The following is a 144,179-nucleotide window of genomic DNA, read 5'->3' as shown; positions in this document are numbered from 1 at the left end:
AGGCCTTGAACCTAGGCCTCATGTTCTTTCTGCAGCATTATGAAATCTTCCCCTCATCCCCCTGCCCTGACAAGACACTTCCACTTCTCCTAGAACTGCCACCAGTTTCCATCAGCACAGAGCTTTGGGTTCGGAGGATGCCAACACCCGCCCACAAGAAGACAATTTGAGACCCGCCAACTCATTTCACAGGAGCCACCCAGCAGCCCTTCACCCAGGGATGTTTGTTGGGAAGAGCATCCAGGCCCTAAAAGTCTAAAAGAGAAACAAATCCTCCATGGTTAGTTGGTTGGGTGATAGGCCAAGGAGAAGAGCACAGGGATCTGCCTCTCCCCTCCATAGACCCCTGGTCCATCTCCTTTGCCACCTGTTTTAGGTAGGTCATGTTTGGTGACTAAATGAATTGACACTGTCCCTATAAATACAGTTCATATTATACTGCACATATTTATAAATATACGTGCTGTAGCACCACCACATTGCCTGTGAAGGATGCAAGCAGGTTGTGATTAGAGGTGAGCCAGCTCCTGATTATGGGTTAATTAGCTCTGCTAATAAACAGCCTGTAGCTTTACTTAAGAAAAAAATAACATATTTCATCGGAGGTAGAACAATTACAGTGAATGTAAAATAGATATTTCTGCCTAATGAGCATTTGAAATGCTTTCTTTAGAAAGGGGAAAAAACGCTTTTCTTAAAAAAAAAAATCCAACCCCCACAGTCCCAGTGATTAGACAGCAGTGAAGGGTGAACTTCAAAGGATTTGGATTGGTTTTTTTACATTCAAAAAGCTCATCACCAGCCTCCGGAAGGCCAACTAAAGTTCAGGAGGAACAGGAAAAAAAAAAAACCTTAATAAAATCAAAGTTTGATCCCAGTGGGAACTGGGAGTCGTATGATGAGGAGGAACAAAAGAGTTGACTTAATTAGCAGTGAGAGGGAAGCCCAAAATGGGTGTCTCCACATAGTAGGGAAGGTGCCAACGGGGAGAGAAGGGCAATGCCAGGGAGGAGCCAGAATAGCCCCAGCTTGCAAAAGCACAGGAGGGCTGAGGTCTGGCGCTTTGGTGGGGTTTTTGGGGCAAGCAGAAGCCTCCCCTAACCAAGGAATAGGGAGGGAAAGATAATGAGAAAATCTGAGTAGGTAGGATTGCGTGAACTGGTGAGTTTAGCCAGAAAGAGATGGAGACTGAAGGCAGTGCCAGAAATAGAGATGGGTCAAAAGTGGAGATTCACATTTGGGGAGAGGGGGGTCTAGAGAGAGGCAAGGTCTGGGATTTCAGGCTGCAAGGCCTTGGCATCAGCAGGCAGGGGACAAGCCAAACAAAGGATGCAATTATCATGGGTTGTACTCCAAGTTCATGACCACATTCTAGCTTTAAGCATTGCTGTATGGGGGCATCCCCCATTAGGCCCAACTCCCATCACTGGAAGAAATCCTTATACTGTGATCACTCTCATCAGCTTCTATGGACAGGCTTCTTCGCCTCTTTTTTGACAGCCTATAGACCCCTTTTCAGAATAATGTTCTCAAATGCATAAAATAAAATATATCAGATTACAAAGGAAATCAACTATATTAAAATATAGCTATCAAAATAATTTTGTTTAAAGTTCACAGACCCCAGGTTAAAACTCCTGCTCTATGGAAACTTCTAGTGTCAGTCACTCACATCCCTGTTAGCTAGAGTGCTCACTCACTGTCCTTCCATTAGCCTCCATGGAATTTGTGGGGCAAGACTGTGGTCTGAGGCAGGGAAATATTGCTGGAGAGACTGAGATTAGGTATAAATAAATATCTAGCTCTGAAAGAATCAGCATCACAGAGGTGTGGAAGAGACTTTAAATAACATCTGGTCCAACCACTTTGTTTTACAGTTGAGAAAACAGAGACTCAGACTTGCTTATGGTCACGTAGCTAATTAGTGGCAGAGCCAGTGCTACAGCCTGGGTGTCTTGATTCCTGATAAAGGTTTTTGTTTTTGTTTTTTTACTACAACATGAGGAAGAGACAGATAGAAGGCCTCCAAACAGAGTACATTGGATGCATGAAGGTAATAGGTGCAGAGGTATCCCTTTTCCACAGTCATGCAGGAAGATCACAGGAATTTGGCCAAGAAAAATTAAAATTCTTTTCTAAAGGAAAATCACACAGAAGAAAGTAGTTTTAGATAAGGTAAAAGTGGGATGAAGAAATATTTGTGGGTGCAGCCATAAGGAAGAGAAATTAGCCATTTATTTAACACCCCAACAGAGCGAGCATTCCTCCTGCTTGGTAGCAGTCAAAGATAGGACCAAGGGACTTTACAGGAGACATGACAAAGCCATCACTGGGGTGGAGCAATGGGTGCTTCAGCCTGGGGTGCTAAATTTAGTGACAGCATGGGGCAGCTAGGTGGCGCAGTGGATAGAGCACCGGCCCTGAAGTCAGGAGGACCTGAGTTCAAATCCGACCTCAGAACAAATACTTGACACTTACTAGCTATGTGACCCTGGGCAAGTCACTTAACCCCAATTGTCTAAAAGCATGCATAAATAAATAAATAAATGAATGAATGAATAAATAAATAAATAAATAAATAAATAGATGGATAGATAGATAGATAAATAAATAAATGAATGAATGAGTGAATGAATGAATAAATAAATAAATAAATGAATGAGTAAATAAGTAAAAATAAATAAGTAAATAAATAAATGAATGAATGAATGAATAAATAAGCAAATAAATGAATGAATGAATAAATAAATAGATAGATAAATAAGTAAATGAATGAATGAATGAATAATAATGATGAATGAATAAATAAATAAATAAATAAATAAATGCCTGGATAAATACATAAATAAATACATAAATACATAAATAAATAGGTAAATAAATAAATTTAGTGACAGCACTTGCAATCATTTAGCAACACATAAACAGAGGTTTGCACCTGATTAGCAAGAGAGCCTGTCCCCTATCCTGCCCTATCCTACGCTGTCTTCCTTTTGTTTCAGCCACAGCCTTGCCCCAGAGTGCAGGAGTGTCTGCTTCCTCTCATAAAGCAGGATAGACCAACCTGCAAGGTTACCCTTAATGTCATTTGTCCCAGGTATAAAAATCCCTACCTACAGCTCTGAGAGATGGAGAAATCCACTAAGAAGAAGCATGGTTTCATTCAAGGACTTAACACTGGAACATCTAAGTTCCTCCATGCAAAGTGAAAGAAGACTAGTATGGTAAAGAAACAAGTCTATTTCCAGCAAGAACAATAGGATACTCCCAATCCCAGATTGGGAATGTTTTTATCTCCTATTGAAGGGGCGAGTGCTAAAACCCCTGAAAACTGGAATCTCCCAGGGCAAGACTTTTGAGGATCCCTTTTGGTTCCATGGTTTCTGGGTCAAGCATCCCTTGTATGGAGAAGCTAGGTGTCCCTGTAGATAGAACAATTGGACTTGGAATCAGGAAGAACTAAAAGCAAATCTTGACCCATACACTACCTGTATGACCCCAAGCAAGTCACTTATCATCTTTTTGCCTCAGTTTCCTCATCTGTAAAAATGAAGATAATAATAGCACATATCTCCCAGGATTGTTGTGAGGAACAAATGAGATGTTACTTGGAAAATGCTTAACAAACATTACTATTATTATTATTACTACTACTGCTACTACTGCTACAGAGTTATGGAGATGCTCACAGGGAAGAGCAGGTAATAATGGACTCGTGATCTAGTTTTAAAAAAGAAGTGATTGTATCAATAACATAAGCATGTAACCTTAAGATAAAGATGACCTTAAAGCTATCCCTTTAACACCTTCATTTTACAGATAAAGAAACTGAGTCCTAGAGACTTTAAGTGACTTATCCAGTAGTAGAGGCAGGTTCTCTGACTCCATATCCACAGGTGTTTCTTCCACATAATGCTGGCTTGTCAGAGGTATGCAGTCTACACTCCCAACTGCTACCCAAACCAAATAAAAATGTAATTGGGAAATATTTAACAAAATAAAAATATAACAAAGCACAGATAATATTATGTTTTAAAACTAAGTCAATGTGTGGTCCATAGGGATTCTTATGGATAGAATAATGGCCCTGTTTCTGTATGAGTTTGATACCACCGATTTATATGTGTATAATTCTGTTGGTTTACAAAATAATTATCTCACCATCACCTGGTAAGAGATGTAATTTAAATATTTCTCAACTCACTTTACAAATGAGGAAACTGAAACTCTGGGAGATGAAATGAATTGTCCATGGTCACCTAGAGGGAAAGTATCAGGGCCTTGATTCAAATCCTGACCCTTTGGCTCCAGCTCCTGTGCATTACTATAGACCACATTTACTAACAGATGCTACAAATTAATTAAATGCAACGTGAGCATTTAGCAGCTGAGAAAGCAGAGAACTAAAAAATGATCATGGAAGCTGGGAATTTGAATTCGAATCTGAGAAGGCTTCCTGGAAAAGGTAAAATTGGGGTAAAGTCTCTCAAGGTGCAGCACCAGAGATGAAGGGAGAGGGAAGGGAATATTAGAAAATGACATAAGCAAAGACACAAAGAGAAAAAATGAATACATTATGAGCAAGGGAAAGCAAAAAGATCCAGCTTACTAAATCAAAGAGTCCATCAGAGAGTGATAACAACAATCCCTTATATTTTTATAGGGCTTTACCATTTACAAAGCATTTTCACCTGCAGTATTTCATTTGATCCTCACACCAACCCAGTTAGGAAACGAAAATCAAGGACAATAACCACGTCTTTGAATTCTGGGATTCTAGGATTGCTTCTCTTTTAACTCTGAGTGTGCCTATACCAGGGCTGGTAACCTGAGTGGTACTCAATGCAAATGTTTATGGAAGGAATTGATTTTAATTCATGCAGTCATTAAATTGAACTCTAGGAATAAGTGAACCCAGGCACATAATAGGACTAGGAGAAAGGCCTTCTGTCTAGGTAGGAATGCAAAAATGGTGGGGCCTACAGAATTTCACTAATAATGAAAAGATCCTGCATTGAAATACTTCTTCTTATCACATTTAGTCTTGTAAGTGACATTCTGGGTGATCTTAATCCAAGCCACTCATTTTATTGATGAAGAACCTGTAGCCCATAGAAACATAGTGATTTGCCCAGGGTCACATGGCTAATAAGGAACAGAGCTAGGATGTGAAACCTAGCCATTTGTTTCCAAACGCAGCATGTGTTCCACTCCCCATCGCCATTACTCTTGATTACAATTCTTATTACCACTGAAATTCTTGTTAATGGTTTAATTCTTGGAATGGGAGCCATTTTACATAGCCTACCCTGTAATGGGATAACATTGCTGCTTTTATTTTCTCTGAATAGCCCTACTTAGCACTGCTTTGGCTAAGACTCATAACAGACAAGTAGCATTCACATTCAGTAATCAACCTATTGTCAGCTCAGCCCTGTGCCTAGGTATAGGTCACAGAGGAGGAAAAAGAGTCCTTCATTGAGATGATTTCAAAACGGCTTGATCATGCCATGGAATCATAGACATCAAGGTAGAGAGGACCTCAGAGGCCATTTTACAGATGAAGAAACTGATACCCAAGCAAGTAAAACAGGGTTCACCCAAGGTCACAGAGGTAGGGTCAGAGGCAGGATGTGAAACCAGGTCGTCTGACTTCAGAGCCAGTGTTCTTTCTCTTGTGCCACATTGGCAGAGGAAGAAAGGAGAAGTGGGAGAGTATAGAGGAAGGGACTTTCCAAGATGGCCAGACTGATGGAGTCCAAGCCCCATCAGCTTTCTATTTTATCCCCTAGCACAAGTACATGCAAAGGCATGTCTGGGCTTTGGTGTAAAAATAAACCCTGAGCTGTCAAGCCTGGGCATATTAATGATAATTAATAATTCTCTTTAATCCTCCTCAGCTCTATGTGGGAATCTGTGACATGCTTTGAGCTGGACATCCTTCCCAAACACACTCAGCAGACTCTCTCCATATGCTGAGCATCTCCACACGGCAAATCTGGAAGGAGACTTGAGCAGCAATCAATGCCAACTCTGCCATGCACGGCCCTGAGGACAGATGGAAAGAGGCATTTTCTTCAGTGGCAGGAGATGGAATCTTTTCTTTGTCCCTCCTTCCCCCAAGACATGTGGAAGAAAAGTAGCTCCTGTGAGCTTGGGGTAAGGGTGGGAAGGGGGAAGACTGAAAGTGAAGTTATGAATTTGTTTTAAGCTGGAAGAGGCACTAGAGAACATCTAACCTAACCCAGTTATTTTAAAGAGAAGGGAACTGGGGTTTAGAAAAGGTTCAGCGACTTTCTGAAGGGCATACAGCCTATGAAAGAGCAAAAGCAGAATTCAATTCCACGTCTCTTATCTCCCAATCCACTGTTCTTTTCACCACATCAGGACCAACTGGAGAATACTCTCCAAAGGGGTGATGCGTGCGATGCAAACCCTTCGGTTCTTGCGTCAGGCCTTGACAACTGCATTTTATGCAAGAGTCACCAAAAAAAAAGCAAGCCACCCCCCACCAATATCTTGAACTGGCCATCCTTTCCCTGCTCTGAAACCCACTTTACTTATGGCCAAAACTAGGCCTCCTCTCAATTCCAGAGAAGACTATCCTATTTGACATTCATCCCGAAGAACGTAAGCCTCCTTCTTTCTGCCAGCTCTTCGATGAGGAGATACATCAGGGACGTGGCCCTGAGGGTGCCATGTTTGTGCAACATTTCGCTCCTTTCTGTCTCTGGCCATTATCGCTCCCATTCTTTGGTCACTGCCTACCGAGGAATCTGGACCATGAGCAGATGAGATGGGCTGTGAAAGGGAGCAGAACAGATTGAGGAGAGGCTATGTGCCTTGTATCAGACAGGACACAAACACTAGGGCCATAACCAGTAGATTTTCACCTAGAGCAAATACCGCAATCCTTATCTGGGGCAAGCAGTCTGAAGCATGATCTCAATTAATAAAGGGGGAGGGAAGGAAGAGTGTGAGAGGGAAGCTCTCCTCAGGCTACCATCTGGTATTTTCCTATTTTAACTAATTATTCTTGCTAACTAGCTGCTAAGTAAGCTCTGTTATTTCTTTGCTGCTGCAGGACTGCAAGGGCTGTCGATGGCCTCTAAATTTAGCAACATGGGGGCAAAGGTCTGATTGCCCTGTCCTAGCTATGGCTCTGCTGCAGGCCTCCTTTCACAGTCATTCCCTAGATCCTCAGTAGTCACTCTCTCTTCCTTGTGGGGAGAAGGGTCACACTCTTAAGTGCCTCACCTCTTCCTACTCCCTCTAGTTCAGAGTGAAAGATTCATTCTCCTGCTTTAAACTACCTTCCTTTTCCTCTCCTGCTTTTCTATGTAAAGCCTTTCTTTCAGAATCCCAAATAACACTTCATTCCAAAACCCTACCCTGAATTCTCCAGACCCTCAATGACCACCTCCTGGTTCCCCACCCCCCCCACTTCTAACTTTTAGAGTCACAGAATGTCCAAGTTTAAAGAGACTGAAGAGGCCATGCAGTCCAAATGTCTTACTTTATAGATGAAGATATTAAGATTCAGGAAGGTTGACTTGCCCAAAGGCATACAGCTACCTGCAGTCTACCTTGTCTGTACAATTTAGCATTTGCCTAGGCCAATTCCTCAGATTGTGGAGGTGATCTAGTTTCTTGAAGGTCTGCCAGCAAAGCACAAGATTAGGCAGGTGTGTTGCCAAGCTAGAAAGGCTTCCAGTATGGGGCTGGTAACAGGCCACCTTTGTGCTGTCTGAGGACCAGTTCACAGAGGCTCTTTGCCAGATTGGCCATAAGGTGATTAATTTTTTGGTCCAAACTACTCCCAAAGCCTGTCTTCTAGGTTACAGAGGCAGGGTGATCTGCACTGGTGGATGGAATCCACAAACAACAAAATTATACATCATGTAGGTACTAAAATATTTCTACCGTTGTTATGCTTATGTCCTATCTTCCCCAACCAAATTATAATAGAAAGGACCACCTTTTACATCTCTTTCAGTACCATGGCAGACATTCAATAATATTTATTTAAGTGACTTGTCCAAAGTCTAATAGGAAGCAAGAAGCAAAACCAGAATTCAAACCCAGGTCACAGAATTATAGAGCTAGATTTAAATAGGACCTCAAAGACCATCTAGGCCATCCTCCCTATTCCCCACCCTCATTTTACAAATGAGTAAATTGGGGCAGTTAAGTGACTCAGCAAAGGACATAATCTGGATTTGAACCCAGCTCCTCCAATGAGATCCTAATAAGAAGCAGGGAAAGGCATCACAGTAGATGGCCTATCAGAAGGCTAAATGGCTTGGTTGGAGGCAGATTGATGGATTTAATTATTATTTATCCTGCATAGAGAAGTTTTGTCTATGTACAGTTTGAGGTTTATGCCGGTGCCTGTTGATTTACAGAGAGTTAACTACCCTGCTAAGGCTGGGAGTCATCTGCATTGCTAATCCCCGGAGCAGGATTTCACCCCCAAACCTGTAAGTAGGTTCTTTTTGTGGCCCCAGCCCGATACCTGTATTTGTAGCCCATGCACACAGAAGGAAGGTCTGGCTCAAGAGAGACTCAGAGCCAGTTTCTTCCTGTGCTTAATGAGCAGAAGATAAACTTCATCACGATAACTCACCATGGTGTTGCAGTGCAAGTTCCATTTGGGATTAAAACCACAATTTTAAAAAGTAAATCAAAAGAGCCCATGAAACCCAGTACCTCGAAGACTTTATTTCTCCCCTCCTTTGAAAACTCTCAAATTGGGCACTTATCTGGGGATGCAACAGGCCTGCTTCTCCAAAGCCATTATTGAAACCCACACAATGGGGAAATTGTTGGCTTTTTAGTTCTATTTGGGATGTCTATTATTCCTTACTGGAGCCTCTTGGTGAAAAATGCACCACTTTGGTTCTCCAGTAAAAATCCTCCTCAGGCTTAAGAAAGCCCCTCCCCAAACCCCCAGGTGGCCCTGTTAAAAGGGATCAGGTTGCTGTCATAGGCTCAAATTCAGCCACCAAATTTCCCTTTTAAAATTAGCACCCCCTGCATTAGCTGCCGGGTAATGTGATGCAAAACACCCAATTCTCTACCATTTATGCTTCCAATTCAAGAATCAAGCCAGCTGGGAGGACTGAACCTGCTCACCACTGTGCTTTTATCAGACCTCCCACTTCTACAGAGTTTCTACTCAGCCTCTCAAGCGACTTCGCTTTTCATCCGCATCCTTAGGACCCTGACTGGCAGGGTGGTCCAGTCTCTATGCAACCACTGTGGGGACTCGAGGCCAGAACCAGCTTTCTTCCTTATTTGACAGGGGATTTGCAGCTGAAGAACAAGAGCCCCACAGTTTCTATCTCTGGACACCAAACATGTAGCTTTGGGGCTCTCTATCTATCTAAGAGGCTCCCTCCTCCAGGTGGCTGGTAGATGTGAAAGAGATGAGAAATGATTTGTCCTTTATCTATGAAGATAACACATACCTTGAGTTATCTCTTTTTTCCAGGAGGAATTAAAATTCTACATCAATCCATCCACCAGTTTGCACAGGCCTCTTCAAAACCAACAACATTTGCCAGTTGACAGGACAAGATTAGGGGTTAGAGATATAGGCCATGACACAGGCTTTACCTGCAGTGACCCCTACTCAAAACCCTATATTATGAATTCCATTCTTCCTTCCTTTCTTTTTTCCTTCTTTCTCTCTTTTCTTCATTCCTTCCTTTCTTTCTATCTGTCTTTCTTTCTTTCATTTGTTCTCCCTGTTGTACCTAGGTTAAAAAGCACAGTGGCCACTCACAGCCTTGACTGTACTGCTGATCAGCACAGAAGCTTTGACCTGATCTGTTTCTGACCTGGGCCAGTTCACTCCTCGTGCAGCCTGGTGAACCTCTGCTACTGGTAAATCATCATACTGGCGCCAGACTTAGTTCATCTGATCAGCTTCAATCCTGTTGTAGTTCAGAATTCCCATACTCAATCAATTCACCAGCCTCAGCCTCCCTTTAGCTGGGGGTTACAGGCATGTACCCTCATGCCTGGCCTATCATATAAATTTTAATCTCCTTGACCTAGCATTCAAGGTCTTCTATGATCTGACCCCAACCTACCTTTGCAGCCTCGTCTCTCATTTCTAAGGATGTAACATGACAACTTCTCCGAAGTCATTACTGACATTCACACTATGAAGAAGGTTGGGGCTCTGTTAGGAAACATCCTTTGCTGAAGTCTCTTTGGTCCTACTGAAGATGCTCAGTGGTATAAGAAACCACTTCCCTAAAGCCTCTAGCTGGCTCTTTTTAAAAAGAATAAGGGTGCTATCATAGGCTCTCCCCATTGCTGTGCTCCATGTGCCTGGTACTCCAGTCAAGCTAACGGTACTCACTATTCCTCCCAAACACCCCACATATCCCTGCCTACATGCCTTCACTGAGGCATGCTCTGCCTCAAATGCCAGACACCACTTTTCCTTGCATCTCATCTGTACCTGCTAAAATTTTACTCATCCTTCAATACCCAGCTCAAATGCAACAAAGCATTCCCTTACAGCCCCAACTGAAAATGGTCTCTCTGAACTCACTGGTCATTGTTTCTACTTTTGACATTTACTATGCTCTAACTTGGATCATAATTACCTAACTACAAGTCTCTTCTGTTCCTTTTTAGATTGCTCCTTAAGAACATGGACCATATCCTGTTTATTCATCTTTGTACCACCTTTCTCCTTCCCCCAACAAGCACAGAGCTCTGTGCCTTATATCTCCAGGGTGATCAATAAATGTTCTTTGACTGAATAACCTAGAATATTCTATGGCCTATTCTCTCAGAAGCAGTATATCATCTTGACTAGAGAAGTACAATTAGAATGTTCAGTCATTCTCAGAGTTTCATCTACCAACTATATTCTGTGATACTTGGGTTGGAGACAGAGAAGGGGTTCGATTAAATTAAAGTGTCCAGTAGCCAGACACTAAGGATATGGTCTGGCTCTGCCTTATATAAAATGGAAGAGGCTCCACACTAAAAAGTCTATTTATTTAAACAGAAAAAAAAATCGAGTGGGTATAAAATATATGTATAAAAACACAGAGAGAAGAGATGGAAAGGAAGAAGGAAAAAGAAAAGAGGGAAGAAAATAATGATAATTAATTTGTGGAAACAGACTTGGATTTGGAGTCAGAAGACCTGAGTAGAAATTCTAATGCTGCTATTTATTACTTGTGGCATCTTGAACCTTTGATTCTCTAGGCCTACGTTGGTTTTTGTTGTGTTTTTTTTTTAACCTGTGAAAAGGAGTCAGATGTCAAGGGTTGTTAACTTGGGGTTGTTGAACTTGCTTTTAAAATTTTGGGTAACTGAATGTATATGTGTGTGTGTGTGTGTGTGTGTGTGTGTGTGTGAGAGAGAGAGAGAGAGAGAGAGAGAGAGAGAAAGAAAGAGAGAGAGAGAGAGAGAGAGAGAGACAGAGACAGAGATTTCCTTTGTAATCCTAAGTATTTTATTTTATGTACTTAAAAGCATTATTTTAAGGAGTCCATAGGCTTCACCAGATTGCCAATGCAGGCCACAGCACTAGAAAGGTTAAGAACCCCTGGATTAGATGATCTCTAAATTTCCTCTCTGTCATAAACCTATATCTAGGAATAGCACTTCAAAGTGTATAACACCTTCCCTTACAATAGGTAAGTAATATATTTAGTATTAGCACCATTTTAGAGATGAGGAAACTGAGGTTCAAAGGGTTCAGGGTCACATAGCTTCTAAGTGACAGAGCCAGAATTCAAACTCAAGTCTTTCCTGCCAAGTCCAGAGCTCTTTCCACTATACTGGCTACAAAAGAAGTATGAGAGTGAAGAAAGAAAGGATGGAAGCAAGGAAGGAGAGGAAAAGGAAGGGAAAGAAAGGGAAGGGAAGAGAAGGAAAGGAAAAGGTATTTCACTTAAAGCTATGTATTTCATGGGGAGAAAGGGCTCAGTGCAAAGAATAAATAATGATACCTAAAGGAACCCAAAGTTAATTCAAGAGGAACAAAAAGGAGAGAAGGACAAGGAAGAGAAAGAACGAAGTGGGTAGACATGAAAGAAAGAAAAAAGTAAATAGAGAGAAAGAAGAGACAAACTGTTGGGGGAGGGGGAGATGATTGAGCCCTTCCTTATCACCAGTACTGAGAACCAGCTGCCTCTGCCCCTAATCCCATTTCCACAGCACCATTAAAACACACATTCACAAAGGTGCTTTGAAATTCCCACCCCTATCCTGAAACAACTGAATGTCTTAAAAGACCCCTTGTCTCTTAGTCCTTTCTTCTGTTCATGGCATTTGATTAAAGGGCAGAATTTAGGGGGAGGAGAGGGGTAGTGCTTTTTATTGTTGTTGGTATGAAAAAGAATGCAAAAAAACTCAAAAGGATTCAAATTACTAAAATATTTTAAACATGCTTTTAAAAAATTATCAGAATTCTGCCCTATTTTTAAGCACAATAAGAAACGTTATGAGTATGGCCATGGTTATGACCAACTCCATTTGGCTTACTTCATCCAAGAACCCAATATCCAAATTAACCACAAAAAACAAATCAGCTACTTTTGAAGGGCCCTTTTCTTTTCTCCCTCACTGATCTCATCAGCTCTCCTGGAGCCAGTGATCAACTCTATGCATATGATTCCCAGATCAATACACCCAGCCCTCTCTTCTTTCTTAAGCTCTAACCTCACATCACCCAATTGTTTTTTGGACATCTGGAACTGGATGTCCCAGTGGTGTCTCAAACTCAATATGCCCAAACAGAACTCACTTTCCCCTCAAAACTCCCCTATCTCCCAAACTTTCCTATTGTTGTGGAGAATACCACCATCTTTCCATTCACCTAGTTTTACAACCTCAATGTTTTCCTCCACTACTCTCTCAAATTGACTCCATATATCCAATATTTGGTCAAGTCTTGATATTTCTACCTTTACAACTCCTCTTGTAGACATCCCCCTGACTCCATTCACATAGTCACTCTGGTACAGGCTTTTATAACCTCATGCCTGAACTATTGCAGTAGCTTTATGATTGTTTCCCTTTCTCAAATCTCTATGCATGCCAATCCATCCTCTACTCTACTGCCAAAGTAATTTTCTTAAAGTGCAGGTCTGGCTACCTCACATCCTCACTGTTCCCATTCAACAAACTCTCTCTTACTCCTAGGATTGAATTATCTGAAATTATCTTTCATCTACTCTGTATATATCCTGTATGCACATAGTTGTTTTCATATTTTCTCACCCTTTAGAATGTGAGCTTCTTGAGGTCAGGGACAATGTTTTTACCTTTCTTTGTATCTCCAGATTTTAGCATAGTGCCTGACACACAGTAAGTGCTCAATACTATAAATGTTTATTGACTTACTGACTGATTAATTGGGCCCATCACTTCCTAGGACAATAGGCACAGAAACCCAAGATATTAATTGAGGTACTAAAAATAACTTCACAGAGTCAAAGAACTTGAAAACTAGAATTCTTATTCTCTTCATAGATGTAGAAAATAGGATTTAAAAAGTTGATTTAAGTGGTCCAAAGTCACACAGTTAGATACTAACAGAGCTGTGATAGGAATCCACATGTCCAATGCTTTTGCCATTGTACCTAATAGAAGGCCAAGTTCACTGCACCACACACAGACAAAGCTTTCCTAATTCCATGGGAAAGTAAATATTTATTGCAAAGGGGAATTTTGAAATTGTTTAAGGATAAACAACTGTTTATCCTTAAACAATTTCTACAGAAGAAAACAAACTGTATTGCCTTTGGGAAACTGCCCAGTGCTTTTACTGACCACAAGCTGGTCTCTGAAACAAAGGTCATCTCTTTAGTACCAACATTCTTCCAGGGATGCTGAGTAGACACCAGTCCTGGGACTCCACATTCTCTGAAGAATTGAGGTTGAGGATCACCCCAGGGCAAGGAAGAGGGCCATAATATGCACATCCCTCTTACAGATGAGGAATTACAGCAGGATGAGAGTGGTACAAGATTACAGCCCTGGGAGAGCCTGAGTTTGAATTGTCAGGGGACAAGAACCACCATGCGACAGCAAAAACTACTTTTATTGAAGGTGATAAGCCCACATGAAGCCCCAATAAAGAACCTGTGAAATGGCTACAGGAACTTTCTAGTATCACTGGCTCTATCCAGACTGGAGCTTCAATGCCTCACTTAAGACAGCTCCTTTTATTCAGAGTACCCCCAGAGAGCCATACAGCTATCCTAGGGAGATCATTATCAATAAGGGAATTCACCTCACCACTACCTGAATGGTCATTACCTGACTGAACAGGTTTGTATATAATTCCATTGTCCAATTCAGATAATGACCCCCACTATAACTGAAACAGAGAAATGGTTGGAAGCAGGAACTGATTTTTGCCTTCTTTTTTATACCTAGTGCTTAGCACAGTGCCCAGCACATGGTTCTTAACAAACGTTTATTGACCAACCGGCTGAGCTTGTCTGTCTTTAGCAAATTCCCTGTTACCTATAAGAATGCCATCAAATAAATGTTTGATGGAAAAAGAAGACAGGCTCAACATATAGTGAGAGCAAAGGATATTAGGGCAACCGGTTTACTCCAACAGTATCCATTCAATTTCAAAAGAATGTGGGGAAGGCCCCCAGTGCATTGAGGCCCCTTGTGGTGAACTCATGGAAGGACATAAACAAGAGACTCACAGATGGCCAGGCATAGATGATTTGTGATTCCCCATCAATGGAGGAAATACACACATTTGATGAGATCCCAGATCCATTAGAGTGTTAGATCATTAAAGATAAAAGCAGAGTTCATAGGATCAAAGATCAGAAGCCATCTGGTCAACACCCACCCACCCCACCTTATACAATGAAATCAGGGGACCTAAACAAGTTTGGTTTTTTGTTTTTTTAATGAACGTTGGGAGCACTTATCTGACTTTGAGGATGATCTGAAGTTGCAGAAATACCTACCTATGCCCCAGAAGGGCTGGAACTACTACTGATATCCCCAACTTATATGGAAACTTGTGTTTTCTTAGCTCCTCCTCACATTTTGAGGTCCAAAACATCCATATCTGTCTCATACTCAAAGCCATCAAAGTGAATTGTTTTCATCTGGGGCAAAATAAACAGACAGCTGAGCTCCAGCAGAAAGTGATGCTAAGGCAGATCCCACAGAGGATGCAGTCTCAAGGGGAGCTAGGGGGTGCAAGCTGGCCTTCACTCCATCAAGGGGGGAGGGAGGTTTTTTTTGGTTTTTTTGGCTTTTAGGCAATTGGGGTTAAGTGACTTGCCCAAGGTCACACAGCTAGTAAGTGTCAAGTGTTGGGTCTGAAGCCGGATTTGAACTCAGGTCCTCCTGACTTCAGGGCCAGTGCTCTATCCACTGCGCCACCTAGCTGCCACCTAGCTGCCCCCTAGGGAGGGAGGTTTTTTAAGAAACATAAAGGCATCTAAGTAATGAGTACCTGAGGGTGGTGACTCGGGACAGTGAAGAACCACAGGGTGATAGGCTCAGGAATAGAAATGATCACAGGACATAAGTATGATATTTCCATGCCAGTGCTCCGAAGCAAAGAAAGTCTCTTTTACCCTATGCTAGTTGCAGTTTGGCTTATACCTAAATCAAGCACTACACATCCATCGTCAAGTGGTCAGACACATCTACCAAAAATACGATGGTTATAGAATAATGTAGTTTTTGAAACGTATTTCAGTCAGGTGAGAAGTCACACATATGTCCACTCATCCATAAGAGACCAGTGCTAATGGCCCTGCTACAGACAGGGTATAAATTATAACTTATTCAATCTGTGCATGGAAGCTGGTGTCTGCACAAAATTCACACATGCATTCATTCATGCACACATGCACGCACAGACACACACACACACACACACACACACACACACACCAAGGAAACGTGAATCCCATGAGGGAAACTGAACCAAGAAGATCCATCTCTTCCCTGGCTCTTGAGGGGTCAGTTTGCAAAACCCCTTCAGACCACCTGCCACCTACAGCTGAGGACTGCCTCAGGGTGGCTTAAGAATCTCAGCACTGAATCTGCCAGCTCTTGTCTTTCACCTGGGACCAATAAAAATTGTGCTGAAGAGAAAATGCAGTAGTAAATGGGGCATAAATTATGCTTCCTTGTTCCCCTCCTCTGGGCTCCTCCAAGCCCACAAGGAAGGCCCAGGCCACTGGAGGCAGCTCACACTGAGTTTCAATAAACTCAGCCTGGCCCTATTTTTTTTTTCAGATGGTACAGTCAATTAGAACTTCATCAGGAATCAATTTGCAAGGCCCAGCTGAGATGTAACTATAGATCAGGGCTGTGGCAACTGATTATCCCACTAATGGAATATTTCATTGATTAATTGAGTATTTAAATCTTTAAAAGTGTGGCGGTATTAGCTAGCTGCCTTTGTCACTAGCTGACAGAGGGTAAGGATGCTGTTGTCTGAGGCTTCAGGAAAACAGTAGCTCTCAGAGTTTATCTTCTCTCAACAAAATAACAACTCTAGCTTTCTCTGTTTGAGGAGAAGGAGAATTACATTTTTTTGTGATATGATACAGAAAGCTCAGGCTCTCTGTTTATGCCAGAATAATAGGATGGTGGTGCTACTGAATCCTTAATACACTTACCCTGGCAAACCCTCAGAGTATTCCCACAGCAAAACTCCTTACAATTCTTCCCTTTCAGTAATATTACTACTAACTTACAGGTGAACTCAGGATACCAATGTAAAGGTAAACATTGCAGTAAAGAAAACTTTTGCTTCTTACAATCTCCTTCCACTCACTATTCCATGCCTTTTGTAGAATAATAGAAAATAGAAAAATAGAAAAAAAAGTTCTAATCTAGGAGCCAGGAGACCTAGTTGTTGCATACAGCTCTATTACTGACTAAATATGTTGCTAGGGCAAATCAGCTTCCATCTGTATAAAGTTAAGGAGCTTCATTGGGTCACTTCTAAGGTCCCTTCTAGATCTAAAGTCCTTTAAATATTTTATCAATAAAACTTGTTGAGATTTATCGAGAAGTTTATTAAGATTATTATAGAGATTTATTAAACATCAATGCACAAGGCACTGTGCCAGGTTCTGGGGGCTACAATGACAAAAGCAAAATAGTCCCTGTTGTCAAAGAGCTTATGGGGGATACAACATGTTACTGGAAGCAGCAACCATGGCAAGTGTTCCTGCTAGGAGTTAACAGATAAGTAAAAACAATATAAATGCAAAGGGAGTTTCAAGAGGGACAGTGTGTTAACAACTGGCATGGGCCTCATATAGGAGATGACACTGAACCATTTCATGAAGGAAGCCAGGGATTCCAAAAGGCACAAGTGAGGAGGGAGGGCAATCTGTAGGGGATCATCTTGTACAAAGGCATGGATATGAAAGATGGGAGGCTGGGTTAAGGGAAACAGAAAGTAGACCAGTTTGACTGTTATGTAAGTTCAATCCAAGCAACCTCCCTCCCCCCCCTCCATGGGTCAACACTATGAAGGCTCTATTTCCCTAGCAAATCTGGTCTGCATCATTAACACTTCATTCTTCATTCATTTGTTCACGCAATGGAAATATAATTAATGTCTATGTACAAAGCACTCTGGCAGCTAGCATAGTGACTAAAGGGCTAGACCTGGCATCAGAGAGACCTGAGTTCAAATCCTGCCTTGGACAAGATTGCCTGTAATAATAATGTTTTTATGTAGCACTCTTTGTGAGCATATGTGTATATACACACACATACATACATATATACACACATAGACTCAATATATATACATATGAAATAAGTATATATGTTTAATATGTATATATACACATGTATATATGCTTATATACATATATGTATATATTATACACACATGTATGTTCATATATACATACACACACATAATTTGATCATCCCAAAAATCCTTTGAGGTATAACAGGTGATATTCTTATTCCTATTTTATAGATGAAGAAAATGAGGCTGAAAAGGGTTAAGTGACTTATTAGTTGTGAGTTCCTGCATCTGTAAAATGCAGATAATAATAGCACCTATTGTACCTGTAAGGCCTTGGGGGAGGAACAAATGAGATGAAATATGTAAAATACTTTGAAAACCCCAAAGTGCTATATAAATGTTCACTATTATTATAAGTACTCAGATTTACAAAGAAAAAGACACGGCTCCTGAACTCATGAAGTTATAATCTAGTAGGGGGAGATCTAGCGTGAGAAACATTTCCCACAGTGCTATTCATGCCTCAATCTTTAGAGGCAGTGGTGGTGATGGTGGTTTACTTTTTTTTTTTCAGTCTATAAACTATTTGTATTCGGCAAAAGACACCCTCCTCCCCATCCCCCTCTAAAAAAAAAAACAAAAAACATTTAGTCCTTTCATCCTTATCACCATCAATACAACTTGACCAGGGGGAAAAAAAAAAGGGTAGCATGCTTTTGATGAGATGCCAGTGAGGTGATCTGCAAAATTCTACAAGTGAATGATTAATTCAGGGTAGAGGACAAATATCTCCACTGTCCTGTTAAAAATATAAATGTTATCATTTGATATTGAAACAATATCAATACATTTTTAAGAAGATTAAATAGAGGTATTTTGAGAGTTAAGAGCATTAGAAAGTCAATTTTGATGTAGTAGAAAGGGCCCCTGTATTTGGAGTCAGAAGACTTGGATTCAGATGCTGCTTCTGACACTAATTAGTCTCATGACCATTAACAATTCATTTAATCCTTCTAATATCTCTTTTCTCATCTGTAAAATGGGAATATTAATTCTTGCACTATATACCTTCCAGGCTTAATATCAAAAGATACCAAGCTATGGAAGTTTCTTGGTCATTTTGGGGAAATCCCTGAAATATGATATCATGTTTCACCTAGGTTCCTGAATCCAAGTTTTAGCCTCCAACCTAGTAGGTGAAGAACTTTCTCTGCTCCATTATTTTGGTTGTTTCTTCTTCTCACCAAAGAGCTGGAGAACTAATAAGTTACTGTGAAAAAAGAACTCTGTCCTTATACCTCCAGCACCTAATATTGTGCCTGGCATGTAGTAAAGTGCCTGGCACTTAATTAATACTTGTTGCTTGGTTGATTGATCCAGGAATCCGATAACCTTGATTCTAGTCCCAGATCTTCCAGTAACTAGCTGTGCTTGGAGAAAGTCCCTTCTTCCTGGGCCTCATCTTCCTCATCTGTCAAAAGAGGGGATTAGATGAGATCAGGATGTTGGTAAACTACAGCCAAAGGCAAATTCCAGCCCACAGGATCTCTAAGGACCCATCTCCCTCCATAATTATATAATTCTAGAAGAAAAATAAAAGCATAACCCTAATCAATTAGCATTTAAGTATTCCCTAAATGCACCTAACTTAGTACCTGGCACAAAGTCCCTTATATCCCTTCCTTACTTCTCCTTTGAAATCCATGCTTCTTTTGCCACTTCTGTGTGCTAAGAGTACTTATGCTATTTATCCACCAAGGACAGCTGGGAGGGTAATCCCATTCACCCAAAACCAGCTAATACCTTCCCCAATTCTCCTAAAAAATTATTTTGTCTAATATTTTGTACTTCTCTGTGCACATGTTCTTCCTAATAGAATGTAAACTCCTTGACTGAATCTAACACACAGTAGGTGCTTAATAATTGTTGGTTGAAGGGATGAATAGTAGGCACTTCAAGGTCTATTCAATTGACCTGGATTAGTATCATATCAGCTCATTTACAAAGGTATTAATCATTACTGTCCTTGAGAAGCTTACAGTCTTAAGATGGAAAATGCCATTTTACATTCTTAAGAAGATTAAATACAAGTGTTCTGAAGAGTTAAAAGTATTAGAAAAGTCATCTGTGATATAGTGGAAAAGGTCTCAGTATTTGGAATCAGAAGACCTAGACTCACATGCTACTTCTGACACTTATTAGTCACATGACCATTGATAAGTCACTTAATCCTTCTAATCCTCTATTTTTTTCATTTGTAAAATGGTAATATTTATTCTTGCATTATATGCCTCACAGGCTTGTAAGGAAATAGATTTGTAAACTGTAAGTACTTGACAAATGTGAATTGTTATTATGCAAGTATGTGTTAGGAAGAGTGGTACTGTTGGCAGAAATAGTTGAAGAGTGATAGTTAATAGCAGTAATAGTAATAATAAACCAATAAGTAATTGGATAATGAATTACCATCCTTTAAACACTAAAGATAAGTGTGACATGAAGTTCAAGGTAAGGATGACAGCAGAAGTCAGGGATCCAGTAAGAAAGTATTAATTTAGGGCAAGGTAGGATCAAAGGAGCCATATTAATCAACTTAATGCTTCATGGAACAGGTGGCATTTCAAGAGCAGTTTGAGTTATTTTAAAAGTCATGTGGACAAGGAGGACATGCAAAAAAGAGAGATATTCCAGGTTTATGATGCAGATTGGAGGAAAGGCTCAAGGAAAGAGTGAAATGACTAGACCAAAGGGGTCTTGAATCCTGACATGAACAGAGGAGGCAGTCTCAGGATTTAGAGGTAACAAGGTAGGTGGGTGATTAAGGGTTTTGAAGTGAAAGAGATTGGACTTTATCTGAAATTGTCCTGGGAATATTGCAGCATTGCTTATATTCATCCTTGGGGTCTCAACTCTCCCATCCTTGTGTTTCCTTCAAAACTCCTTCATAACTTATGTGAAAGAAACTTAAGATCATTTGGTGTCTTGTGGAGATCATGCTTGTGGACAATTCTCTTTTCTAGCCCCCAAAGTGAAAGGTTATATTTCCAGCTTCATTCTCTCTTCATTTGATTCTCTCCATCCTTATCTGTCTACTACTACTACTACTACTACTACTACTACTACTACTACTACTACTACTACTACTACTACTACTACTACTACTACCACTACTACTACCACCACCATCATCCCACCTCCGTGACTCATTTCCTATTAGGCTAAATGGGAAACAAGCATTGTTATCCAGCATAGAAGACAGACAAATATTGACTACTATCTTTTGTATTTGAAAGTGACATCATTGATAGTTTATTGCCCTTGAAAGTAAGGTATGACTCTCACATAACTCTGGAACTCCTTAATGACCCAGACTGAGTATGATGGTGTTTAGAGTAACCATAATTATGTAAATACTCCTCAAGCCATTATCCAATGCATTCCCTACCCAAAAGATCAGATAAAAACCATAAAACCTATAGCAAAGCACTTAATTATGATAGAATATTAAAGTAATAACAGAGAAAATCAAGCAATAGAATTTTTATCAGCCATCTTTACAAAAAAAAAAAAAAAAGGCTTAATCTCCCACAGAATCCCATGCTGGGAAACAGTGCCTAAACAAGCCAAGCTTCGCATTTTGGAAGGGTTGTACTGCAGTTGGAACACCTATCACATTGTCAAGGCCTCCAACAACTTCATTGCTTTTCAATTCCTCCTCTCCCTTGGCATGGTCCCAGAGTTGTCTTCTGTTGTCATACCTTCTTCCTGGGGAAGGCTATACTCTTGGGAGATTTCCTTGGCCAACATGCCTGGGACCTAATCAACACATTTTCAACTCTTTTGCTTGAAATTTCTTAGTGCATTCGCTGATAGACAAAAGAATCAACCAGGGGACTCTCAAGACCTTGTATTTTTTATTTAGCCACTTACCATCAGCAGTAGCACCCACCGAAAGACAAAATGAAATTCTACTAGACCCTATTTGTAGCTTGCTTAGGCCTAATAAATTAATTTCAACTTCCTTCACCCCCTAGCAGTTAGAGTCTGGACACTTTCATTACCTTGAAGCTTCTGGAAGAGGAGGGAAAGAGCTAGTGGAGTGCATATTTATATATTCACAGTTCAAAAGCTAGGCACATATCTCATATTGCAGCTGATATATATGTAGAATTGAAATATATATTACATGAAATTGAAATATATTACATAGATATAAATATAAACAGTATGCATGTGAAGAGAGACAGGGACAGACAGAGAAAAACAGAGATAAGACTTATGATTTGTTGGCATGGGGAAGTCCTTAGTGAGGAAGCATCCTCTAGCAATGTAGGTCAGTACCTTGTCTGAATTTCATCATCTTAGGGAGCTGCCAAGAGTATTTTGAGGTTAAATGACTTACTCAGGATCACAATCAGTATTTGTCAGAGATGGTACTAGAATCCAGGTCTTCGTGGACCTATGATTCCATTAATATAGGCAATTCCCAGTGAGGAAAACTCTCTCTAATGATGTAGATCATGACTTGTTCTATAATGTATAGGCTTAGGGAATTGTCTAAAACTCTGGGAGGTTCAATGACTTTATTAGGGTCACACAGCCATCATATGTGGAACAAGAACTCAGATCACTATAACTTCAAGGCCAGCCCTCTGTACACTACGCCACACTGCCTCACACACATTTGTGCACATACGTATAAATATCTATATGTATATACCTACATATGTATGCTTACAATCACATATTCAACTGGTAAAAAGTGTAGTATAAAGTACACTGAGCTTGAAGTGAAAAGCCTTGCAACTGAATCCTGGATCCACCACTTCCTAGCTATGTTTTGAACAAATTGACTTCCCTGAATTTTAGGGTGCTCATCAGGAAAATGGGGTTATTAATACTTAACACTACTTACCTCACAGTCTTGCTGTGAGGAATGAGTAAGAAAACGCGTAATAACAAATGCTTATTGAATTGCAAAAATGCTTGATGAACTGAACTGAACATATGCAAAGGACCATGTGAATGTGAGTCAAGATTATTATTATTTTATTGCTGGAATTTTTCACACAGGATTTGCCTTCCATATGGACACTCAAGCCCCTTGTAGCTCAAAAAAGAAAAGAGAGAAAGGAAGGCACTGAATTTGGAGCACAGGCTTCCATAGGTTCAGAATGGAAGTTGTCTGTATGCCCATTTAATAGAAGGCAGCTGCTTTACCCACATACAGTTGGTACATTTTTGTAGCATGAGATGCTCTTGTCTACCATAACAACCATTTGGGGTTTTCTCTGGTTAACCCAATCCACTAGGACAGTAGCCTAGACTGAGTGGGGTTGTCTTTCCATGGTCCATTTTAAACTCTAAGTGCTAATGAACCTCAGATTCCCCTCCTTCTCCCAACCCTGTCTCTATTTTATTTTCCATGGGACACAAATGCAATTGATTTGAAAATAAAAATCTCTACTTATCCACAAAGACATTTTTCAGAGAGGTTAAAAATCATGAAGTACCATTATTTTCCCAGGATCTTTATCTTATAACTTTGTCTAAGAAATATAGCAAGACCAAGTCTCTCTCTTTTGTTTACATGCGTGCAGACCAGAATAGGAGGTGGACAACATATATATTTAGTAATATACAATGTGTGCTTTGGGGCATGTCCCTAGCACAGCTAGGACCTTGGAGATCTTCAAGTCCAACTAGGGATTCAGCAACAAGAGATTGCTGAATCTTAATTGGAATCTTCTTACACCCACACTTATAATACAGGGTGCTCTTTAACTATTGGGAGAGGGGGGTTTGTAAATACAAAATTCCCACATGTAAGGCAAAATCCATCCCTAGTATTTTGTAGTTGAAAATAATGCCTGCTACAATTAAGAAGTTAAAATATCTCCCCTCCACACGTACCCCTGCCCATCCCCCTCCTCTTGCCCAGAATGTAAGCTGTTTAAGGTCAAGGACTCTTTCACTGTTGTATTTGTGTTCCCAGAACTATGCAATATCTGGCATATAGTAAAAACTTAATAAAGATTAGTGAATGAATGAATATTCTTAAGGGATATTTCTGTCAAACTATGGTAACACAATGATGAATTATCCTCTAAGAATATTTTTATCTAAATAACTAGTGGTGGTTGACTAGAGATATACAGAGATAGAAAGACAGATAGAGGCAGGAAGATAGAAAGACAGACAGATAGGTGGATAGATATGAAGATATATAGATGGATAGATAGATATACAGACAGATGGATAACTAGATAGGAAGATAGATGGGTAGACAGACAGATGGATGGACAGGTGGACAGATGGATGTCTGGATGGATGGATGGATGGATGGAGATAGATAGACAGATGGATAAATAGGAAGATAGGCAGGCCGATACACAGACAGACAGATTAGATGGATAGACAGACAGAGACAGATAGATGGATAAATAGATAGGAAGATAGATGGATAGACAGACAGACAGAGAGATAGATAGATGGATAGACAGATCACTTATTAAGTGCTTACTATGTGCCAGGCACTGGGCTCTGGGCCTAACTCTGGGGATATAAATACAATCAAACAAGACAGTCTCTACCCTCAAGGAATTGATTCTAAAGGGGAAGACAAAACATAAAGGAGAGTTGAAAAAAACAAATCACCCTTTCCCCTAGATAATGTTTAAGGAAAAAAGTCAACTTCAAAAAATAATTGTAAGTACCTATTACGTACAGGATACCATACTAGATGCTGGGGATTCCAAGCCAGGAAAATAGAAAAGACAGTCTCTGCCCTCAGAGAGCTTATAGTCTAGGGATGTGTGTGGATAAGACATACACACAGATATGTATAATCCAAAGTAAAGGATGCTGAGAGCAAAAGAGAGGTTTCAAGTACTCTAAAAATTTGAGGAAGGTTGGACTGGATCACCACCAAGATCCCTTCTCACCCTGAAATCCTATTCACCGGGGACTTGAAGCCAGGAGAATCAGAAAAGGATTCACAGAGAAGGTGACACCTTACGCTTTGGCTCTCCTTTTCCTAGACTCCAAGAAGGCCACTAGCCTTCTGTTCTGGCAACAATGTCTTAGACATGATAAAATTAATTAGGTCACAGCTTATCTTCCATTAGTTGTATTTTAGGATCCTTGATCAGATTTTGGTGATACCCTAAGTCTCATTAGCAATGCATTTGCACAGCATCTCTCAGGGTAAATGACTCCTCCAGATGGCTAATCTCATCCATTTTGTGCTGATTCTTATCCACTTCAATTTCAGATAATGACATTTTCTGAACTTGTCCCCAAATTCTGGGAGTACACCCTAATTAGAGTCTGCATCACCCAATGCACTATCTAAAAAGCCCAGAGAGGTCATGACTTGCTCAAGGTCACATAGCTAAGAGTTGACAGAGCTGGAAAGCGATGTGAACAAGCATTTATCTAGCACCTGCTGTGGGCCAGACACTAAGCTAAGCACTTTACATATATTATTTCATGTGATCCTCACAACAACTCCAGAAGGTAGGTGCTAAGATTATCCGCATTTTACACTTGAGTAAACTGAGACAAATAAAGGTTAAGTGACATGTCCAGGTTCATACACTTAATAAGTGTCTGAGGCCAGATTTAAACTAAAGTCTTCCTGACTCCAGGCCCAGTACTCCATGCACCTTAGCTAGACTAGAACCCAACTTTTCAGATCCCAAATCCAATATTCTTTCCACTCTAGCACATTATCCCTATTTAGAGCTTACCAAGCCATGTTAAAGTTTTGTATTTAGAGTGTGTCCATGTGAACCACTGATGGTTCACCAGCTCAGGCTTTGAAAAAGAAAAAAAAATACAAACATATGTATGTCTATGCAATGAATACATATACCTCTGGATTCCCTTCCAAGGGAGGTCAGTGAGCTTCAGGCTACATGCTGAGGACTTTACCCTGGCCCTCTCCTTCCCATTGGATCATGGGTATAAAAGCTCAAGTTACAGAGGAAATCAGCGAAACAATATGGCTCAAGAGTGTTTGACATGCCCATAAATCCCCAACCTCTTGTTTCTTTTGTTCCACTGGAATGCAAATCACTGCCCCTCAAAATTATTGCCTTAACTCCTAAGGATGCTGGACTCCCAAAATAATGTTTAAACAAGCAGCTTCATCTTTCTAGGCCTGTTTCCTCATCTATAAAATGGGAGGACAGAGGGTTTTGAATTAAATCTACAAAGTAAGACATTCTTTATGGGCCTGTAACTCATGTGAAGGATAGGGTTGGCTGAGTCAGTAGGAGGCAATAGGGACCCACCCAGGGCAGCATCAATGTCAACCAGATCAGGGCATATATACCTTCAGAATAAAGAGACTCAAGCTTCCAACAATATTGACTCCCTGGCATTTCCTAATCTTAGACATATTGCCGTGGTTTTGACCTCTGACCAACAGGCAACTTCATCCACTCTTCTCAATTCCTTGGATATCAGCATTCCAAAATCACCCTGGTAGTAGAACATAACCCTAGTAATAGACTGCCTTCCTCCCGTCTTGAGCTTCACCGTCCGCCCTCGTTCCTTCCTCACAGCAGAGGTGCCAGGGATTACTAGGACAGAGTAGAATGGATATTATCAGACAAGATTTCTGCACTGGATGTTTTTGCTTCATTGCTTGTCACGTTGTTCAATCAGAGAGACTTAACACAAAGGCAAAGGGTATTAACAAAACATACATACCTTTAAAAATATAATAATCAGAATAAGAAACAAAGGATTTATTTTTGCCCAAATCTAAGTGATTAATCTTAAAAAAAGTGTTATTTCTGGAGCCTAAAGCCCTGGGTCCTTCTAGCCCAGAAGCTCTAGTCTAGTGTTATGACGCCATTACTATGATGGCATACATGCGATAAGTGAAAGAAATAGGAAAAGATCCAGGAGGCTATAATTGAGTAGGGATGAGGCAGAGGGGACAAGTGGGAAACTCTTTTCTTTTTACTCTTCCCATTTTGGGGTTCATGTCCTTGGCTGCTCTTCTGGGTACTCTAATCTCAATCGTTTACAAATCATGTTATAAAGTTGCAAAGGCTTTTTTTCTGGCCCTTCTATTTCACTGCTGCATAGTCAGCTTCCCAGGATATGAGTCCCCTCTCAAAGCAAGTCTTTTACTTAAAAATAAGAAAAAATAAATATTTTCTTGATCACTGAACACCAGTTTAAGGTACTGAATTGTTTGGACCTTCCTAAATCCTGCTTAGCTCCTTGGATTCAGATCATTACCATCCCTTAACCCTAAAGACCTATGTTTACTCCCTTCCTTTATTGCTGTCATATTTGTTTCAATGACTAGTCCTATCTTCCACTTTCTTTAGTCCTACCCCTTGTCTCTACACAACCTATAAAATCAGGGTATGAGGGGTTTTGGACTAGATTTGCAGAGTAAAACATTCTTTACAGGCCTGCAACTCATGTTAAATTGTCCACAAGAGTGAGTTTTCTAGCATTTATTTACAAGGAGAAAGAAAATACACAAATTCAGAAATAATATGCCATGGAAAGGTAATTTTAAGTATAAATTAAAAAAAACCCTGCCCAGTTCCCAGGTAATACCTAACTTTTTAACCTGATCCTTAGCTAACTTCACCAAGCCAAGATCTTCTCTAGCATTGAAATTCACACCCCATATCTGATTCCTCCTCTTGGTTGCAGGTGAGACTAGCTTCTTTACATCTAGAACACTCAGAGGGTTCATCTGGGCTGTTTGGAATTCGTGTTCATTTTTCCATACCTAGGCTCATAATTATCCAATCAGGAAACCACCTGGTTGAATGGAAGCTTCTTGCTGCTCTACTCAAGCTGCTACATAACCACTTAGCTAACTAGATACCTTCCCCTCCTTTTCATACAAAGTGGAGGAGGGAATGGATCATGTCAAGCTTTTTCCATTGCCTAAAAATCAGAGTAATTTAACGCAATCTACAAGCCACCCTCAAAGTCTATGATAGGTGTCTCCCCCTTTTTAATAGGCTCCAGAGAAGAAAGGTGGAGATAGTCTAGGAGATGATAGCAATGGGATAGAAATATAAGATTGCAGCCACAGAGTCAGACCAGAGAGATGTCCACCATGCTTACACATACTTCTCCCTAGCCCACCATGAGAGTGCTCAGGCTGCTGCTGGCCCTTTAAATGGAGTCAGGTCCCACTGGGCCCTCTTAAAACTCATTTCATTCATGAATTAAGTCCCTGACATCCCATATCTGTATGATCAATATGTTTGTTTATTAGGAGTAGCTGCTGCGTTTTAGCAAAGCCGGTGGGCTACAGTAAGAACGATGCTCTAACCACAAACCAGGGCCTGGGACAGAGACAAGACCTCCTGCTGGCAAACAGGAGCTGAGGCTGGATAGGGTTTCAGAGTAATGGTCCTTTAATTGAAATCACTGGTTGAACTGGATTGTTCAACCTGGAGAAAGCTGTGCTGATGGCTCCTGACTTGGCCCCTCCTTTGAAAAATCCATTAACTCAGTGGATATATATGCTGGGCAAATAAAGACAAGGAATGATAACAGGGAGACGAGACTGTCTCAGGCAATCAGTCATGGGGATGTCTGAGGAGTGTGTTAAGGGAAGTGAGAGTCAGCAGCCTCTTTGCATGCAGGGATCGCTGTTTCTTGCTCTCCTTGTCCTCTCTCCCTGTCCTCATAGTTTTGCCCCTTGCCAGCCTAGAGCTCATCGCCCTGCCCTTTCCATGAGGTCATTCCACTTCAGTAACTCAGCGACCTCATCTCTGGGTTGGGGCACATTTCCCCAGACTCGGGGCAAGGTCGAGTCATCTTCTAAACCTGCTGTCTCTTTCTCTTTGACTCCGATGCCCTGACATGTCTCCTTTGCAGCAGCCCCATTCCTGCTCTCTATCACTCATCTTCCTCCCCCATCATTCCTCCACATTCTCCCAACCCTCTCCAATGGGGCCTCTCCCAAACCACAACTTATATACACAAAGATCTTTGGAGCTGAAAGGGACCTTAGGATAACTCTAAATCTTTCTATAGCCCTAGTTCTCCTGTTTCCTCCAGGCTCCATCATCTTTCTTCTGAGCCTTAACCTCCCAACTCTACCCTATGTTCAAGCTGAAATTTTTACCTCTTTTCCTTTTTATCATTCCTCTCCCAAGGATTTCTTCCTAAAGTAGTATAGTGGAAAGATATATAATTGAACTTAGTCCTTAGACTCAGGAGACCTGGGCTCATGTCCTGGCTCTACTCCTTACTGGCTATGTGACCTTGGGCAGGTCATTTAACCGAGTCTCAGTTTCCTCATCTATACAATGGAAACAACAACAACAACAACAACAACAACAACAACAATAATAGTACTACCAATCTCATAGAATTGTTATGGGCAAAGTGCTTCCTAAACTGCAAAATGCATATAAATATAAGCTATTATTCTTCTAGGCATCCCACAGAGATGCATAATCCTCTTCCCCCACCCCCATGCCCAGTCACCAGGCTCTCCTTCTTTTGAAAGCACCTCATCATCTAAAAACCCATCTTAATGATGGAGCAAATCTATTTCCCATCAATTGTGGCAATGATAGGTTCAACATAGACCCTGGGTGTCTGCATAATTCCCCAAGAGAAGGAAAAATCTAAATGGATGGGAGGGCAAACATTAGAAAATATAGTTAACTCTTTGTTATCTGTAATCTTTTCAACTGAAAATTTCTATAATTGTATTTGTATCTATTTACAGAGCAATGAACTACAATGAGAAAAGCAATACAGTTATAATAGAAGGAGTCCTAGACTGAGAGTCAGAAGACCTAGGTAGCGGTTCTAGTTCCACCAACTTTCTCACTGTGTGAATTTGAGCAAGTTGCTTTGACCTCTGTTTCCTCATCTGTAAAATGGGAGTTAGAAAATCACAGAATTTAAGAATTTGTGGACTTCAGCAGTCATCTAGTCTGATCTGTAACTGAAAGGAAAGCTTCACAGTCCTGTCTACCTCTGAGAAATCAAACGAGATAATGTATGGAAAAATGATTTGTAGGTTACAAAGCACCATATAAATGTAAAATGAGTTACAGTACAATGATAACAAATGCTTGCTGTCACTGTCCTGAAGTACTACAATGTGCAAAGCTGATTTTCAGTGGCCGACTAGCTAATCACCCCTGCTGCATATCTCTCCCCATCTCTGAGACAGCTGACAGCTGCCATAACACTCCCAACAATCTACACGTGGAGTCAGCATGCAATCACAAAATGATAGCCTCATAGAATTCTAGAGCTGAAAGTAACTTTAGTCATCACAGAAGCACAGGATGTTTTAATTGGAAAGGGCCTTAGAGATCACCTAGTCCAATCCCCTCATTTTCCACTGGTAAAAACTGAGCCCTAGAGAAATTAAGTGACTTGCCTAAGGTCACACAAAGAATAACCAAAGTGGAATTCAGACCCAAACCTATGTCCAGTGCCCTTTCGACCTCGGTGTACTGCCTCCTCTGCCTATGCTGATTGGGCTGACCTAGTTGAATTTACTGGCATTTCTAACAGCCTTTTCTCCTCTTTGAGTGTCTGATTAATGTCTTCTTTGGTTCCTATAACAGCAGCAACCCCTTCTTCTGGTCACAGGAGTTGCTATCCCCAGCCAAGGTGCTGACTGCTTCTATAACAACCTTGCTAACAGCTTATGAGAACTGACACAAGCATTCCTTGTTCCCTACTCAAGGGAACCAGTGCAGTCACACCCCCTCTACAGGTCAGAAGAGCTGAAATCACCAATTTGGCACCCTGTTTTGAAAAGACTGTGAGTCCATGGTTCCTAGTTTTATCATTTATATTTAGAATTTGTTTGGGTTCATCTACATAGCCAGGTGGAGAGTACTATGGTATTTGAAAGACAACCCTAATTATTGGTGAGAAATTTCAGCTTATTACTTAGTTCTCCTATCACACAATAGAGCTTCTGGATGCCAAAACAAATCTCACTGTCTTTGCTATGAAAACAGTTTCTTCTATTGCTGGCTAGAGTACCATCAGATATTTCTATACTCTAAAAATACATTAGAAAAAAAAAGATATGACCACCATGGCTCATTGTCCCAACTCCCTTGAATCTACCTGGAGCCACTTTAACCCCAGGCTCTGGGATCAATCCAGGTATAAAAGTAGATAAAAATCCCTTCCTTCATTCAGTCAGTCAACAAATATTTATTTAGTATCTATTATATATGAATGAGGTCATGTACTAGGCACTTTGAGGTTTACAAAGATGAATTACATTAGGAACTATCTTTCAAAGAATTTTCATCATAGTAGGAAAGATAAGACATGTATATACACAACTAAAATATATTATATATGCACATGATGTATTTCCTGATAGAATATAAGCTCCTCAAGAACAGAGGCTGTTAACATTGTGTGATGATCAACTATGATAGACTTAGTTCTCCTCAGCAATACAATGATCCAAGAAATTCCAAAAGACTCATAATGACACATACTATCCACACCCAGAGAAACAACTGTAGAGTCTGAATGTAGATCAAAGCATACTGTTTTCACTTTTTTTGTTTTTTAGTTTTTTTTCTTTCTTGTGGTTTTTCCCTTTGTTCTGATTCTTCTTTCACAATATGACTAATGTGGAAATATACATAACATGATTGCACATTTATAGCCTATATCAGATTGCTTGCTGTTTTGGAGAGGGGGGAGGGGAAGGAAGGAGGGAGTAAAATTTGGAGCTCAAAATCTTACAAAAAAATAAATGTTGAAAACTATCTTTACATGTAATTGTAAAAAATAAATTACTATTTACAAAAAAAAATAGAGGCTGTTTCCTTTCTGGCTTTTTTATCCCAGTACATTGTGTAGCACCAGGTAATTTTTTTCTAAAATGTATATTTTCCTACATAAAGAAACTATACTAAACATAATTTAAGCTTTTTCTAATGATCCAAGGGTATCATTATGAATATCAGTTATGCTTCAGTACACTGATGGCCACAGAGACTACTGAGGTTGGTAATTCTCTTTGAACCACCAGTCTGGTAATCGTTATATTTTAAAAAGTTATGTCTGCTCTCCATAGTTTCTCTCTCTCCACCACCACTTTCAGGTCCAGCATTCTGCTACATCCCTGAGGTTCTATCTAGTGAGTTCCTCTTGGCTATCTACCTGTTGACCCACAAAGTCCAAATAGATCTACCTCTAAGCTGATCCTCTCCCTCACCTTCAGAATAAAGAGAAATCTTATAAACTGATTCAGCATTCAATTTCAGATGACTCCAGGAGGTTTTCTGTGGGAAAATAAACCTGGATATCTATTTGTCTCTATACCTAGCACATGCATCTATGGCCTCCCCATTCAAATCCCCTATCCTCCATCCATTTTACTATCTTTAATCAGGATAATAGAAAACCTAGGACAGGGGTTCTTTACTTTTTGCATGTTTTTGCATGTTTTGCATGTTATAGACCTCTGGAAGTATGGTGAAACCAATAGACCCTTTCTCAGAATAATGTTTTAAAATGTATAAAGTAAAACACACAAGATTACAAAGAAATCAGTTATATGGAAATAAAAGCATCTAAATATTTTTTAATTAGTTCACAGTACTCACATTAGGAATCCTTGTCCTAGGGGGGAAAAGGATACCAAAAAAAAAAAAGTAATGCAGATCAATGCAGGCCTACTTCTGGAAGACATCTTCCATCTAGATGAAAGTACTGTGTTGGAAGCTGGAGAGCTCAGGCCTCGAGCTCCTCACTGTACTTACCACGAGCCCATGGAGTCTGCCTTATACCTCCAGGAGGCACAGGCCTCACACTCAGAGATATGACTAACGACTCTGGCACCTGGAGCAAGAACTACAATATGTACCCAGGACAAGCATCATGAAATGTGCCTTAAAATAAACTTTTAAGAACAGCTTCAGTCGGTGGAGAGGGACAACTCACGATAACACCTTGTGTTGGAGAGACAGAGACCCTGGGACACCTCAAGGTAGCTGTGGAGGGATGGAAGGGAACAAGACAGGGTCTAGCCAGGAAGGAGCTCACCTGTAGTGTTGCCATTGGTAAGAGGGGATGTGGGGAAAGGAGGAGGTGCATCCAGTTTTAACTAATTAGTCTTGCTTACCAGGTATTGAGCTCAGCTGTTTCTACCTATGTAAAGAGCATAAAGGCTATCAGTCAGGACCTTCTAAATTTCAACACTTGGGGCAAAGTCCTGGCCACCCTACTTTAGTTATGGCTCCTGTATGCCTGGCTGCCCTCTCATTTAATATTTAGATTTTCTGTATATATTTGTCTGCATGTTGTCTCCCTTGTTTGATTATAAGGGTTCTTAGGGATAGGGACTGTCTTTTGTCTCTCTTTGTATCTCCCAACACTTGGCACAGTGCCTGGCACATAGTAGGCACTTATGAGATGTTTACTGATATTGATACCCAAAGGCAGACATGGATACCGATGAAGGAATAAACCATTTTTCACGTACCCCTGTGCTAAGAGAAGTATGTTTCCACATGAATACAAGGGCACATTCAGGGGTTTCATGGAAGAAAAATCCCTATGAGGTCTGATTATATTCATTTTTTTCCTGTTTAATTATGGCTTCTGACAATGTAGGCTCAGCTGCTCCAAAAATCCCTGCTCCCGATTCACCCAAGTTAAGTTTCCAGCCAGCCAGAACTGGGGAGATTTTTCCCTTGGACTTGGGAGGATAGAAGATGGAGATTTTTTAATTAGAAGCTGTTATTAATGGGAAATGCTGCAAATTAAAAGTAGGCCTCCTCTCTCTCCTCCTCCTCCCTTCCCCCACTATATTTATCTCTGATCTCAATTAGAGAGTTCAGGGATTTGCTGCTGAATAGGATTCTTAGAGATGAAAGCTGATTGAGACACAAAAGGGAACAGAAAAGGGTGGGATTAGTGGGAATGAGGAGAGGGAGAATGAAGGGAGATGAGAAAGTCAGACATGAGGGGGAGGTAAAGAAGAGATCTATCATAAATAGTGAAAGTCTTTAATAAGGTCACTTGAAACAGCTAAGGCCAAATAGGCAGGTCCTAGGAATGAAAGTCCTATTTCTCAGGCATGTCTATCTTGGAATTTGTCTAGGGAAGGCTCTCCCAGTTTGTTTCCATCAAAACCTGAGAAACAAATGTCAGTCCTCTTAGGGAGAGAAGAAAGAGCCATTTACATATTATTAAGAATAGCAGAGGTTTGAATTACAGAAAGAATGTATTCTGGGAGAGAGAGAATTAGAGAAGGCAGGAATTTAGCTGAAGTATTATGGAAATCCTGACAGATCTTTTCCATTGTCACCTATTTGTCATCCCTCCAGTTTTATAATAGGATCATAGACTTAGAGCTAGCAGGGACCTTAGAAATCATTGTGTTCAGTCCCTTCATTTTACAGATAATAAAATTGAGGCTCATAGAGAATGGGTGACTTATCCAAGGTCACTGAAGTACTGAAATATTCATCGTCTTGGGATTTAGAGCTGTGAGGGCCCTAAAAATCTTCCTTTTATTCCAACACATCATTTTATAGGTAAAGAAACCCAAGCCCATAGAGTAAAAGTGACTTGCCCAAGGTTACCCAGGGAGTCATCATAACTGGCATGTAGTTAGCTCTTCAGAATTTGCAGATTGTTCAACCTTAATTTCATTTGGACCTCCCAACAGCTCTGTAATGTAGGTACTGTTTATATTATTATATAATAAATATATATATATATTTATATATAATATATAATAAATATATAAATATAAATAAAAAGACGAAGAAACTGAGATTAAGAAAAGTTAAATTCCATCATCATCATCATTATCTTCGCATTTACATGATACTTTAAGGTTTTTAAAGCATTTTAAAAATATCATCTCATTTGATCCTCACAACAACCCTGGGAGGTGGGTGCTATTATTATACTTGTTTTACAATCAAGAAAACTGAAACAGACAGAGGTTAAGTGATTTGACCATGGTTACACAGCTAGTGAGAATCAGAGGCTATATTGGAACTCTTGTCTTCCTGACTCCAGGTCCCCAGCATTTACCTATGGTTGTAATGCTGGTAAGTAACAAAGCCAGGATTTGAATTCATATTCTATGCCTCTAAAATAAGAATTCTTTCTACTATCTCATGATGCCTCTGCTTCTCATACCCTCTATCTTCCATTACAGCTATGAAATAAATTTTGGAAGGATCAAATACTTTCACTTAAGGACCGGAACACAGGTCCATCACTACCATGCTCCAAACCCCATGGGGTAACTGACATTTCTTGCACATAGTTTAAATCTGTTTCTTCCCTTTGTAGTCTCAGCACACAACATATTATCTTGCCAACAATAAGCGTGTACTTACTACATGTCTTGGAGTTGGACTTAGAAGTGGAGGAGGCTTTTTAAAGGTTTCCTAGCCCTGGAAGCACTGCCTAGTCACCTGGTATCCTGGGAATTACCCACTCTGCTGTAGAGAGGCTATCAAAGACAATCCCAACTAGATAACCACAGCGGAGACTCATTGTATCACCAAGGAAATCTCACATTGGCAGAATATGTTCTTAAGGTCATCTTCAGAGAGTCAGGAAGTGACACTGAGGGTGTCAGCTCCAGTATTCACCATCTCCTCCCTCACATATGCTGTGTTACTCTCAGCAAGTCAACCTCTCTTTCTGGATCTTCAGTTCCTCTTGCAAAATCAGTCAACAGTCTCTTCAAAACCTGGGCTGTTCTGCAAGGATAAAAGGGCTTGTCCTTGCCCATAAAAAGAATGGGAGGGATAGCCAATCTTGGAGATAGATGAAAATGACTAATAAAATTAATTGCGAAACCCTTTGCAGATATCCAAAGTGCTTACTAATAATTACAAAAACTGCTGCCTTTTTTTCCAAGTGAATTCCTTGACTCTCATTAAATATCCCAAGTGTCTTACACAAGCAGTCACATAACTCTGAAGGAGTGGTGAAGAATCATAGCAGTGCAGGGCAGGATAAGGCCAAAGGGATGAGGCAGGCTCTGTAACTCAGTCATGGACAGCAAAATCCTTCCCACAAGCAAGGTTCCCTGCTACCTACCAAGTAAAAGCTAAATTCCTCTGATTTTCATTCAAGGTCCTCTGTAGCCCCCATCTTCCCAGCCTTATGCTAATTCCTCTCCCCCACATGCATTATCCAGCCACTTCCTGTCCCCAAACATACTTTCTGGCCTCTTTGTCTTTGCTACTGCTATTCCCAATGCCTGGCATGCCCTTCCTCTCCCTCTATACTTATTAAATCCCTACTCTTCTTTTAAAATCCAACACAAATTCGGCCTCCTCCAGAAAGTTTTCCCCAGTCCTTACAACCTTCTCCCTTTGGACTTCACTGAGCATGGTTTCTTTGGCAGACACAGCTAGGTAGGGTTAGCTAGAATTAAAATCAAAAGAGCTGAGCTCAAATCTTGCTTCAGACACTTACTAGGTGTGTGAGCTTGGGTGAATCACTTATTTAGTGTCTATCATCAAGGCCCTATACTAAGCAGGAAGATGGCATAGCGGCTAGAGGGCTGAGCTTAGAGTTCAAATCTCACTTCAGACACTTATTAGCTGTGTGACTCTGGGAAAGTCCCTTAACCTTTCATTTTTTCAGCCTCAGTTTCCTCATCTGTAAAATGAGAATGAGACCAGTGTGTGTGCAAGTGCACATCTGTTGTTATTGTTCAGTCATCTCTGATTCTTTGTGACCCCATTTGGGGTTTTCTTGGTCAAGATACTAGATTGATTTGCCATTTCCTTCAGCTCATTTTATAGATGAGGAACTGAGGTTTAAGTGACTTGCCCAGGGTTACATCTGTAATCCCCTGTTGTCCAGGGAAGCTGAGGCTGGTAGGTTTGCTTGATTTCAGGAGTTCTGAGAAGCTAAAGAGGTTCAAATGTCTATACTAAGTCTGACACCCACATGATGAGCCTTCCTCCCTCCTCACTCTGAAGGGAGCTGCCAGGCTGCCTAAGAAGGGGCAAACCAGCCCAGGTAAGAAACAGAGCAGGTCAAAGCTCCCATGTTGATCTGTAGTGGGGTCAGGTATAGGGAGACGCAAACACAAATTTAAAAAAGTGCAGATAAATGATAGTACTTATCTCAGGGTCAAATGAGATAATATATGTAAAGTGCTTTGTAAACATTAAAATACTATATCAATGTTAGCAATTATTGTAATGCTCTAGCATATTTATCATGCAATATTGTGTACTGTAGAGATAACATAGGGTGATAGATGAAGCACTCAGCTTGGAGTCAGGGAGACATGGGTTCAAATTTTGCCTCTCATACTATCTGGGATTTGGGCGGGGCGGGGTACAACAGAAGTCACTTAATTTCTAAATGCCTTTGGTAGCTCCCTAAGATCTGCAGTCTGCAATGATGGGTGGAGATTTCCCACTAACAAAACCACAGATCCTTCCTGTATTTGGACACTGAGTTATAGTTATCTATATTTGTGCCTCACCCCGACCCAGAATGCATGGCCAATGAGGGCAGGAGCTCTTATTTATTTTTCACCACACTGTACTCTAGACTTCTTGCCATGCCCCAGAAACCTCTTCAGTCTGGAAGATCACTCTTGGAAGTACTCTCTCCCCTACGGCTTTTCCCTTTGATTTGAATGGTTCCTCCAGAACCTCCATTTAAGGAGGGTTCCCAGGCCAGCCATGTCTTCATTTCTCACCAGGCTGTACTTCAGCCTTGTCTACCATATTCCCATCCCAGATTTCTTCATCTTCTGCTCCACACCCTTTTATATGTTGTCTTCCTCCATTAGAATGTAAGCTCCTTGAGGGCAAGGTATAATCTTTCTTTTTGCTTACATTTCTATTCTCAGTGCTTAGCACAGTGCCTGGCACCTAGTAAGTACTTAGCAAAGGCTTACTGAACACTATTTAAACTTCATACCTCATGTGGTATCCAGCATATTACTGTACACACAGTAGTAGTTCAATAAACATTTGTTGAATGGAATTGGTGAGGGGGAGGGAATAATTATTTATATAGTGCTTGCTATGTTCTAGGCACTGTACTAAGCTCTTTTACAAATATTATCTCATTTCATCCTCACAACAACCCTTTGAAAAAGGTGCTATTATTATCTCTATTTTACAGTTGAGGAAACTGAGGCAATCAAAGGTTAAGTGACTTGCCCAGGGTCACACAGCTAGTTAAGTGTCTCTGGCCTGATTTGGACTCAGGTGTTCATGATTTCTGGCTCAGTGCCAAACTGCATAACCAACAACTTCCTCTAACAGCATGTAGATAGCGATACATAGACTTTAATCCTACTGTAGCTATCTTTAACACAATTTCTTTTTAGAAACTATGGTGGTACTTTGGACAGGGTAACATCAACTTCATTCAAAAAATTCAAAATAAGCCAAGTGACTACGCCTCATGGAATGCAGGGCCTGGGACAAAAACCATAAAGCAGCCCCTCTGATCCCTTTCCACAGCACATAGTCCTGGAGCTATTACCCTATGGGAAAGCTGGATGGGGTCTAGAGAAGAGGTAACATGGGTGAAGGAAAGGGCACTGGATTTGGAGTAAGGGGACCTGGGTTCAAATACTGCCTCTCCTACTTATTATTCCTGCTTACCTCTGTGTACTTGTGTACTCTCTGACTCTCTGTTTCCTCACCATAAAATGAAAGGATAGAACTAGATGACTTTTTAATGCACTGAAAGCTAGGTGGTGCAGCGGACAGGATGCTGGGCCTAAAGTCAGGAAGACTCATTTCCCTGAATTCAAATTTGGCCTCAGGCACTTACTGTGTGACCCTTGGCAAGTCCCTGTGTGCCTCAGTTTCTTCATCTGTAAAATGAGCTGGGGAAGGAAATAGCAAACCACTCCAACATCTCTGCCAAGAAAATCCCAAATGATGAAGTTTAGATTCAGTCAAAGGGCCTCACTTGAGGACCTAGAGAGCCATGTGTGGTCTCGAGGCTGCAGGTTCCCCACCCCTGCTCTAGCCTGAAGGAGTTACTACAATAAGATAAACAGCTATTACCCTGTGACCTCTTAAAATCCCCCATGGTTTTGATTCTAAGTTCTACACGCCATCCACACTATGTGGGCCTATCACATTCCACATACATGTACAATAGTACCAGCAATTTCCACGTGCCCTCTACTGACTTCCAGGCCAGTGCTTTATCCCAATACACTACATGGCCTGAGCAGTGCACCAGGTAGCAGTACTAGCCTCCACTAACACCCCCCACCAAAACCCAGAGAAAGTGCCCGGCCTATGCCTGTTCTGCAGTGATAATCCCCATTGTCAAGTGCAGCTACCCTATTGGAATAACCTACACATTACCCCCAGCTGCAAACCTCTTCTTCCTAGAAGTGGCAGACTAAAAGTAAAATTTTAAAAAATACAGAAAATAACAACTCACGTTACAAAGCACTGCCCTCACAACACTCCTGGGAGATAGGTAATATATCCATTGTTACCCATTTTACAGCCTGAGAAACTAAGGCTTATAGAGCCATGCAGTATGGAGCAGGGATTCAAACTGAAGGCTTCTCCAGCCACTTTTAGCAGTTCTCCAAGCAATTCTTTCCAGTTTCTACCTCCTACTACCTTCTTTTAGAGCCAGGAACCACTAAAATCTGTTCTCTAGCCAGAATGAGACGCCAGCACCCCTTCACTCAGGCCCCTGCCAGTCTCAGGTCACACTCAGCAGCAGTCTGGCTACTGTTGGTCTCAGCCCTTGCCTGCCACCTACAGGTGGAACCTCAGCTCCCTCCCCAACCCACTCCTCAACAACTCCACCCCCACTTCCCCCACCACCACTCCCCCCTTACTACCATCAGCATCCCTCATCCAGATAGAGGAACCTAGTGGCTTCCTAACAGGCCAGGCAAGAAAGGACCAGACTCTGAAATTACAGACTCGTTTACTAATTGCTGTACATTCCCTCTCTGTAGGTATATCATTGCCAGCAATTAGTACAAAGATCTTTTCCCGCTCTTGTTAAGTTCCCGGGCTGCAGTTAAATGCTCCCAGATCCCATTTAAATGATTTCAAATGCAATTCATTCTGGCTCATTAAATAATTCCAGAGCAGTCTTTCCTTCCCTCTACCACCTCAGGAGCCACCATTTTCCCCAGGAAAAAAAATGTAGAAGAGTAGAATGGGATATCAGGCAACAACTGGGACCAAGGGACAGAGAAGCCAAGGTACAGTAAGGGAGAACAATTCTCCACGCTGATTGTCTTCAGTTCATTGTTTTACATTTCCCTCCTCCCTCCTCCCTCTTCCTTCCTCCCTCCCTTCCTTGTTCCCTCCTTCCCTCTTTCTTTTTCTAACTCCCCCTCAGGCTCTCTCTCCCCCATCCTTTTTTCTCTCGGAAATGACTTCACCTGACAGCTATGGATTTAGAGCTTTTTTGCCAATTACTTATGCCCAGTGAGAAAATGGGTTTTTAATGTCTGTCCTTGTTCCGCCTAAGCCAGTTACCACATAGTGAAGCTCAGCCTGGATTTCCTCATCTCTCCTTAGCAGCCCCTTGCCCATCTCCCACCGACCCCAGGTCGGAGGAAACCAGGCCTGAACTACGAACAGAAAATGGGGAGGAAGTCAGAGGACAAAGCCTCAGTTTCTCTTTTTGTGAAACATCGATGAAAAGGAAAGAGGGTTGAACTTGGAGCCAAGAAAACTTTACATTCAAATCCTCCCTCGGGCTCTTCAGTGTGTGACCACAGGCAAGACATTTAGCTTCTCTTAGACTCTGTTTCCCAAAAAATTGGGAAAATGACACCTGGAGTACCCACCTCAGAAAACTGTGTGATTCTCATCCCATTGACACTGATAACGTATATAAAAGTACTTTGCAAATTGTTCAATGATAAAAATGTCAGTTACTATTATCAAAGGTCATAATGTAAGCCCCTTGAGGGCAAGAACTCTTGGTTGTTATTCTTAGGTTTTGGTTTTTGTATCTGTAACATCTAGCACAAGCTTGGCACATAGTAGGCTTTTCATAAACGTTAATTGAATTGAATTGACTGTAAAATAACAAGTTTGGGAGAGATGCACTCTCAATCTCTTCAAGTTTCTAAACCCTATAATCCTATGAGATGGAAACGAGGAAAGGGGAGGAGGGCAAGTGATAAGAGGAAAGACAGAACTTCATCTCTGAAGCATGACTGATTAGCTGTTGTAAGAGCCAGACTGGGAGTCAATCACAGAGCCTCAACCCAGGCAAGGTTTGAAATTGGCACTCCCCTGTGCATTACTGTTTATCAGTGGCTTTGAGCCTTCACTAATACATTCAACATAACTCACCATAAAACAAATAACTGTGTGTCCCTGAGAGGAATAGTATATTCAAGGTATAAGAAACATGTACACCTATAAAAAGTAAAATTTTTAAATGCCCATCACTGTGTAAATACACACACACACACACACACATACATACACATACACATCTTGTGCCTGGACAGTTGTCCATTTTGCCCAGCCCCAGTCCTGGCTTTAGACAGGGGGATTCTGGTCCCAGCTCTGCTTTAAGACTTTCAAGTGATCTTGTGAATGTCGCATCAGCATCTCTCTAGGCTTCAGAGGATTTTTCTACCTAAAAAGGAATGAATTGGGTTAGAACAGGGGTTTTTAACCTGGAGTCCTTAGATCCATGGACATATTTCAGGTAGCCGATGAATTTGAATGGGAAAAAAAGTTTCAGCTTTATTTTTGTTAAACCCCTAACTAAAATTCAATATTTCCTCCAATTATTTAAAAACAATATTCTCAGAAGGGCAAGGAGGGAGAATAAGCATGAATTAAGCACCAACTATGTGCCAGGCACTGTGCTAAGTGTTTTACAAACATTATCTCATTTGATCCTTTCAACAACCTGGGAGGTAGGGGCTGTTAAGGAAACAGAGGCAGACAAAAGTTAAGTGATTTGCCCAGGATCTCTGTCTGAGGCTGGATTTGAATTCACGTCTTCCTGACTCTAGGCCCAATATTCTACCCATGGGGTTTAAATTTTTATGTATTTTATTTTTAATTTATGGAATAAAATAAGCATTTTCATAACATAGTATAATAAAAAAGATGATTGAAATGAAACTACAAATCTATTATCTATAACTTGCTATTCCTTTTAAATATATAATAAAACTATCATGTAAATTTCTTTTTTATTTCTTTTCCTTTTTTTCAGGTTTGATAAGATTTTGAAAAGGGTCAGTGACCCAAAAAAATAGTCAGGAACCCCTGAATTAGAGGATCTCTAAGTTCCCTTCCAGCCCCTAATATTCTCTAACTCAGACACTGCCAGAAGCTTCAGGAGATTTGGTCTCCAAAATCTCATCCAATTTGGTGCCCCCCACTCCTTACACACACACATACAGATCATTCATAAGCCATCTGAGGCTTCTGGAGCAGTTCAGTTCAGCAGCCCTAAGATAGGGCAGGAGTCACTGAATGTTACAGCTAGAAGAAATCTTAAGCAGAAATAGAGAAGTTAGAAATAGGAATGATTTTAGGAGGAAAGAGAGTAAGTTCTCTCTTAGACATGTTGAGCTTGAGATTTCTACGGGAATCCATGTGGAGATGGCAAGCAGGCAGTTGTTAATGTTGTCCTGGAGCTCAGAAGTCAGAAGAGAAAGGAGGGAGACATATACATGGTAGTCATATACATTAGTGAATGATAGCTGAATCCATAAGAGCTCATGAAGTCACTGGGAGAGAATACAGAAAGAAAATTTCTAGGATTATGCTATGGAAAACATAGGATCATAGACACACAGCTGGAATGGACCTGAAAGGTCATTTAATCTGACATCATCATTTTACAGAGAGAGAAACTGAGGCACAGAGAGCTTAAGTCCAAGGGAGATTTGTCCAAGGTCACATAAGACTTAAAAAAGGATCAAGACAAGGTCACAGAATTAGGTTTTCAATCTCAGGTCACCTGACTCCAAACCCAGCTTTCTTTCTGCTACACTATTATACTTTGTTTTAGAGATGTGGAAAATTCAGCTGAGACAGGTGAAGTGATTTGTTCAAAGTCCCATAGCAAGTCAGTGAAGAGGGAATACTTTTCTTAGCATCTGATATTCAGTTGCGACTAGTGAGAAATGTAGCACTTTCAGGCTTACAGAGTTCTTTCCTCACAATACCCCTGTGAAGTAGGTAGTACAGGTATTGTCATTCCCATTTTATACATGAGGAAACCAAGACCCAAGATCACACCTACAAAGTATCAGACCCAGGTCTCTCTGAAAGTACAGGACTGCAAGTCCAGTACACTTTCTGCTATACAAAACTGCAGCTCCTTACCTGGTGGATGTTGCCCCAAAATATTTACAAGCCTTGCTCAATCTCAGCCAAGGGTGTAAACACACAGAGAGTAGGCAAATCCAAGCTGAGCCTGCAGGAATGTCAGAAGAGGGCCATAATAGCTCCTTAGTAGAACAGTGAGATGGAAAAAAATCTGTTCAGAGTGGGATTTGGCCATTTTCCCTAGGTGAGGAGGGCAACTGTCTGGTGAACAATCCAAGTGCCTGGTACACAGATAGTGTTTCACCTTATGCAGACCGGCAGCATGGCATGATGGATAGAGCTGGTCTAGTTCAAATCCCAGCTTTGACACATACCGTGTGAGACCCTGAGCAAGTTACTGAAGTTACAATGTTACAAGTTACAATGTTCCAGGTAACTTTCTAAGGTAGCTTGGGTTCAGTTCCTACACCTCTCCACTTTGGCCAAGAGATATGTTCTGTTCAGACCCTACTAAGCTAATGTGGAAATGTTCTACATGACCCCATATGTATAATGGGTAGCATATCTCTTGCCTTCTCAATGGGTGGGGAAGAGGTGGAGGGAAGGAGAGAATTTGGAACTGAAAATTAAAAAAATTTTAATGAAAAAAAACCCGAAAGAAATGAAAAAATGCTTCAAATTACTAACATTAGAGAAATGCAAGTTAAAATAACCCTCTGGTTCCACCAGAGGTGAAAAAAAAAATACCCTACTATGGAGGCCTGATGTCATGGGTGGACTACTGGGCCTGGAGGCAGGATAATCTGGGTTCAAATACCAGCTGTGATACTTACAGTTCCACTCAACCCCCTCAAGTCATTTAATCCCCAAGTGCCTGAGACAACTCCTTCATCTTGAATACTAAACCTTATGTGGGTGGTGATGACTTAGAGAAGGGAGTTCTAAATTGCAGTCATTGCATGTTTTCTATATGCTAGATTGTGGAGTTACAAAAGGAAACAGTCCCTGCTTTCAAGGAGTTTACATTCCTGAAAATATTCTAACTAAATGAAATTATATTTAAAGACACTTGGGAGAACTTTTTCTATAATCCTATGGGGGAATCTTTTTGTAAAGCAATGATTTCTTGAAGTAAATTCCCTGATGCATTTATTTTCCAAATCCAGATTTTCATATCAAAATTGTTTGAAGTGGGACTTCTTTTTTCTTTCAATTTTATTTTTTTTAAATTAACATATTTTTTTCCTCTTTTTCCCACTCCACCCCCCACTGAACAAACAGAAAATAAATAAATAAAAACTCTCACATTTAATATGAATAGTCAAGCAAGCAGATCCCTTCATTGGCCATGTACAACTATGTAAGCCTCGTTCTGCATTTTGAGTCCATCACTTCCCTTTTAGGAGATGGGTAATCATGTTTTATCTTTAGTCCTCTGGAACCATGGCCTGTCCTAATGTTGATCAGAGTTCTAAAGTCTTTCAAAGCTGCTTTTTTTTATGATGTTGTCATTGTATAAATTGTTCATCTGATTCTGGCCTCTTCACTCTGCATTAGTTTCAGAGAAGTTTTCCCAATTTCCACTGAACCTGTCCATTTCATTATTTTTTATGGTGCAATAATATTCCTTTACATTCATATACAATTTGTTTCCTGAATATGTGGGTGCTCCATAGCTTCCTGTTCTTTACTACTATAAAAAGAGAAATACTACAAATATTTTTGTACTTACGGGTCCTTTTCTTCTTTCTTTGATCTCTTTGGAGTGAATGCCAAGTAGTAGTATTACTGGGTCAAAAAGCACGCACAGCTTAGTGACTTTGGGGACATAGTTGCACATTTCTTTCCAAAATGGCTGGACTAATTCACAGTTCCACTATGCATTAGTGTGTGCCCATTTTCCTACATCCTCTCCAATATTTGTCATTTTTTTTGTCATCTTTGCCAGTCTGACAGGTGTGAGGTAGACCCAGGGGATTATTTTAACTTGCATTTCTCTAATGTTAGTAATTTAAAGCATTTTTTCATGTTTGTTGATAACTTGGATTTCTTCCTTAGAAAAATGGCTTGTTCCTATCCTTTGACCTTTTATCTTTTGAAGGATGAATTTTCTTTTTGTAAATTTGAATCAGTGCATAGTATGGTCTTACATATATGTATATGTGTGTGTATGTTTATAGGTATGTATGTATATGTCTATATATTAGCATTTAATTGTGGCCTTTTCTAGGGAAAGGGGGGGGGGATAGAAAATAAAATAAAATAAAAAGTACACAGCAGAGAACAAAAGAAAACCTAGAACAAAGCACAGAAAAAGCTGAGTAGCTTTGAAAACAATGTGGAGTATTTACTACATAGGTTTTCTTGAAATGGAAATGTATTGTTTTACATTGAATCCTCTCTTACATTCTGCTATATACATGAAAATGTCCTTTTTTCTTTTCTCATTTTATTTATGTTTAAAATGAATTTTTTAAAAATTGAATCAGCTCTGTATGTATCTTGGATATGAAACCTTTATCAGAGATACTTGCTGCAAAGATGATTTCCTCAATGACCTTTTCCTTCTAACTTTAACTGCATTGATTGTGTTTGTGCAAAAACTTTTCAATTTTATGTAATCAAAACTGTCCATTTTAGATCATCTGTGATCCTTTCTACTTCATGAACTCTTCCCTTATCCATAGATTAGAAAAGTAATTTCTTCCTTGCTCCTCTAATTTGGTTATGATGTCTAAGTCATCTATTCACTTGGAGCTTACCTTGGTTAATGACATGAGAGGTTTGTCTAATTTCTCTCAGAATGCATTCCAGTTTTCCCAGCAGATTCTGTCAAATAGTGAGTCCTTACCCCAGTAACTGGGGTCTTTAGATTTATCAAAAACCAGACCACTCTGTTTGTTGGCTTCTGTGTTTGTGTACTTAATCTATTCCCATGAATAATCTCGCTATCTTTTCTTACCAGTATTAAATCATTTTAATGATTGATAATCTAGGTCAGCATCAGAGGATTCCAATAAACCCTGCTATAACTTTGAGCAGAGTTCTTAACCCTTTTCTCCCCACCTCTATGGACCACTTCTTAGAATAATGTTTTTAAATGCACAAAAAGTAAAATTACAAAAGAAACCAATTATATTGAAATTAAGAGGTAATTTTTCCATCCCAATTGGTAATTGGCCTCCTGAAATCTATCTAAGGGGTCTCCAAACCCCAGGTTAAGATCTCTTGACTTAGAGGTTTAGAGAGTTGCCTGAGACTCAGAGAATTTCAACCACTTGTCCACGATCACAAAGTTGGTAAATATCAGAGACAATATGAACTCAGGTCTTCCTGCCTCCAATTTCAGCACTGTCTCCACCACGACATGCTGCCTTTTATTTGTAAGCTCAGTATGTGTTGATCCAAAGGGTGAGGGCATTTCTGGGTCTTCTCTATTCTCTGTAGTGCTGTGACTACAAGGTTGCTCAGTGAATGTTCTCACAAGAAAAAGCTGAAACGAGAATAGGAAGAAGAAAATAAAGAATCTTTCCATTAAACTCCACGGTTGGAAAATCACAAGAAAAAGACATATCTACAGAGCACTGAAGTGATCTGTTCCATCCCAGGGACTGTTTTATGGATGTTTTCTGCGAGACAGACAGCTGTTGCTGGTGGCGTCTTTGATCGTCCACATCAGATGCTTTGATGCTGACGGCAATGTGTAATTGGTGAAAATTAAAGCTCAGTTAGGAAACAGGTTAAAGGGAAACTGGAAAATAAAAATTAGGGTCTCTGCTCAGAGTAGTGGCATCTTCTCCCTCTCTATTCATTTCCCCCTCGGAGATGTGGGAATCCCCAGCTTTCTTCTAAAGCCAAGGTCAAGCAAGCCTGGCCTGCATCCCAAAGCGCAAAGCTACCCTAAGTTGGCTTGTTTGTGTGCCCCATTCACTTAGCCATCTGGTATATAGAGGAAAAAGCGCTGGATTTGAAATTTAAAAAAACAAAAATGGGTCCAAGTCAGGATTTGATAATTACTGTGTTCACTGAGCCTCAGTTTCCTTATCTGTGAAATAATAGCTAATAATTATAATAGCTAACATGTATATAGCACTTACTATATGCCAGGCACTATGCTAAGCACTTTACAATTATTATTATTTCCATTTGATCCTCACAACAACTCTGAAAGGTAGATGCTATTTTACTGCTGAGGAAACTGAGGGAAATGGTGACTTGCCCAGGGTTACACAGCTAATAAGTATCTGAGGTTAAACTTGAACTCTAGTCTTGCTGACTCAAGGTTCATTGTTCTATCCACGGGACACCTAGAGGCAAGACTAGATCTAAGACTAGATCTATTCTGTTCTATACCTTATGATCATAAGACCCTCCAGGACAGGAGTAATCTATTTTCTGTCACCATGAGATAAGATATGACAATTTCCCTCCATTTCCCTATTTCATCCCTTTTTCCCAAGGAAAAAAAAAATCTCTACCCTTTCTTCCAGGTCACATTGTCCCCTAATCAACTTTACTTAGAAACAAGGGAATGTGCAGGGCCCCTCACCCACCTAGATTCCACAGGGCCTTCCATACTCATCCACCTACATCATAGGATTATAATTATAGAGCTAGATGTGACTTTACAGGTCATCTGATCCAACCCCTTGATTTTACAGTTGAGGAAATAAGTCCCAAAGATGATTAGTGAATTGACCCTAAGTCTCAGAGGAAGTAGGTGGCAGAGCCCTCATGCCCTTGTACATGTACAGAAAAATGAACCATAGCTGGTATACAAAGTAAAATTCTGGAGCACAACCCAGGAGCCTGGAAATCAGGTCAAGTGTTTATTGTCTTAGAAGGGACAACCAAAGCAACAGGTCCTAAGCAAACCTCTGTTTACCTTCCTCTTAGAAGACAATCCTAACTCAGATCCCTAAAGGATCCCAATGGACCCCCAAGTCTATAACCATTCTTTAAATGTACACAATAATAGGCTAGCTGTATTCCACTTGAGATTTATTTGAATCAGACAAATAACGATATTATATGATACCTCGTGACAGAGAGGAAAGAGAAGTCGGAGAACCTGGGTTCATACCCTCCCTCTAATACTGTTTGTATGATCTCATTAATCACTTAACTTCCATAGCCCTCAGTTTCTTCATCTGTAAAATAAAGGCAATTGTCTAGAAATCTCAAGCTTCCTTTCTAACCTATCTTTCCATCCCTATTATCAGTAACTCCCCTTTGCACATTCCACAGCCAACCAAACAGACCTTTGTGCTGCTCCACACACTTAACACCATCTCTATACCTGCATACAACCTGGGCCCCATGCCTAGAAGGTATGTACCTCTGCTTCTTAGAATCCCTAGTTACTTGCAGAGCTCAGCTCAAGTGCTAACTTCTATAAGAAGCTTTTCCAAATTTTGCTAGGTACTAGTTCCTTTCTCCCCTCCCCCAACCCCACACTATCTTTTGTATAATTGTGTGTATGTATATAGATATATGTATGTACATCTATATACATATCCTTGTATGAGTGTATAAATATAGATAGATAGATAGATAGATAGATAGATAGATAGATAGATAGATAGATAGATAGATAGATGTGTGGTCACCCTTGATAAACTCTAAGTTCCTTGAGGGCAGGGATTTTTTTTTCTGTTTTGTAGAATCATTGGCTAGCACAGTGAGTGATGCATAGTAGGCACTTTACAGATGCTGAGAGAGACAGAGAGAGAGTAAGAGAGAGAGAGAAGGGGGGAAGGGAGAAGGGGGAGGAAGGGAGAGATGAGAGGATGAAGAGGGAGAAAGAGATGTGTGTGTGTGTGTGTGTGTGTGTGTGAGAGAGAGAGAGAGAGAGAGAGAGAGAGAGAGAGAGAGAGAGATCTAATTCTATGATCTCTAATATGTCACTAAATAAATATTTCCTATCTCCCCTCCACATTGACTTAACCAGAGCAGAAACCCACCTGCCCAAGGTCAGAAGACCTTGGACCCAAGAGAAGGACCAAGATTATAAGTAGCGTGGCTGCTATGCCTTTCCTGCCCTCTATGATCTGTTTGGTCACTCCATGTGGCTGGCTGGCTGTCCCTTAAGGGGTTCTGCAAGTGGGTTTTGAGGCCCCCTGTTATTCTTACCCTTTGGCTCAGAGCAACTGAGAAGTAGCTCAGGACACTCTGTCCCCTGCCTGCTGGCACCTGCTAGCTGGCCCCCTCCTCCTTCAGCCCAATGGCACCAACTTCACACTCAGGTATTCTTGACTGTGCCACTTGACTCAGCACGATGCCCTGTGGCAGTCAATAATGCCAGACAGCAAGAGAAACCACAGAAAAGAACAGGCAATTGGGAGCAAGGAAAAAGGCAGAGGGAACAGTGAAGGGGAGAAGGAGCTCCAGAAGGCAAGCAGCAAGGGAAAGGGAAGCTAAAAGAAGGAGAAAAGAAAAGAAAAGAGCAAAAACTCTTATTTATCATTGCAGAAACTGCAAAATTACAAGAGCCCAAATCACTCTCTGGTCTCTCACACAGGCCATAAGCAAGAGTTTTAGCAGTTTCCCCCAACCCAATCCTACAGCCCCCCCCATTCTTAGAGGGTATAGAATTTTTTTTTCACCACCTTACAGAAGCATCTGGCCCTGGATTACAAGCTCAGGAGAGGAAATCTATTTATGACAGAGACATGTGATAAATAGGTTATTACGCCCCAAGCTAGCAGTCAGCTAAAGATGTTCCAGGAAATACATCTGCCTTCAATGTCGTAGCATTTCCAAGAGTTCTTGTGGTGTGTAATAAACCAGGAGAGCTCAGGGAGTGAGGAGAGAACAGGGGGCAGAGGGGGATATTTGGCTTCAGCAGTGGAGGTGGTGGCTTGGAAAGCAGGCCTAGCAAGAAGACTGATGGAATCCAGTACATAATCGTCAGTAATTGTTGTTGGTAATGATGATCCCATTATACGTGTGTGTGATATGTGTATGCCCACAGACATACATATTAAATATATGTGTGTACACACACTTGAAAATCTCAATCGTCTTCTCCATTACCTACCAACTAAAATCCAAAGCTTTTTTGTCTAACATGGAAAGCCCTCTATAATCTGGCTCCAGCCTGACTTACTGGTTCTCTCTCCTACTACTCCCCTTTACCTACACTGTACAAACAAAACCAGACAATTTGTCATTCCCTGGACCAAATAGCAAAAAGAAAGGTCACTGCTTTCTTTCTTGCCTCCTGGCCTTTGTTTGTACTATATCCCATCTGGCAAAATATCCTTCACACTTGCCATCTACACATTTTCAAATTCTACTCATCCTTCAAGGCCCAGATCAAACACCCTCCCCTCCTCAAAATCTTCCTCATCTCTTCTTTCCAAGCTGGAAGCCATCTCTTACATCTAAATTCCCCAAAGATTATTTATCTCTCTCTTCTGGCATATTTTCCCTTGCATTATAGTTATTTACAGGCTTGCCTAACCTCCCCTAATAATAATGGCTAACATTTATATAAAGCCCTACATATATTATCCCACCTAGGAGATAGGTATATTATCATCACTTGCAAGATGTATGAATAGGTCATGAGCTTCTCGGGCTTCTGTTCCCCAAAACTTCCACATGTGTCAGGCACATTCTCTTATTCCCTCTGTCTTTATCTAAGAGAAATGAAGTCAAGGACTGGATTGTGATACTCCCACATCCAGTTCCTAAAGGGCTAACCCTCCAGGACCTTGCAGGGTTGCAGCTTCCTGGGCTGGCCCATAAGAGGGCATCGATGTTGATCCACCCACTTTGCACCACGGCTCTTCCAGCCCTCCTTGTGCACCGATGCTGCCTCAGGATGCCTCAGAGGAAACCTAGTAATTAATACATTTGTTTGACAGACGGGAAAATGAATTGCAGAAAAGTTAAGAATAGAGCTGTCTGATTCTTTTGGCATTCCTTCTGACGAGCTCTGCACACTTTGCAGGAACATTCTTATTCATCCTCTCTACAGCCCAAGAGATTAGGGAGGTCAGTGACTGAAGTGGGAAGGATACAGGGACCAAGAGGAGAAATGCTCCCCTGCTTTGACCTCCAAAGTCCACTCTGACATCATTTAAAGCTCATGTGTGGCCTGGGGGAACAAAATAGATGGTTCAGGAGCTAGTCAAGGAGCATCAAGCACCAGGTTGGAAAATGGAGCATGGTAATTGAGGGAGCAGAAGGTCGAGGTGGTTATGGGTTACTGGATTGTCTCTTGTGTCCTTCCTGCCTCATCAGCATATGCTCAATAATCCTGTTTGAGATGAGCTACTAAACCAGAGCCCTGAACCTCAGAGGTCATCAAAGGCTTGCATACACTTTCACAAGACTCCATCATCCTTCACATTTCAAGCAAGAATAGAATTCTTTAGATGTGTCCTCAAGCCACCGGTCTTGAAAAATTGGAAAAGTTGCATTTGACCCCTGGGTTCTTACAGTTCTAAGGGTAGGTGGGTCCCTTTCTTTGCCATTCTGGGGACCTCTCCATGGGAATGTAGCCCTTCTGACCACAACCCCTCTGATCCTCTTCTCTAACTCCTCTGTCTGTGGCTGCCATAACCCTTTCTTGCTCTACGGTTGACTATTGTGCATTCTAAAAGCAGTTCAGGGACCTGCTGGGAAACTTTGATGTACCCTCATCTCCAAGAAATTCAGGGTTTGAAAAGCACACCTCTACATAGTCCAGGGAAGAGAGAGTCTGCCTCATCACTTGTCTCCTGGATAGTGAATCAGATAACAGAGGTACCCCCTTCTCCAACCCAGGGATGCACTGCAACCAACTCATACAGGCTAGAGAGCTGATTATTAAATTTTAAGTATGAGCATTCACACCTTAAAAATGGCTTCAATTCAAGGCTTGATTTGTTGTTTTGTTGATGGTCTATACTTAATAAAGCGATGGAGGAGAAAATGTTAATAATGCTGGTTAAACTTAAAAGTGTGTCAGATGTACTTTTTCCCCCCCAAATAGCTGGTTGTTAAACAGTTACCAACACATCTCTGCCCCCAACCCAGCCGTGCAACCCCAGGTAGCAGCCAACAACAATTCCTCTTCACCAACACTTTCCACAATCCCTCCTCTTGTGGGTCCTAGGATCATAAAGACCTCTGTAAGGCTACAGAGAGGCCAGTTACCCAAAGGACAGTTTTGCTGGCTTCTTTCTGTACATTCCAAATGTATGTTAATAAGTTTGCACTTTGGTGGAAGGTTGTCACCACCCTGCCTTTATGCCCAAACATAAGAGGGGGAAATATGCTCTCCTACTTCTTGGAAAGCCACATACAAACACTAGGGATATCTATCTTCTTCATTGTTGCAGACCAGTCTCCTATGGATGTGCGTGCATTCAGGTTCACACAGTATGTGTGTTGGAGTATCTGGTGGAAACTGGGAATTGGCCTCATTAATCTTTACAGTGACATAATTTACTAGTAGGGACGAGGTTTTGTTAACCCCCTTCCACAGAAACAACCCCTGAATGATAGGGGCATTGTGGTATAATGAAAAGAACAATGGATTTGGAATCTACCAGTGTAGCCTCTACTATTGAAACTACTTATGAGACCTTCGTTTAGTCACGTAACATGGTACAGTAGACAGAGCATTGGCTTTTCAGCCAAGGAAACTGGGTCCAAATCCCACCTTTGATGCTTACTACCTGTGTGACCTTGAGAAAGTTATTTGTACTCCCTGGGCCTAGGTTTGCCCATTTGTAAAATGGAAAATTTGAACTTGATGGCCTCTGTGGTCCCTTCCAGCCTCCATCAATTGTCTTTGTACCTTTTCTGGGGTCTCAGTTTCTTTCCTCTGTGAAATTGGGGCAATTGGACTGGGTGATTTCCAGGTTTTTTTCAATGAGAACTAAGGAAATGCTGCAGATTAATGGTGAGATTAGGAATAGGATGAAGCTGTATGTGGGAATTTTGTATTAACAGTACACATGGCAATGGGACACATTGAAATGTATTGCCTCATACATAACTAGGGAGGAGAATGGACTTCTAGATGGAGTCTCAGCTCCCTCCAATGAGATAGTGCCTTCCAAATGCTCCTGTGTGGTAATGGTCCTGAAGGAGTTTCTTGAATCCTAGGCTGTTCTGACTTTGGCTGGCTTGTATGGCTTTTCTAAGGGAGCACACCCCAGAAACCTTGCAGTGTCGAAGGAGCAAGGGCATTAAATCTCCACCTGAGATGAATCCATGATTAGGAGAGCCACAGAAAGGTGAGAACAAGACAACCAAAGTCTCTTTCCCTCTTCTTAGACCCAGCTCCCCACCTCTTAGAAATCAGTGTAGTTGCTTCATGAGAAAATGTGAGCACTGGGTGCAAATATAAATCCTCAATTAAAATATACTCTTGTGTCCATGGGAAAGGAAAGGGAAAGCTGTTTGCTTGAGAAATGTGTTCTTCCATCTGTTAAACAACATCCAGGTGCCACCGTGGTTTCTCTGACTGAGATTTATGCAACAATGACTTTCAAAGGCAGAGTGTAGACAAGAGGAACAGATGGAGCTGAGCTCGCCTATCTGCCGGGGAACTGCACGCTAACTCAAAGCAGTTTGGAACTTTGTGGGCTTCTACATGTGAGGGAGACATGGGTGATGAAAGGTTCTCTTAGTGAAGGCATCGATGAGCCAAAGCTTGGGTGAGTAGGACAGTGGTAGGGAGGTTAAAGGGAGACTCACCACTGTCATGCCAGAAGGGTTCAAGGAATCATCTGATGCATGTGCAGCCAACCAGAGGCTCCCCTGCTGCACCCTCACTAAGGACTCTTTTCATAGGATTGTAGAGACCTGGAAGAGACCATTTGGGTCTCCTAATCTAACCTCTCACTTTACAGTTTAGGAAACTGAGGCCCAGGGGTGTTAAGTGACTTGTCCACAATTATATGGGTTGTAAGTTACAAGGTCAAGGTTAAAACCCAGGTCCTCTGACTTTAAATCTAACACTCTTTCTACTGTACCACAATGTCTCTTACTCTCCTCCTTAGTGATTCCCTTCTGCTTATAGAGAATTTACTCTACATGCCTTCTACCTAGGTAGAGAATAGGAGTGGTTCAGATGGCAGGGTAGAAAGACCTCCATGAAGACAGCCAGTCAATAATAATAATAATAATAATAATAATAGCAATCTCTTATTTTTATATGGTATTTTATAGCTCACAAAGTATTCCACATATGTTATCTCACTCATAGGAATCCTCTAAGGTAAGGTAAGCAAGGATTATTCCCATTTTACAATGAAATGAAACATGAAATGAAGTGAAAAGACAGAGCTAGGACCAGATCTCAAGTCCTATGATCCCCAATTCAGTATTTGTTGCATTAATAATAATAATAATAATAACATACATGACTCCCTGAGGCAGACTGACCTTAAACCTTAAACTCATTCACTTCAACCTACAAGTTTCTCCTCTGTGCTGAGAAAAAGTGAAGAAGTCCTTTCCTATACCTTCTTATTGTCATTCCTCATTGCACATCCCAGTTCCCTCCTCTCTCTCTCTTTCAGCAGTATCATAGTTATATACCCGGGCTAGGATGTCACAGTCTACAATTCCACGGAGCAGATTCTCATCTTCTTCTTCAAGTACCCAGTGCTGGGAAGACAAGGCATCATTAGGGAAAATAGTGAATAAAAAACCAAGTTGCCAATAAGAAAAAGGGAGCCTTGGTTTCTGAACTCTGGGTCTCCCAACCATCATTTCACTGAATCACTCACTTTCTGGACTCCTCATATTATGGGATTTAGAGCATGAAGGGACCTTAAAGATCATTTAATACAATTCCCTTAATTCACGAATAGGGAGACTGACACCCACAGAAAAGATGTGACTTGCCCAAGGTCACACAAAGAGTAACAAACAGAGCTGAGATTCCAACCCAAGTCTTACAGCTCTAAATCCAGCACTCATTCTACTGCCCCACACTTCATCCTGAAGCCATTACAAAAAGGAAAGACCAAATATTAATTTTTAAAGCTACAGTCCTTGTTGCACATGGGGGAAAAAATCTTAGCGCCTGCTCCACCTAAGAGAGACACAGGATTGAGGCAGCAGTGGTAAGAAAAGAAGATTCAAGTGAAGAGAATCTTCTAGAATGATTCTAGCTGATATAATTGCTCTAACAGCTGCAATACGATCTTCTTTGGCTTTCCCATTCCTTTCTTCCCCATCCACAGGGCTTTTACACCCTGGAACAAAGACAAAAAGTCAGTTTTGTTGGTGTTGATTAGTTCAATGGCCCTCTCTGGGAGAAATTTTACAGGTGAATGCTCTATTTCTCTGTCAGAGATCTGCTCTCCAACGTGAATGCATAAGTGAATGAATGTAAAAGCATTTAGCAAGAACTCATTGTGTGCAAAGCACTGTACTATGTGCTAGGGACAAAAATAAAAAAGTAAGACAGTTCCTGCTCTCAAGGAGCTCACATTCTAATGGGGGAGACCATATAAGGGATAGGTTTCACCTGAAAGTCAGATGGGAAGGTCTCATGGTCCTTAGGGTACAATGGCAAAAGTGATGGTAATGTCTCTTCTTTCATGTCAATGCCACTGATGTGATGTTGAACCTTGTGATGTTGAACCACCTAGACTGTCTATTTGCACTATTTTTGTTTAAAACAAGTGACTGACAAATATCAAGCCCTAAAGACCTACACAGACTGCCCTCAAAGAAACTTGAGGCCAAGTAGGGACTGATGATTAGAGCTCAGGATGGGAAATCTTGGACCTGAGGGAAAATCTCAGAACCAATTATTGAGGCAAATGAGATAAGGCGTACTCCCATCAGTCAATCAATAAGCATTTATTAAGTGACTGCTGAGTGCTGGAACTCAACTGTCCAAAGACATCACAAGGGTGATGTCTTGACTTGCTCATGAATTAGATTTAAGTGAGGCAGAGCTACACAGAGTTGTCAGTCTCACTCTCTCCTGCAGAGTTATCAAAGTCCAGTGGTAAGGCATAAGTCAAGATGACTGGTGATGGCCCAGGATGCAGTGGGTTACCTTGGCCTTTCTAAATTAAGGTTATCATTTCTAAACTGAATCTGGAGGAGGTAGAGGGGAGAGTGGGCCTCCCTAGTTTGGGGAGACTCACACAGTGTAATAATTCTTGACATTCCCATTGTGTGGCTCGGGAGATAGGAAGACAAAAATGAAATTGTTTCTGCCCTCAAGAAGCTTACATCCTTGATTCCTCATTCTCATTCATCTGATATCTCCAATCTATGGCAAAATTTTGTTATTTTTACCTTTACAACATTCCTCGTATACACCTCCTTGTAGCTCACAAAGCTACAACCCCAGTTCAGGTTCTCATTATCTATCATTTGGTCTGTTACAATGTTCTTCTAACTGATCTCCATACCTCAAGTCTCTCCCTGCTCCAAAACATCCTTCAATCAGCTGCCAAGGTATTTTTTTAATCAGTTATTCGTTATTTATTCAGTACTTGGGTTAGTGTAACACTTGAAGAATTGGTTGACACATACATGTATGTGTGTGTGTGTGTGTGTGTGTGTGTGTGTTACCCCCCCCCCAGTGATTCCCTATTACCTACAGGTTCATATATAAGCTCCTCTGTTGGGTATTTAAAGCTCTTCTTAACCTGGCTCTTTCCTATCTTTCTACTCTTTTAATACTCACCACCCACCCACCCATACACAGATACTCTCCAGCTACACTGGTCCATTTGCTGTTCCTCCCATCTCCCATCTCTGTACCTTTTCACTGGCTTAGCTACCATGTCTGGAATGATGTGCTCCTCACCTCTGCCTCTTGGTTCCCTGGCTTCTTTTAAGAATCCATTCAAATCCACAGTCTACAAGAGTCCTCTCCTGAGTTCCCCAAGTGATAGTGCCTTCCTTTTTCAGATTACTTTCCAGCTAATACACACACACATACACACACACACACACACATTAGTATGCACCTAGTTTATATATTGTTTCCACCACTAGAATGTGACCTCCTTGTGGGAAGGGACTATTTCCTTCCTTTCCATCTCCAGCTCTCAACACAGTGCCTGGCACATGGTAAGCACTCAATAAATTGTTAACTGACTGAGTTTCTATCAGAAGAAAGCAAATGTACATATATGGTTATATACAAAATACAGGAAGAGAGGGAGGCAATAGCATGAGAGGATCAAGAAAAGCTTCATGTAAAAGGTGAATTTTGAACTGAGCTTTGAAGGAAGCTAGGAAATTCTGAGTAACAACATAGTAGAAAGAGCCCTAAACTACCCACCAGTGATGAAATCTAGGTTCTCAGTCCAATTATTTCACTAACTACCTGTGGTGCTGGCCTTGGTCACATTACTTAATTTATTGAACCTCAGTTTCCTCATCCATACAATGGGAATCTGGTGCTTTTATGAGGATCGAACAGATAATATATGTGAAAGTGCTTTGTAAAGTGTTATACAAATGTAATTATTAAATAATATATGAGTCCACCCACGTCATTTCTATTCTTACTTCAAGCTTTATCAGGCTATCCTAATGTTTTACTGGATCTATCTTTACATTTCTCAGCCTACCCCACCCTAGGTTCTATCAACCTGATCCTCTAAGGTCCAATCAAAAAGGACTATTCCCAAGAAACTTAGAAGCAGCTGAGCGGTACAGTGAATAGAGTACTGTACCTAGCTCCAATAGAATCAGGAAGACCCAAATCTCGCTTCAGATATTTACTTGCTATGTGACCCTGGGCAAGTCAGTTAACTTCTGTCTGCCTCAGTTTCCTCATCTGCAAAATGAGTATAAAAATAACACCTATTTCCCAGGGTTGCTGTGAGGATCAACTGAGATAATATTTGCAAAGTAACTTGCAAGTTGTAAAGCACTAAATGAATGCTAGCTAGTATCATGAGTCCTAGCTGAGTGCTGGAAGTACGTGGTGTCAGGAGGAAATGCTGGTGAGGCTGACAGGATCACAAGATCAAACCGAGGGAGAGAGGTGGAAGTTGGTGAGGGAGGCTGGACAGCAGCACCACTTCAGATAGTAGTAAACTGCAGCTGAATGAATGAGGAGATTGTGAAGAGAGAATAATGAGGTCCAACCTGCACCAAAAGAAGGAAGACCATGTATTCTGAGGGGAAGGAGAGGAGAAAATGATCAGATACCCAAAGGGTAAAGTAATCAGAGAAGAAGAGGAAGAAACACAAGTCATCTGAAAGCTTAAGGAAGGTGAGAGTAGAGACAAATTCCTTATACAGGGTCTGAAAAATCCTAAGGGGGTGACCAGAGCATCAGTCCTAGGTGGGAGCCCAGTTCTGATGCCATTTTAGTAGATGGAGAGAAGTAGATAGATGACAGGTAGTCTGGTGGAGTGGGTAGAGTACTGGACTTCAGAGTTAAGATTTGACAGCCTCTAAGGAAGACCTGGTTTCATATCCCACCTCTGACACTTACTGGCTGTGTACCCTACATTTGAGGCCTCTTAGCAATGATCATACCTTTACCAGTAGGAAAAGAAGGAAAGTCAGATCTCAGTAGACTAAGAAAAGAAAAGGAAATGGCCTTAGGGAAGAACTTCCTGACTGTGAGGGTCATTAATGGAATCTCCTTTGGAAATTTTGTGAGTATATAGAACACTGAGGGGTGGGAGCAGGGGGATAGGTTCTAGTGCCAGCTCTACCAACAACTTGTTTGCTGGGCAAGTCAGTCACTTAATTCTTTCTTGGTCTCAGTTGCTTCATCTGTAAAATGAGTGTTGGATAAAAGCAGTGATGTCAAACTCAAATATAAATGGGGGCCAGGGCTCCATACATAAGGATCCCTGTGGGGCTGCCTACTGACTTAGTTGTCCTTGCTTTGTTGTATTTTTACTTGTTTTGATAACTATTTCCCCAAGTACATTTTAATCTGGTTCCAGCTGCACTTGGGAGCATGGTGGGCATAGGCTGCATGTTGCACACTTCTGAACTAGATGATCTCCAGGCCCCTTCCAGATCTAAAATTCTGTGATAGTACAGAAATCAAGGACACTTCTCAAGAGTGCTGGACCTTGGGTCAAAGGACTTGGGCTCAAATTTTGGCTCTGACACTGACAATCTACATGACCTTGGGAAGTCACTTGACCTTTTCAGATCTTGGTTTGTGAATTGGTACAATGAGGAGATTGGACTAGACAATCTCTAAGGCCCCTTCCAGCTCCAAGCTATGATTCTAGGATCCTACGGACTTGGGTGGATGGACTAAGTGATCTTTGGTGGTTCCTTTCTGTCAGTGAGCCAGGATTGTATTACACAGATCAGGCTTCCAGACTCAGTATGGGATTATCCACTCCCCTCCCCTCCAAAGAAAGAAGCTCAGTCTTTGGTCCTAGGTGGCCAGGTGATATAGTGGATAGAGCTCAGGCTTAGCATCTGAAAGACCCGAGTTCCAACATTAGTTATATAACCCCGGACAAGCCATTTAATCTCTCTCAGCTTCCATTTTCTTATCTGTAAATGAGGGGTTGTTACTTGATGGCCTCTGAAGTCCCTTCCACTCTGAATCTATGATCCTAGTGATTTTATAACACTTCTTTTAAGCCTCAGTCATTGATATTAAAACCATATACATTCAGGACAAGGTGAGCAAGAGGATCTGAAGCTGTGGGTGGAACCATGAGGATCATCAGCTTTCCTCTCCTACAAATTCTCATTAAAAAAACACACACACATGGTTCCCCTGTTGTGCTTCCTCCTTCCCCTCAGTCACATTCTCTGGTGTTCCCAAAACCTTGGCCCAAACTTTAAGGCCTACAGAGAATCTTGAATGTATTAGACACAATGAAAGATTCTTCCCCCTGTTAGAAGAGAGGGGCAGGTAGCAACAAAGACAGACTCTGTCTACCCAAAAAAAAGTCAGAGGGTAGGAAAGTTCCCTGAGTGTGGAGGAAGCTGCTGCCCCAGAGTGGGTGATCCACCAAATAGGAGGGTGACAGTGCCAATGCTCCCTGGTGTTTCACTATTCTCTGCCTGTTGTTCTTCCTCCCTCCTCCCAGCCTGCCTCCTACTCAGAACCAGTGACTAATTACATCGCATTTTTCTTTGACTTGCGTCACTGGGGAGAGTGTGTGTGGTTGTTTTAACAGCTTATTCTTTCAGGGATTTTAAGTGACATTTTAAAATACTGCCGGTCCTCTTCCCTGCACTGGAGAAATACAAGCTCCTCTGCTCTCTCCCCCTCACTTTATTTCTTTCACTCTTTCTCTATGTCTCTGTCTTTCTCCTTTACTCTCTCTCAATCTCTCAATTACTCTCTCTTCCTCAATTCTCTCTGTCTCCCTCTCTCTCTCTCCTTCTCCTCCTCCTCCTCCTCCTCCTCCTCTCCCACTCCCATCACATTTCCCATCTAGGTGAATAAAGCACCAGAACTGGAGTCAGAAAGGCTTGGCCTCAGACGTTTACCATCTATGTGACACTGGGCAAGTCACTTCCGTTTCCCTAGATTTCCTCGGCTATAAAATGGGGATAAGAGCACCTACCTCAAAGGGTGGCTATGAGAATCAAATAAGACAATATTTGTAAAGCACTTAACCCAGTGCTTGGCACTACAGGAGGAATTATTTCCTGACTCTCTGTGGATATCAATATGTCCCATGAAATAGGTTCGGGTTAATAGTGTCCAGGAACCTTCTGATTCATATTAGGACTGCTACCCCTTTTTCCCTGTATCTTCCCTCTCCAAGCATCTGTGGGTCATCCAGCTGAGTGGAGAGCTCATAGTAGGCACTATATAAATGGTAGGTACTATATAAATGCTCATTCCTTCCCTTTCCTCTACCAAGGACTACTTGTAGAGAAGAAGAATAGCTCAGTGAGCAAGGCACAACCCCCAAAGAAGACCCCACGGACACTACTTCCCCCACCCCAGCCCCTAATATCAAATCACCAGGCGGAGTTTCCAGAAGAAGCTGATTTTGCTGGAGAAATGAAAAAAGAAAAGTCAGATGACCCTACAGGAGAGGGCCAGTACCTTTGGCAGCCAGGTCCTACCAACTCCTTTAAAAGTGGCTGCCTCCAATCTCTTTCTGGAAAAGTATTGCAATAGAGAGTTGCCATTTCCACTGACCTATCATTTTCCTAAGCTGAGACAAGGAAGTATTTTGCAGAAAGGGCAGAAGAGTGGAGAGAACTGAAGTCAAGGGCCACAGGATAATGAGTATGGAGGAAGATAACGGATTTCTGGCAACTCAAAAGACACGCATACCTACTCCTCTAATTTTCTGAGTCTCCTAGTTAGACTCTTTTGGGGCAGGACAATAGGGCTGAGCTAACAAATACTTCTTGCAAACCCTCAATTTCTCAGATTCTACTGGAAAAGACTAGGCCTTACAAAAGACAACATTTGAAGACCCATTAGTCTTGATCTCTGCACCAAACCTTTTTGGACTGGAATCCTTAGAAACTAGGTTGAAAGAGAAGTAAAGTGAAGTACTATCTCCAGGACCTGGATCTTTTTAAGATGCAATCATTCTGCAGCAAATATCATCCCTTCTCTTTGCCTCGTTTTCCCCATTTACCGGCCTCCCAGCAGAACCTGCTAAAGTCTACCAGAAGTGAATTAAATCCTTTTGCTTCTTATTGTGCAGGCTCTGGGTATCCTATTCTGCTTGGAGACAGGGCCTCCACAGCATCTCAAGCTATATTCAGTGAGGTATAGAAGCTATTGACAATAGCAGGGGACAGAGGTATAAGACATGTCAACAAGGAGCCATGAGTATAAACCACCAGAGATCAACCATTATCCTATAAAAGGAAGAAGGATTTATCCCTTTAGCTAGAGAGAATACATTCAGATGACAACTACATCAGAGAACACTCAAGTTATTTAGGTTTCAGGCATATGGTCACACATGAACAATAGGAAAATATACTGAGAACAGAAGCAAATAACAGGATTTACTGAGTCCAGCAGTCTTGGACTCTACATTCTACTCATCGCCTGATAACATAAGTGGCCCACTGCAGACTGGGCATGCACTAGCTATAGCTCTCCACTCAGCTTGATGACCCACAGATGCTTGGAGAAGGAAGATAGGGAACAAAGGGGTAGCAGTCCTAACATGAATCAGAAAGTTCCTAGACACTATTAACCCAACCTATTTCATGCGATATGTTGATATCCACAAAGAGTCAAGAAACAGGATTGAGAATTCCAAGAAAGATGTAACAGAACTCTTGACCCTATGAATGACTGTGAAATGCCACCTTAGTGGCCAGGTAAGTGGTCTAAGCAATTAGGGGCTCAACAGACCCCGACAGATCATTTTGTACAGCCCAACTCAACACAACCAGTTCTTCTCAGACATGGCTCCCATTGAGAAGAGCAGCAAGAGGAAGCCTCATCCACTGGAGTTAAAAATAGTCCAGATTCGCTGCTCTTTGGCTTAGGTTTTCTTCCCAACCCTTTTAAAGGAATGATGCATTCCTGATGCTCTTTTTCCTCTACCTCAGAGGAATTAGGTGCACCACATGGCAGACCACAGGCCCAGCTCCAAGCTATGTGTAATGGCTTCCTGGGCAGCCCATCAGGCCCGTGGTCACCTGCTAATGCCCTCAGTGAGCGCCTCAGAGCTCTCACAGCCTTGCATAGCAGTTCTATCCAGCCTGGGCAATGAGGTGAATCCAAAACAAAAATCTACACCTCTTCCAAGGTGACCCTGTTCCCCATACAGGGAAGCATTAGCTCTGCGTTGAAGGCTTTACCATCTCTCCCTACACCCCTCTTCAATTATGTCATGGCTAGCCTTTTAAAATTTGTTCTGCCCTGTCCCTGGACAAATGATGCTTTGGGCTCTACCTTTTTTCTCCTCTATTGAAAATGGAAAGTCTAATCCTCAAAGATTCATCAAATAACTCTCCTAAAAGGCAAGGAGGTGAATTTGGCCCCCTCAGGCTTTCAGCAATGGTCAAAATAGATCTCCTGTGGGAAAGGACCTCCCTCAAACACACATCATCCTTGTCATCCTGGTAAAATACTTCACATTTCATGTGTAACATACCATTTAAATCCTATGAACAAACCTATGATATCGGTAAAGAAGGTGGGAAGTTAACCCATATCAATTAACCCAGTTGGTTAAAGTTACAGAACTAAGGAGGGCAAAGTTATGAGGATGCCTTTCCTAAGATTGACCTCCTCATTTTGGCTAATTCCAGTCTCAGGACAGATCCCTAACAGCAACTGTCTTGCCCACCAATGAATGAATAAGTAAATGAATAAGGCATACTTCCCCTCCTTTTTAATATTAAAAAAACTTTAAGTAGTCTTCCCAGGACAGGTCATTGGCCTTCCTTCATTAACTGGCCAAACAGCCCCATCAGAAGACATGCTGACAGCTGCCGCCACCCGGGGCAGAACTCAGCTCCCAGAAAAGTCAAGTGCCCTGAGGCATTGTCACAGTGGTCACCCGGAGAGTTAGCCCAAGGAGTGTGACTGATTCCCTTTCTTTCTATCCCCAATGCTTAGCAAAGTGATGGCACATAGTAGGAGTCTAATAAATGTTTGTTCACTGACTGACAGGGAGCAAGGAAGGTATAATGGAAAGGGTATTAGATTTAGAACCTGGGTTAGAAAACCCAGGTTCAAGTCTCAATTCTGTAATTTAATAGTTGTATGACTTTGGGCAAGTCATTTAAAAGCTCTATACCTCAGTTTCCTTATCTGTAAAGTTATATGATAATACTTGTAATATTTGTCTCACAGAGTTATTGTGAAAATAAAACCAACAAATATATAAAGAACTTTGTAAAATCATAAAGTTACTGAATATTGTGTTATTTATCATTATAAGATGGCACAGGAGGCAGCTAGGTGGCCCAGAGGACAGAGTGATGAACCTTGAATAGGGAAGACCCGAGTTCAGATTTGGTTTCAGACACTTACTAACTGTGTGATCCTGGACAAGTCATTTAACCTTTATCTGCCTCAGCTTTCTCAACAGTAAAAAGGGGAATAATAAGAGCACCTTTCTCACAGGGTACTTGTGAGGATCAAATGAGATAATATTTATAAAGCCCTTAGCACAGTGTCTGGCACATGGCAGTCACATATTAAATGCGTGTTCTCTTTCCCCTTCCCTCACCCCCAAGACCATCTCTAATACCCCTGAATTTCCTCTGCAGATTTCCACAGCTATATCTAAACTTCTCTGAATCAACCACCCAGGAAGATCGTGCTGCTATCAAGAAATCACTATAAGCTACTACTTTACATTTCACATACAACCTATCATTACATCCTGACCACAACCCTAGGCTGTCGGGAAGGAACCTGAACCTCTGAGGAGTTGACTGGTTCATAGCAAAGTGAGGAGCGGAACCTGAGTCCCTGACGCCAGTCTTGTCCAGGGACCCACACTGTCTCCCACTTTCTACCAAAGAACTCAAAGCACTTTCACATGGATATAATATAACCTCACCGTTGTTGTTATTGTTCGGTCATGTCCAATTCTTTTAGACCCTGTGTTCCATACTGTCCATGAGCTTCTCTTGGCAATGATACTGGAATGGTTTGCCATTCCCTTCTCTAGTGGATTAAGGCAAACAGAGCTTAAGTGACTTGCCCAGGGTCATATAGCTAGTAAGTGACTGAGGCAGGATTTGAACTTGTATCTTCCTGACTCCAGGCCTAGCACTCCATCCACTGAGCCATCTAGCTGCCTCCTTGGTGGAGGATATGGGCATCGATCCTGCTACCTCTTGCATATTCCTGGATTTAATCAATCAGTAAACATTTATTAAGCACCTACTACATGCCAGACACTGGGCTAAGTGCTGGGGATACAAAAAGAAGCAAAAGACAGTCCATGTCCTCAAGGAGCTTGTAATCTAATAGGGGAATCAACATGCAGAGGGGGGGCATTGTAATCTTCTTTTCACAGATGGGGAAATGGAGGCAAAAAGAAGTGATCTTGAATTTGTAGCTAAGCCAAGGCTGAAAATGAGGTCTCTTGAGTCACATGCAATGACATTTCTCCTAGACCATGCTTTGGGATTTCTTGCCTTAGGGACGTTGGCAGAGGGGACAGGAGGAAGGTTAGCCTGTGTGACACTGAGAAAGTTACTTGACCTCTCTGGAATTCTGCTTTCTCCACTGTCAAAATGAGAGGGTTAATTAGAAGGTCCCCAGGATCCCTCCCAGCCTGAACATTCCATGATTCTACCATGCTATGTAATACAAAGAAAAAGAGAATTCCTCCCTCCCGAGGCTTCCTTTCAGTCCCAACTAAAATCTTGTCTTTTACTGGAAGCTTTGTTCAACCAATCTAGCTTCCACTGCCTTCCCTCGGTTAATCATTTCCTATTTATCCTTCATATAGTTTGCTTTGTCTACATTCATTTACATGTTATCTCCTCCATTGATTGTAAATTCCTTTAGGGCAGGGACTAGTTTTTTGCCTATTTTTTGTATCCCCAGCACTTAGCACAGTGACTAGAATATAGCAGGAGCTTAAATAAATGTTGATTGATTGATTGCATTCAGGCTGTTTGCTAGAGCCAGCTCTTGCTTGGGAGAACCAACTTTTAAATTTGCAGTGTGAGCATTCACACCTCAGAAATAAGCAATCACTACAATTCAAGATTTGATGTGTTGTTTTGTTGATTGTCTAGACCAAGGTTTCTTAAACTTTTTCCACTCCTTTGGTGTTGTGTGGCCTGAGGGCATGTGCAGTGCAAAGTGTACATGCTTTGTGTTCAAAACCAAGGGTACAATGAAGTTGCAAGATGCAACACAGGTGCTGCCAGAAACACCTCAGGTTCATTACGTGTTTGATTTTTAATTAATTTTTGGTCTTTTACTGTTGCCAAATTTTTCACAGTCCCATATGAGGTCACAAACTCACAGACTGAGAAGCGCTGGTCTAGACTTAAGAAAGCATTAATAATGTAGATTAAATTTCAAATCATGTGTACATACATTTTTCCTTCCCAGAGAGCTGGTTGTTAAACATTTACCAGCACACCCTGGTACTTCTCTATAACCAATGCTTGAGTTCAGAAGTGCAGGAGAAGGCTCAGAATGTAGTCATCACCAGACTGGAGGCTTGGTCACTGGGATCTAACAACAATGATCATAATTATAATAACTGTATTTATAGAGAGCTTTAAGGTTTGCAAACTGCTTGGCATATGATCTTTTTTGAGCCTTATAATCTCTGCCTGTACCCCTCCAAAGTTAGGCTGTAAATCAATCAGGCAAGTGCAACCAGACCTGGAATAGAATTCCCTCAACTTTATTGGAAAAACAAACTTTGGAAACTCAAATGTGGGTGTGAATATTACTTTAAGGGTTTATAAAGTGACACACAGATTCACCTGTCAGTGAGCCAGAATCCGAATGCTGGTTTTAATTACACCGAATATTTTACTTTCTTATGCAGAGGCATAATCAATTATCTTATTTAAAGGCATTACGATAATGTGTGTGTAAAATGGAGCCATTCCCTGTATTGCATTAGATTCTACTAATTATAGGAGAATGTTTGGAGCTAAAATGTCAGCCTGTCATCTGGATGGCATGTAATTCAGGATTTGCATTCACAGACGTGAAGGGAACTCTGACAAAAATTGCATTCAGCCTTTCACTCGTCTGGACTCCATCTCACCAGCTCCAGAAGCAACAAGAGAGAGCTGATCTTTGCTCTTCCCAACATCCTGCTGCCCCACCCCTTTCCCTGTGCCACTTGATCCCCCTCCTAACCTCAGCAGAAGGATGGGAGATGAGATGAGAAGGACATGGTGGGAAAGAAACGTTGGGGCAAAAAAGCAAAATCCTTCCACAAAATTCACCCTCCATCCTCTATTTCTTCTATTTCCAGGGGATAAGACTCCTGAACAAGTCTTAGAGGTATTCTGGATCTCCTAACCATCAGCCTTCCAATTTCCAGGAGCATCTGTCAACCTAGGGGCAATAACAATGGTCAGCCTTGAAATCCTCCCTCCCTTTAGTATTATCCTTTAGGGTTGGAACAAAGGTTGTCCATCCTCCTGAAAATAAGGGAAGTTCGGTGTTCCTGTTTGAGGTCTCCAAAGAAGACTTCCAGGAAGAGCACCACCTCTGAAGGCAGCCCATTCCACTTCTGGAAAAGCTCCAATTATTAGAAATTTTTTTTCCTGGCATCAAGCCTAAAGTTACCTCTTTCTGAAACTTTCTGAAACTAATAGGATCATAGATTCAAAGCTGGAAGGGATCTTAGAAGCCATCAAGTCCAATCCCTTCATTTTACAGATAAGGAAACTGAGGCACAAAGAATTAAAATAACTTGCCCAGGATAACACAGCCAGTAATCATCTGAGGTGGGATATGAACTCAGATTTCAATCCCAGCACCATATCCGCTACACCACACTGCTGCTGTCCCTGCGCTCCTGGTTCTGCCCTCTGGAGCCAAACAAAAAAAGCCTGATGTCTCCACAGGAAAATCTTTCAAATACTTGAAGAAAGTCATCACATTCCTGCAGAGTCTTCTCTTCCCCAAGCTAAACATGACCAGCTGTTTCAATGGATCCTCATGCAACATGGAATCAGGGCTCTTCGCCATCCTGGTCGTCCACCTCTGGACACTCAACAGCTAATAAACGTCCTTATGCTGTAGCACCCAGAACCGAGCATGATACTCTGTTGAGATCAGAAGTCAGCAGAGTACAGAGCTATGCCTGAGATCACACTAGTTTTCTTGGCTACTATGTAATACCACTGACCCCTTCACTTCAGGCCCAGGAGAAGGCACTGGCCTACAAATCCCTGTCTTCCTTAACTTCATGAATCACCTTACTTTGATGCTCTCTCCAGGTCATCTGTTTCCCATGATGGGGCAGGAAGCTCCTTTTACTTTGAGGTTTATTTTAGAAAGAAGTTCTGAATACATGAAATGCTAACATAGGCCAGTAGCCTTAGAGTCACCTGTTTCATTTGGAGTGTAAAACCAAATCCTCCAGAACATAGCACGGCGAAAGAACACAGGCCTGGAGAAGGGCAAGAAGGAGATTTAGTTCTAGTCCAACACCACATCTTGCTAACTTTGTCACCTCAAGCAAGTCCCAAAGTCACTGGGCCTTGATGGTCTCATCTGTAAAATGGTGGTAATGATACCCAATCTGCCTACAAGGTAGAATGGTAGATCTCTTCATAGAGTACTATGGAAAGAAAATTGAGCTTGGAGTCCCGGGACTGGAATTCAAATTCTGTCTCTGTCACTGACTAGGTATATATCACTGGGCAAGTCACTTAACCTCTCTGGGCCTCAGTTTCTTCATCTGTAAAATGAGGGAATTGGACTGATGACCTCTAAGAAGCCTTCTTTTTTTTTAATCTATGATCCTCTGATAGGTTTGATTCCCTATTCTTCCATGTACTAGATATATGTTCTTTAACAATTAAATATCTCCAGGTCTCAATTTCATCATCTATAAAGTAGAAATTAATAATAATAATAATAATTCTACTGACTGCCTCACAGGGTATAATTACTTTGCAGAGAAGAATGGGCAATATAAATGTAATGTATCATCACTTTACTCATCATCATCATCATCAATAGAGATTCCTTCCAGATCTATAGTTTTCAATTTCAGTTCCAGTTGCTTTTTACCTTATCTACAAATGGACCTGCCAAAAACTTTTGTGACCCAGCCACCAGATGTTTCCAGTCTATTGCCTGACTCTTTGGCTTCTTTTGGAATCTAGACACATGCCTCATTTTGAGGCCAGCTTCAAGTACTCATGTCCGCTAGCTGGAGTGGCACCTCCTCTCCCCATCAAGAGATAGTGGCATATCCTAGCTATCTACACACTGCTTACTTTAAATGACACATCATACCATAGAAATCTCTTCTAGGACCCTGGTGTTGTTCATCAGAGTCCTAGAATCATGGAATCACTCAGTGTTAAATCTGAAAAGGTCCTGAGAGTCCAAGTTTCTTCATCTTACATAGGAGGAAACTGAAACCCAATGAGATCAAGCGATTTACCAAATCACTCATCTAGTTAATAGGCAAGACTAGAACCCACGCCTACTAACTCCCCATCTGTTGCTCTTTCCCATTGAAATCACAGATTTGGGGCTAGAAAGAAACCTTTGAGATGATCTAGACCAACTTTCTAGTTTTATGGAGGAGAAAATTGAGATACAGAGTAGCTAAATGATTTGCCCAAGATCTCATTCAACTGTGTGTGGTAGAACCAATACATATTAGAACCTAGGTCGATTGACTCCCAACCCAGTGTTTCCTTGACTGTATCACATTGAATTCCATGGACAGCTGAAGGTAGGAGGCAAGGTTGATGATTTCTGCCAGACCTGCTACCCACTGAGGAAAGACAAGAGTGGGAGCTCAATGGTGAGTAGGTCTCCTATGAGTAGTCACCACTCCTTCTCCAACTGTAGCCAAGGTGTCCATCTGGCCCATTGTGGGAGACAGCCCTCTGCCCAGCATGTCTGCCTCTCCCTCCAAAAGGTCTAAGGTTCCCAGGCAACTCTGATGAGATGATACAGTTGCCCAGGCAGCATAATGCAGGGCTCTGAGAACTCCCTAGGATCCCCAGGATCCATTAAGAAGCTGATTAAAATTTGATGCTCCCATTTAACACCTATTAGCAAATTCAGTGCTCTCCTGCAGAGGGAACTTGGAAGGGGGAGGGGGCCTTCCCCAGTTCCCAACAGCACCCTGAGTGCCATTAGCTATGACGAGAGAGAGTAGAGGTGGACAGGGGGCCAGAGAGAAGTGAAAGAGGGAGAACAAGTACATTCCTACAATTGACAAGTACCTATCTACCTCCATGCTGTGCCTCTGAAGTACAATAGGCGAGCTAAAGGGTCTGGGTTTCTCTAGCACACAATCTGTTCATTCCACCTGGCAGAAGCAGGATGGAAGATGGCCTAGGGACAGAGAAGTAAACTTTGGGTCACAGACATGGTCCTTCTGAGAGATCAGAAGTCATTCAACAATAACAACATTATTATTACTCACATTTGTACAGTGTTTTGAGGTTTATAAAGTCCTTTCTTCACAACAGTCCTTTGAGGTAAGTGACTTTCACCTCTGTGCCCATTTCTCCACCCACATAGCAACCACCCATCCCATCTTCCTGGATCAAGGCCTCATCACCTCCCACCTGGACTAATGCAATAGCCTCCTAATTGGTCTTCCTGCATCTCCCACCTTCCATCACCACCCCCATTCTATCCCTTACTGCCCCAACTCCATTCCCCACGCAGCAGCAAAATTGATATTACTAAAGTGCAAGTATGGTAATGTCACTCCCCTACTCAGGAAGCTTGGAAAACTCCCTATTGCCTCTAGAATAAAATAAAAACTGTTTGGCATATAAAGCCCTTCACAATCTTGCCCCATCCCCTTTCTAGACTAATTTCAAATCACTTCCCTTCGCATACTCCATGTTCCAATCAAATTGGCCCACTCCATGTTCTTCATACCTAGCATTCCATCTTCCACTTAAGTGCCTCTGCACAAGCTGTCTCCAAGGCCTGCAATATTTTCCCTCTCCAACTTTGTCTTCTAGAATCCTTCATCTCTTGGAAGGTATGCATCATAAGCACCTTTTATGCAAGGATTTCCCTGATAAGAACCTGCCCCAGCTGTTAGTGCTTTCCCCCCACCCCACTTCCCTGAAATGACTGCATATTTAACTTGTTATATGGTTTGTAATTACTAATATTGAGAGACTGGGCACTAAAGACCTGGGTTTAAGTCCTGACTGACACGAGCTGGTTTTGTAACCCTAGACAAGTTACTTAATCTCTCAATGCTCTAGTCTAGATAAGATGCCCATTTCCACTAATAAACTATTTCCTCACCGAGGAGTTCCCTCTATCAATGAAATCATAGGTAGGGGGGCTCTATTCTATCTGTGTAATGTGTTATTTCTTCCCAGGTGAATGTAAACTCCTTGAGAGCACAGATTGTCTGTGGCGGCAAAGAATTGGAAATTGAGGGGATGCTCATCAATTGGGGAATGGCTGAACAAGTTGTGGTATATGAATGTAATGGAATACTACTGTGCTATAAGAAATGACATGCAGGCAGATTTCAGGAAAACTTGGAAAGACTTGCATTAACTGGAGCAAGTAAAGTAAGCAGAACCAAGGGAATATTCAACATAATAACAGCAACATTATACAACGACCACCTATGAGTGACTTAGCTATTCCCAGCAATACAATGATCCAAGACAATTCCAAAGGTCTGATGAGGGAAACTGCTATTCACATTCAGAGAAAAACTGATGGAGTCTGAATGCAAATCAAAGCATACTATTTTCATTTCCTTTTTTTTTTCTTTTGGTCTGTTTCTTCTTTCACAACGTGACTAATATGGAAATATGTTTTACATGATTGCACATATATAACCTAAATTGCTTACCATCTTGTAGAGGGGGGAGGTGAGAAGAAAATTTGTCACTCAAAAAATTTTAAATGAATGTTAAAATTTGTCTTTATGTGTAATTAGAAAAAATAAAATACTATTAAAAACAATTACAAAACAGAACAGAGATTTTCAAAAAGCATTTTTATTTTTTATCACCACCTCTAGAATAATGTACCTGGCCAATCATAAATGTTTAATAAATAAATACTTGTTGAATTGAAATGAAGGATTGTTTTCCCTATTTTATGAGGAAACTGAGGCCAATAGAGGCCGAATAATTTTCTCAGGCTCCTACTGCTAATTAGTGTCAAGGCTAATACTCAGACTCAGCTCTTCCACATCCCAAAATCAATGCTTTTTCTACTTTGTCAAATTCATCCTTCACCCTTTTGATGAGATGACAGCTAAACCATCTTAGAAAAATGAAGTTTTATGGAGAAGGATGTAATCAAAGATTAAGTAAAATAAAAACAAAGCATTGGGTCTTTTTCTTTTCTTGGCCAGCTGAGGTAACTCTCCCCCATAACCTTTAAAAGAGAATTGGATCTGAGAGATTCTCTGGTATAAGTTTCATCTGCAGACAGAAAATGTTGAATTTGGAACTGCAGTGTGCTTAATCCATATGTGTATATAGTGTGGGCTGTCCAATAAAAGTACATTTGCTCAATTGATAAAATATTCATTGAGCTCCTACCATAATAGGGATTCTTAATCCGAGTTCCATGAACTTATAAGACACGTTTTGATAACTGGATTTTGGTATAATTGGTTTCCTGTGTAATCCTATGTATTTTACTTCATGCATTTTAAACCATATGCCTGTAAGATGTCTGTAAGTTTCACCACACTGACAAAGGGGTTCATGACATAAAAAAAGTTTAGAATCTCTATAACTACATGCATGCCACTGCTCTAAGGCATTATGGGTAAAACCCTGAAGAGTTTACAGTCTCCCTGGAAAAATAAGACATTCACCCCCAAAGACATTACAAAGCAAGACAGCGTATGATAAATTCTAAAAGCATGAAACAGATAAGAAATTCAAGAAAGACAGATCTCTGTGAGAATTTTGTATCAATAGGGCTCCAGAAATAACAATGGGGCACAAAGAGACCTAAGTAACTGGTAGTGGGATGAGGCTTCTAGCTTGGCTCTGGTCATCTACAAACGGTGCCATGTCTCTAAATGTCTCTATGTAATTACATCCCTAAAGGAGTGATGATTAGTATGAGTTGAAATGGTTACAGAGAGTTCTGTGGAGACAAATCTGTGACCTAAACCTACACACACACACACACACACACACACACACACAATGGAGAGCATTCATATAGTCACAGAGAATAGCATGAACCAAGGCACAGAGTATATCTGAGGATCACTAAAGAAACCAGTCTGTCTAGAAGCAAAAATTTATGTGAGGGAGAAGTGGGAAAATGAGCCGGAAAAGGAAGTATGGACAGGACTGTGGAAAGCCTTGAATTCCAGGCTATAGGAGTTTGGACTTTGTCCTACAAACAATGGAGACTTATTGAAGGCTTTTAAGGGGTTTGGGGAAGGTGACAAGAAGAGTGTTTTAGGAAAATGAATTTGGCAGATGTAGACAAGATACACTCCTGGTAGAAGGTAGACTTTATACAGTTCTAAGTTCCTTTCTATGTGGGGCTGCAAGGTAAGCAAATTCAAATTCAACAAACATTTACTAAGTACCTGCTCTGTGAAAACCATTCTGCTAGGTGCTGGGAGAGAAACAAAGTTTCAGTGATAGCCAGCATTTACATAATGTGCTAGTTTTGCAAAAGCACTACACACGTTATTTCATTTGATCCTCAAAACAACTCTGTGAGGTAGGAGTTGTTTTTATCCACATTTCACAGATGAGGAAACTGGAGGCAGATAGCACTTAAGTGACTTGCCCAGGGTCACACAGCTAGTACATGTCTGAGGCAGCATTTGAACTCAGGTCTTCCTGATTCCAAGTTAGCATTTTCCTCATAAAGTGGGGATTGGGTGGGAATGTGTGAAGAACCGGAGAGACATTCAAAGAAAGAGATACAATATAACTTAGGGCCTAACAAATCACTGGAGAACTCCACTAGAGACCAGTGCGTGTGTGTGTGTGTGTGTGTGTCTAAATTCTGAGATAACTAAAGAGTTCCCTGAGTAGTCTCTTTAAGAAGTTTCCTTGACCAACTTCTCTCACATAGTATTAGGCCATTGTATCCTATTTTCCTCTCTGTACTATTTGAAATCTGTTCTCCCAAAATCTCAGGCAATATTAAACGATGACTGAAATTCCTGTCTTTCTCTAACATAACTCTATAATAGAATCATTATTCCCACCCCAGTGAGAACACCCCAACGATCCCACCATTTATATTTCACCAACCAAGTCTTCCTTATTGGTTAAAGACAAATCCAAAACAGCAGCTCCCTCTTGTTGCTTTTGACCTTTTGAAAAATGATTTTGTTATGAAGACAAATCATTAATTTATCTCTGCTTTTGACAAAGAGAGAGTTTCATTATATTCTCAAATAGCTTAGGTTTCCCAATCACAATGCTAGACTTGAGATCCGTTTCCACAGAGCCTCATATAATTCTTCCTCATTTCTAGGTGGTTTCTAGTAGGCAGGCAGGCAAAAAACATTTATTAAGCACTGACTGTATGGTAGGCACTATCCTAAATGCTGGGGACACAAATACAAACAATTAGAACAATAATCTCTGATCTCAAGGAGTTTATGTTCTAAGGCAACACACAAAGGAGAGCTAAAAAGAAAGTGAGGAGGGGGTTCGGGGAGGTGCCCACATTCAGGCATGAAGGCAGTCTGAAGAATCAGGAGCAGAGCCAAGAGGGGAATTAAGGATAGTTGTGCGGAGCCTTATTTGTTTCCACATGCATCAATAGAAGTAGATAATGGTCATCAGGTTTGATAAGTCTCTGGAGGCTTTCTTTCACATCTAGAATACTGGAGATTAGACCTCTTTATTGTTCATATGCAGTCAACAGATAGATATTACTGTACTCCTCAATAGGGAGTCAGCAACCACCATTATTCATCCCTTCTCTTCTCACCATCATTTAATGACATCTCACCTGGGAGCACCTAGGAATCCACATCATCATTCTCCGAAACACAAGGAGCATCTGCTTTCTGAGACGTCCCAAGTCTGCCTTCTACGGGAAAGGACTCATACTTACTGTTTAGCTCCAAATGGTCACTGCTCCTCTTTCACCTCTTTCTTTGTGTTACATTCTTTCATCCTACCATGTCAGGATTCAAGTTAAAATTCCCTTCTACCTTTGGGAAATTAGAAAAACATTTGGAATAATCCCTCTGAGGAATGAAATGGGGAACTGGTAAAAACAGAGAGAAAAAAAATACCAAAGCAATGAAGGCCCAGCTCAGTTCATGAATCAAAATATAGTCTGTTGGAAAGACATGTGTTCTGGGGTGTGCATGTGTGTGTGTGTGTGTGTGTGTGTGTGTGTGTGTGTGTAAGTGTAGGGTTTAAATTGGTCATAGTATCATAACTTTGAAAATTGTCTGGCATAAGAAAATAAAGATGTGAGAGACAGAATGGCACAATGACTTAAATGGCTGAACCTGGAGTCAAGAAGTCCTATGTTCAAATCCTGTCTCTGACATTTACTATGTGATGATCTTCAGCAAGTCATTTAATTTCTTAAATTCAGTTTCCTTCTCTATAAAACAGGAATAACAATGACATCTACCCCTCAGGATTGTTGTGCAGATCAAATAAGATAATATAGACAAAGAGCTTTACAAATCTTAAAATGCTACATGAAAATCAATTATTGTTATTATTATTATCATAACTTCTTTGAAGAATGTAAGCTCCTTGAGGCAGTGACTGTGTTGCTTTCTATATTCAGTCCTATTCTCTCAAATGAACTCCAGGACTGAATCTCCCACCACCTTCTGGACATTTCCACATGCATGTCCTATTGACATCTCTACTTCCTCTCCTCTCTCTTCTTAATTCTGTATAGTCTGGCTTCAGTCCTTATCATTCAACTGAAACTGTTCATTCCAAAGTAACCAATGATCTCTTAATTGCTAAATCTAATGGGCTTTTCTCAATCCTCATTCTTCGTTACCTCTCTTTAGCCTTTAACACTATCAAGCACTCTCTTCTCCTAGATACACTCTTCTCTCTAGATTTTTAAAACACCACGGATCCTGGTTCTACTCTTATCTACCTGACCATTCCTTCTCCTACTCCATCCCCTTTGCTAGATCTTCATCCAGGTCATGACCACTAATGAGTAGTCCACAGTGATCTGTCCTGGGCTCTCTTCTCTCCTCCCTCTATACTTTTTTACTTAGTGATCTCATTAACACTCATGGATATAATTATCATTCTTATGCTGATGCAAATCTCCCTTTCCAACCCTAACGCCCCTGCTGAACTCCATCTGCCTTTTGGACATCTCAAACTGGGTGTCCCCTAGGCATCTTAAATACAACAGGGCCAGAACTGAATTTACTATCTTTACCCCCATATCCTCCCCTCTTCCTAACTTCTCTCTATGTAGGATATCACCATCCTCCTAGCTGCCCAGGCTCACGATCTAGGTGTCATCCTTAACTCCTCATTTTCTCTCACCCCTCATATTCAATCTGTTGCCAAAGCCTTTGTTTTACCTTCACAACATCTCACATAAACACCCCATTCTTCCCTCTGACACTTCCATCACCTTGATGCAAGCCCTTGAAACCTCACACCTGGACTATTAACAACAGCCTGCTATTGGTGTGCCTATTCCACTCTCCCTACACCAGTCCATTCTCCATTCAAATCACTAAAGTGATTTTCTTAGAATGCAAGTGTGATTGTGTTACCCTCCTGCTCAATAAATTCCAGTAGCTTCCTAGTGCCTCTATAAGCAAATACAAAATTCTCTGTTTGGAATTCAAAGTCCTTCATAACCCAGCCCCCTCCTACCTTTCCAGTCTTCTTATATATACTCCCTAACACATAGTCTTTGATCCAGTGACACTAGCCTCCTGGCTGTTCCATGAACAAGATACTCCATCTTTTGGCTCTAGGTATTTTCTCTGGCTGTTCCCCAGGCTGAGAAAGCTCTCCCTCCTCCACTCCAACTACTGACCTCCTTGGCTTCCTTTAAGACCCAACTAAAATCCCACCTTCTACAGGAAGCCTTCCCCAACCTTTCTTAAATCCCAGCGCTTTCTCTTTTGTTTCCTATTTATTTTGAATATAGCTTTCTTTGTATATATTTGTTTGCATATTGTCTCTCCCCTTAGATCATAAGCTCTTTGAGGGCAGAGACTGTTTTTTGCCTTTTTTTTTATATCCCCAGTGCTTAGTATAGCACCTGCCTGACACATAGTAGGCATTTAATAAATGTGTATTAAATGAATGAATATCCAATTACTTATCAAGCCTTGTTGATTCTACTACAGCTTCTCTCAAATCTGACCCCTTCTCTCTGTTCAAATGGGCCCTACTCTAGTATAGGCTGTGAAGCATATTGGAACCAGCCCTGCACTTAGAGGAAGGAGACCTGCATTCAGATCCTAGCCCTGCAATCTAATACTGTCACTTCATATCTCTGTCCTTCTGTTTCCTCATCTCTAAAATGAGGAGATTAAAGTTAAACTACCTCTAAGGTCCTTTCTGTCTCTAAATTTATGGTCCTCTAATAAGAGGATCTAAGGTTTCTTCCATCTCTAAATTTTGTGATCCTTATAGGCCCACATATATATATTCCATTTTCTAGTTATGTCTCATATTGGGCAGACTGGTATACACCCAAGTCAAAGCCTTAAGTGAAGCTTTGAGATTATGACCTAAAATTCTCTCCTGGTCTATGTATATCAAGGGGAAAAAATCCTAGAGAAAAGTGTGTTTTCCTCAATCCTGGTTCTCTATAACACTGCTTATTTTTTAATTAGAGAAGTTTATTCACTAATTTTCACCATGTTACCCACCATAGATATGGGCTTCACAGTTTGAGCTGTAATAATGAGCAGTAAGTCAATGTTTCTTGAAATAATAATACATTTCTATAACACTTTATAGTTTACAAAGGGCTTTTCTACCAGAATCACTGTGAGAAGGAAGCACAAATATCACTACTTTACAAATGAGGAAACTGAGCCTTAGAGAACTTAAGGGACCTTTTTTCCCCCATACTCACACGGCAGTATACGCCAGACTTGAGATTGATACCCTAGTCTCTTGTATCAAAGCCAAGTGTTCCTTCTTTTCTACTACAATCCCCTTCCCTTCCTACGGTTCTTTTTATACCAGGACTTTGGAGCCTTGTCTCAGCACCATGGAGAGGTAATATTATTCCCACTTTATAGATTAGGAAACTGAGGTTCAATATGCATACACTGAATAAGGGACCAAAAAAAAAAGGATTAGAATCTAGGACTCCAAATACTTCCTGTATTTTCTCCCATCCTGCTCTCCTTGGGCTCGATCTGAAAGTTACCATCAAAAGACAACCCACATTCTGGTTTCACTGAAGGAGCAACCTAATATCCCCATTTTAAACCTTTGATAGGATTTAGAGCTAGAAGAAAGCTGGTTCTATTCATCCTCCCCAGCAACTTTTTCTATAATTCCATTCCTATCATTCCTTAGACTCATTCCAAGATTTCAAATCCAATTCCTACCATTCCTGACTCACAGGCATCAGCTGGAAAGCTGTGTTTGAAAGGTCAGTTTTCTTCACAAAAATTTCCAAAATAGAACACCCCTACTTAATATAATCGGCATAATTAGTCTTTAAGCCTAAAGTCAATGAGCCCAATGAAAAGTCAAAGTGAAAACTATCCATGCTTTACAAGTATGGTGTGTTTAAAGGGCATATTTCCTGGGAATCTGGGACTCCAAAAGGTTCAGAGAATACCTCCAACAAGAATCAGAATTTAAGCATATATTAAAGAATGCAGTGTCCCCTTGACTTTGCCATATCTTGCTTGAGACAGCAACTGAAGTCCAGGTAGAGATGGGCAATAAGAATGAAGAAATGATGAAATTGGGTGGGTAGCTTACCCCATAGAGGGGCTGGGCCGTTCATTGCCATAGCTCCTTGATGGCTCTTCCAATGTGAAAGAAATCAAATCCTGGAGCCACAAACAGATGTCATGCCAGAGCTCTGCTCAGCCTGTTTCTAGCTGTTCCCTCAAGGTCATTGCTTTTTACCAGGCAACCATCTCCAAACACTCAGAATGGGCTGTGGCATCTGGACCATATTTTCATGCTTGAGTGCCATGAATGAGGATGGATGTCATATCCTCTACAATTTAGCTTTTGAGAATCCTTATATCATTGAATGGAAATGTTGAATAGCACACTTTACAGCATAATAATTTATTACTGGAAATTTATTTTGGGGATTCAACATCTTCCCCTTGTTAGACATGCCTAGACCAAGGGGATTGTGCTGACCACACGATGGACTTGAATCATGCAAGTGACTAAAAGAAGATAAAAGGGAGCTCTGGGAGTCCCTCCCATACCAATGGTAGTTGGATTTGAAAAACAAATTTTAACAATTATTCATTAAGCACCTACTGTGTATGTGGTACTGTGCTAAACATTTAGAATACAAAAGCAAAAACTAAACAAGCCCTGCCCCTCCAGAAGCTTATGTTCTACTTGGGCAGAAATGGATCTCAGCATGATCAAAGAGGGTAAATCCCATGTAATTTAAAAAAAAAGAAAAGAGTAAGAGAAAAAACTAGATTGATCAGGAAAGACTTATAGGAGGTAGCAACAAAGACAAGCTTTAAAGAAATTGAAGGACTCTGACATTTCTTAGGGAGATGCTAAGTTTCTCTGAACTTCATCCATATTCAAGGGTGTAACTGCCTGAGCCAATTCTTAATAATGATAACAACTTAAATGTATAGAGTGCTTTACAATTACAACATATTTACATACACTGTTGTTCTCACAACTATCTTTACTTTACAGATGATGAAACTAAAGGCTAGAAAAATTAACTGGTTTGCTGAAGGCCATTCAACAAAAAAATGGAAGAACCAAGACTTGATCTCATATCTTCTAACTTCTAATTATAAGGGCTAACTCTACTACACCTCAGCCTGCTTTGCCCTTCCCAGTTATATACCCTTAGCCTTCTTTTTATACAAGAGCCTTTTTGAATAAGTACTTTACTTTCTCACTGCTGTGAATGGTCTTCCACATATTTACATCAAGGTAGGTTGTCTTAGATTGTATCTATCAAGAGGTCAGGGACCACATCTTGTGAATTCTTTCTATCTTTCCTAGCACAACACTGTGCTTTTCAAATGATGGTGATGATGATGATGATGATGATGATGGTCAATCTTTCAATACTATTTCTTTATTAAAAATTATTCCAATAAAAGGATTTGCTCTGTAAAACTTGGACTCAGTCAAAAGGCCACACCCAGGGACCTAGAAGGCCTGAAGGCCACAGGTTCCCCACCTCTGGTCTAAGGCGAGCAGAACTATTTAATTGCCACCAATTTCAAGCTCCCTCATGCTACACACACACACCCTGGCCTTCCCTGCTAGACCAGCAGCATTTTGATTCAGTTTCCACATTCCAGTTATAAGAACACAACACATTTCTTAACCCAAACCATTTTCTACTGCCCTCAGAGCTGTGCTGCTTTGGGGTGAGCAAAAAATGAGGCCCTGTGGCTGTTTCTGGGGAGGAACTGTTGGCCAGTTGTGTTGGATAACACCCAGATACTGCCTCCTGCTCCTCCTCCCTTCTTACCCTTATCTGCCTTCCCAAATGCTCTTCTTTCCCCTGCCTCCCAAGAAGGCCCCGCCTGACACCTTGCACACCAGGAGACAGCTCCAGCAGTATGCACCAGACTGGTCCCTTCAGGTAGCAAGGTCATTTGGATGCTTGAGGGTCAAAAAAATCCAGCCAGATAGAGATTGGTGTCAGAGAATACACCTGAGTTCTTGCACCTATGGCAGAAGGAACTTTAATCACCTGCTGATTCTAGAAGGGAGAGGAATAAAATTTTGTATCCCTTTAACTTTGAAATTGATTCATTTAATCTCTTAATTACTGAAGTAGATTTTATTAGTTATAAACTGGTAATTTATTATTAATTGATAACAATATTGGCAATTAGCAAAATTTGTATTTTACCATCCAAGAGTATTTCATTACATTTTAACCCTCAATTCTGAAGCTTCCCTGAGATATTCTGGCCCAGAATATCTATCCTGTCCCTGCTCTTACCCCTCTACTTTTCTACTTGCTCTTGGAGGCTGGGGAGGGGAAGGGAATAAGCATTTATATAGCACCTACTATATGCCAGGCACTATACTAAGTGCTTTACAAATGCTATCTCATTGGATTCTGACAACAACCCTCAGAAGTCGATGATGTTGTTATCCCCATTTTTCAGTTCAGGAAACTGAGGTAAATAGTGTAAGTGACTTGCCCAAGGTCATACAACTAGTAGGTGTCTGAGATAGGATTTGAGCTCAGATCTTCCCTGACTCCAGGCCCAGTACTCTATCCATTGTGCCACCTAGCTGCCTCTGGAACTTACCAGATCAAGAGTACCATTCCTTCTGGCCAATGAACTGCCCTATTGTTCTACTCACTATCCTTGTGACCTCCTAGACCAAAAAACTTTTCCCTGGCTACCACTCCCCTAAATATGCTCCATTAGGATGTAATCTTCTTGGGGGCAAAAACTGTCTCACTTTTTAACCCAATTGCTTAGCACAATGCCTGGCAGGCACATAGTAAACACTTAATAAATGTTTGTTTATTCAACCATACAGTTGAACAGCAAGTACCCTGGAGATGGGGATGCAGGCAGGGATGGGAAAGAAAGTTAATAACCTTAAAAGAAAATCTGGGACCTAGACAGGACCTAAGAAACCAAACAGCTTCCCTCTTCCACCTTCTCATTTCATAGATATGCTAGCAATCAAGGAAATTCCTTTTATAGCTCTTCATTCTGGTCCTGGAAGCGCTAACTTCAATTCATATACATGCGCATGGGATTTCTGATGATATCTTGGCTTCCAGGATCCCCCTTTGCAGCAGTATCTCTTAGGGCATCACCCCCTAAAGGCAAGTATTAGGCAACCCAGCTTCAGTGATATTGGTCTGCTGGGGCAGCATGGAAACAGCAGAAAGACCACTAGATTTGGAGTCAGGAAATAGGCTTGTCTCACACACACACACACACACACACACACACACACACACACACACACACACCAGCCACCACTACTAACTATGGCACCCTTTACCTCTGTAAGTCTCCGCTTTCTTGTCTGCAAAAGGAGCAGATAAAGGGTCCCTTCTAGTTCTCAGTCTCAGGAGCATGGGATCCTTTTCAGGCCCAACATTCACTAATTCTAGAGCCATGGCTTCAGTCTAGAAGATGAGTTCTAAAGAATCCATCTGAGGACACATGTTGGGGATAACTGGCCATTTTTGAACCTTCTCATCCTCTACAACTAAGGCAAGGCCCAGGTAAGAGCAGGAAGAATCTGTAGGCTGAGCCGGGATCTCTTCAAGGCCTGGGACTGGGAGAGAGGCTCCCTGGGTGTGTTTGCTGCGTGGGGTTTGTAAGTAGCATTTGTCTAATAAAGTAATTTCTGAACATCTCACATCCCCTAATTACTTGTCACAATAATGTGATGCAGCTCCCCGCATGCTTGTTTTCCTCATGCCTGGCTTAGAGCAGGAGCTACCAGGATTGTGAGGCGGAGTTAAATATAGCCGCTCATTTACTCACCAGTTGTGTTGCCGGAATGCACAACAACATACGTCGTAGCCCCAGACACACAGGCCAAACACATGCACACACAGGCTGTGCCTGACAGACACATGCCCTGTTCATGTGGCTCCTGCTGAGTTGACCTGAATTCCAGTCTGGTTTCCCTCAGAAGGCAGTATCCAAAAAGGCAGCATGGCTTAGTGGATAAGGCCCTGGACTTGGAGCAGGAAGAGCTGGTTTAAACCCCACTTCAGACCCTGGGCAAGTCACTTAATTTCTTTGTGCCTCAGTTTCCTCATCTGTAAAATGAGAGGCTTGTACTCAGTGGCCTTTAAGGTCCCTACTAGTCCTAATTCTATGATCTTAGTAATAGATCTAAAAGAAGGCATTTATGCATACTGAGCTGGGTTAGAAAAGTACAGACACCTCTCCCATCCCTGCCATTGTATTTGAAAATTCTTCTTCTGTTTACTGTCCAGCAGAGATGTTAACCTTCAATGTAAAACATGCAGTTTGACAGCACGGAGTAAATAACTTCATGCCAGAGAGAGCAGAATGTTCTGATATTTAAAATATATCTTTTTTTTTTAAAATACTAGAAGTGTCCTTCATTTTGGCCCCCTGAATGTTGCTCCCTAGGTAGCTGCCTGCCTCACCTACCCTGAGTCCTAGTTCTGGACAAAAAGTCCATAAAAGTTATAGAAAGAAACAGAGTCTGAGCCTATTTCTGCAGGCAGGCCTGTCCTATAACTTCCTTTAAGCTCACGATAAGGTAAGAATCCTGATTCCTGTTTGTACCCCACTGTTGTTCTCGGGCCAGCTGTATTGGATGATAAAGCAGGCAAAATTTCCCCTCAACACCCTTCCATTGCACACCTTCCATGCTCCCTCTTCACTTCTCCCTTTAATACCCCATTCAACAATAATAAGCATTTATTAATAAGCACCTGCTGTGTGCCCATCACTCTGCTAGGTTCCAGAAGCCCAAAGAAAACAATGAAAAAGTTATTCTTTTGGTTTTCAGAAGAAAACAAAGCTATCAGTAGTCACATGAAAAAAATACACTAAATCACTACTGATTAGAGAAATGCAAATTAAAATAACTGAGATACCACCTCACATCTATCAGATTGGCTAACATGACAGAAAAGGAAAAATGACAAATGCTGGAGGGGATATGGAAAAATTGGGACACTAATACACTGTTGGTGGAGTTATGAATGGGTCCAACCATTCTGGATAATAATTTGAACTATGCCCAAAGAGCTATAAAACTGTGCAAACCTTTTGATGCAGCAGTACCACTCCTAGGTCTGTGTCTCAAAGAAATTAAAGAAAAGTGACAAAGACCTATTTGTACTCATAGCGATTCTTTTTGTGGTGGCAAAGAATTGGAAATAGAGGCCATCAACCAGGGAATGTCTGAACAAGTTGTAGTATGTGATTATGATGGAATATTTTCATGCTGTAGGAAATAACAAGCAGGATGCTCTCAGAAAAACCTAGAAAGACATATGTGAACTCATGCAAAGTGAAGTGAGCAGAAGCAGAAGAACAGTGCACACAGTAACTACACTATTGTAAGGATGATCAACTGTAAAAGACTTAGCTACCCTGATCAAGACAATGATCCAAGACAATTCCAAAGGAGCCATGACGAAAAATGCTCCACCTCCAGAAAGAGAACTGATGAACTCTCAATGCAGATTGCAGCATGCTTTTTAAACTTCATTTGTTTTTCTTATTTTTTGTCTTCATTTTCTTTTGCAATATGATTAATATGGAAATGTGTTTTGCATGGCTTCACATGTATAACTGAAATCAAGTTGCTTTCCTTCTCAAGGAGGGGTGGAGGGGTGGGAGAGAGGGAGAGAATTTGGAACTCAACATTTTTTAAAATGAATGTTAAAAAAATACATTTAATTGGGAGATATTTAACAAAATAAGTAAAAAATATATTTTTAAAAGTCACTGCCTTCAATAAGGTTACATTCTCCTGGAAGGATACAACATTAAAGATAAATAAATACAAAGCATATACAAAATGAACCAGTAGGGCAAAGGAGAGCTTAACAGAAGGTGACATGTAGTTGGACAGATAACCGATAGTACTCATCCATCAGTATATATCTTGGATAGACATTACAAATGAATAATGAATAAGAATGTCCAGAATTGAACAAGAGGAAGAAAGGGGCTTGAATTGTCTTAGGAAAATTGCAAAATTCTTTTAATGACCTTAAGCTTCTCCCCCCAAAAAAGGGCTCTCCCTCTTCCTATTAAGTGCTGAGAGTCCTCAGGCCTTATTCTGATTACCAGAACTCCCCAGTCATAGCCCCTATGGCCTTGAAATATGAGCTTGGACAGACTTCAGGAGATAGTGGAAGATAGAAGGGCCTGGCATGCTATGGTCCATCAGGTCACAGAGAGTCAGACATGACTAATGATTCAACAACAACAACAACAACAAAGGTCCTTCATTGTACCATTGTACCCCATTAAGACTACGTTTTCCTATTTCCTGTTCCCTTAGGACCTTTCTAGGTAACTGACTAGCTGATCTCATCAGCAACTACAATCTGCAACCTGCGACCTGGGGGGATCCTACTTTGTACAAAGTCCTAGGTTAGACACTGGGATCCCAAAGAGACACAACACAATCTCTAATACTCTAATACTCACAGTGGAGAAAGCACTGAACTTGGAGTCACAGGTCCTGAGTTCAAATCTCAGCCTTATGATTTGTTAAACTGTATGATCTTGGGTGAGTCATTCTCCAATAGGACTTAGTTTCCTCATCTGCAAAGTGAGAAGATTGGACTAGAGGGCCTCTGTGGTCCCTTCCTGCTCTAGCTCTATAATCTCATTAAATATATACACTAAGGGCCAATGGAAGTAGAGATACTAAACACTATTGTAATTCACAGAAGTAGAGATTCTCTGGAGGCTAAGGATGGTTAGAGAAGGATTCATGAAATGGGTAGGACAGTTATTTCTTTCAAGTGTCCTTTGAAGAAGGCTTCCTTCCTTTGCATCCACTACTGGAGTATCAGAGTTCCTTCCTGCAACTGCAAAATATAGTGGTCCCTCCCCCTCATAGGCACATCTTATGATCTCTAGTACCCTTTCAGGACCAAATATTCACAGCACTGAGCCCATCTTCAGAATATATACACACACACATATGCATACATATATGCATACATATACACAGAATATATATGTGTATTTACACACAGACAGAACACATATAGACTATATATACCCACAAAATGTATATATAGATATATATAATATGTACATATAAAACATATATATGCAGTATGTATATATATATATACAGAATATAACCTGTATTCTATATATTTAGAACACAGAGAATATAATATTTTATATATATATTCTATATATATATTCTAAATGTAATATTCTGTATATATATATATATATATTCTATGTGCATTTGTTTTGTGCATATATTCTGTATATCTGTATATGTATATTTTGTGTGTATATACAGTCTATATATATTCTGTTTGTGTGTCTACATACATACATACACACAGAGCGAGAGAAAGTACTTTACTACCAAAACACAGAATAAAAACCATTTTGACGATTGCAGTCAACTAAAGTAGACATTGAGTCCACCTCTGACCAGATTAGTAAATCAGTGTTGCTCAGTCCCTGCATTTGGATGTCTCTGGATGCCACATGAGATCACTCATTCTTGGCCAGGGTCCTTCTTCCCCTGGCTATCAGAGAAGTCTTTGTGCTTTCTCTAGTGCCCCCTTATCCTAATGCTGTCCAAATTGATCTTTTCTTGCTTCTCACTCCTCTCTATAAGCTGGGCTCTGGTCCCCAGCTTGTAACCCCAGATTAAGTAAGACTAATCCTCAGGCTTAACCCCCACCAACTTTCCAAGGGACCAATCTCCTTTTAGTACCTAGATTTTACAGGTCTCTCTTTTCCAATTCATCCCTATCCCAATTGTCCTCTGATTCCCACCCAAAACTTCTCCAAGGGATTCCATTCCTCTACTTTTCAAGATGAGACTTGATGTATCTCCTACAGCTGCATAGCTTTGGTCCATAAGCTTCTACCAATTAGCTCTAGTAATTATAATGCAAATATAGTCATTTAACATAGATACACAGAATGCAGTTTCCTGATCACATTACAAAAATATCATAAACAAGCACATAAAATGAAGAGTATTTTTTTCCTACAAATTTACTTATGTCTTAGACCAAGGAAGGACTTGGATGATGGTCACATCAGGCATCAGGACAGAGCCAGAAGATAAAAAATATTTTGGACCAGAAGTGACTTTTAAATCATACTCTATAGGTGACTGCCTACTTGGCCAAAACATATGGTCAATCATGCTTTCAACAATACTCCAGCTCAGTACATGTGACTTAGTTTCTCTGAACCCCAGACTCCCATCTCAAAAAATGGAGATTATCAAAAATTTGGATGTGGAAGAAACTTTAGAGGTCATCTTGCCCAACCCCTCATTTTTCAAATAAGGAAACTGAGGCTCAGAGAATTGAAATGACTTGCCCAAGTTCACACAGATAGTCAATGGCAAAGGATCTGCTTCTTTTTACTTTAAATCCAACTCTCTTTCAACCATACCATGATGATTCTATGAATTTCTGTGACAGAGCTGACATGAAGTGAATGACTGGTTTATAGAGGGTTTGCAGGTTCTTAAAGAGGGGTGTCATGAGGTTCAACCAAGTGGTACCACCCCCCCATCTCTGGCTTCAATTAAATGCATATGTGTGCACGTAAAATGCAGCTCCTCAAAAAGTTTTCATCTAAAAATACTACCCCCAAATGTCTCTTCTTATTTAGAAGTTTGCCAACTCCTACACTCCACAGTTGGTTTTCCTTTTTTTGTTTAGAGACTAGGTCTCCCTATCTCACCCAGGTTAGAAGTATAGCAGCCCCTCAGATTCAGTCCCACTATTGATCAGCACAAAAGTTCTGACTTGCTCTGTTTCTAGCCTGGGCCTGTAGTCCCCTCCCTATTCCTGGGAACTCACCACATGGGTGCCAGACTTAGTGAAGACACCCAATCAGCTTTCACCCTACTGGAGCTCAGAACTCCTGACCTCAAACAATCTACAAGTCTCAGCCTCACCCTACTGCAGGGATTAGAGATGTGTGCTACCATGGCCAGCTACCTCTCTTAGCTTTAGCTAAGGATGAAGTTTTGTTTTTGTTTTTTTTCTAAATAAATTTAGCATAAGGATGAAGTTTCTTTAAATACTTTTTTACAAAAAAAAATATAGAAAACAAAACATATGCCACCACCCCCTCCCCACCAAAAAAGAAACATTGATGAATTTACAGAGTACAGGCTTCTAATGCAAACTTTACCTAGATCTAGCCATGGATTGCCTTGTCTGACATAGTTTACAGAAAATCCAGTCATTCAGTTCCTTTTTTCAAACTATCTCTGAGATTCAGTAGAGGGGAAAGTTGCCATTTTAAGTCCTTGGATATTTCCCCATCTCACATACCTTCTCTTTTGACCTACTCCCTTTCTGGAGAAGAAGTTGGGAGCAAGAGATCTGGTCACATTGCTGGCCAGAAAGAGAAGAATGGATGAGTTGTCTCTCATTAGCTGTCTCTGAGCAGAGCCTGAACAACAGCTTTTTGAGTGAATTCTTTTAAGGAATGGGTTGATTAGATGGCTACTTGAGTGCTTTCTAACTCTTTCATTCTGCATGTGATTCTTTGTGAAGATTACAAGTTGGTATTTTATCAATTCAAAAAGTCACCATCCCATGTAAACAAGATAGTATCGTATTCAACATGGTTTTTTTCCTGACTCCTGAAGATAATAATAAGTTAACATTTATATAATGCACACTATCTGTTAGGCTTTGTGCTGAGCACTTTACATATATTATTTCATTTGATTCTCATAACAACTGTGGAAGGCAGGAATTATTATCTCCATTTTACGTATGAGGAAACTGAGGCAAACAGAAATTAAGTGACTTGACCAGGATCACACATCTAATTTTTCTGAGGCTATATTTGAACTCAGGTCTTCTTAAGTCCACACCCAGCACTCTAATCACTGTACCTCACTAACCTAGCTACCTCATTCTACATAGTTCATTGTATGGCGCTTACTCTACTTTTAAGGATATTAAAACTAGGCACTTCCTTCAGTAGACAAGAGTTTGTTCATGAATCCAACCATTCCTCTGTCACCCTGCCAGGACCAGGGATGGAGGAATCATAGGTTAGATGTGGAAGGAAACTTCAATGTCATTTAGTACCCCATCTTCATTTTACAGATGAGAAAACTGAGGCCCAGAAAGGTTAAGTAACCTCCCTGAGGTCACGTAAGTGACAGTAAGTGGCAAGATTTGAACCTGTCTGCTGACTCCATTTCCAGCATTCCTTTTCCTATACCTCATTGTTTTCCCATAGACACCTCCCATCCCAGCAAGTGCCAGTTTGGGCAGCCAGAGGCGAGGGGGTCATGCAGTATTGATGAAGGGGAGGCTGCAATTAGCCAGCACTTTGGGCAGGAAGGATCAGAAGCCAGGGCTCCTTGCCCAGGAATGGGGTGGCCCCTCCCTGGGAAGGGTGTCCAACCTGCTCATTCAGCATTTGGAAGAGAGAGAACTATTCTTTCACTAGATCCAAGTCCTTTTCTCCCTGTCTTCCTCACTTTCAAGCCTTCTGACCATGTCCTATTGGGGTTGAGGATGAGGGATGGGGAGAGAGGACCATTCCCACTTTTGCAGAGCCAAATTAAATCTTGATATAATGAAAAACTTTCTAACAATTAGAAATATCTATAAGGGGAATGCTCCGTCTCAAGAGGTAGAAGGTTCCCCTCCCTGGAGGTCTTCAAACCAAACCTAGATGTCCACCCGGGGCAGCTAAGTAGTACCGTGAGTAGAGTGTTGGATTTGGAGTCAGAAAGATCTGAGTTTGCATCTTGCCTTAGACATTTTCTAGCTGTATGACTCTACAGAAGTCACTCAAACCTCTTTCAGCCTCAGTTTTCTCCTCTGCAAAATGAGGGTGGTAACAACACTTACTCCCAGGATTGTTGTAGAGACCAGATGAGATAATGTACATAAAGCAAACTTTAAGGCACCATGAAAGTGTTAACTATCAGCTACTCACCTATTGGGTATATTGCACCGAAACTCTGGTTCAGAGATGAATTACAATGGACAACAATGAGGTCATTTCCAACTCTGAAATTCTGTGCTAACAGTCTCTCTTAAGTCTTCAGTCCTTTGCTGCCTGCTGCCTGGGAGACTGGTTAAACCAAGCCACACCTAGTGAGCTCCAAGCCCACTCCCTGTGAAGGGGAAGCAACCCCAGGGTAGAGAGAGTGTTTCTGGTTTTAAAGAGACAAAGGCTCACTCATTTTTTTTCTTCACTGGAAAAACAGCATTCAGTAGAGATGAGAGGAGTATAACACAAAAGCTACAGTCTCTAAGCCAAGGCCAAGGTATGGCATTGCCCATACTGTTGCTCCCTAGAATGTCCCCTCTTGCACCCTTAATCTCTGCCTGTTAATACCTTACCCATTTGAAGCAGTCAACTGGGAAAAATCTTGGTCTCAAACACCTTTGATAAGATTCTGATATCCAAGACATATAAGCAACTATGAATGACCTAAAGTCATTCCCCAAATGATAAGAAGTGAAAAAATATGAACAAAAAGAAAATTGCAAACTATTAACAACTACATGAAAGAATGTTCCAAATCACAAATAATAACAGCAATGCTGATCAAAAGAAAACATAGTTCACCTCATATCCAGCAAATTGACAAAAATAAAATATAAGTATAGTTGATATTGGAGGGGTTGTCAAAAGATAGGCACAAGAATGCATTGTTAGTGGAGATGTGAATTGGTTCAACCATTCTGGAAAACAATGTGTAATTATGCAAAGTGACTAAGATGCCTTTGACCCAGAGATCACATTGGTAGATCCTGAAGAAAGTCAATGATAAAAAGAAAGCTTCCATAGTCATCAAAATATTTATCACAGTGTTCTTTTTGGTGGTAATAAAGAACTAGAAACAAAGTGAATGTTCATCAATTGGGGTATGGATCAAACAAGTTATGGTATATAGATGTAATGGAATATTATTGTACTGTGAAAATGTAGGAATACTAATGAATACAGAGAAGCATGGGAAGACATATGAAGCGATGTAAAGCAAACAGAACAAGGAAAACATACAATGAAATATACAAGGGCATACAAGGAAAAATACTATTACAAGAATGCAAAGTAAAGCAACAATGAAACAATCAAATCTGAATGCTGTGAAATCATAGTGACCAAGCTTGGCTCCAAAGAAGAGATATGAGAAGGCATATCTTCCCCTACTTCTTCCCAAAGGTAAGGGACTATGGCTAGTAAACACTGCATACATCATCAGACTTTTTTGGTACAGGGGTTAGTTTTGCTGAACTATTTTTCCCCTCTTTTTCAGTCTTTTTTTATAAAAGACAGCCAGGGTCAAAGGAAGATATATTGGAAAATGTAGATAATATAAAAACAAAATATGTCATTTTTTAAATGTTCAAGAAAAAAAATGCCACTCATGCTTCAAGGCCCAGCTCAAATGCTGTCCTCTCCAAGAGGCCTCTCCCAAAAACCCATTCCATCAAGAAGTCATCTCTCCCTCTTTTGAATGTACAAAGCACTGAGTACCACTCTCGTGGCATATAACATACCACTTTACATTGTAGATACTCATGTATATGTCTTACCTCTCCAATGAGACTATAAACTCTTTGAGGGCAGGGATCTTGTTTTATACCTCTTTGTTTCTCCCCAAACACCTACAACAGTACCTTAAACCTAATAGGTGCTTAATAATGATTTGCTTGATGAAGGAATGGATGGATGGATGGATGGATGATGAATGAATGGATGGATAGATGGATAGATGAAAGGAGGTTTAGGGAGGAAGGGGTAGTACCTATTTCTGGTATTTGGGAGACCCTATAATAAGTTACCAAATACACAAAGCTAGCTCATGCCTGAAGAATATTACTATAATAACAGAAGGTATTCAGGAGACTTGAATGCTAATAGCATAGCCTCACAAATTACTCTAAGGGATTTTTTCCCAAGGTGTATATATGGATGTATGGATATATATATATATATATATATATACACACATACATACATACATGTATATATATGTATATATATGTATATATGTATATATGTATGTATATATATACATGTATATATATACACACACACACATATATATATCACTATATATGTGTGTGTGTGTGTGTGTGTGTGTGTGTGTGTGTGTGTGTGTATAATACATATATGCATATATATCACTATAGCCACACAACCCTATTATAACATCTATCATAAGGGAATCCCAACCACGTTTTCCCTATATTGTGTTTAGGATTCTCCCAAACCAATCAACAGGGTACATGGGGGCCCCCATAAAATACAATTTCCAGAAGAACAATCACCCCAACCTACCTGCCCACAAAAACATCCTCACCAAGCATCTGGGTGGATCTCTCTCCTTTCACGAGTCCACATCTTTTTCTTTTTTGTATCTCCAACAGTATATAACAGTGCCTTGACCATAGCAGGCACTCAAGAAACACTGGTTGAATTTTGTTGAATTTTTCCCCAATTCCCCCAAGAGCTGCTTGAGTTAACATTCCATCTGTGGGTCCTATAAAAACAGATACTCCCCTCCCACCCCTCTGCCTCTCCACCTCATCTCTTCCTACCAAGCTTCTCTCCCCACCAGCTGCTTTCCCCTCTTGGTGCCCTCCACTCCCAGGAGCCCTGTGGGAAACTGAGTTATTTCCGGGGCGTTGTAAACTTTCTTTAACTCACGAGAAACTGAGTGATGCATGAAACCAGCAGGGCAATTACAGAGGCTTTTAAACTGTTGGGCTTTTTGTGTTCATTTCCCCTGAGGGCCCTTAGAGGAAGGGATTGTGTTAGCCGGATGATGGAGAGCAGGAGAAAGTGCACATCTTAGTTAGAACAGAATGTGTTTCCAGCTAACACATCAGCAGCTTACTTAGGACCTTGAGATAAGGGAGTAAGAAATAGAGGCCAGCCCCAGGGATTAGTAATGGCATCTAGAGCTTTTCCCATATCCAGCATCAGCTTGGAGCCAGCCCAGGTGGGAATGTGTCCTTGAGTCTCATCTGGAAACTAAAAGGTGAGTGGACAGGTGGATGGTATTAAGTAGCCAAAGAGAAAAGAATCTGCTCTCCCCCGCAACCGAGAGGCTTGAGTACTCCAGATATCTGAAATAATGTACGGTTGAAGACCCCAGGTAGTTGATGAGGAAGCCAGATTGGGTTAATCAAAGGCTGATAGCCTCCCTGAAGCTCTGTGGCATTTCAAGCAACAAGGCAGGGAGATATCTTCCAGGCATGCCACATTCCTCTAGTGCTAGTGATCCAGAAGTCAGGAGGGAAGTTGTCAAGGGCAACCTGCCCCCTTCTTGGCCCCTAACATTCTTTCCTGTTGAGCGCCCCTCATCCCCCCCAACTCTACTTCTGAACAATCAATTTTAGGTAAAGGACAAAAGAACTTCTTACTATAAAAGTCCTGGGGTTAGGGAGTTTCATCATGTAGGAAGCTGCAGGCTGTATCCAATCTCTTCTCTTGAAGCAGAGAATTATAGAATCTTAAACTTTACAGTGGATAGAGTGCTGGACCTGAGTCAGGAAGACTCATCTTCCTGAGTTCAAACCCAGACTCAGACACTTACTAGCTGTGTGACCCTGGGCAAGTCACTTAACCCTGTTTGCCTCAATTCTTCATCTGTAAAATGAGCTGGAGAAGGAAATGGCAAACCATCCCAGTATCTTTGCCAAGAAAGCCTCAAATGTGGTCACAAAAAGTCAGACATGACTGAAAATGACTAAACAAGAACAACAAACTTAGAAATCTGTTCCAAATCCTTCCTTCGGCAGGATGAGGATGCCAAGGTTCAGAGCAGTGACTTGACCAAGGACACACTGTTAGAAGAGATGGAGACTAGAACCAGGTCACCTCATGCACTTGCATTTGTCAAAAGACTACTGTATTGGGCTAAGGCAGTGACAGGCTATCAGTTTCCCTATCCCCATGCAGGTCTTAAGGTGCGCAGTAAGGGAACGGAGTAGGAATTTCCTGCCTTCTTTCCTTGCCTAAGCTTAGCTGGTCACTTTAAGGCAGAGATCCCTGCACACCTCCTTTTGGCTGGTGTATGAGGGCTAGCCCATGTCAGGGGGAGGCATCATCTCCATCTGGGAAAGTGGCCAGCCCTTAGATCCTTTAGGCACTTGGGCTGGCCAAATGTTTGGCTCAATTGGATGCTTGAACTAGAGAAAATAGAAATAGAGCATAGGAGCCGTGATTTGCATCAGCATCCAGGAATGATAACTTGGGTTCCTGCTTGCCATTTATGCCCCTTTCCAAACCCAGAAAGGGGCAGTCAAACCCCAGAAAAGCCGGCAGGAGACATAGGGCTCTAGGGTGGTTTAAATGCCTGATCCCTTCTGAGATAGCCATGAGTCACTCCAGAAGGATCCAGTAGCAACCGCAGGCCTGCTCTAGGAGTCCCAAAGCCAACCAGATTAGCCCCAGTGTCTTAGAGGTCAAAGATTTTCCAAACTACTACTTTTTTTCCAGGACTTTTCTTAGGCTTACTTCAGTCTGCACCAGTTAAGTTTGATTCAACTTAACACTCATTTATCAAGCAGCTACTCTTTGCAAGGAGCTAGGAATATGAAGATGAAAAACAGGGTCCCTTGCCTCAAGGATCTAACAATCTAATAGAGGGGCCATGATATAACGACAAATAAATACACAAGGTAGAACATACTAGCAGCGAAGAGATTAGGACAAAATGTACTAGGAAAATTTGAGGAATTAGTTCCAGCTGGGGGAATCAGGGAAGGGTTCAAGAAGAAGGCAGCCTCTGATTCAAAGCTGGAACAAAGAGAGGCGTTTCAGCAGGTGGAGGTTTGAAAGAAATGTATTACAAGGACAAAAGGGGTGCAGCTAGGTGGCACAGTGGATAAAGCTCCAGCCTTGGAGTCAGGAAATCCAGCCTCAGAAACTTGACACTTACTAGCTGTGTGACGTTGGGCAAGTCACGTAACCCCAATTGCCTCACCCCCAAAAAAATAATTAAATAATTTTAAAATGGGAAAAGGACTCACATATACAAAAACATTTATCACAAGGACAAGAGAGGGCTTGTGCAAATGTATGAAGGCAAGAGACAGCAAGACTAAAAGAAGGAACAGACTGGAGTCCAGTTGGCTGGAATCCAAAGTGTGTGAGGGCTAATAATGTGAAATGAGGCTAGAATGTTGATTTGAAGCCAGGTTGTGGCTTCCTTTAAATATTAGACTTAGGACTTTGTATACACTTTAAGGAATAAGTGAAGATTTTTGAGCAGGTCAAAGCTAAATGCTGGGTACTTCAAATACAAAGATTGAAAACACCATGGTCTCTGCTCTCGAGAAACTTACAATCTATGAAAAGAATATTAATCCTGGCCAGGCCTTTATCACCTATAATCAATCAATAAACATTTATTAAGTACCTACTATGTGCCAGGCACTGTGCTAAGGACTGAGGATACAAAAAAGAGGCAAAAGCCAGTCCCTGCCCTCCAGGAGCATACAATCTAATGGGGGAGACAATATGGAAACAAATATATGCTAAGCAAACTATATGCAGGATAAACAGGAAATAATTAACAGAGGGAAGGCACTAGAATTAAGAGAGGGTGGTGAAGACTTCCAGTAAAAGATAAGATTTTTGTTGGGACTTAAAAGAAGCCAAGAAGGTCAACACGCAAAGCAGAGGGAAAAAGAGGATTCCAGGCATGAGGGACAGCCAGAGAAAACGTGTAGAGCCTAGAGATGGAGTGTCTTATTGGTAGAATATCAGGAAGCCAGTGTCACTGGAGCAAAGAGTACATGGCAAGGAATAAGACATAAGAAGACTGGAAAGGTAGGATGGAGCTGGGTATAAAGGGCTTAGAATGCCAAACAGAGCATCTTAGAGGCAAGAGGGAAGCACTGGAGTTTATTGGGATGGGGTTGGGGGAGAGTGGGTGATGCTGACGTGATTGGACCTGTACTTTAGGGAAATCACTTTCATGGGTGAATGGAGGATAGACTGGAGCAGGGAGAGACTTGAGGCAGGCAGAGTGACCGGCAGGCTATGGCAACAGTCCAGGGAAGAGGTGATGAGAGCCTGCCCTACTGATGTGTAGTGTCAGAGAAGAGAAGAGAGGCATATTAAAGACACATCGACAAGATGAACAGTCAGATCTTTAGAGCTTGACAGCTGGGTGAAGAACAGACTACACAGTGGGGAAAATAGAGACAGAGAGATGAGAAATTAGGGGGTCATCTAGTTGAAAGAAAAGAGAGGAGGATCATGACAGCATAGATTTGGAGCTAGAAAGGACCTGGGGGGAGAGGGGGAGAACAAGTATTTATTAAGTGTCAAGTGCCTACAATGTTCCAGAAACTATGTTAAGTGCTTTCCAAATAACTCATTTGATCCTCACAAGAACCTGGGGAAGTCAGTGCCATTATTATCACCTTTTCACAGTTGAGGAAACTGAGGAAGACAGTGGCTAAGTGACTTACCCAAGGTCACACAACTAGTGTCTAAGGTTAAATTTGAAATCAGGTCTTTCTGACTCCAGGCCTAGCTCCTATTTACTGAACCACTAGCTCCATTTTATAGATGAAGAAACTGAGGCCTAGAGGGGTTAAGTGACTTGCCCAAGATTCAGGAGATATATTTCTGAGGTGGAATCAAGATAACTCGACAACTTCTTGAATGTGCTGAACCAGTGACAGGGAAGGGTCAAGTAGGATTTTAAGGTGATTGGGAACATAACAGCAGCACCTTCAACCACAAAAGGTTGGAGGGATAGGCTTAGGGGGAGAAAGTGATGGGCTTGTTTTTAGACACATTGAATTAAAGGGGCCAAAGGGGCAACCAGGCCCAAACACAGAAGTTTTGGCCATCCCAGACTTAGATAAGCAGAAAATCAAGGGGTCACTGGGCTCACCAAGTTTCCACCTCAGTGTCTCTTCAGCCTTAGGTCAGATGTGGAGGCAGCAGAGCTACCCCCAGACCAGATCACATCTGTCACTCTAACATTAGACAGCAGCAGCACCAGGGTTCCATGGAGTCCGTGAGCCACCTGCCAGATTTGACTAAGTAGTATTGATGGCACGGCTAATTATAGCCCCATAAATGTGCTTTATGGCCATGGAGGGGCTGTCCGGCCCATACTCACAAGTCCCTAAATCATCCTAACTGTTTTCTTGAGGCATAAACACATCCGTCCATTCATCAGTTTCTCTCTCTCTCTCTCTCTCTCTCTCTCTCTCTCTCTCTCTCTCTCTCTCTCTCTCTCTCTCTCTCTCTCTTTCTCTCCTTCCCTCCCTCTCTTCTTCTTCCTTCCATGGAAGTCATGACCTTTTCCCTTCTCCCTTCTCCTTTCTCTGAAACCTAGAGCTGGAAGAGATCTTAGAAATCATCTAATCTAGCCTCCCAACCATTGCAGAAATCTCATCAGCATTCCTGACAAGTGATCATTAAGTCTCTGCTTAAATGTTTCTAGTAATGGGGAATGAGGTCCTGATAAACTGGTTTCATTTGGGGATAGTTCTAAATTTGTTATAAAGTATTTCCTTATATGGAGTCAAAAGTCTACCTCCCTGTAATGTCCACCCCTTTGTCCTAGTCATGTCCTCTGCAAGAGTGGTAGGGAATATCAGGAGATAACAGCACAAGTGACAACCCTTTAAACATTTGAAAATAGTGTGATAGTATAATTGAAAGTGGACTGGCTTTGGAGTCCAAAGACCTGGGTTTAAATCCCAGACTTGCCACTGACTAGCTGTGTGATCTTTAGCAACTTACCTAACATCTCAGGGCCTCTGTCTTCTCAGTTGTTAAATTAGGTGGTTGGGATCTTTATGGGCTCTTCCATCTTTAAATCTACGACCCTATTATCTAGGTCCTCCCCATTCCTGTTTTTCCTTTCAGCACTCAGGGTATTGAGATCAAAGGATATACCCAGATGGCTGGAGACATGATCAGATGAACTATGAGGCTCAGTGTGCCAAGAGGTAAACAGGAAGAAGAGAAGCACTAAATCAATCCATCAATCAATCAGTCAATAAACATTTATTAAGCACTTGGAAATATAAAGACAAAAGTGAATCAGTCTCGTTCTCAAAGGAGGCAGATAAGTGGTACAGTGTAAATAGAGTACTAAATTTGGAGTCAGAAAGACTAGAGTTCAAATCTGTCCTCAGACACTCACTAGCTGTGTGACCCTGGATAAATTACTTAACTGCCTCCGCCTCAGTTTCCTCATCTGTAAAATTAGTATAATAATAGCACCTATCTCCTGGGGTTGTTGTGAGAATCAAATGAGATAATAATTGTAAAGCAGTTTACAAACCTTAAAGTACTCCATAAATGTTATAATTATTTATTATCATTATTATTCATTCTAAGGGGGGGACAACATGTATGTATGTGTGTAACACTTTCACCCCAGGTGGATTTGGTTGGTTGCCTTCCTGAAGGACAACCTTCTCAGGTTATACCAGTATATTGCATAATTGCAGAGAGATGTGATTGTTTATTGGCTGAGAGAACTCAGATTTTGGTGGTGATGGTGGTGGTGGTGGTGGGTGGTAGTGTTCAGTCATTTTAGCCATGTCTAACTCTTCATGACCTCATTTGGGGTTTTCTTGGCAAAGGTAATGGAGTAGTTTGCCATTTCCTTCTCCAGCTCATTTTATAGATTAGAAAACTGAGGCAAATAGGGTTAAGTGACTTGCCAAGGGTCACACAACTAGTAAGTGTCTGAGGCCAGATTTGAGTTCATGAAGATGAGTCTTCTCGACTCCAGGTTCAGCACTCTATCCACTGCTAGCAGCTCAAGATTTTGGTGGGATGTACCTAAAAGAGATGTGTCTCCTATTTGGAGAGCGGCTTTGGACAGACTTCAGAGGAAAGAGAAGCAGGGTTCAAGAGAGGAGGCAAGAGGCAAGATGTATCTTTAAATGGCAGGCAGAAAAATTCCCAACATCCTTGGGAAGAATGGGCTCAAACTTAAAATGGCTGCTATAAGCATCCACCCCACTAAATTCATTTTGAAGTGTGGCACAACTACAACATCAGTTGTCCCCTTGCAGGACATTGTCTTAGCTATCAGGTTAACAGCCTGCAGGGCTGGAAATTGCAGGTCACTCCTTAGGGCTGTCCTGGTGCCTAGGATGGGACTACCAACTCTACCATGGCCTCTCATCACTGGACCTATGGTGGCTCCTCCGACCTTTCAAAGCTCACTGTTATTCAGTTTCCAAAACACCTTCACCTGGAGTATTCTCACCTCCAGAGCAGGGCAGGTGGGGAGGGTCTGAGGTGTGTCTCCCCACCTAGAGGCTTACAACAAGTCCTCCCTCATTCTCAGAGAGAATGACTGACCTGTTAGGGCCTTTTATATGCACACTCAGTTCTGGCTCAACAGCCAATGAAAAAACTATTCACCACAGATTAAGCAGATAGGAAACAGTCACAGAATACCTACAGCAATGTGCTGAATTGGGCAGGGTCCCTCCATTCTACATTACCATGTACTTACAAATGCAAACTCACCCTCTTATCCCAAGGACTGGCTCTCAGGACTGGTTCCCACCCTGTACCTACATTGGTTGGTTTCTGCTACATAAGTATAAACACAAAATACACAAAAATAAGCAGTAGTGGTGGTGGTGGTAGTAGTAGTAGTAGTAGTAGTAGTAGTAGTAGTAGTAGTAGTAGTAGTAGTAGTAGTAGTAGTAGTAATAACAGCTAACATTGATATAGCACCTACTTACTATGGGCCAAGCACTGTACAAATATTATCTTATTTGATCCTCAGTGACAACCTTGGGAGATAGTGCTATAATCTTCATTTTACAGATGAGGAAACTGAGGCAAACAGAGGTTAAGTGATTTGCCAGGGTCACATCACTAGTATGTGTCTGAGGCCAGATTCAAAGAAGTTTGGGGAGAGAGGGCACTAGCAGCTGGAGGGATTAGGAAAGGCTTCATTTAGATGGTGGCACTTGAGTTGGGCTTTCAAGGGCAAAGAGGAAGAGGGAGTGCATTTCAAGCACGCAGTGATAGAAAGCCAACAAAGGTGCTGAGTTTTTCTCCTAGCTGTGTTATGGAATCATTGGTGTGTGACCCTAGCTGGACCACAGTGCCTCTCTATTAGTCTTGCTGCCAACCAAGTGGTGCTAAAACAACTGATGTGACCCAGCTCCTTATACAGATACCCCAGGTCATGTGGCCTGGGATCAAAAGAACCACACGAAGCTCTGCAAATCTAAAGTGCTGCACAAAAGCTCAGTAATAAACCACTTCTTAGCATGGCTACAATGTGGAAATATACAGAGGCGTGCCATTCACAAATTTCTGCCAGATGGGGTTTTATCTCCAAGAAATGCATGTATATGAGACAATGGAGAAGAGATGTCTCAGGAAACTTCCAGGACCAGCTTATGACAGAGACTTGAAGACAGGTTCTTGACCCAGCAGAGTTCATGTAAACTTTCTCAGAGCTTGGCCTTCTGATTCCTCCTCTCCAGAATCATTGGGATCAGGCATCAGGAAGCTAATTATCTGGGTTGCATTTCTAACTCGGGAATCAAACAATCCATTTGCCTCTTCAGGGATTTAATTTTCCTTCTATGAAATGAGAAGAATAATGGAATCTACTGGCTGCTATTACAGGTACCTTGCTAAAATAAAGCTACCGAGGGACCCCTATACAATGCTGCTTTGGGGGAACAGAAGCATCATCCCCCTTGCAGGCTCCAATACCTCCTGTATGATAGCATCTCATGATGGATCTCCTCAGATCCTCGAGAGCTGATTTGAGGTTTGGTTAGTTAGTTGGTAGGTTGTTTGGTTTTTTGCTTTTCTTTGTATACTCAGTGCTTAGAACAGTTCCTGGCACATAGTAGGCACTTCATAAATACTTGTTGACTGACTTACTGTAGGCTATTTTATATTAGGCTATGCATAAAATTGTCATTTTTCCAGAAACAGGATTAGATCTGTGGTTAAAACCAAATGTTTAGTAAAATGCAATGTGGATGGGTCCGTTATGCCTTAAGTTTGTAATTCATGCCCAATTCCGAAGGCTGATGCTATGGAGAGCAACCATGCCTTCCCCACAACATGTCCCTAGTGTCACTGTCAGAGACAAATGATGCTAAACTGCACGGATCATGGATCTCACCTAGTGGGGTATGCTCTACATCTGTAAATGCTTACTCCATGCAATAACCAGCTGAGTTATTACAGATTTATACTGTACAAGGGAGTAGCAATTTTTAAAAATGACTCAAAATGTTCAACAGTTCCTAAAGATGATACAAAGCTATCTCAGACCTCTGACTTACCCCAAATATAGGCAGGTTCATGTTTAGAAACCTCAATGCACATATCTCAGAGACTTCCACAAACATCCCAGCTTTCCTTTCCAAGAACTCAATTCAGAAAAATCCTGGGAGTTTTGGTGCCGGCTTCTCCCTTTTTCAGTGTTTCTGAGAAATATAGGCTGTGCCCAAGATAGCTCCCAATATGCCTGTCTTTAGAGAGTATTTGGGAGAAAAAGCCAAGAGACCTTTTCCTTTATTCTTCCTCTCATTGATGGTCTAGAATGACAAATAGGAGTGTTCAGAAAGACCTTAGGAAACCAGGACAATTGGGTATAATGAACTGCTCCTAAGAGGCTGAGGGTGGTGGCAGGGCTGAGTTTAACATCACCTTCTCTTTCTTTGTATACATACATCTAAATATGTATATATATTTAAATATAAATACTGTACAATATATACAAAATATGTGTACATACATACCTGGATACAGATAAGTATTCAAATATTAAAGTATGTACACATACATGCTTGAATATAGTTGTTGTTTGTCATTCATTTTTGAAGAGATTTAAGTGAGGCAGAGTTGCACAAAGCCATCAGGCTCATTCTCTCTTCCAGAGCCATTTGAAGTCCAGTGGCAAGACAAAAAGATGATGCCAACAGCCCCAGAATGCAGCGGATGACCCTAGTGTCTTCGATTCCTGACCACGCTCTAAGTGTTCCACAGCACCTGCTTCAGCCACCTTCATGGCCATTGGAACAAATTGTTCTCATCCACCCATTCCAACAGAAGAAGTCTTCACAGGCTAACTCACCAATGGGTTTGAGGCTTATTGGTTACCTTCAACCTGGGTTAGCCTTTTTGCCAAGATGATTTACCAGGATGTGGCTCCTGTGCATGCTACAGTAGGGCAGCTAAGTGGTGCGGTGGATAGAGGACTGGGCCTGAAGTCAGGAAGACTCATCTTCATGAGTTCAAATCTGGCCTCACATACTCACTAGCTGTGTGAACCTGGGCAAGTCACTTATCCCTGATTGCCTCAGTTTCCTCGTCTGTAAAATGAGATGGAGAAAGAAATGGTGAACCACTCCAGTATCTTCGCCAAGAAATGGGGTCACAGAGAATTGGACACTACTGAAAAACAACTGCACAATAGCAACACCAACTGTGCTAAGTACTAGGGATACTAACACAAACATGAGAACATTCCCTGCCCAACAGGGGGAGACTAGAGTAAGACATTACATTTTAGAAACTTACTGGAATGGGGAATGGCCACCAAAGGGAGTAGATTAACACACACGTTTGAGTACTAATAGTAGCACTGATTTGATATGGTTTCAGTTCTGGAAACAGCAAGCAGAGACTGGAGGGCATTCATGAAGCAGCAAGGCAGCAGAAGAGAATAGGGTCTGGAGTAAAGCCTGCTTACATGTACTGGGCCATGTGAGGCGCTAGTCAATAGAACAGTGAGTCTGATTCAGAGTAGTCTGAAAGGGTTAAGTCTGTCAGAACATAGTGTCTTGTCCCTGGGCACGACTAATCTTGTTAATACAGCCAAGAATCAGAAAATAAGCAGGAAAAGGGTCTGAATGGCCAAACAAAATGCCCCCAAAGTTCACGCACTAAAGCTCATGTACTTCTCTCATACTTCAGACCCTCACTCAGAGTCTATTCACTCTTAATTAAAAACAACTCTAACTTATTTGTATACCTAGTTTCCAATCCTACTGCTAATCAAAAGTAGTAAATTAGATTGTCTGTCTCCTGTTCCTGTCACTACTTACTGCTATCCATATTCTCTTCCCTTCCTCCCTCCACTTTCCTTCCCCTTTCTATCAAAAGCAGGCAAAAGAACTCAAAAGCACAGTGTGAGGGCGAGCAGGCTTACCTATCGGCCTCACAAGACCTGGAGAATAAAGCTGTATCACAGCAAAGAACAATAGCTGATATTCGTAATGGTTCATAATGACCCAGACTCAGCTTAAATCTGTTCATTATCCTCTCTGAAGGTAGGGAGTTGTATAAAAACACTTTAGAAATTTTCTATTATTTCAAATGAGGTAATATATGCAAAAGCATTTTGCGAACCTTAAAGCACAATGTAAATTTCAACCATTATTATTCCAACTAAAAGTGGTAAAATTTTAAAAAGCTCCCAAGCTTGTAGCTCCAGGTTCTACCATAATTCCTTTCATAGAGTAAACATTAAACAAATGTTTTTGGCTTAGAGCACATTACACTAAATGGAATTTTAGTGCTAAGAGAACTAAGTCAGAAAATTCAGCTATCCAGGACAACCCATTCCTTGTATATGGTCTATTGAAATATGTTTCCTTTTCCTCTTTCTGTCTGCCTTTCCTCACCATCCCCTAACCACACACACACACAGACGTGTATATACACACACAGAGAGACAAACAACATGCATGTCAAGGGAACATTTCCTTCCTCTAGAAGGACTTGCTAGGAGCACACTATAAACTGTGTATCTTGAAACTGATGTATTCCATTTGGAGAGTAGGTGGGCAGTATTAGAATGATTCACAAAACTGATCAGCCTCTTTGACCCATTGGTTCCAGTGCTAGGACTTTATTCTAAAAATATCATCAAAAGGAAAGAAGGACCTATCTGTACAAAAATAATCATAGCTTCTCTACTTATAATAGAAAAAAAATTGAAACTATATATTCAATGACTGGAGAATGGCTGAATAGATAATAGTATGGTAACATAATGGAATATTATAGGACTATAAAGAAACAATATGAATAATAGAAAAAGATATGGAAAGACCTTTGTGAAGTGATGCAAAACAAGATGAACACAACTGAAGTAATATACACAGTCACCACGACTATGGTTTGGGAGGAGGGGGGATATTTTTTTAAGAAAACAAAGCCGAAGGAAGCAGAGTTTCAAATCAACTCAGAGGGGACACTTCAAAAATGCACCTTTTGATCGTTTGTTTGGTTCTAATTATAATAGTTACTGACATTCATGCAGCACTTTAACATTTATAAAGAGCTTCACACATATTTTCTAAATTGAACCTAGCAACAACCCTGTGCTATATATAGACAGGATTATCCCCACTTTACAAATGAGGAAACTGAGGCTCAGCAGGTTGAGAGGCTGGCTCATGATCATAAGAGTCAGGTAGGATTCAAACCCGGGTGTTGTGGAATACCAACCCCCTTCACTCTGCTTACACTGTTAAAATGATAGGTATTATACTTAAAGAGATAGGCATGATTTTGTTATTTATTATAATAGCTAGTACTTATAGCCCATTTAAATTCTCATAGCACTTAATATATGTGATCTCATTTGATCTTCATAACACCCATGGGAGGTAGGTGCTATTATTATCCCTAGTTTGCAAATGAGGAAACTGAGTCGGTGTGGTTAAGTGGCTTGCCTAGGGTCACACTATCTGAGATAGGATTAGAACTCAGGTCTTCCTGATCTGAGGCCTAGCACTCCATCCACTGCAATACACTGCTGCTCTATTTGTGTGTTTATTCAATTGTTTGTTTCATTAAGTTTATAACTTTTTTATTTTAAAAATTCATCCATTCCATGGATCAAGGAACTTTCCAGCAGGCAATCATTTCTCCAGGATCTCCAGTGCCTCTCCCTAGCTCCTGATTTTATCTTGGATCTTATCTTTTCCACTTTAAGAGGGGGAGGAGGGCACCCTTTCTCACCCTGCCCCCCATCATTAACACAGTTCCATTAAATCCCAACCCTATGACTGTCCCTGAAGAAGAGAACTCTCCCCATCATCACCACCAACCCACATAAACACACACACACACACACACACACACACACACACACACACAGCCATACCCAGGTTCCTTTTGTCACCAAAAACTTGAGGGGGGAGAGGGGAGACTCTGTTCTTGGTGGATATGGAATCAGCTGGCCCAAAATTAAGAATAAAAAAGACCCAAGGACTGAGGCAGGGAAAGCTGGGCTGTGCTTTACATAATTGATTCATTTGCCTGTAAATAGAGATCAGAGAACTCTCATGTTAAAGAGAATCAGCCAGAGCTAATCATTAGAGGGAATCCCCCCAGGACCTGGGGCGGGGACGGGTGCAGAATTGCTCTTGCTGGCTGGCACTGTAACTGATTGCACCAGCTGAGAGCATGCTTCAAGGACAGTGGTAGTGTTCCTGGTCACACTCCCCTGCCTGACCTTCTCAGGTCCCTGACAGCCTTATCGATACCCCCTCTGCCCCTGCTCCAGTGCATATATCCTGGCCTATAAAATGAGTCCTGCTTCCCTAAGGCCCCTGAGCCCACCAAATGTCCTATGCAAGTGCAGGAGGAAGAGAAAAAATGGGACAACCTTGAGGGCCCCTTCAGCCCAAGAAAGAAAGAAGAAATCCTTTCATGTATGAATGAAAAGAGATTGCCCCCATATCTCTCATGCAAATGTTTGTGATCTTTGTTAAAGGAACAATGTTTTTTTTTGTTCTTGCCTATTTATCTTAAATGCAGATGTTTTCCCCACCCACCAGTGTCCCAACAGTATATTTGAGACCCTCCCTCCTCCCCCAGACCCATTTTAGATAATCTTCTTTGCCATCATAATCATCTAAAAGCATGCCTGCATCTTGTTGTATTAAAGTAACTGCAACTTGACTTAGTAAACATGGTCTGTGTAAGTGATCCTTGCATCATAAAAAGAACATGGTAATGGGCATTAGGAGCCCTGAGTTCTAGATCTGTCACTGCCCTTCCCCATTTAAACTTGGATGAAAAAAGATTACCCTTTCTTTCATCAGCTGAGGAGGCACTATTAGGGTCAGCTGGCCTCTGGTATCTACAGATACTCAAAAGGTATTTATTGTTGGCCAGACACTTGTCCTCTCTACACTTCTGAGGACATTGGACTACATAATCTCTAAGACCTCTCTGCTTCAGAGAGTAACTGAGACAGAACAACATGGGCTTTCCCCAAAGTGCCCAAATTTGGAGGTCGCTGGCAACATTTGCACAAGTTCAATTTCCTAAACTTTTAAGTGAGGATACTAACAGTACCTACCTCCCAAGATATGAGGATCAAATGAGATAGTATTTGTAAAGTGCTTCACACTTGCACATATATGCTAAATATATATATGTATATGTGTATACATGTGTATCTATATATTTATATATACCATATGCTTGGCATATAGTAGGTGCTATAGAAATGCTAGTTATTATAATTATTATTATAAGTTCAACATTATTATAAGTGTATGGGGTGTTCAAAGAGGACTAACACTTCTGGTGTGAGGGCTTGCCAAGCCCTTTTCAGAGCTGCTCATCCATCCGCCTACCTGGCTCCATGTTTGGGATCAGCTCTCACCTGTGGCAGAGTAGCCACACCCCAGTAAACTGTCTTGGCAGATGGACTAAACCAGGTTGAGGAGAACTGACAGTCCCCAAACCCATTGGTGAATTAGGAGAGTGTCTACCCCCAAGCATGTGATGACTTTCCCTGGTGGAATGGGCAAATGAGAACAATTTGTTCTAACATCCATGAAGGCAGCTGAAGCAGGTGCTATGGAGCACTTAGAGGTTGGTCAGACATCGAAAATGCCAAGGTCATCCACTACATCTCGGGCCATCAACAGTCATATTGACTTTTGTCTTGCCACTGAACTTCAGTGACTCTGGAAGAGAGACTGAAACTGATGCCTTTGTGCAACTCTCACTTAAATCCAATTCATGCATGGGTCAAGACATCACCCCATGATGTCATTGGTCCTCTTCAAAAATGAAGGACAAACAAGTCCATTATAAGGCAGAAACAACTGAGCTTAGCATCTAATTAAAGAGAATAATTGGTTAAAATGAAGAGCTACCAGGTGGCACATTTCCCACCCTGTCCCCAACCAACTGTGCCCCAGGTTAGTTCCTCCCCCCTTAGACTTGGTCCAGGTGTCCCACCACAAAAGTTTGTCCTGAAGTCCAAAGTCTCTCTGAGGTTTATCCCTTCTCCACAACTGAATTTGTCTTCAAAAGCTGTTTTTGACAAAGTAGATGCCCATCAATTGAGGAATGGCTAAACAAGCTATGATACACAAATGCAATGATATATTACTGTGCTATGAGAACTAATGAATATGACAAACACAGAGAAGCATAGGATGACTTGTATAAATTGATGCAAAGAGAAATAGATCCAGAAAAACAATACATACAAGGATTGTAATAATGTAAATGGGAAGAAAAAATCAAACACCTGAACACTGTATGACCAAGGTTGGTACCGGAAATGAAAAAATATACCTCACTTCTTCCTTTGCAGGAATGGTTGACTATGGGTACTAAATATTGCATGTACTATCAGACTTGGTTGATGTGTTAGCTTTGCATCTTTTCCCTCTCCTGTGTGTAGAGGAGAGGTGGAAAAAGGAATGAGTTTGGAAATAGCATTGTAAAATCAAAAAAATCAGGAATTTTTAAGTTGCTTTGTGGATGCCTCTATACTTTTTGCCCAAGCATTGTAAATGCTAATTATACCTCTACTCCCTTCCATAGCCTATATCCAACCAGTTAGTCATTCATGAAGTTCTATCAAATCCCTCCTTCAAAATGTTTCCCAATGCATCCTTCCTCTCCATTTCCACTATCAACACAGGTGGTTATGTCATATCTGGATTATTCCAAAGCTTCCTAATTTGTCTCCCTGTCTCCAGTCTGACTAGCTACCCGCTTCCATTCAACTATCTTGTACTACAGCCAGATTAATCTTCTTTAAATACTACTTATTATTTTATACTAATAACAACAGTGGCTCATATTTATATAATGATAGTGGCTCATACTTATATAATGCTTTCCTCATAACAACCCTGTGAGGGATATAGTGCAAGCATTATGATTCCTACTTTAATTGTTTTTTTTTAGTGAGGCAATTGGGGTTAGGTGGCTTTCCCTGAGTCACAAAAATAGTAAGTATTATGAGTCTGAGGCCGAATTTGAACTCAGGTCCTCCTGACTCCAAGGCCATTGCTTTATCCACTACCTCACCTAGCTGCCCCTTAATTCCTACTTTAAAGAAGCAAAATCTGTGGTTCAGAGAATTAATTAATAAATAAGCATTTATGAAGTGCCTACTACATACTAACACCATGCTTGGTGCTGGGAATACAAAAACAAATAAACAACAACAACAAAATACCTGCCCTCAGATAGCTTAAATCCCATAAAGTAAAGTGATTTGCTGAGGGCACACATCTAGCTAGCTGGTAGGATTCTTCACCTCTCATTCAGTCTTAAAACTGGGCCATCTAGCCATCTGACTTGCTGCCACCTTTCCTTTTCCCACTAGGAACTGTACCATCTAAAATGGACTTCCAGAAGTGATATCCCAAGTCTCTAGGGCAATTAGTTAATCCACTCCATTTTGGAACTCTTATTCATACCTCCCTACCTCAGCCCCACTTTTCCCCTCCTACCACTGCTTCTGAAAAGCGTATGTCAATTGGCTGCCCTATGACTGGTGGACCTATGATCTACTAAGATTTCTCAGACCAAAACTCTCTTCCGTGATCTCTACTTCTTTATACAGTTAGTCTTCCTCATTAGAATGTTAGGTCCATGAAGCTATCTCACGCTTGTTTTTCTAATGCACAGTGTCTGACACATAGTAAATGGTTAATGAGTGTCTTTTCATTCATTCATTCATTCATCAGAGTCAGGGCTAGAAACAAAGTTTTCTGATTCCCAACCCAGCACTTATTCTATGACACCACCAATGGTTCCCATATGGCTTTGAGAACATCACTGTCCTATTCTAGAGCATAATGGTTCCATATTATAGAATAACAATAATAACTGGCATTTATATAATACATTAAGGTTTCTTAAAACTCCTTACCTACATTCTCTCATTTGACTCATACAACAACCTTAAAAAGTGGTGGGTTCGTTTTTTGTTGGGTTTTTTTTTTGGGGGGGTAGTCTACTTATGATTTCATTGGTATAAGGAATGCCCAGTAAGATTCTACATTCTAAAACCAGTGCAAACGTGCAACTATTCTGTGACTTACAGCCTTAGACAGATACTCGGAGCATAGGGAGGTTATTATAAAAATTGTTACTCCTATTTTATAAGGAAGGATAAGGTCAGCTATATCAATCTCAGAGAAGAAAGCCCATGGTCATACAGCTAGCAAATGTGACGAGGCAGGATTTGAACCAAGGTCTCTCCTGACTCCAGGTCCACCTTGAAATGTTTCTACTACACCATGAAATGTTTTTTCATTACCTCAATCTAGAAAGATCTCTTTATTCTCTGAATTCCTATAATTCACTGTATTCTATTGATTGTCTTTATAATGCAGTCTTGATTACACACTGTATTATTTTCTCTAATTGTTTCATATATTAATATCTCCTTTCCCCAATTAGATCATAATCTCCTCAGGGCTAAGTGCTATGTCTGCTGTTTAGTTTTGGGGTTTTTTTCCCTTCTATTCATGGTGCCTTGTTCAATGCAGTATGTAAGGAAGATATTAAATAAATACTTGTAGACTTGTTAATCCAGGCTTCTGCCCCATCCCATTAATGCAAGAAACCTCAGAATATCCTAGGGAAACCAGAATGGTAGTCACCTCTGAGGTGAGCTCATCAGACCCGTTTGATCAAAACTTATTTTGTTTCTACTCTCCAGGATCAGATGCTTCACCTTCAAAAATAGATTCCATGGAATTCCCTTTCATCTTCCCTCAAACTTCTATTTGACCTACCAGCCACATTTTGGGGCCATTCCCTAGAATAGGCCATTCTTGTTAAAATTAATAACAACAACAAAACAACAACAATAACAATACCATCCAGTATTTACATAGCACTTTAAGGTTTTTCGAAGCACTTTGCATGCTTTCTCACGTGATCCTCACAACAACTCTGTGAGGTAGATGCTGTTAGTATCCTCATTTTGTAGACAAGGAAACTGAGGTCATTTAGAGGTTGAGTGACTTGTCCAGGGTCACGGATCTAGTAAATGTCTGAGGTAGAATTTGAACTCAGGTCTTCCTGTCCTGAGATTGAACCTCTTCTCCCCTTAGAAACCAGGCTCCCCAGACCAAGACTTATGCTAAAGAGGGAGGAAAACAACCCAAGCAGATGCCAGTCTAGGAGACCAACCTCTGCCAGGTCTCATGCACTCCTGAGAGACCTGTTAATTGATGTCTATTCATAGCAACAATTACAAGGACATTAAGGTGGTATTTATAGCTGCCTTCACCTCAGGCTCCCAGCAAAGTGGCAGGGGGTGTGTCTTGGCAGTATCATTCCATTTTTTTCTGGTGACAGATCAAAAAAACCTTGTGATGGCCTTAGGACTATGTATGCATTATTTTATACCTCTCATCCCTCCCTGAGCCAGACTTTTTGAGCAATCTGGTATTCTTCCATTCCCCAAGCAGTTGCCTGAAGGATGCTGTACTTCATGTGGTTGGCACCAGGCTCTTCAGGCCAGATCTCTGACCTCAAGCCATCCTCCTGTCTCAGCCTTGCACTGCAGTGATGGACCCCAGTGCTTGGCTCTCTAGGCATGAGACTAAACAAGCCTTATGTTACTTTGCACCTCTCCTTAAGTGCTGCCCCGTATCATTGGTACTTGTGTGTACATCTTCTTTCTCTTACTAAAGGTAATGTGGTGTTGTGAAAAGAGCGATGACTTGGAGTCAGCTGAGGCCCCAGTTCAAACTTCACCTCTGACATTTAGGTGTATGAACAGGAGTGAGTATTTTACTTACCTGTTTCCTAAGGTTTGTTGAAAAGATCAAATGAAATAATGAATGTAAGGCACTTTGTAAACTCTAAGAACCCTGTAAAAAGTCAGTCCTTACTATTATTTTGTAAGCTCCTCAAATGAAAAAACATCATCTGATTGAAATTTTTATGCCTCTCAGCACCTAGCATAGCACCTTACACATAGTAGGCATTCATGAGGCAGCTGGAATACTGGATTTGGAATCAGGAAGACTTTCATTCAAAATCCTGCCTCAAATACTTACTAGGTATGTGATCCTGGTGAGTCTCTGACTCAGTTACCTCATTTGTAAAATAGGTATAACAGGTGACTGGTGCATACCCAGAGAGCATCAGTGTTTTTGAACGATGCAGTTCTCAACATGGAAAAGGTTGTGGGGCTTGCTTCCAGAAGAATCATGATGACATGTAATGGAATTGCCTTGGAGAGACGTGGAGCAGGTGTAGACATTCTGCAAGTAGTCCTGATCTGCCAACTGTGTCACGAAGGAAGCCTCTTTGACTGGCTGTAGTCATAGCCTCCAAGAGGCCTCAGTCAGCTTCCACCTTTTCCACTCTCTTGGAGAATCTGGCTTCTTGGTTTGATCTCTTCAAGGATAGTGTCTGGTGGAGTTAATGGGGTAAGGGAAGCAGCTTTGGTCTCTCTCCCTCCAGGCTAACACGTGGCTCCATGAATATGGGTTTTAGTACTTTGTCTGCCTCTGCCTTTGTCCTTTCACTGTAGGTATAGGGATTGAAGACTTCGTCTGGAGAGTGAGCCATCCAGACATGCAGGAGTCAAGCCTATGCTAGGTTTTGCAGCCAGCCCAGCACTGATCCTCCTAGAATCAAAAGCAACCACCTTCAGGACACTGTCCAGCAGTGTCTGAGACAAAGACTTTTCCAAAAGCAATGCTGCATTTGGATATGAATTTCATGAGAATAATGCTAGATAGAAACTGTTAAATTTGAACCTATTCTCCCCAGGAACTGGGGAGGTATAGAGGAGAGCATGCTTCAAAGTGTAGGGGGAAACTTTGCATCTTGTTCTTGCAACATCTTAGAAGTCAATTGACTTTCTAAAAGTCAATTGATAAGTGATTAAATTGAGCTGGAGCACTAGCCACACCCTGGTGGCTAGCCTTAGGGAAAGCACAACCGGTAGGCCCTTGAGGCAGTAGCATTAGCAAAGAAACACCCCCAAATCCTCAGGGTTATCTCTAGAACTCTGATGGGGACACAGCTGTTTGGGGCTGAGATAGTGGGTCACAGTGCACTTACTACACGGGGATAATAACAACATCTATCTCACAAGGCTGTTATGAGGACCAAAGGAGAAAATGTATGTAAAATACTTTTCAAACCTTAAAGTACCATTTAAATGCTAGCTATTACTATAATATTATTATATTGTTATTGAATTATGTTTATATCATAATATGATTATAACCTATAATATATTGTTATGTAATCATTTTAGTCGGTTGGATGAATGAATGAATAAATGGATGAATGAGTTCTTCCTGGAGTCCAGAGAGAAGGATAGAGGCTTCAGGTTTTAAACAGGGAATGTTCTTTTCTCTATCTTTGATTTGGCTAATAACCCTTTCATTTTCCTATAGGGTTTGTGAAGTCAATCCCGTGATGGAAACCAGATGAGTAATTCTGCAGGAAGAAGACAGGAATATGAAGCCCCAAACTCAACTACTTATTCCTGTTAGCCTCAGTCCAAGACTTCCATGCTCCTTGAGACTGTGTGTTCTATTTCCTAAATCTGTACTAGGTAAAAAGCTGTAAAGATGTCCCCCGAGCCCCCCTGACACATTTGCAGTAGGGAGAGGTGACTGATGACCTCCAGAAAGGCTCTTAACTCTGGATTTTGACATCTTTCAAGTTGCTGACTTGGTTTAACAAATTTCAGTTTATCCAAAGAGAGAAAATATTTACAACCTGACAACCAGAAGGGGAAGGAGGAAGGGAAAGATGACTGCCTGGTGCCACCAGGCATTCTCCCTCATCTGGGATACTGCCTCAATAGCTGACCCCTCTGTCTTGTTATCCCACCATCCTGGCCCACCCAGAAAGTGCCCACCCTCAGCCTCCAATAGGTTTATATCATCAAAAGCTTTATCACTTCAACACCCCATCACTACCACCCCCGTCCCTCACACATACACATACATATCCCAGCTCTCCATTGCCAGACACAGAGAGTTCTTTCTATGACAGCCCTTCCCTTCCAATAACAGGCAGAGACAAATTCTGGGCAGTTTGTGGAGCGTGGGAAGAGTTGTATATTTGTAGCATCCTTTGTAACACCACAGGCAGCTATTAGACAATGTTTCTCCCAGAGAGAAAGGCTCAGAGAGATGGGGGGCAGGGGGGCCAAAAGAGGGAAATGGGGAAAAGATGGGGTGGACAGATGGAGAAACAGAGATGAAAATGGTTGAAGGAGGTTAAATTCCTCACTAGCCCTATTTCTTTGCACATTGTCTGATCATTTCCATAATTCAGAACAAAGTGCAACACTATTTAATGAGCCCATTAATGACCCTCTAATTTAGTCTCTGCAGGCCAAATTCATAAAATATTTATGTTCCATTTACACAGGATTTCCTCTGACTCTTTGGAGTGAATAGAGTTTGTAGAACAGCTGGACGGTGATATGCCCATAGTCTCTAGACCAATGAGTTCCTGAGATCTTCTGGCCCGAATCAAGAGGCAACAGAGGAAAGAGGAAAGAAAGCAGAAAGGTGGCCACTTCCTGATGTAATCATGTTTCCTTGTCTTGCTCCCAATCACAGGCAGTGAAAAGTTAGGTTAAAGAAAGCCTGGATTTTAGTCTCAGCTCTAACCCTAACCCAACCCAGACCTCTGTGGGAGGCACTCAGTTTGATCAGTGTCAACAAAGTAGCATTTAATTCATGCCTGCAAGGCTCCTAGAACTGTGCATGACATCCAGCCCCAGAATGCACGTGTTTCTCTCTAGAAAACTGGTCTTCACAGTAGAGGGTACAAGATGATCCATTAGGGTGCAGGAAGAAAATATTAGAAGTGAGGAGAGTCATTAGAACTGCTCAGTGAATTGCAGCTGCTGCCTTCCTCTGATGTTCCCCTGGACATGAGCCTTGCTTACTCATCCCCAGGCTGGCAGGTGACCAGGAAGTTGTCTGGCTCCCATGCACCCCTTTCATCCCTCCCTTGACCACATAGAAGCATCATCGTCCCTTGACCTAGGTCCTGGGGGGGCCCAGGCTGTAATTGGGATAGGCAGACCCTATGACTCTGGCAACATTCATCCCCTAGGCATACCAGAAGGACAGGGGCCCAGGCTGCAACAGGAACAGGCAGACTATTCCCTGGGAATGGAAAAACTTGAAGGAGATGAGTCCCACATGACAGAAGATGTACAATATGGAACCTGGGCCAAGGTAAGGGGAGGGGAGTCTCCATGGGCCAGGGAAGAGGGAAATACTTCCCAAGAACTTGAATTCCTTGATGCCTGTGGGGACTTTCCCCCCCATTCTCCCACACCTCCCACTATGAGAGAACCCAGGAGATTCATGCCCGGCCAGGAGAAGCCTCAACAAGGACAGCCAGAGAGGAACAGATAACTTAGCCAAGGCAGGAAGAGGGGCAGTGGGAGCGGACAGCAGTACATGGAGAGTAGGTGGCAAGTATCACTACCAGTGGGCTTAGGGCTCATGAAGCCAAGCAGAGAACTCATTCTGTAATGCAATCTTGCTCCCCAGCCCACCCATTCAAACCAGAGAAACAACTTGGAAGCAAATGAAAAAGGACACCCACCACTAGGAAACCGGGTGGGCATGCTGCTATCTGCCCTGATACAATCCTATTTGCCCACCTAGAAGAGTCATTTCTGGACCTGGGATGTGACCCCAGAGACCAAGCCAAATTTGGCAAAATAGAAATGGAAATTTACTGTCCAAATTTTGGCAAAAGCTTTTACATAATTACTGGTGGGGATTTTTTAAAATGAGCATCATGTAAGTAAGTGCAGTCACGGATGCATGCACCTCTTCAATCTGTATCTACCTGTCTTTATGAGGTATCTTTCTCAGCTGTCAAAGACATTAAAACCAAATATTGAAATAAATGGAACTCAGAACCAGACCTTCAAAATCACTCTATCACCAAGATTTTTAAAACAAAATAAAGCTTATTCAATCACACTATTTGTACTAAAAAATTCTAGAATACATCTTAGAAAGAGCAAAAAGGATTTTTATGATTAATAAAATAATATTTTAAATATTTCTTTCATCTTTATCTCATTCTTTTTATTTCTATTTTTGTGTTTTATAATATACATATTAAAATAAAAAATTAAAATGAGCAATACAGGTCTCTAATTTACAAATAAATATATACATAAATATATATATATATATATATATATATATATCTACAAACACATACATATATATACATATACACATACAAACACACACATACATATAATGGGGAATATGCTCCAAAATATTTTGTTGCTAGGGATGCACAGTCAAAAAAGTTTGGAGGTCACTTCTATGGAGATCACTAGAGCACCTGTCCTAAGTCCGTAGTCCCAGAGAGACAGCACTCCCCTCCAATCAGTGGGTAGTTCTGAGAGCATTCTTGATCAGGTTGGTGACCTGTTGGCCCTCAGACTAACCTTCATTCTGCCCCAAAGCACTCTATTCCTGTTATGGAGATGTTGCAGGAAACCTTACCGTCCTACCCTTAAAGTTTTATCTCTGGTAATCATCAGTATAGTCTAAAACACAGAGAAGGAATTAATCCTTCGCTCTCCCTCTTTCCCAAGTATCACAGGTCAGGGCCCAAGCTACTAGGGCTCTCTGCTTCTCCCTCAGGCTGCTAGCATGTAGCTGAAAATGAATGAGTGTTAGTGCTATGATTCCAGCAGCATTCAGTGTGGAAAAAAAAAATACCCACATTAGGCATCAGAAGGCTGGGATTTTAGTATCAGCTCTAGCACTTACTGGCTTCAGAACTTTGGACAAATCACTTTACCTCTGGAGAGATCTGTTATCTTCTCTGTAAAATGGAGGTAATAAAACAGAGAAGAATAAAATAAGTACCTTACAGGGCTGCTATAAGGGTCCAGTGTCATAATGTGTGTAAAAGTGCTTTGAAATGTGGAAATCGAAGGTATTTACTGAGATGGAGTCATAAGAAAAACAGTAATAAAGCATTCTTTCTATAAACCTGGAGTGTACTCTCCCACAAATATACATAGCATTAGAAGGGAGAATGGTTATAAGCACAAATTTGCAGAGAGGTATACACTCATGGAACACATGTGGCCAAGGCAACTCACACTACCAGCAATGTAGGACCCTAATGTCCTTTCTCTTATCATGTTGTCTTCATGGTGCTCCCCTAGACTGGCCACTCAACTGGGCTGCCTAGGAGAGTTCCTCTCCAAAGTTCAGAATATGTTGTGGCCAAGTAGATCCGATGCAAGAGATCATTACAAGTTTGGGGGGAGTGATAATAGGGGTGGGGATAGAATCCTCTCCCCTCACCCCTGAGAGGCAAAGTAACCTTTGATCTGGAGATTATCCTCATAGGCATATACCCTAAAGAGGTTGATGACAAAAAAAGAAAGGCGCCATACACACCAACATACTTACAATAGCATTTTTTTTATGTAGTAGTGAAGAATTGGAAACAAAGTAGATGCCCATGAATTGGGGAATGGCTACATAAATTGTGGTATGAATGGAATGGAATATTACTTTGTCAAAAGAAAAAAATGAATATGACAACTACAGGGATACACGGAAAGACATATTGACACAAAGTGAATTAAATAGAACCAGGAAAACAATACACACAATGACTGCAATGATGTAAATGGACAGAATGACAATAAAAACTGAAACTGAACCCATGTGATTATGACCAAACTTGGCCCTGAAGAAGAAATCAGAACATACCTCCCTCCTCTCTTGGCAGAGGTGGGTAACTTTGGAGATGGAACACAGAACAAAATGTTGGACTTGATTGATGGTTTTGCCGAACTATTTTTTCCCTTCTTGATGCCAAGATCCCTAGATCTTGGTAAGTGTACATAATCCTGTCATCCCCAAGATTCCCTGAGCTCTATAGAGTATCTCTTTCCCTCAATGAATAGCTATGAATCTCCTGCCTCTCCAACTCCCTCTATCTGTCTCTCTTCCCTCCCCCTTCTTCTCTCCCTCCCCCCTCCTCCCCACCCCAGCACCTATCAGCAGAGGATTTAAGTGGTTATAACATTAGGCTGAGTCCCAAGGGTGTTAGATGTCTAAGAAGCCAATGGGGCTCCTAGGACATCATGGCTCATTGCTCATAGACTCTATCACCCTTCGTTAGTCCTGATTACGAGCAAGAGCCCAGACAGGCTGCCTCCAGGTTTCGGTCCTTGACTTTTCTATTTCAAGAGCCTTTCTCTGTTTTACCAAATCACCAAACTGAATTATGCCTGACGTCTTTCCAGGTCACTGGCTCCTTCGTTCTCCCCCTTTCAAGCGTATAGAACAAAATCAGACCCTCCTCACTTTCTATACTTGCTCGGGCGCACACACACACACACACACACACACACACACACACACACACATACCCCAGCAGCAGCAGCAGAAGTATTGTCATCATAGTAACAAGCCTTTATATAGCACATTAAGATTTGCAAAGTGCTTTTACATATATTATCTCACTTGATTCTTACAACAACCCTGGAAGGTGCCTGCTACTATTATCCCCATTTTGCAGATGAGGAAACTAAGGCAGACAGAGGTTAAGTGTTGCCCAGGTCACACAGCAAATAACTGTCTGAGGCAGGACTTCAACTCAGGTTTTCCTAACTTAAAGTCAGGACCCAGTGGGGTCAGAGCAATACTCTATCCATTCCCTGAATGACCTAACTGCTTTGGGCAAACATACACATACTGGAGACAATTGGGAAGGAATCCCAATGTCTGGTGGCCTGAATCATCCACCACCACCACCACCAACCCCGTTTACCTTCTTGTCATAGAAGCACAGAAACATGTACTTAGAAAAAACCCTTAAGGTCATTTTAGTTCAACTTCCTGCCCAGGACCAGAAGCTCCCCTAAAACATCATCCCCACTTCACTTTGGTGGGGAACTCTCCACTTTGACAGACAGCCTTATATCAGGAGACAGCTCTGAGTATTAGAACAATCTTCTTTATATGGGCAGCTAGATGGCACAGTGAATAGAGCCTGACCTGGAGTCAGAAAGAGCTGAGTTCAAATCTGGACTCAGATACTTGCTAGTTGTGTGAGCCTGGGCAAGTCACTTCATCCTGTTTGCCTCAGTTTTCTCATCTGTAAAATGAGAAGGAAATGGCAAGCCACTTTAGTATCTTTGCTAAGAAAACCCCAAATGGGATCATGAAGAGTCAGACATGACTGAAACAAATGAGCAAAAAAAAAAATCTGCCTCCCTCACAGGATCATAGGAGCATAAGCTTATAAATTAAAAGCTAGAAAGGCTCTTACAGGATATCTAATCCACCCTCCTCATTTTGTAGGTCAGGAAACTGAGGCTCAGAGAAATTAAGTCACCTGCCCAACATTACACAGCTGACAAGTGGCAGAGCTGGGATCTGAGCTCAGGTCCTCTGACTTCAGATTTAGCACTCTTCCACCCTGATTACAGTGGTAGCTGCTAGAGCTACATGGAATAAACCTAATTTTGTTTCCACGTAATATATCCTGTCAAATATTTAAAGACAGTTTTCATACCCCATCCAAAAAAATTATCTTCTCTGAGCCAATTTTTCTCAATTCCTTCTTCCATTCTTCATTAGCAATTCATAGGGTCATAGATTTAGAGCTGACAGAGAATCTGGAACTCATCAAGTACAATTCTCTCACTTTACAGAAGAGGAAACTGAGGCCCATAATGGTTAAGTGACTTTCTCCAAGTCACATAGTGGCAGAGGAGCTAGGATTCAAATCCAAGTCCAGTACTCTATCCACAACACTGCCTTGTTATTCAGAGAATTTTAATACTCCAATTTCACTCTGTATTCAGTGGTGGTAGTGGTGGTGGTGATGGTGGTGGTTGTTTTTCCCATTCACTGCTCTGGCTAATGTTGTTATGAGAAAAAATGTCATTATCCTTTTGGAGAAGATGACCCAACTCTAAGAAATGAGAACCCATGAAAGAAACTACTCATTTCAGTAATGGACAGGGCAAAGGACTGAAAATCTGAGCAACCAGGATTCAATTATGTGCCTTTAGTAAGACAACAAGCATCTCTGAACCTTAATTTCCTCACCTATAAAACCAGGGTATTAGACTAGATTAACTCTTAGGTCCTTTTTGTCTCTAGAATCCCATGACTCACAAAAGAAGTGGATTTCAACAGTGAGAAGCTTATCCAAAGGTCACATTAGGCCTGCCAAAGTAGGCTATCAGCAGGGATATTCTGATAAATGTTTACCAACAGGTTCTCAAAAAAAAAAAATGCAAGCATGACACACTTTTAAATTTAGTCTGCATTATTAACTTTTTAATCTATCATTTTCTTAAGACTAGACAATCAACAAAACAGTAAATCAAGCCCTAATTTGTAGCACTGGCATATTTCTGAGGTAATAATTGCTCACACCAAAAATTTAACAATTGGCTCTCAATATTCATTTTTTTATGAGATTTTGAGTTCCAAATTTTTCTCCCTCCCCCTTCTCCAAGAAGACAAGCAATATGATATAGGTTATACGGGAACAATTGGCCCTCACTAGCTGGTACAAGTTGGCTCCAGAGCACCTCTGGAGTCTATCGAGCACAACAGAGCGTTAAACATCTAGTTATCCCAGTCTCCAGCCTATATGTCTAATATTTTAACAAGACCCTTCCTCTTTCATGATTTTGGAAACTCTAGACCTAAGCCAATGGCCAGACAATCAGTGAAACTTACACCTAGAGGGAAAACCTGAGCATTAAGTCAGGGTAAAAAGAAACTGTAAAATGACCAAGACCTTTAGAGCTGATATACTTTTTTTTTTTGGCTTTTAGGTAATTGGGGTTAAGTGAGTTACCCAAGGTCACACAGCTAGTAAGTGTCAAAGTGTTGGGTCTGAGGTCAGATTTGAACTCAGGTCCTCCTGACTTCAGGGCCAGTGCTCTATCCACTGCGCCACCTAGCTGCCCCATAAAGCTGACATACTTTCTAGTCTTTCTTTTATCACTAAATTAAAGGCATTAGTGAGAAAGCCTCAAAGACTGAGCTGAACTCGGAAGAAATCTAATCTGAATACATATGCCTAGCTACAGAAGATAAGGCCTGACTGCATCTAATATGCAGGAGTCGTCTAGCGTCCTTTCTAGATGCTTAAACCACTTTAGAGATGCTTCTTCACAACTTGTCCAGGAAGTTCTTTATTACTCTTACATGCTATATGATTTTTTTTAATAGAGAGCAATAGAAATGATTCTTCTGGCAGAAGAAACTGAGATATAGAGAATCATCAGCACTTGCCTAGTAATGCACAGTAAATGAAGAACAGAACTGGAATCAGAAGTTTGGTCTCAACATTCATAATATCTGGGGCAGCTAGGTGGCGAAGTGGATAGAGCTCCAGCCTTGGAGTCAGGAGGACCTAAGATCAAAACTGACCTCAGACACTTGCCACTTACTAGCTGTGTGACCCTGGGCAAGTCACTTAACCCTGATTGCCTCACCAAAAAAAAAAAAGATTCATAATCTCTTCCTTATATAGCATTTCTTCTAGGATTCCTAGCCCAACTTGGGCTCAGCATCGGCAGGCCAGATCTCTAAAAAGTGGCTGACTACTATCTCTAAAACCCTGAGGGGGATAGAGATTTTCTAGTAGTATCACTAATGAACCCCTATTCGCGTGCTCCTCATTATCAGACAGTATTGATTATCTTTTAGAAAAGGTATTTACTAAGAGGGGCAGCTAGGTGGCACAGTAGATGGCATGTCAAACCTGAAGTCAGGAAGACTCATGTTCCTGAGTTCAAATCTGGCTTCAGACATTTACTAGCTATGTGACCCTGGGCAAATCACTTAACCCTGTTTGCCTCAGTTTCCTCATCTATAAAATGAGCTGGAGAAGGAAATGGAAAACCACCCCAGTATCTTTGACAAGAAAACCCCAAATGGGGTCATGAAGTTGGACAGAACTGAAAAACAACTGAACAACATTTACCAAGCAGGTAGAATAAACCAGATGTTCTCTTTCCTTGTACACTTAAGGTCCCTGAGGAGAATGGGATCAAACTTAGAAATGGCATGTGGCCGAAAGGTAAACTCACAGCTCTTGGTTACTAGGAAGTCCTTTTCTCCCTTGTGGAGTCCTTAGATGTAGGTCTATACTGGGCTCCATGGGTCAGTGCCTTTGTAGTGTCCTAAAGCTGACTCTAAGTGTGTCATACATCTTATGTGTGTTTCACAGCTCCATAAGCCACTGATGTTCTGGGGACAATGTTACTGGCTCCAGTGGACACTGCTGTATTCATGAGAACTTCTTGAAGTTCACAAGGTCATCATCTCATCTTTGAGGAGAGGGAAGTGAGGGGACTGGAACAAAAGAAAAAGAGAAAACTCTTTCCATCCCCAGGGCAATTCCTCTTCCAAGTCTTTCACCACAAGATTTTTTATCACTCAACTAGCCTGCTACTGCTGGAATGCATGTTTGTTTGTTTGTTTTAACTCACTTGCTGTGTTATACAGAGATCCAGAGGAGTGTTTGAGTCTTTCAGTCAATCACAACACATTTTCTGTGTAGCAGCATGTGTGTTCATCCCATGATTAAAGCACTTCACTTTTCCCAAATTGATTATGAACTTATTTCTACTCAGTTTATACCCTTAATTGATTGATTCAATCTAGCTGCATAAGCCTCTAAGATTACATTAATTGGAGTGGAGGTCTCCTACCCTTACACTTAGATCTCAAAACAACACTGTCAATTTTTACCACACACCACACCACCCCTATTATAGAAGGTAGGGCTGCCTTTCCTGTGCCAAAGTAGTGCACTCTGATATCATAGCAGCAACTTTGGGGATGGTGATTGGCAATCTGTTGCTTCATTTGAGGAAATTCATAAGTGTTGGTTATGCAGGTATGCTGTGTGATCCCTTTATTGAGGGGGTGTGGGTCTCTCATGATTGCTGGGGTCCCTTTTTCCCAAGGATGATTTCCAAATTAGCCCTAGGCATAGTTGTATGCCTCCCCCATTCCTACACAGCTGGTGAACAGGAGGCCCACAGCTCTTAATTTGGAAAACTATCAGCTTCTAAGCTCATTTCTGGGGCCATGCCTGTCAGAAGCCATCTTTTAAAAGAATTAATTAGCCTTGTTCATTCTGACTGATCATAGTTTGGTTTTTTTCTCTCTTTTTTTTTTTTGCAACATGGTTTGCTGAGAGATCTACAGTACTCCTGCCTCCCTCTTTCATCATGGCCCTTGTGAGGTGGTCTGTGTTGTGTTTTTTCCTACTGCTTTTCCTTCTCCAAATCAGTTAGCTTGTGGGAGAATTGTTCTGGCTCATGGGAACCTCTGATGAAAATTTCATCTGAGTTTTCAAGATAATAGAATATATTTTATACTTTTAGACTAAAGGGACCTTGAAGATCATCTAGTTCAACCTCTTCATTTTATAGATAAGGAAACCGAGACCCATCCAGCCTAAGTGACTTACCCAAAGAGGAGCCAGGGATAAAACCCAACTCCTGTGATACCAAGTCAATTTCTCTTTCCACCATGTCACTCTACCACTTGAGCATGCCTGCACATAACCTAGATCTTTTAGGATACTCATTGTCTCTTCTAATTCCACAAAAGAAAAATTCCAAATTCTGATTTCCAAAGGGAGAATTTATTCCTCCAATGGTGGATGGGCCCTCAGTTAGATATCAAAGAAAGACTTTAGCAAAGCACTTGACAAAGCCCAGTGGACAAGATGCAAAGATACTTGCTAAACAAGAGTATATTTACTGGATTCAAAGCTGGTTGAATGGCCTGATTTGATTAATGGCTCAATGTCATTTTACAAGGGGGTCTCTAGTGGAGAGCCTTACAATCTATACTTGGCCTGTGTGAATTTACATATATCAATAAACATAGATATATGTAAACTTGCACATATACACATATATTGTTGGGTTGTTTTTTATTTTTTACCAGTTACCCCCTCCAACCCACTGATGCCCACTTTTTACCTTCCTTTTGTATATTATCTTCCCCATTAGAATGTAAGCTCCTTGAGCAGGGACTTTTTTTTTTGCCTTATATTTGTATCTAGTAGGCACTTTATTGATTGATAGATTGATTGATTGTATCTCTAGCTCTTAGCACAGTGCCTGGCATATCATAAGTATTTAATAAATGTTTCTTGCATTGCCTTGCCTTGTCATGCCTTGCCTTGCCTTGCCTTGCCTTGCCTTGCCAAGATGATCTCTGTGTATTTTGCAACTGACACAAAGCTAAGAGGGATAGCTAACTGTCAGATGACAAAAACAAGATCCAAAATGATCTGGATAGGCTCAATTGGCTGGATGTAATTAGATGAAATTTAATAGAGATAAAAGTCATCATGAACTTGGGTTAAAAAAAAGCAGCCTCAAAAGTACAAGACTGGGGAGGCTTAACTAGATAGCAGTTGGCCTGAAAAAGTATCTGGGGGGTTTAGTGGACTGCAAACTCAATATGAGTCAACAGCATGATGATATAGCCAAGAAAGCTAATGCTCTCTTAGGCTGCATAAATGGAGGTACAGTGTCCATAAGAGAGAAGTTATATTTCCATTCTATTCTACCCTTCTCAAATTGCATCTGGAGTGTCGTGTTGTGAAGACACTGAAAAGCTAGAGGACATACAATGGAGGGCAACCAGGATGGAAAAGGATTTCAAGGTCCTTCCACATGAGAATTGATTAAAGGAAGTTGGGATGGTTACTCTAAAGAAGACTTAGAGGAGGACATGATACTGTCTTCAAGTATCTTAAGGAATATTATGTGAAAAAGAGATTAGACTTGTTCTGCTTGTCCCCAGAGGGCAGAACCAGGTGGAGCAAATTTTTTTAAAATATTTTTTTCTCAATTACATGTAAACACAATTTTTAACATTCATTTTTAAAATTTTAAGTTCCAAATTATCTGTCTCCCTTCCATTCCCCCTCGTTCAGAAGGCAAGCAATTTGATATACATGTGTGATCATGAAAAACATATTTCCATATTAGTCATGCTGTGAAAGAAAAAGCAGACAAAAAAAACCAAGAAAGATATTTTTTTTAAAGTATGCTTTAAACTCCATCAGTTCTTTCTCTGGAGGTAGATAGCATTTTTTCATCATAAGTTCTTCTTAATTGTCTTGGATTGCTTGTATTGCTGAGAATAGCTAAGTCATTCACAGTTGATCATCACACAATACTGATGTTACTGTGTACAACATTTTTGTCTTTTATGTGAGATAATTTACCCTATTCTCCCTCTCTCTTCCCCCTTCTCCCATGATAGGCAAATTTAGGATTGATCTGTAAGATATGTGAGTATATGTTAGATAAGTATATTCTCATGGTTTGTCTCAGAGTATAAATGTAGCTTATAGGTGGTAGGGATAATTTCTGGAATCTGACCCATCCCTCTCCAAAGGAGATTGCTATTGCTGCCTTGAGGGGAACAGGAGAAGAGCAAGAGAGCTAGACATATCTATATGCCCCTGCCTCACACGTATCAGGGGTGCAGTACAAAAAAAAAAATACTGAACTAGGATGTGAAATAAAAGCCATTCCCCAGGTCACTCAAAAAGGAAACAGTAGACCCAAGCTCATACTCACTAGTTTGGCCCATTTCAACCATGCTCTAGTTACACAAAAGACCATCACAAATAGCAAACAGCCAAGATAATACTAAATAGAAATTGGAGAAATTTAGCAGATTAGAATGTACCATAAAATACATAAGTGAATGAGTTCACTGCCGGAGCAAGATAAGAGCTAAGCTCAAAGAGAAAGGTTTCAATCTTACTTAAAAGTCTCCAAACTCTCTAGGAGACAATCAGGGACACTTTGAGGAATCGACTTCCCCTATGTGTTTGCAACTTTCAAAGTCTTTTCATGTGTCTCTCTCCATGCTAAAACATGTCTTTCAAGAAGCTCTGGCCTCCCATTTCACCCGTGACATCAATCCCCAGTATTGTGTCAGCATTACGTCGGCCATTGAGGAGTCATGTCTCTTTCTGCAAATGCAGCAACATCCAACACACCCCAGGCTTGGTTAGAAGGTGAAAGATGTAAGGAAAAAGTCGTAAAAAAACCGAGATATCCAAAAATGTAACCAGTGGCCTCAGAAAGTAGTGATTTCCCTCAGTGGAAGTCTTTATAAGCAAAGGTTGGATGTTTTAGAGAGAATTCTCATTTGGGTACAAATTAGACTAGAAAGTCTCTGAGATCCCTTCCAATTCTGAGATTCCATGATGAGACTGTGACTTGTCCTCCATCAGGTTCTCAGAGATGATCAGAGATGATCAGGTAGCTGTGCTTATCTGTTCTAGGACAGGCCTAACTCAGGCCAATCTAGTCTTTCAGGTGTAGGAGTAAAATGCAATGAGACATTCTTAGAGGCAATTTATTAAATTTTTAAAAAAACTTTACCAATAGTGAGAGGGGATAGGAACTGGACTTGTGATTCCACTGATATAGAGAACTCCTGGATGCAGGAGCTTCCTCTACCAATGCAGGCACCTTCTCTGAAAGTAACAGTCTTAGAGAGTTGCCCACAACTGCCTGGCAGCAAATGGCCAGATTCAATATGCAGATGGGAAATATTTGTAGATAATGTTAATTTGTGGTTTTCTAAGTCAACATGGACCTGCAGAGATCCATTTCTACTTGAGTATGATACCACTGGCCTAGAGAACTGAGACTTTAAGTATTTTCTGTGGACCTAGTACACATTAGAGCAAAGATTTGAACTCAACAATACCTGTTTTTAAGGCCAGTTCTCTATCAGACACACAACACTGCCTCTCAACTTTATTGATAATGATATTTTAAAAGATACAGTTCTTGGTTAAATTTAAATAAAATACTTCTCCCCTCTGCCTCCACATTCACCACAATAATCAGTAAGGCTAGGTTTAGAAAGATATCCTACAGGGTACTGGGAATTCTGCTAAAACCTTCAACACCAACTCCCCATGACTCCTTGGGCTGGGTCACTAATTACTCAGATGGCAATGAAAGCAAAGGATAATTTCGCTATCTTCAAGAACTTCCCCAGCCTATATAAAACAGGTGCTACTCTCACCATGTCATCTATCATGCCATCAGTAGATTCAGGAGAAACATGGGATTGCTAAATTTTCATTCAACAAGCTGACAAATTCTTTGGGGGTAGGGGGCCTTGGCTTCTAAATTATGAGTTCAAGTCTTAACTCTTAGCCCACAGTGCCCTGTAGGTACCTGGAAGGAATATAGGTATCAGGGAATAGACATATTCCTATTTAGATAGCTCTTGCCTCCTTGGGAAGGGAGACCATATTCCAATGAATGCTTCTGCAACTGGCATGTTAAACACTAAGTATCTAATTACTTTGTTCCATGGCACTAATAATAAAATGACAGGAAGTTTCAGAAATGTCTAACAAGTGATTTATTCAATTAAACTGCTGTTATTAAAAACACACACACACAGGTAATTTTCCCCCCAGTGCAGACAATACTATGCCTTTCTAATTAGAAGCTAATTACTTACTAATGTGGTACTCTCTCTGCTTTTTGAACAATGTATTGGAAGGTGGAGATACACAAGGGTAGCTCAACTGGGCACCTTGGGAATGAAAAGTGTTGAGCCTGTGCCCCAACCTAGTATATTCATTCACTCATCCATTCATTAAACAACTGTATTAATTAGCCTATGATGTATAGTTTTCACGAACTCAACAAAATATCTCCCAAGGATAAGGATGAAATCCATCTTACATATGTCACCCAATCTCAAAAGAAGATGTGATCTTGGTCTGTGAAAGGATCTCTCCTTTCCATACCACTGCCCCACCCATCCCTCCGTGACATTACAATGGATTATGTGGGAGATCAAGGAAGAATCTAGCCGGAGTCTGGTTTGAGTGACTTGAGTCCCTGCCCAGTTCTTGGCATCCACTCCCCATCTATATAGATAATGTGCTCCTACTGACCATAAGACAGCCTAATGAAATCACAGAGATGCTTTGGGTTCAGAGGAGCTAGTTACACAAGGCAGGGCTGAACAAGAAGGCCTGAGTCATTTGGGCTTAAAAGAAAAAAACAAGATAAATCATTAGGCAACTATTTAAGTCCCTAACATCACAAACCTCGGATGGCTGCTATTGCCATAGGTACTAGAAAGGCCTGCTGTGCTAACATTGGGTTAAGTCCTGTCACTGATATTTCCCCTCAAATATTCCCCCTCACACTAAAGATCTTGACTCTGACTCTTGCTTTTCTGCCTGGTTTCCCGGTAACAGGACCAGCCTGGTGTCTAATCTTCCTCTTGTATTGTCCATAATGTTTAACCCCCATGATCTAGACTTATTGTTCATTTGTTTCAGTCACATCTGACTATTTGTGACCCCATTTGATGTTTTCTTGGCAAAGATTCTGGAGTGGTTTGCCATTCCCTTCTCCAGCTCATTTTATAGATGAGTAAACTGAGGCAAATGGGGTTAAGTGACTTGCCCAGGGTCACACAGCTAGTGAGGTCACATTAGAACTCAGGAAGATGAGTCTTCCTGACTCTAGGCCTAGTGCTCTATGTACTGTGCCACCTAGCTGCCCATGACCTAGCCAGGGGCATGGAACGTGCAGCCTCAAGGGCACATGTGTCCCTCTAGGTCCTCAAGTGCAGCCCTTTGACTGAATTCAAACTTCACAGAACAAATACCCTTAATAAAAGAATTTGTTCTGTAAAACTTGGACTCAGTCAAAAGGCCACACCCAAGGACCTAGGAGGCCACATGTGACCTCAAGGCCACAAGTTCCCCACCCCTGATCCTAAAGACCATCAAATTATGTAACCTTCATCTGCCCCCCCCACATCCCTAGTGTCTGTTCTCTTAGAGCACAAAATGATGATAATAATAATAATAAGCATTTATACAGCACTTTAAGGTTTGAAAAGTGCTGTTCATAGGTTATCTTAGTGGATCTGCAAAATGGCAAAAACTCAGGTCTTTTTGATCCATCCCATCCCCACAAACTCCAAAGAGGCTTATTGACAACTCTTTCTTCAGTCACTATTAGCAACTTGTTTGCTTGTGTGAGAACCACCCCCAGAGTTGACTCAAACAGAATTAAGGATATGCCATTGAATTGTACAATAGCACATGTCTACATAGCTCTTTAGAGTTTACAAAGAGTTTTCCTAACAGCTACCCTGTGTTAAACAATACAGGGCCATCCCACTGCAGGTATTATTTCCATTTTACAGATGAGAAGACTGAGGCCCAAGGAAGTGATGCAATTTAGCCAAGGTCACCCCTCTAGTAGGTATCTGCCTGCCCATGCCTCATATATGACAGTTAATGGATTTTGGGAGGGGAATGATTTAATCCAAGAAAAGCATTTACTGGTAATGGCTTTTACTGTAAAGAGAAGAATGGGGTAAAACCTAAAAAAAAAGCAGGGGAACAAAATGTAGCCAGGTATCTGAAAGTGGGAGGAATGGAACAAGGAACGAAGAGGAGAGTTGTTATTTTGTTTTGTTTTCTAATCAAAGAAAGAACTTGATTTTGGACTAAAGAAGATTAGGACATAGGGAGATATTTCATGAAAGGTGGGTAAGAATTTGGGAGAAAGAGAATGATAACCTGGAAAAGCAGAAATAAATCTAGACCAAGCAAGGAAAGCAGGAAGAAACAACTAAGAAATCTTCACACCAATCTTCTGCTCTTATCTTACCTAATTGGTAACGTCTTGAACCTACACATCTGTCATCTTCATCATCTGCAGCAAAATAATTATTAATGTACTTGAGACAAGCCTGAGAGAGTGCCGCTGAGAAAAAAGTACAAGAAATTAAGCAGGAGTTACATTTCTGAGGCCTCAGTGAACAAAGAATCTCTCCAAGGTGCAGTTCTTCCTGGAGGACAGCATCAGATGGAGAAAGCAAAGACAGACAATGTTACAACTTAGCAGCTGTGTTCCATGATATGGAGAAAGAAGGGAGGAAATCACAATTATGAGCCAAGAGAAAGCTGGGTAGATCAGAAAATAGCTCCCAATCCCCGTCATTTCGTTTGTAGGTATAGCAGCATTTGGGGACCCACTAGAGAACCTTTCCCCAAGGTCCACAAGGAGGATGGTGTATGATTTGGGGGAAGGTATAGGCTGGCACCCATTGCAAAATTTTACATCAAGGGCCTTGAATTTTAGCTTAGGCCACTCCTTTTTTGCCAGAAATATATGTTGGCAGAGAGAAAAATATACTGTACACCATACTGTGTAGAAGGTCTGGACCAAGTGAAAGCACTTTCCAAAGCATTTTCTGGGCAGCACAGATGGGCACTGGTTTGAAGCTGCTCAACTTCCCATCCTGCTCAGGAACCCCTAGGGTGATCTTGAGCAGAAGACTGAAAAGGGCACAGCTCTTCCTCAATCCCTCTCCACAAATAGACAAGATGGTACTATCATGTTAGGAGAACAGAGTGGGAGGCAGCATGAGATTTTCTGAAATACCTGCTCCTTTTGGAAACCCAAGCCAAGAGAGATAATACCATAGCCTATGCTGGGTTTCCCTCTGTCCTAAAGGAGCTGTGTCTTTTGTCCATCCGAGGCAGAATATTTAAGATTGATATAGCATTATGGGAAGGAATTCCTTTTTCTGTTCCTTGAGACATTTCATGGACTGCCCAGAAAATGGTCACTATGATCTGTTCTACATATGGATCTGGTTTACAGCCTTAAAAGAGATTCATAATTAGAGCACAAGGCAAACAGGATTTCATTATGGGGTACTGATAGGAGAAGGGGCATGTAACTCCTCGCCACGGAGATTGTGTCTAGAGGGCTTCCTTCACAGTCCAGCAGAAGTGCAGAATTCTGGGCCACAGAGCCCCTCCCACTGTCTTCAGTCCATATCTCACCACCTCCCTCCTCTCTACTCAGGCTGATATTGCTCTAGGCACAATTCTGGCTAGTTATGGCTCTGTCCTAGATTTCACAAAAGGAATTAAAACCGCAGGAATCTCGAGGTCATCTAGCCAATGCCTGCCCCCTTCACCCAGACAGGATCATAGCGAAAGAATCACAGAATTTTAGCCCAAGAGTCAGGAAGTTCTCCCGTGACTAACCTAATTCCCTCCCACTGCAATTTAAGTCCTTTTCCTTTTGGGCTGTTCTCAGTGAAAACAGAGAACAGCTGCTCATCATACTCACCCCCATCCAGCCCTTGGCTTCTCATCAAAAAGTGAGTATGAAATGTCTAATAGTTTCTAATGCTGCTCTTGGTTATGGGTGGGGATTGCCAGTCATGAAAGCTCCAGTTAAGAAACATCTCTATTGGAAAACTTCTCTAGCTCAACCCAGGAATTGGGGAATTCCTCAACCCAGATATTCAAAGAGGCTCCACCTTGAAGGTCAATGAATCAGGAAGCTAGGTTGGAAGACAAAAAGTTGAGTTAACATCAGCTGATGGGCATTTGCCAGGTGCATAGTAACTATGAGGAACAAAGGGAGATATTTATGTAGGGTTTTACACAGTCTTAGGGCAACATTATGTGACCAAAGAAATCTATCAGGTGAGGATTCTTATTTGGAGATTGGGTAATAGAGCTAGGTTGTCAGAAGACCTGGGGGAGAATGTGTTGACCTTGGGGTTTCAGGAGTTGCCAAAAATCAGGTGATTTTTTTTCCCCAATAGGATAATGTTTTCTCTGTAATTAATCTCATCAGAATATCCTCTTTGGGCAGGAAATCCCTAAAATAGAGGAAGACTCTTCCAGATTGAATCTGTTAGGCTCATTCTTTCCTTGCTAGCCTGAGGGTCTCTATTTGTACAAACCTATAGATCTGTTTCTTTGGTCTCAAAGGTTTTTTTTTTTACCTGGGAAAAAGATGTTTCTCCCAAACTTGCAGTCCATATCCTCCACAGTAGCCAGGTTAACTCCTGAAAACAGAAAAGTCTAGGCTCCCTGAGGACATAGGACTAAAGGATCTGAGAAGATCATGGGCAGCCTTACAGGTAGATGGAATAGGTGGTCATTATGGTTTCTTCAAAAGTGAACAGCCACACAAGGCATAGAACACTTTATGAAACTCCTGTTTGCAGTTTTAGTCTCTGTGAAGCTTCCTGGATATGGCATAGGGAGCCAGCTGGCTCATATGGGCAACCCTAGAAAAAACTTGGGAGGTAAGCAAAGTTTGTCTTTGGTGCCTACCTACTTCCCTTTCCATACTATTCTATCATATCCTATGTCCTCCTCTCCACTCCCAGAAGTCCTGGATCCTTAGGATGCTTTCTCACTACTCAAACGCTACTACTTCAGCACCCCCAAAATATTTTTCCTGTCCCAAATTACACTGAAATCCAAAATTACTTTTTCTTCTTTTCTCCTCTTCTCATTCCCACATCAAAACTCCCATTCCCTGTGCCAGAATGTTAGTTTGTGTCTGGAAAGCAACCTGATTAAAGCATGAACACTAAAGTGGGATAGGCACAGCAAACAAGAGTATTAACCTTCCTAGGAAAATGCGTTTATTAACTCAAATAAATCTTGTATCAGCTCATTTCCAAATTAAAAGTAGAGAGACATAGCTCACATTATATATGTATATATTATTATAAATACAGTTGTCCCTATTATAATGTAAACTCCTGTGAGCAGGAATTGTTGATGTATTCTATCACCAGTGCCTGGCACATAGTAGGTGCTTTACAAATGCTTGTTGATTGATGGACATTAGAAGGAAAATAAAGTATACCAGAAGGATACATACACCAGTCTACGAAAAAAGCCAACTAGTGCCCTTCTTCCCTGATAACAAGACATGCCACAGCACAGGTGAGATCTGAGCTAGGAGATGGCCAGCTCTGCATGGCCTAGATGATGAGGTTTAGGGGCTCAGGGGTGCTGGGACCCCAATATCCTGCCTGAAAGAATTTGACCCAAGCCTTCTTTCAGCCAAAGACAAGGTTCATTAGAACATCCGTCATATTGGGCTTAAGAGTCTGCACACTAGTAAACTATTGGCTAGATTATAAGAATCTGACCAGTGCCTAGATTATAAAAATCTCAGCATTTTAATGGAGACAAGATGGACCTTATATATAGAAAGCCTGTGGGAGGGATCTAGGAGTGGCCAAGTAGTTTATGAGGTAATGGAATTCTAGGGAAATGGAGCCTATATAGGATCAAAGGTGGGAAGTGGCCTGGGGCCATAGGGAGGCAAGACCTTGGAGGGCAGATTGGGTGTAGCCACAGTGAAAGGTCAGTTGATGGGATTATAAACTCAGGCGATTGCCAAAGATTTGGCCATGTGGGAAAGTCCAGAGTTTCCTTTTGGGGGTCTAGATCCCAACCCCATCGTTCTCCCCTCAAATTCTTTTGGGGTAAGGGGCGAAGGTCTTGGCTTCTGAAACCGTTTCCTGCTGGCAAAGGGTCTAGAGCTGTCCCTGCTGGAGGGGGTCCCAAAGAGGAGGTTGACTAGAACTGAGCACAGGCTGCATCCAGGGAATGATGTGGGGACAGTGGCTGGTACTTGCTGTTTGCTACCAACTGTAGGTGAATGGCGCATAGTCTGGAAGACATAAATCTGACAGAAAAAACTGCAGGGCCCAGATATAAAGCAGGGACTAGATTTAGGGCCCAACTTTGAGAGGATAAAACACCCTTAGCTCTGTTTGGATTCAGATAATTCAGCTTTCCAACCATGCAGTATCAAATCCACCTCCCACCCTTAATCCTAGCTAGGCCCCATTCTCACTGGCATTCTATTACCTTACTGTCCCTGAAAACTACTTGACCACTCCTAGATCCCTCCCACAGTCTACATATAAGGTCCATCTTGTCTCCATTCAGGTGCTCAGATTCTTATTCAGCCACTGCTCAGATTTTTACAATCTAACCAATAGCTCACAGATGCTCAGACTCCTTAAGAGTCTGGCTAATAATGGCAGATCTTTAATAAACCTTGTCTTTGCCTGAAAGAAGGCTTGGGTTGAGTTCTTTCTGACAGGACCCACGTATTGTGATTTTGAGGTTCCAGCATCCCTTAACCTCTAGACCTCATCAGGATCCCAATGTCTGCCCTGTCCAAGAGCAAGGATACGTCAGGCTGATATTGCCAGAACACCCAGGCCATGGCCACTCCTTGCCCTAAACTCAAAGAAACCTGACTTCCAGGCTCCACAGAGATACGGGTCAGCAGAACTGACACTATCCTCACCTGTACAGTGGCATGCCCTATCATGACAAAGTCTCAGTTGGTTGTATCACAGATGCTACATGTAGCTTACATCCTCCTTTTGTCAGGATAATAACAAATTGTAACAAGGTATGATCTTCAAAGTGATCTTAGAAAACCCTCTCATTCCTTTTTCTTTTTTTTTTTTTTTTTGCTTTTAGGCAATTGTGGTTAAGTGACTTGCCCAGGGTCACATAGCTAGTAAGTGTCAAGTGTTTGGTCTGAGGCCAGATTTGAACTCAGGTCCTCCTGACTTCAGGGCAGGTGCTCTATCCACTGTGCCACCTAGCTGCCCCTCATTCCCCTTTTTCTAACTGACCTATCCACCCCTCACAAGACCCCAAAAGTACTCGAATTGGCTATGGCATACAAAGCCTTTCATGGCTGGTCCATCCTACCTTTCCAGACTTGCTGCACATTATTCTCCACAACTATGATCCATCCAAACTAACCTTACGGTTCCTTACACATAGGACTCCATGTCTGGTCTCCATGTCTTTGCTGTGCCTAATGCCTAAAATGTCACACACACACACACACACACACACACACACACACACACACACACACACACTCTAGAATTCCTACTTCCCTGGAAGGCTCAGTTCAGGAGCCACCTGAAGCCTTTTCTAATTCCCCTAGGTACTAGTGCCTTCCCCCCAGATTATCTTGTTTTGATTTGATCTATTTCAGGTTGTCCATTTCCTCACACTACTCCTTTCCTCCCCCATAGATTATATAAAATCATCAGGGGCAAAGACTTTCCCTTTTGTTTTTGTATCCTCACAGACTAGCACATAGAAAGCAATAGTAAATGCTTATTGATAGTCACAGTGTGAAAACTGCCTAATTATCATTACAACCCAATAATTATTGTGAATAACACTAAATATGTATCTGATTAACTTTGCTGCAACTTTTGTTCCATTGAAATACTAAACTCTTATGTAGTCTTTATAGTTTCTGCTCACCTAGCATGGGGGCCCATCTATCCACAGGTTAAAAAAAAATGCCAATGAACAATGGAATTCAGACATTTTGTCATTTAAGACACAATAGCAAAGTCCTGACTGAATGAGCATTTATTAAAGACTTACTATATGCCAAGCTCTACAGGCACAAATACAAACAAGCAAGGCAGTTTCTGCCCTCAAGCAGATTACATTTTAATAGGGAATGAAAACACATAATAGGAAGGTTTATATCCCCTCCCACTTGGTTTGGAAATAACCAGAAAGTGAAGAGAAGGTTTGCTTCTGAGCAAGATGAGCAAAAATTCACCTATTAGACAGCTCAAGGTCTCAGAAGCTCAAAGTCCAGATCCCAGAAGGAAGGGGACAAAAAGGATGGCCAGAGTATAGGTGACATGGTTTGGAAAGTGGCCAGATGCCCCAAATTCCCCTCCCATAAAGCTAGCTGCTAATGCCTGAAATATTCCTAGGAAAAAGGCCTTAATCCTGAGGAGAAATATACTAAGCTGTTAAGTATCTGTGGGGTCTGGGTTGGGGGGAAGCCACTTATGATTCTTACTACGTTAGTATGACTCAATTGAATAAGACTGCTTTTCTAATACCTAGCTGAGATTTCAGCCAGAAGGAATGGGATTTCAGGTGTGCTGGGAGAGGAGCAAGGAGAAGAATCAATTATTAACACCTTATTGTGAATTATTTTATCAGATCATGGAGGATCTGCATTGTGCTATCACTTTGGCTGTAGGCTTGCATTTTTCTAAGTTTCTATTTTCCCACTTGTTTTGGAGGACTCAGTATAGGACAAATCAGTGAAGATACTCAGCAGAAAGCAGCAACCCTGAAATACTATTTCTGGAGATAAGATGCAGCTGAGGCTTCAAAGCAGTTATGACCTTGGCCAGTGGAGCAGCCTAGCAACCTAAAAGGATCAATGAGGCCAAGGTCTTGGTTACTTTAGAGTGTGGCTATTTGAGTTGTGTCAGCATCAGCAGGAAAAGCATTGAAGAGGACATGGAGGAAGGAGGGCATTAAGTTCTGTGGCCCAGCTACTGCTCCCAGAAGCTCACTTGTACTCCTGGGTTTGGACCTGGGGCAGTAATTAATCAGCTTCTAAGAAACAGAGAGAAGCCACAAGAGTTTCTGAATTGATGACATTGTATAAAATTGCTCCTGGTATTTTCCTCTGACTGTCTCCCTCACCTGAAACACTCTCCCTCCCTTGCTCCTAACTACTGACCTCCCTGGTTTCCTTTAAGTCCCAACAAAAATCCCACCTTCTACAGGAAGCCTTCCCTAACCCCTCTTAATTCCAGGGCCTTATTCTTTTAATTATTTCCTATTTCTCCTATGTAGTTTCCTTTGCATATGTTTATTTGTATGTTGTCTCTCCTATTAAATTGTAAGCCCCTTGAGGGCAGGAATTGTCTTTTGCCTCTTTTTGTATCCCCAGCCCCTAGCACAATGCCTGATACATACTAGGCACTAAATAAATGTTTAATTGAATTAAGAAGACCCACTAAAATCCTCTGCCACATATTGTGTCCTAAAGAGATGAAATTTCCTCCCCTCCCTGCCTCCCAGGCTCTCAGCACAATCCAGATATCCTGGGTCTGCAAAGCACTAAATTCTCCTACCCAAATTGGGAAGTCTCTGTGACAGATGTTCTTGAGGAGCCCAGAGTCCACCTCTGCTATGGACTTCAGTGATAAGGGAAGGGATCATTGGTCCTATTGAGTCCTAGAGAAAAGAACTGTAGCTTCTCAAGAGCCTAGAGAACATCTAGACTCCTGCGGTAAGTCTCTACCTCAAGCTTCATAGAATCAGCAAATCTTAGAGTTAAGAAAGACCTTAAGGTCCATCTAGATCAATCTCAACCAAAACCACGAATCCCATCTATAACATACTTGACAAAAAGTTATTCAACCTCTGCTTGAAGGTGTCCAGGGATGGAAAACTCACTAACTCGTGAGGTGGCCCATTCCGTCTGGGGACAACTCCGAGGTAAAATCTGCCTCCCTGCTAATAGTCCTAATTTGCCCTCTTGGGCAAAGAATAAAAGTCCTCCCTCATCCATCTAACAATCCTTCACATCTTTGAAGACAGGGTCTTGTTTCTTTGTGACTGTGTGTGTGTGTGTGTGTGTGTATTGGAAGAGCATGACTGAGGGGAGGGGGATAGGATAGATCACTGGTCCACAGGAAGTGCCAGAAGGCACTGGAAATGCAAAATCCCACGAGGACACTTTGGGGCCACTCCAGCACTTATCACAGTGCCTGGCACATAGTAGGCATTTAATAAATGTTGACCAATTGACTGATTAACTCCAGAGCCAAGTCAATCCTTAGAAAAACTACAAAGTAGGCAAGGGTTTTTTCATCCCCTCTACCCGATGCCAGTACCTCCTTGTTCCCCCACTCATGTGCCCCCTCCTATGTGCCCTTATTTCCCAACCTATGCTGTCTTCCCAAAGCCCTTTCCTGTGGTGCTCTGCTCCACCCTAAACTCCCAAATTTTGCATATTCTTTTCTGGGTCCCATTTCTAACATCCATAATTTGACCACCCTGAGTCCCATTCCCCCAAGGCCCTCCTAAGTAATTGTCAGGCTAATCTGATTCACAAATTTTGCAAGAGTGAATGGATAATCATAGAAAAAAAAAAATATATATATATATATATATCTCCTCATAGGTAATATATTTGCCTTTTAGCAGAGACTTTCAAGGTTTTACCCAACAAGACTGACCAAAATGATGTGAAGTCCAACCAACAGGGGTGGCATATGGAGGGCAGCATATAGGCAACTGAACACTCCATTAATGAATGGGAAACCAGCTATAAACTCTGTTAAAGGAAGAACTAAATTCTCTGAGGGAGCACCAGATTAGACTCAACCAATCAATCAATAAACATTTATTAAGCACCTACTATGTGCCTAAAGCTGACAAGTGCTGGTGCCAGATGTGACCAACAGTGCTTATAGATTTATGGGCCAAAGACATAATCTCTGAACACCATATTTATAGCCTGTTACCAGAAGAAAAATCACAGGATGTTAAATCTGGAAAGTGCCTAGAAACAATCTTGTCTATTGGATAGATTAAGGTAACTGAGGCCCAGAGAGAAAAGTGACTTAGCCAAAGTCAAACTGCAAGCTAGTGACAAAAGTCAGTCAATCAACAAGCATTTAGTAAGCACTTACAACATGTCAGCTATTGTTCTGAGCACTGGGGATACAAAGAAAGACAAAAACAGTCCTTATCCTCACAGACTTTGCATTCCAACAGGGGAGACAATATCTAAATGTACAGAGACAGAAAGTATTCTCAGCGCAAGATATGGAGACAGGACATAAAGTGTTAAGTTTCATATGAGAACAACTCCAATGTACCTTTCCTTGTCCCACACTGTTGGTACTTTGCCCATTGTCTGAGTCCAGTTTCCAAATATATGATACAATCTGATTTTTTCTTTCCCAGAATAGAAATACTTAGAGGTTGATTGGGGTGTGCCCCCTAGGGTTTTTTGTTTTTTGTTTTCTATTTAGAAATCTCTGTCCCTAGCATCTGTCCCCACCATCAACCAACTTTTCCTGTATTACATACTTGGTGCAATTATTACTGGGAATCACAACAAAGCAAAAACATCTTTTTTTTTAACTCAATGCACATTTATTTAACACCTATATGCAAGACAGGGAACACAACTTACCATACAAAGGTGAAAAACAACTTGGTCACTGCACTGAAGGAGCTTACATTCTAATGTAACATTTGAAATGCCAACAAATGGGGATGATACAAGATAGAATGTGATAAAAAGCAAAGGAGATGTCCAGACTGGGTATTCTGGAAGTTTCAGGAGGGAGAGTTCACCAAGGAGAAGGAGATACCTGACCTGAAGAGAAGGATTCTAAAAAGTGGGGATGAAGAGGAAGTATATTCCAGTCATGAAGAGCAATGCATGCAAATGCCTAGAGAAGGAAGAGTAAAAGATGAGAGAGCAGTGACCAGTTAGAAGTCCAATTTTGTTAGAATTATATCCAACAAGAAAGCAGGAATATTAGTAACTCATGGCATTTCCCTTCTTAATAATACTCTCACAGGTCATGAAAAGACATATAGTATTAGAAGCACAAGTGTGTTAGAAAGGACCTTCAAGATCAACTTATGGACTCTTAAGAACCTGCTCAATGCAATGACCAACTACATTCCAGAGGACTGATAAGGAAACAAGCTACCCATTTCTGGACAGAGAAGAGATAGAGGCCAGATGGAGAACACATGCTCAAGTATGGCCAACGTTTGGATTTGTTTTGCTTGACTATGCTTATTTGTTACAAGGGTTTTATTTTTCTTCCTATTGAAGGGATAGAATGGAGAAGGAGAGATCAGCAATAGTTCCACCAGCTCCAAGAAAAAAGAATAGGGTCACTGAAACATTTCAAAGAAAATGGACAGAAGAGAAGAGAAAGAAATTCAGAAGCAACACAGAAAAGCAAGCCAGCTTTGAAAGTAATAAGCCGAATTTATTATATACTTGTTCTTTTAAAGCAATTCATATGTAATACAGATTTGCAGTTACATAGACAATCCTCTTTTTCTGTTCTAGTTTGTATATGCACATGTTAATGGGGGGGTGGGGAGGTAGGGAGAGGAGGTGTTTGTCAACTACTGAATTAAAAAAAAAACTAAAAAGAAAATGAAAGGGAGCAAAAAAAGAAATGAGATCACCCCAAGCAAGGGGTGAAATGATGTGTCTAAAATCAAATTTGCAATAAGCAGCAGAACCAAGATTTGAGTCTTGGTATTCTTAGTCTAAATTCAGTGTTCTTTTCATTGCACCACACTGCTCTGTCATTTGACTTAGGAAACTGGGGACCAGAAGGAGGAAATGACTTGCCCAACATCACACAGGTGGTGAGAAGCAAGAATGAAAATCTAAATCAAGGTCCTCATTCCAAATCTAACTTTCTTTCCATACTATTCTCTCATTTAACAGATGAAGAAACAGAGGCCCACCAGAGTGAAGTCCATGTAATGGAATATTACTTTAGCCACAAGACATGATGGATACGATAAATGAAAAGAAGCATGAGAAAACTTATATGAACTAATGCAAAATGAAAGAGGCAGAACCAGGAAAATAATGTGCCCAGGGACTACAGCCACACAAATAGAAAGAACAATAACAAAATGATCAAAACTGAATACTAGAAAATATAATGACCAAGCTTGGCCTAGAGGAAGAGAGATGAGAAAGTAACTTCTTGGCAGAGGTGAGGGCTGTGAATGTGAAAACATTGCATGTTAATCTTTTTCATTATGTTGATTAGTTTTTCTGAACTGTATTTTTCCCTTTTCAAAATTCCTTTATAAAGCAAGCTTTCTGGGAAGGGGGAAAATAGGGGTTATATTGGGAAATGGAGGAAATATAAAAACAAAAGATATCAATAAAAAAATTTTAAGAGAAAACTGAGGGATAGAGGGTAATTTACTCCATTTCATAGCTAGAACTTCTGGGAAAATATTCTCCCAAATCTTCAAGGATGAAAGTGACAAAAGCACTTGTGTGTCTTATTTGCCAACAACACTCCTCACCTTACTACACATACACACATACTAACACACTAACACATTACCAGCATCAAAACACTTCTCTAAAGTAAACAGTGTCTTGATCTTGGCATCACATCTGGTCTGTTGCTGGAGTGGTGACTGGTTATTTATGGAACTCATTTCAAGTTTCTGCTGTTGCCTGACCCATCTGTTTGACCATGCATCCTCCCTCAGCTATGCTGGGTTCTGACTGATAGTCCTGGGCCAGATGGGGATCTGCCCCAGGCTAGAAGCTGTACTGTCTTTCTTCATAGGCCATATGGTAAGGGCAGAGAATGACCCCAGGTCATTGGGCAAAGAGCCACTAGATGGGGCTGGAGGAAGCACCATCAGAAACAGACCCTGGGACACAGATGGGTCACTTAGTCTTGATAAGAAACATACCAGTGTTGAAATAGAGTAAGTGTTGGAACTTACATGGAGAAGAAAGGCTGGAATAAGGTCAGCACTCCATCAGAAGGCAGCCTACCACAGAGCAGTAAGTACTGGACCTAAAGTGAAAAGAGACCTGTGTCAGAATCCTGGTTCTGACACTTAAAAAGTTGTGTAACCCTGGTAAGTTACTTCACTTTTATGAGCCTTTTCCTCATTTGTCAAATGGAAATGACAGTACATGTACCATTTACCTCACAAAGATGAGGAACTCACACGGGAAATCCTAAAGCAATATACGAATATGCATAATTATTGTTATAGGATTTAAAGCTGGGAGGGACCTTAGAGGTAATCTAGTCCAACCTGCTCATTTATAGATAAAGAAACTGAAGCCAAGAAAGGTCAAGGGACTTGCCCAAAGTTCTACAAGTTGCAGAGAGAGAATTTAAACCCAGGTCCTCTGATGCAAAATCCAATGTTCTTTCCATTGTGCCACAATGGAAATATTCAAAGATGTGTGTGTGGAAGGAGCTGATGGAAATAGAAGGCAGATAAAGGTCTTAACATCTGCAAAAATCTCCTTGTCTGTCTTCAGTGAGTACGTAATTATGGTATGAAGGCATTTATACACACACACACACACACACACACACACACACGCATGCATATATACACATATGTTTGCTGGAGAAAAACATAAAGGTATTGAGAAGGATTTGTATAAAGTAATGGGACTTATTTTTCAATAAAGATACCAGAATACATACGCACACTAGTGTTGTCCTTCTCAAACGTGTTCCCCTTGGAAGTCTAGACCCTTATTTCAATGAATAAGTAGAAAGTAAGTTCCTTGCAGCCAGGGGCCATTTGTCATTTTTTTGTCTTTGTGCCCTAACTGGCACAGTGCCTTTTTCACTTAATAGGCACTTAATAATGTTTGCCGTACTGAAAGTGTCACTGCTCAAAACTTGTCAGAACACATCTCTGGGAATTGCCTTTATAGGCAACTTATGAGCCAGGCAAAAAAAACAGTAATTACTTTATAATCACACAGGTTACCTTGGTTTTCCCCAGCTTTCTTGATTATTCATCTTATTAACTAGACTTGATTCCAAATGACTTTCCCAAAATCAAACGCATCCTCAAAGGACAAAGATTTACCATGATGGAGCACCACAGTCATATGGAGGGATGCTGGCTACAGCACAACTCTACATCTCCTATAGTCACATCTTTTTGCATATATGTGGGAGGTAATAGTGGATGGAATTAAAAGACTAGAAAAAGTCAACCAACAAGCATTTATCAAATATCTGCTCTGTGCTCTGCCCTGCTGCCCCCTGCCTTTTACCTCCAGGAACAGCTATCAACTGGAGTTAATCTATTCAACTCTGGGACTCACCCGGGGGCAGGGCTACCTGGGCTGTTGGAGGAAGATTGAGGGAAACGTTCACCTCAACATTCTATTTCTAGTTGGCTCTGGCGTAAGCTTCACCCCACCTAGCCATCCCACCAGGGCTTGGCCAGATCAGGCTTCTTGCCAGCTACTCTGTCAACATCTACATATGCCCCACCCCACTCTCACTTTTCACCTCTGTCTCAGGGAATAATAACTAAATCAACATTACCATTCCTACAGGGAAGGATAAAACTGGCTCTACTTAAAATCCTTGTGATTCTGAATAATAAACTAGTAACCATTCCATGCCCCATCATACCTGTCTAATCCCTAATGAGTCTCTACCCAACTCCATCCTCCCTTTCCATTGAGCCCTGTAGAAAACTATTTCTATTTTCCCATACCTTTCCACAGGCCTCCCTCATTTCTAGAATGCTCTCCTGTGCCTCTTGGAGCCCCTAGTTCCCTTCAAGGCTCAGCTCAAATGCCACCTCCTTTAAGAAGGCTTTCCTGAGTCTCCCAGTTGTGAGAGTCCTCACCCTAATCACTATTTTTTAAAATGCATGCCATATTTTCTTATAATACCTGTAAACATGTTGTATCGCTCTGGCAAAACAAAAACTCCTTAAGAGCAAGGACTGTCTCATTTTTTTACTCATATCTTCAGTGCCTAGCACAGTGCTTAATAAGATACTTAATAAACTTGTTCATTGGTTGATAGGCAAGGCGGAAGACAGGAAAGAAAGGTAAGGTATTTCCCATCCACAGGAGCTCATAGTCTAGTAGAGACAAGAATGGATCTCTAGGTATCATCTAATCCATTCTCTTGCCTTCAGGCAAAAACCAACCACCCGTAACCGTCCCAGAGAAAAATGATTTTATTTCACTTAAAACGACTCCAGAGAAGCTGACTCCATAATACAGATCAAGAATTCATGTCGATGTTTAACAACACCCTCTGCCTTCACTTACACTGTTTCTCCTTCCTAGAAATACCTTCACCTTTTCACCTTTTGAGTCTACCCATCCTTTAAAACCCAACTCAGATACCACATTGTAACTTCCCCTTTCAAAATTAAACTGCCCCTTCAAACCAAATACACATTTTATTGTGTAGCTTGGTAATGCATTTATCCTGCAACATTTGACTCTCTCAAAAATGTCATCAGTAGATGTTACAGGTATTTGTGTTTGTCTTATCTTTCACCAGACCAGAGAATGAACTGTCTTATCTAAACTTTGTATCTTCCTGCCCTGTTCCCTACTATCTAGCAGACTATTCTCCATAGAAACTTAATAAATATTTGTAAAATGAAAAATTGATTATGAATGAATTCTCCCTTATAGCTAATCTAAATTTCTCATGCAGCAATATGCCTATTTTCTCCTGTTCAAAGATCAGTGGAGAAAGCTGGTCATCATCCCGTCCAAGAGTCCAGAGGACCTTTCTCTAAGATGAATATTCTCAGCTCCTTCAGCCTTTCCTCATAAATCCTATTTTCCAAACCTCCAAGTTTTTTGTCTCACTTTTTGAACCCATTTGATGTTCTTCTATAATTGTAGAACCCCAAACTAAATAGTTCAGGCTTTAACTGCTTTCACAACTTTTAGGCTTATCATAAGTATTCACCTTTTTCAGGTTATCAGTTATGAGAACAAAGAATTTCTAACTTCTCCAGAAAAGGATCTTTACATTCAGGCACTAAAGAAATCCACCAGTCAGTCTCAAAATGAACAGGGTCAGCCAGTTACAACCAGTGAATTCTCTTTGAAATGTCCTCAGGTTAGCTGGTCTGGGTATCAAGTGAAATATAGGTAAGTAGGTGGACTCCTTGATTTGAAAGCATCAGCAATACTCTTCAGCTTTGATGCTGAAGAGGCAGACGTCCAAAGGTATACCTTAACTGCTGCCCAGGTTATAACCCATTAGATCTGGGACAAGGCACATATATAGAAAAGAGTCACTGAAAAGCCATTCTGATCTCCCTGACCCCGATCCAAAATATTCACAATCTGCTACAGAATCAGTCAGTCTGAGGGTAAGAAGCAAAAGCATAATACTATGCAGAAAGCTAAAGCACCTAACATGTGAACTAAGAGGCATGAAATATACCACCTTTTTCCTACAACCAGCTGATGGTTTTCCAGTCAAATTCTGCCATCTTGTGGCACAAGTATATATGGGAAAAGGAAACAGGCATGAAGGATACCTTCGACCTTGCCTTCTGTCCAAAAGCTTTGTAAACTAGTAGACAAACTGAGGCCTGGAAAAAACCTTAATTTAGAAAGGCAGAGGTCATCCACTGCATCCCAGGTCATCCCCACTCACCTTGACTTATGTCTTGCCACTAGATTTCGCTGACTCTGGACAAGAGAGGCTGACAACCTCGTGCAGCTGTCTCTTAAATCCAATCCACAAACAAGTCAAGACATCACTTTTGTGATATCATTGCTCCTTTTCGAGAATGAAGGCTCAACAGCAACAATAACAATCTGGTAGTGCCTTAATTCATGAAAATCCATTTGGAGAGAAGCACTCTACTGCACTGCTGCCTCCACCTACACATATACCTCCTACCAAACCCATTAAAATCTAAAGTCCAGACCCAATGTGTTGGATGACTGATTTTCTTCCCCAGAGTCCTAATGGCACTCAGCACAGGAAAGAGACAAATTTATCAGGTGTCCAAGGACCACACCCTCATCTGATCCTAGCAGAAAACCCAAACACATAAAAGGCAAGATAGCTGAATGGAAAATGAATATCCATAGGCTTTGTTTTTGTTGTTCAGTCATGTCCAACTCTTCATGGCCCCATTTGGAGTTTTCCTGGCAGAGATACTGGAGCAGTTTGCTATTTCCTTCTCCTGTTCATTTTACAAATGTAAAAACTGTGGCAAATAGGATTAAGGAACTAACTTGCCCATGGTCACACA

General features: G+C 41.2%; 2 long non-coding RNA genes across 2 annotated transcripts; one reads left to right on the top strand and one right to left on the bottom strand.

The window, feature by feature from the left end:
• Positions 1–45,330: 45,330 nt before the first annotated feature.
• Positions 45,331–141,773, bottom strand: LOC144456298 (uncharacterized). Its single transcript, XR_013485303.1, has 2 exons — positions 139,887–141,773; positions 45,331–46,501 (listed from the first exon to the last, which is right to left on the bottom strand). It is a non-coding gene; the product is annotated as an uncharacterized LOC144456298 (long non-coding RNA).
• On the top strand, positions 138,228–139,325 carry LOC144456299 (uncharacterized). Its single transcript, XR_013485304.1, has 2 exons — positions 138,228–138,365; positions 138,853–139,325. It is a non-coding gene; the product is annotated as an uncharacterized LOC144456299 (long non-coding RNA).
• Positions 141,774–144,179: the final 2,406 nt, after the last annotated feature.

This window comes from Phascolarctos cinereus, unplaced genomic scaffold, assembly GCF_003287225.1.
Source record: "Phascolarctos cinereus isolate Bilbo 61053 unplaced genomic scaffold, phaCin_HiC Scaffold_3;HRSCAF=262, whole genome shotgun sequence".
NCBI lineage: Eukaryota > Metazoa > Chordata > Mammalia > Diprotodontia > Phascolarctidae > Phascolarctos > Phascolarctos cinereus.
This window is presented reverse-complemented; position numbering and strand designations above follow the sequence as displayed.